Source organism: Clarias gariepinus, chromosome 9, assembly GCF_024256425.1.
Source record: "Clarias gariepinus isolate MV-2021 ecotype Netherlands chromosome 9, CGAR_prim_01v2, whole genome shotgun sequence".
NCBI classification, from domain to species: Eukaryota; Metazoa; Chordata; class Actinopteri; order Siluriformes; family Clariidae; genus Clarias; species Clarias gariepinus.
This window is the reverse complement of record NC_071108.1, coordinates 9,884,144-10,028,322: the sequence shown is the minus strand read 5'-3', so window position 1 is coordinate 10,028,322 and position 144,179 is coordinate 9,884,144. Positions and strand designations below refer to the sequence as shown.

General features: G+C 39.0%; 6 protein-coding genes across 11 annotated transcripts; 5 read left to right on the top strand and 1 right to left on the bottom strand.

The window, feature by feature from the left end:
• Positions 1-652: 652 nt before the first annotated feature.
• On the top strand, positions 653-14,665 carry dalrd3 (DALR anticodon binding domain containing 3). Of its 2 annotated transcripts, none has more exons than XM_053504608.1 (13): positions 653-1,034; positions 3,626-3,930; positions 4,089-4,384; positions 5,693-5,751; positions 6,574-6,675; positions 8,045-8,109; positions 11,042-11,100; positions 11,245-11,327; positions 11,513-11,639; positions 12,125-12,183; positions 12,278-12,394; positions 12,586-12,654; positions 12,886-14,662. In XM_053504608.1, exons 1-13 carry the CDS (start codon positions 798-800, stop codon positions 13,003-13,005), a joined length of 1,698 nt encoding a protein of 565 aa, XP_053360583.1. In that variant the 5' UTR covers positions 653-797; the 3' UTR covers positions 13,006-14,662. The 2 variants fall into 2 exon arrangements, with proteins under 2 accessions (XP_053360583.1, XP_053360584.1); XM_053504609.1 differs by having other exon boundaries at positions 896-1,034; positions 4,126-4,384; positions 12,886-14,665.
• A 20,865-nt stretch (positions 14,666-35,530) lies between these two features.
• celsr3 (cadherin, EGF LAG seven-pass G-type receptor 3) lies at positions 35,531-106,511 on the top strand. Of its 3 annotated transcripts, none has more exons than XM_053504889.1 (36): positions 35,531-40,538; positions 51,084-51,421; positions 54,061-54,349; positions 65,852-66,074; positions 66,895-67,010; positions 67,385-67,473; positions 67,593-67,750; positions 68,053-68,216; positions 68,345-68,470; positions 69,942-70,111; positions 71,745-71,930; positions 72,258-72,368; positions 74,084-74,252; positions 81,465-81,606; positions 82,030-82,150; positions 86,246-86,429; positions 88,292-88,393; positions 88,521-88,615; positions 88,771-88,980; positions 89,523-89,706; positions 90,705-90,854; positions 90,949-91,108; positions 91,755-91,922; positions 92,077-92,203; positions 93,163-93,369; positions 95,232-95,406; positions 97,581-97,693; positions 98,952-99,031; positions 99,306-99,432; positions 99,650-99,769; positions 100,580-100,677; positions 101,927-102,021; positions 102,203-102,376; positions 102,840-103,034; positions 103,833-104,688; positions 104,787-106,511. In XM_053504889.1, exons 1-36 carry the CDS (start codon positions 35,531-35,533, stop codon positions 104,812-104,814), a joined length of 11,058 nt encoding a protein of 3,685 aa, XP_053360864.1. In that variant the 3' UTR covers positions 104,815-106,511. The 3 variants fall into 3 exon arrangements, with proteins under 3 accessions (XP_053360864.1, XP_053360865.1, XP_053360866.1); XM_053504890.1 differs by having other exon boundaries at positions 37,137-40,538; positions 100,586-100,677; XM_053504891.1 differs by lacking the exon at positions 102,840-103,034 and having other exon boundaries at positions 37,137-40,538.
• LOC128530777 (fibrinogen silencer-binding protein) lies at positions 106,488-112,227 on the bottom strand. 2 transcript variants are annotated; one of them, XM_053504894.1, is made up of 5 exons: positions 112,110-112,227; positions 109,439-110,044; positions 108,358-108,463; positions 108,157-108,206; positions 106,488-107,916 (listed from the first exon to the last, which is right to left on the bottom strand). In XM_053504894.1, the coding sequence occupies exons 2-5, from the start codon at positions 109,829-109,831 to the stop codon at positions 107,365-107,367; spliced, it is 1,101 nt and encodes a 366-aa protein (XP_053360869.1). In that variant the 5' UTR covers positions 109,832-110,044; positions 112,110-112,227; the 3' UTR covers positions 106,488-107,364. The 2 variants fall into 2 exon arrangements, with proteins under 2 accessions (XP_053360869.1, XP_053360870.1); XM_053504895.1 differs by having other exon boundaries at positions 106,488-107,913.
• A 250-nt stretch (positions 112,228-112,477) lies between these two features.
• Positions 112,478-120,564, top strand: wdr6 (WD repeat domain 6). The gene is made up of 7 exons (XM_053504892.1): positions 112,478-112,710; positions 114,236-114,337; positions 114,856-117,589; positions 117,873-117,950; positions 118,097-118,213; positions 118,333-118,427; positions 119,958-120,564. Exons 2-7 carry the CDS (start codon positions 114,241-114,243, stop codon positions 120,488-120,490), a joined length of 3,654 nt encoding a protein of 1,217 aa, XP_053360867.1. The 5' UTR covers positions 112,478-112,710; positions 114,236-114,240; the 3' UTR covers positions 120,491-120,564.
• A 3,368-nt stretch (positions 120,565-123,932) lies between these two features.
• Positions 123,933-127,889, top strand: LOC128530778 (serine/arginine repetitive matrix protein 1). Of its 2 annotated transcripts, XR_008361153.1 has the most exons (5): positions 123,933-124,206; positions 124,321-124,475; positions 124,584-124,632; positions 125,148-125,914; positions 127,847-127,889. XR_008361153.1 is itself a non-coding variant. In XM_053504896.1 (4 exons), the coding sequence occupies exons 2-4, from the start codon at positions 124,368-124,370 to the stop codon at positions 125,630-125,632; spliced, it is 642 nt and encodes a 213-aa protein (XP_053360871.1). In that variant the 5' UTR covers positions 123,933-124,206; positions 124,321-124,367; the 3' UTR covers positions 125,633-126,585. The 2 variants fall into 2 exon arrangements, 1 of the variants encoding a protein (XP_053360871.1); XM_053504896.1 differs by lacking the exon at positions 127,847-127,889 and having other exon boundaries at positions 125,148-126,585.
• A 1,569-nt stretch (positions 127,890-129,458) lies between these two features.
• Positions 129,459-143,508, top strand: LOC128530776 (solute carrier family 26 member 6-like). Its single transcript, XM_053504893.1, has 19 exons — positions 129,459-129,894; positions 131,586-131,725; positions 132,578-132,688; positions 132,776-132,951; positions 133,273-133,437; positions 135,117-135,269; positions 136,027-136,109; positions 136,240-136,387; positions 136,509-136,622; positions 137,536-137,613; positions 137,778-137,873; positions 138,123-138,229; positions 138,319-138,388; positions 140,191-140,283; positions 140,984-141,088; positions 141,167-141,331; positions 141,450-141,504; positions 142,827-142,945; positions 143,083-143,508. The coding sequence occupies exons 1-19, from the start codon at positions 129,749-129,751 to the stop codon at positions 143,104-143,106; spliced, it is 2,148 nt and encodes a 715-aa protein (XP_053360868.1). The 5' UTR covers positions 129,459-129,748; the 3' UTR covers positions 143,107-143,508.
• Positions 143,509-144,179: the final 671 nt, after the last annotated feature.

The following is a 144,179-nucleotide window of genomic DNA, read 5'->3' as shown; positions in this document are numbered from 1 at the left end:
TGCGCACGCTCATTCACACGGGCAATTTGAGAACGCCACTCAGCCTAACCTTTGGACTGGGTCTTTGGACTGGAGAAAGAAAGTGGAGTAAGGAAACATATCAAGCATGAGGAGAACATGCAGACTCCACTCACACAGACCTGAATCCCCAACCCTGAAGGTGCAAGGCCATGGTGCAACCAACATGCCACTGTGCCGCGCATTACACCAATATTTATCTAGTTAAAATAATCTATATAATTTGTATATAATTCCAGCAAAATTAATGTTTCTAATATGCACATTTGTCATCAAAAATGTTCAGATTCTCTAAGATGCGGGATTATTATAATATTAAAGTCATTAAAGTAGAGTTTACATCAGGAGGACATTAGTATGAAAGTGATGGCGATCACGTGATTCTTGCGCACTTAGCATAAATGTGCATAATCTTCATCTAAACTCGCATTTTTCATCATTAATAATTTTTTATGAAATTCCAATAGTAATTATTTCATACTTTCACAGTTCTAAACAGCATTTATGTATTTCTTGTAGTCGCGAAAACTGTATCGCTTCAACAAAAACAAAAACTGCCACACTTAAGATGGCGTCTTTTTAGACCATGTATGTTTTAGTGAAATGTTCCGTCCTGAAACATTTCCCCTACTCAAAAGTTCCGGTGATAGTGATTAGCTAGTGATCGATGTGCAAAGAACGGAAAGCGTGTGGGTGTCCATTAGAGGCCTCATAGCTGTCATTAATCTCAGCAGGGTTTCAGCTCAATGGCTGTTATGTTTACGGTGTAAACGAGGTGAATGATGGAGAGTGCGGAAGCGGCGCCGTTCCGGATCGGCTCCACAGTCCGGGCGCTGCGGTGTGCTCTGCGGAGGAAAACCGGACACGGAGCCGAGTCAGAACACACCGACAGCGGGGAGAGCAGCACCGCCGAGCGGGACAAGCTCTGGTTTAAAGAGAGCAGCGCGAAAAACCTGCGAAACCGAGACTTCCTGGCGCCTAACACGGTTCTGGCTACGCTTTACTCTGACGGACAGGTAAGACTCGCTGTGTGAAGGCACGTGTCTCTGCTGCCATGCTGTTCACTAATGTAGTGACTGATACAAGCCGAGCCTGATGTTACTGACCCAAACATCTGAACCCTGAGTGTTTATCTCTTCACTCATCTCAAACCCTGGGACAGTCACGCTGAGCTCTAATAATCACATCATACATTCTCTCACTCACTCAAAGCATTAAAGACCAGGTAGAATTGTGTTCATTCATTCATTCATTCATTCATAATCCTGGAGCCTTTCCCAGGAGATTTAGGGCATGAGGCGTGGACAGGGTGCCAATCCATCGTAGGGTACACACACACACAAAACAAGCACATTTTTTGGGAATGTCGAATAACCTAGTCTGCATGTCTTTGGAGGAAACCGGAGTATCTGGAGGAAGCCCACCAAGCACTGGGGAGAACATGCAAACCCCACGCACACAGATCTGAGGCGAGTATTGAACCCTCAACCCTGGAGGTGCAGGGAGACAATGCCAACCCCTATTTATTAAATATATTTATATGCATTGTTTCATGTGCCTTAAATATGAATATATTGCATATTTATATGAATACGAATGCTGTCCTTTTACGAATTTTCGCCTTTTTGAAAGTAATTCGCTTTGGCATACAAAGTTTTTTCGACATACAAACAAACTGAACGCCGGCTAAGTTGCGTGTATATCTAGGACTCATGTAAAACTTGTTTGCATCAGTGGAAAGCCAAGCAAAGCAAGTTTCCTTTTTTTTTTTTTTTGCTTTTTGTGCAAGGCTAAATAAAGATATAGCATCATGGGTCCCAAGAATGTTAGGGAGCTACTCTCAATTCTGTTTTAAAGGAGTCGTTGCCAAGAGTAATCATATATTTAGGTTAAGTGAACTTTACATTTACATTTAGGCAGACGCTCTTAGCGACTTACAATTTATTTACTTTAAATCTCATTACACATCAGAGCAGTTGAAGGTTAAGGGCCTTGCTCAAGGGGCCAACAGCGGAGCTACCCCTGGCTTCACTTTAATGTCCTAAATTAAAGTTCAAATCAAATTAAATTCAAGCTCCTCCCACTTTAATGTCTATTTATGTAATATTTTGGTATATTTCCATGTCTTTAAAATTTTTTATTGTTTTTATATGCAAAATATTATTACAGTGTTGGAAACTGCTAATGTCTGTAATATTTTGGGCCGGTTAGTTGGAACAGGTTATTTAAATTTACATTATTTCCTTGGTATATGAAACTCACCTCTGGAAGAAACAAATTTGTCACCCGAGATTCAGTTGTATGTCGAGACTCAACCGAAAAAAACATTTATTTTACTGCTGTGATATCTGAAAGTTATCAATTCTGTAGAAGTCTTCAAGCTCCTCCCACTTTGTATGATTATATCATGACATACAGTATAATCTGTCGTTTATGTCATTATAATGTAAATCTCAATGATGAACTAAAGTGGGAACAAATGCGGTTTCTGCAAAATTCTTTGTTCATTTTAAGTCGGTCTTGGAAGCTCAAGGTACAAGGCGGGTAACACCCACAACTGATTATACACTATGGGCAATTTTAAGATACCAATCAGCCTACACGTCATGTGTTTGCTCTGTAGGGGAAAAAACAGAATACTTGGAGGAAACCTACAAAGCACAGGTAGACTGTGCAAACTAACCCCCTCATCCCCCACCGCTCACAAACACACACAACCACTTGCATGCACAGACTGAAGATGAGATTTGAACCCCTAAGCCTAGACAGGCAACAGAGCTCACTTCTGACCCATCACGTCTCTCGTGCACAATAAGCTTATTTTTTTTTTGCCTTATTTATCTAAGAAAAATGAAAGTAAAAACAACAAAAAATTGAGCAATACTAAGTACCTTCTTGAATCAGTAGGTTGTAGACCCACTATTAGCAGCAATAACTAGAAGTAAGCGTTTCCATTATGATTTATCAGTCTCTCACATGGTTATGGAGGAATTTGGGTAATTTTTTCTTGACAGCGTTGCTTCAGTTCATTGAGGTTTTTGGGCATTCATTTATGCACAGCTCTCTTAAGGTCCTGCCACAGCATTTTCTTCTATAATTTTTTTATTTTTTACCTACACAAACATTCACAGTAGTGAAATGATGATGCGTGGTGAAATGTTTATATGACTGTTTGTGATCTAAATTATAAAGATTACAATACAATAAATATATTTACGCGTGACTACATTTGACTTGATGTCAGTTTAAGTTTTTGAAGCTTGTGGCTAAAAGGGTGTGCAAAAAATACAGTCAGATGCTATGTGAGCCTGTACCTGCTAGTAGCATGGTGGTAGTATATACAGATAGTTGTATACAGATAGTTCTCGACTTTGATTCACGCTGTGAGATTAATTTCCTCAGGTGTGGTTATGTTTTGGGGAAATTGACAGATTTAGTCAAGTAAATTGGTATGCTTTATATTGTGTATTCGTGCCAAAGGTGTATAAGACTCGCTTTTTTAGACTTAAGAACAAATCTGACTTACGAACATGCTCCTGAAACGGAGCTCGTTCATAAGTAGGGGACAAACTGTAATTGGTGTGTGTTTTCTTGTGTCTGTCTCCAGGTTCCTCCGGCTGTTCTAAGGAGTGTTCTCTCTCTCCGCGGAAGTGGTGTGTTACCGCTTGCAGGATGCGACCTCACAGCAGAGGGGCTGCGTGTGACAGTGGACCGCTGCGCAGCGTTCCGAGGTGTTTTATGTGGGACGAACGCGTACCTGAGACCCGCCACTCAAAGACAGGGGTGTGTTCTGATCAACTGCCCTGCACTGCATGCCAAACAAGCTCCGCCTACTCCAGACACACTGACTCTGGGGCAGCTTCGTACTGTTCTCATTGCCGACCACCTCGGAGCAGTGCTCCTGAGACAAGGGTGAGTGAGCCTGTGTGTGTGTGTATGTATGTGTGTGTGTGTATGTATGTGTGTGTGTGTGTGTGTATGTGTGTGTGTGTGTGAGTGAAAGAAAGATCTAGACAAAGACATAGAACCAGGGAGAGAGATTTTTACATTTCATAACCTTTTTTAAATAGTTATTCGGTGTCCTTTTGTCCTGCCCTGCCTGAGGAGAGTGACATCATGAGCTTTCTTCGAATCCTTTGCATCGATTGGCCCGCAGCGTCTGTGAGCTGGACCTGTGAGCAGAGAGAGGAAAAGATGCGGAACTCCCTGGAGAGCTGTTCCTACAGAGAGACAGATGGAGAGAGGGGGAAGAGGGCGAGTAAAGGAGAGGATGGAGGGATGACAGATGAGGTCAGGATAAATCTGAAACGAGTGATGGAGGACGTAGAGGTGCAGGGTTATGACCCCACTCTTGGCACCTGCACAGGTGAAGACGTGTTTATGTATGTATGTATATATGTATGTACATGTATGTGTGTGAGAAATGGATTTAACACCACACTTTTAGTTTTAGTGCTTAATTTAGATATTCTACTCATCCACCCTTACGGCATTGACGGTTCACATTGATGAGTGTGACAAGATAAATGAAGTGTCTGCATAGGCATTCTTCGCAGTTCTTTATCAGGGGGAATAATCAGGTTTGCTTGAAGAAAGTGAAAGAAAGATGTATTTTTTTCTGAATTTGTTTGGTTTACGTGTAGAAGAGAAGCCCTGTGTATCTTCTTCACTTTGGGTACGACAGGTCTTTTTTAAATAAGGATAACACCCATCACAGGTCTAAACACATTCAGCATGAACATGAACAGCTACTGGAACTAAGGAGCTGTTGTACAGAAAAAAACATGCAGCTAGTCCCATCTCCGCTGCTTCCTTCATGCTGATTTAAATCCTGTGTTTGCTATTGATTAACTGTCCAACCCCCCCCCAAAAAAGTCACATGTTAAATTATTTGCCTGCATCCAGTACAGAGAACAATTTAGGAGATTGGAAATGACTGCAAATAAGTTAAAAATTGGCCAGAACATTAATGAAACCTGTAAGGATAGTGCTAACCCTTCAACTTTGTGGAATAAATGTGATCATAAAAAATCATAAGTGGAGATCACTGACTAATGACTTAAGATCACTCGGTAAAAATGTGTGGTTTAAAAAAAACCCTAATGGTAGAAACCATGGCTATGTTTAATAGTGAAAGTAAGGGCGTTTCCACACACATAAAGCGATGAGAGCTTATTGATAGGGACTAAACAGCTGTATGGCCATAAGAAAAACCACCTGTTAGTGAGACTAATTAGGAAAAAGTTCTGGTTGACTCTGTTTCAGAGCGAGTGGTGCATGAAGTTGATGAGGGAAGCAGATGAAGTGATGCACTTATCATGCATAGCGTCCACTAAACAGGCCTCTGGACGGCAGTGTTATGATCTGGGGTTGCTTCAATTGCTCAGGTCTAGAGACAGCAATGTTATGTGGCAATAAAAGTCAGCTGACGACCTGAAAGACCAGGGTATCACATCTATTTAGTTTCTCTTCCCTGATGGAACAGGCAATATCCAGAATTCAAGTTGTGAAAGTGCGGTTCTGGGAGCATGATGAATCATTTTCATACTTGAATTCGCAACCACACTAATTCAAGCCAAAGGCGGTCAATGAAGTTTTGGAGTGTCTGATTATATATTTTTTTGGCTCTTGTATAATAAACCCTTCCCCATAAATCTTTCACTCTCACCTACAGTGCAGCGAGAGGCATTGTGTCACCTGGCTCAACTGGACAGAGCTGTAGAAGACTTTCCTGTGAGTCCCATGGGGATGACATTATCACTTTACATACTGTATACAGTATTCAGAACATACATACATTTTATAAGATTCTATATATAAACATTTTATTATACATATATATAATATACACACACATTACCGTTAAAAAGTTTGGGGTCACTTGCAAATTTTTTTTTTTTTTTTTTTTTAGTTTTCTACATTCTACAACAATACTGGGGATTTCAAAACTATAAAATAATACATATGGAATGAGGTAGTTATGTAACAACAACAAAAACAACGGTTAGTTGTTATTTTAAGACACAGAGGTCAGCCTTTCTGTAATAGTTCCTGCAAGAACAGTATTGTCAAGTGCATTTCAAAATTCGTCAAGCACCATAATGAAACTGGCTCTCATGAAGGCCATCCCAGGAGGGCGAGACCAAAACCTACCTCTGCCGCAGACGAGAAGTTCATTTAGTGTTATCAGCCTGAAAAATGACCAATTAACAACACCTCAGATTAGAGGCGTTATGAAGTCTTTACAGAGGATAAGTAGCAGAAACATCTCAATATCAACTGTTCAGAGGAGAATAATGCATTTTTTGGACGCCTTTAGCATTCCTTTACAATGGAATGTGTTTGTTTTCTGCAAAACTTTTGGTAGAGTGTATAATTTATTTTATTTATTTATTTCTTTTTAGCCTAATTTTCACACTCCTGCACATGCCAACAAAAAAATTTGTTCATCAGGATTTACACTAAAACTGTTGGACCTTTGTCTTGGTTCTTTTGTATCCATTAGCAATTGTGACTCAGTGTTTGTGCAATATAGTTGATCTGTGATTTCTGCAGGCATCCACTGCTACAGTGCTGCATGTGACTTCCTGTCAGGACGAGTTCCGCCTACAGCAGACCGCTATGCTTTGGAGAGCTACCAGTGCCATGGCAACTCAGGTTTTTCTCACGTCTTCACGAAAGAGGAATAGGAAATATTAACACCAAAAAAAAGGATATCCGTTTCATTAAAGCATACACAGGAGACGCTCGTCTATCACTTTCTCTTTCTATGTCTCTCCCTCTCTCTCTCTCTCACACACACTCACAGACTTACAGACTTTTTAGCATGGATTGAAATCATCTCTTACACATACATTATGTGTCGCAGCCCGTGAACTCCATTTATGTGATGGAACCTTGACATTATTTTACTGTATGTACGAGGGTGAGTCAAAAATGATCTGCACTCCAGTTATAATAAAACCTCTGTTGGTCGCACTTTCTGTTCAAGGCTACTGTCTCTCCAGTCACTGCTATGCAAGTGTGAACATGTAACATCAGGTCATTTGTAACTGTAGTGCAAGCAAGAAATTAATGCCCCACTTGTGATTTGCAAAAAAAGGGGCATGCAATGATTAGTTCTGGTGCAGAAACAGCTCACGAAAGAGCATACCCGAAGCGTTTGGATATCTGCAAATAAACTTTGCATCCTCTAAGGATACTTGGCGCTCTAAAGAATGTGTACGTTTCTTAAAGAGAATCATTACTGGTGACGAGACATGGATTAATTACTGCGAGCCTGAGAGTAAACCCAGAGTATTAACAATCAGTGCCAGTTACAGTAAGATATTTATTAAAGAGCTTAAGCCTAATCTTCGGATTAAACGCAGAGGACCCTCATTGTCGAAACTCTGCAAAAACTTTGTTTTGAGATGGTAAAGCATCCTCCCTATAGTTCTAATCTTGATCCACTAGACTTTTACCTGTTTGGTCCTCTGAAAGCAGCCCTATGAGGATTAAGATTCACTTCTGATGAAGAAGTGAGGACAGTGGTGCATTCATGGTTCGCAGCTCAACCTAAAATATTTTTTTTAATGAAGGAATATAAAAGCTGACAAAGTGTATTAAAAAAAAAATCAAGGAGATTGTCAAAAAATTATGTATTTGTCTTTTCAAAATTCTACAGCCAGAGTGCAGTTAATTTTTGACTCACCTTTGTACTAACGAAAACTACAGGAAATTTCTGAATCTCCTTTGCATGCAACCTAATTGTATGAAGTAACAAAACATTTTATAATATTCGGAAATCTTGCTGACTGTTAAAAATTAAAAGGAAGTACATACAAAATACAATAAGATTCCAATAAATGCAGCACACGGGCATCATGAGCATTTCACTGCAGTGAGTGTGTTTCCTTATACGAACTCCTTACTTCACATGTCTTTATTGCAGGAACATCACCAAAGCAGCATTCAATTATAAATAATTATTTTTTTAGTAGTTTTGGCCAATTTTGCATTTGTCTCTTCTTTTTTCTTCTTTTAGAGGCTTGTAGTCTGTGGTCCAGTAAAGACTCCAGGAAGTCAAATGAGCGCAGCTCAGTACCTGCAGTAAGTTATGCACTCCTCTTTAATCACGCACATGCACGTATGTCCCATAGCATAGTGTTCACCCAGAACATCAACACATTAACATTGATTAACAGTTATGTACCAGTGATCTGGTGACAGGATCAAAGGCACCCAAAGCTCACCCATGCCCATGCAGACCAAAGGCCAGGCCGTCTGGTCTGATCGCACAGAAAAGCCAATGCAACACAACCACTGACAAAAGTCAATGCAAGAAAATGGGGGTCACTGATCAGGGAAGGAAGCATTTAATGTTTTTTAAGACTTAAGGAGCAGTCTGGGAAGATGAGGGAGAGTGAGACCTATAGATGGCGATAATGCAACATACTGGATTTCAATCACCATAAAACAAAAACCACGGAAGAAGAAGGAAAGTCAATTCTGGCCACGATTGAAAGGCACCAGAACACACAGTGCACCACCGCCTGCCACACACAGGGCCTGGCAGACAAATTTTCTAATGATCCTAATCTTATTAATTATTCATGGGATGCAGCATACAAAACAAGTCTGATCCACAGAGACGCCACCTCGCAACCCACAGCACTCAAAGCAGCCGCTGCCAACATCCTGGTGCCACACACCACAACGCACCCCAGAGGTCTTCTGGAGTCATGACTCCAGAGACCAGATCTGCCCAGGTGGCACAGAGGGAACCTGCACAATATTGGGCATTATTGTAATGTTATGGTTAATTTTTTTAATGGATGCTTCGGATACTTGTACCTCATTAACTTTACTCCCTTCGTTGGCTTCCTGTCGCTGCCTGCATAACAATGATGCTTGCGAAAACTGGGCCAGCCCCCACTTACCTCAAAGCACTTCATGCACCCTGCACTGCACCACGCTCAGTCTGATCCTCTAGCACTGCTTGACTGATCCCAGCATCTCCCAGGGTACAACTGAGCGCATGCATCAAGTCTCTTTTCTGTTCTGGCACTTAGGTTTTGGAACCAACTTTCTTCTGATGTCTGAAGGCAGACACCGGCAGTCTCTAAACCATGTCAAAAAAGCTACCATACCTGGGTTTTTCAAAAAAATCCTCCTCAACAGGGTTTTGCCTGCTAGTGCTCTTAGTCAGTAAGCCAGTGTAATAACCTGTATATGTATTTATTGATGGAGGCCTAAATGCGTTTTTGTTAAGTCTGCTTAGCTACACTTTTCCGGTATACTGAGTATATTGCTGAGTGTAGCCCTGCTCTATGCTGTGTTACACACCTTCCGCCCTGTCCATCTTTACAAAAACACTGCCACATGACCGGCATCTTATTATAGTAACATAGCAGTGTGTGTTGTTGAGATTTGCAAACTTTATATACATTAGGTAGCTCCATTATTGCACATTGGATCAGTACAGTCTTCTCATTAGTGTTGGTTTCTGACAACCAGATGTTTTGTGGGCAGCAAACTGTTCTCACTCCCAAGAGATTTAAAAACCGCAGCAGATTTACTGCACCTGATGCATTCGAGGCACCCACACACTAGTGTAACGGTCGTGCCGGTATTGTGCACAGCTCCTCGGCCATGGAAGGCTATTCCATAAAGCTACTGCCGGATACTGTAGTTCTTGTCCTGATGTTGCTTTCAGAGGAAACTATCCAGTGAGGTGAAACAAAACAGGTCAAGTGAACTTTACTTGCTGTGCACGGTAACACTCTGAGTTTACATGGTCTACTGCTTCAAGGCTCAGGTGTTGTTAGACTTTCAGTTCACAATAATAGTGCTTAAAGTTGACAGGGGCAAATCTGTCAGGGCAGAAACAAACTGACTTATGACAAAGGTGCCATTTAAAGTAAGTAAAGTTTTCTACTGTGCCAGATTTTGTTTATAGATATTACATGTGTGTGTGTGTGTGTGTGTGTGTGTGTGTGTGTTTGTTTGTTTGTTTGTTTATTTGTATATATGTGTGTATGTATATATATACTCAGCAAAAAAAGAAACGTCCCTTTTTCAGGACTGTGTATTTCAATAATAATGTTGTAAAAATCCAAATAACTTTACAGATCTTCATTGTAAAGGGTTTAAACAATGTTTTCCATGCATGTTCAATTAACCATAATTAATTAATTAACATGCACCTGTGGAATGGTCGTTAAGACATTAACAGCTTACAGAAAGTAGGCATTTAAGGTCACAGTTCTAAAAACGCAGGACACTAAAGAGACTTGTCTACCGACTGTGAAAAAAAACACCCAAAGAAAGATGCCCAGGGTCCCTGCTCATCTGCGTGAACATGCATTAGGCATGCTGCGGGGAGGCATGAGGACTGCTAATGTGGCTAGGGCAATAAATTGCCATGTCCGCACTGTGAGACGCCTAAGACAGCGATACAGGGAGACAGGAAGGACAGCTGATCATTCTCGCAGTGGAAGACCACGTGTAACAACACCTGCACAGGATCGGTATACCCGAATATCACACCTGCGTGACAGGTACAGGATGGCCACAGCAACTGCCCGAGTCACACCAGGAACACACAATCCCTCCATCAGTGCTCAGACTGTCCGCAATAGACAGTCCATGAGAAGGAGATGCACTGCAGTACTTCAAGCAGCTGGTGGCCACACCAGATACTGACTGGTACTTTTGAGCCTCCCTTCATTCAGGGACACATTGTGAAACAATGTCTTATGGACTCTTTTAGTGTTCATACAAATGTTTACACATTAAGTTTACTGAAAGTAAAAAAAATTGAAAGTCAGAGGACGTTTCTTTTTTTGCTGAGTGTGTGTGTATATATATATATATATATATATATATATACACACTACATTCCCAAAAGTATGAACACCTCTCCTTATTAATGAGTTCAGTTGTTTCAGCCACACTATTTCAAATACAAAAAATTAGGGGAAAAAATCTAATAATTCGATTCATTTCAGTGTGTTTGTGTGTTCATGCAAATCCTTTTCAGATTAAGAAAAGTGCAGATGAAGGAAGCTTCAGAGATGAAATATGGAGAACAAGTGGAAGGTGAGTTCAGATGAGTATATGTATGCATGTATATATGTATGTATGTGTGTGTGTGTGTGTGTGTGTGTGTGTGTGAGCAAGCATTGTGTATAAGAGATACGTAATATATGTGAAAGTGATCAATTTGTTTTGGTGACCTTGTAGGACAGACTTGGGATGACATCATCAGAGTGATGACCTGTGCCACAGTGCGGTTTGAGCTGCTCTCCACAGCACACACTAGCCCAGTGAGTGTGTGTGTGCACCTATGCATGTATGTCTGAACACATTAGAGTGTGCAGTAGTGCATTGTTACATGTTACTTAAGCGAATGTGTGTGAATGGTTAAAGTTGTTTTTGTGTATTATAATATGTTAATATTTAGGGTATCATAACAGAGACAGTGACGAAAATCTCTTTTTTGTGATATTAGGTGACTCTCGATGTACAGCGTGAGGTGGGCGTGTCCACAAAGGGTCCAAGGGGAGGAGTCTTTGTGATGTATAACTGTGCGAGACTACACACGCTGTTCAGCAGCTATGAAAAAGGCGTGGAGCAAGGTCAGGCACACGCGGCATGACTTATTATTATTATTATTGCATTATTATTACACTTATTGTTATTGTAATAATAACTATTATTACAGTGGTACCTTGGCGTAAGAACACCCTGCCTACAAACTGAAATTTTGTAATAAATTTGCCTCGGCATATGAAGCATTTTTGGCATACGAGCGAGCGAGCCGAACCAAGCGCCAGCTACATTCTGCGTACGTCCCTGAGCCGTTCAAAACTTGGCACGGACAGTAGCAAGAAAAAAACAAGGGAGCCTCCCTCAGTTTTGTTTTTAAAGTAGACGGTGCCAAGAGGAATCCTAAATTAAGAATGATTTAAATGTGTATGTTGAGGTACCACTGTATAAGGAGCAAACTCAATTTTAATAAAAAAAATTCTAATGTTTCAAATACGGAGTGATTGATTATGCAGCCTGTGGCTTTTTAAAATGATACACTCATTTTAATTTATGTGTAATGACTCTCCTGCAGGCATCTATCCCGAAATCCCTGCCGGCACAGAGTTGGATTTTTCCTCTCTAAAAGAGGAGGTAATTGAGCATGGCATTGATTATATACAAAGTTCTAAAGAAATCATTGCAAAAATCGTTCAAATCCTCTGCAGTAAAATCATGTCTCCACTAGGGGGAGTGGCTTCTTCTTTTCAATTACCTCATTCCATTCTCGGAGCTTCTGGACCAATCAGGACAGACACTGGAGTTGGAAGGAGCAGGAGCCAGAGTTAATTTAAGAACAGAGCAGGTTTGTCGTTTAGTCAGTTTTCTGAAACGCCACTAGATGTATGTTTTGTGACATGAACTCTTCTGCTAATCTACATGGAAATGCTTATTTTGTCCTCTTATATTTATATGTTAAATAGAATTACAATAATATTAAAGTCAGTATTAAATTCCCTTGTATGTTTTGTCAGCTTTGTCTATTGTATTGTGCAGGTCTGCAGATTCCTGGTGTCCCTCAGTAAAGACTTTAGTTCCTATTATAACAGGGTCCATGTTCTTGGGGTAAGATTCCTATAGCAGCGTGGAAACATTGATTAATGTAATTTAATCAGTTCTTATTGACATTAACCTCCAACCCTTTCTTGCATCGTCTCACTTTTTTCCTCTCATCTTCTTATCTTTTTTTTAAATTTAAACTATCAATCTGGCTACTCTCCATCTGCTTTTTTTTCTCTTTTTTTCTTCATCATCTCTTCTCCCTTTCGTCCTTTGTTCCTCTGTCTCACTATGTAGGAGCCGTTACCTCATCTTTTTAATCAGATGTTTTGCCGGCTGTTGTTGCTGAAGGCTTTGAGGGAACTTTACCACAGCGCCTTGGCTTCATTAAATCTGCCCCCGATTCCACAGCTATAGCCCCGGGCCATTTGACCCCCCAGTACGTCGAAACGAACACTCCGTATTACATAGAAATGTGCCTGGAATGTTTAAACAAAAATGACTAAGAATATACCTGGAAATTGCTCCAAATCTTCTATGATCATCCAGAAACACACCAAGAAGTATTAAACAAGTTGTCCTGAAGTAATGTAATACACTGCCTGGCCAAAAACAAAAAAAAAGCTACTATTTTAAACCGGTCAAATTATTGGTTTGCATTAAGCAAAGAGAATTACGGCCTATTAATTTATTAAAACATGGAAGAATAATGCTGAACCATAATTTGATTACGTTAATGCTTGCATAGTAAAAAAATAACCAGTAGAAATCACAGTTATGTTTAATAGTGAAAGTAAAAGCATTTTTCGCACATGGTGCACCTTGAACTCCACTTAATAATAAACAAGAAAACCACTTGTTAGTAAGACTCGGTGAAAAAAAAAAGGCTTAAATTTATTAGAAAGCAATGGGAAAAGGTCATGGGGTCAGATGTGTTCGGAATGACCCATTTCCAGAATGATGGGCACTTCAGGGTAAGAAAGGAAGTATATGAAGCGATGCATCCATCGTGCATACCGCTCAATGTACGAACATCTGAATGTAGTGTTATGACTTGGGGTTGCTTCAGTTGGTCAGGTCTGGAGTCAGTAATGTTATGTGGCAATAAAACAAAGTCAGCCGAATGATTTTTTTCTTCCATTATGGCACGTGTATACGCCAGGACTCAAGTTGTGAAAGAGTGGTTCTGGGAGCATGAGGAATCAATTTCCTGCACATGGCATGCCATAATCCAAGCTAAAGGAGATTGAATGAAATATTAGTGCTGTTTTTTTTCTTCTTTTTTTTTTTTTGGTCAGACTGTGTACTTGCTCTGGTTTCTTTATCCTTTATTTCCTTTATCCCAAACTATAATATTTAATACAACTAAAAAAGTCTGAATTTCTATCAGCAATTGTCTGCAGAAACCACATAACAACCACAACAAAATTTTACACAATAATAAATACTGCACCCTAACTGTCCTTTGTTATTGTTATGTGTTTCCCTTTACACCACAGTCTCTGTTGTGCTCGTTTTACTAGTTCCTTGTTTCTATAGTAACGCCTCATTAACAGGGAGTTGTGTAGTGTAAGTTCCACACGCAAAGTTTAACAATAAACAGGTTTCGAAATGTGTTGTATATATTAAAAAAAAATTGTCCATTCATTGATGTGATGCGGTTTGCTGTAAATGGAGGTTCATTTTGCAAAATATAATATTGAGAGTGTTAGAGCTTTTTGACCATCTGCATAATTTTGGTCTTAATTACTTTATGATAAAGTCGGGGAAAAAAACAGGCTGCTGATGGAATGCACTGGTACATCTTTTAAAATTTCCTCTTGCACAACTTTTTCAGTATTCTTGGTGCAGTTTTTGTACTTCTTGGTGCTTTTTATCTCACTTGTCCTTGTATTGTGAATGAGAACTTAACACATAAACACTGATCAACACTTACAGTTGTGCATTAAAGAATAGGGTTTCAATAATGTGTAATAAACTGTATTTACAGTGCAATCGGAAAGTACTTAAAGTGCATCGCTTTTTCCATATTTTAGGTCACAGCCTAATTCTAAAATGGATTCATTTAATTTTTTTCCCCTCAGAGTTCTACACACAACACCCCATAATGACATGAAAAAAAGTTTACTTGGGATTTTTGCTATTTTATTAAAAAGAAAAAATTGAGAAAGCACATGTACGTAAGTATTTACAGCCTTTGACATACAGAAACATCTCAAGGATGATCAGGGGTAACAGGAAGCACCTGAGCTCAATTTTGAGCTTCATGGCAAAGGTTATAAATATACTGTATAGTATATACCTGTGCTTTCTCAATTTTTTTTCTTTTTTTTTATAAATTTGCAAAAATCTCAAACTTTTTTCATGTTGTCATTATGGGGTGTTGTGTGTAGAATTCTGAGGGAAAAAAAAAACATTCAATCCATTTTAGAATAAGGCTGTGACATAACAAAATGTGGAAAAAGTGATGCGCTGTGAATACTTTCCGGATGCACTGTCATACATTTCATGTATTTAAATTAAATACACTTGTAAATAAATAAGTATAAAAGTGTTACCTTTTATATGTAAATTAAAATGTCAATTATATAAGTAATACATTTAATACATCACTTTTTTTCTAATAATATGTTGAAGTAAGTTATCATATGTATTCATTGATGTTTAAATGTTAAATGTATACTCCTGCATTGGCTGATGTTTATTTAAAACATAAAAAAAAATAATCCACATGCAGAAGTGTGATGGTATAGTGATTAACGCAGTTGCCCTGCACCAACGGGGTCGAGGATTCGATTCCTGCCTCAGGTCGGTGTGTGTGAAGTCTGTGTGTTCACCCCATGCTTGGTGACTTTCCTCCTTGCAGTCCCAAAGACATGCAGATTCGACTAATTGGTGTTCCATGGTGTGTGCATCTGTTTTCCGCCTTATGCCTGGTATAGACTCCAGGCCCCAGCGATAGCAGTATAAACTGAAATAGACAGGCTAAGCAGTATAAAAGATAAATGAATGAATGGATACAAAGATTGCAAAAGTCTTTAGCCACCCCGCATTTCTTCATATAAAAATAAGTGATGTGGATTCTAAAAATTTGAACAAATGTTTTACTGTGGCCGGCTGCAATGTGTCTCAACACAAAATAAAAAAAAAAAATTGTTTATGTAACAACCTCAGCAGCAACCTCATTTCCCCTATCATCAGTTCCGACTATTCAGCTTTCAGCATCACCAGTATACTAATCAATGGTCTCATCACCTTTTATCATCTGCACCTGTTTCTCACTGGTTTATGCCTTACGTTAGATGGGTTTTTATGCTTGAATGATTCATAGGACACACATACACACACTCTACAAAAACATTCCTCTGAAGCTGCACAGGTAAAGAGACTGGAGAACTATTCCTCAAGGCTACATTAAAAATACAAGAACGTCTGGCTCTTTGGAAGCAAAATGGGAGGAAATGAGGGACAGCTCATGACTATTGCACACTCTCTCTCACTCCACCATTGTCTATACAGTACCACGTTACCGTGTATACGGGGTCTTGGGGGGCCTTAAGCCTAGGCCAACAGAACTACTGTAGCACACAAGGTGTGGTACACCCTGGATGGGGTGCCCATCCATCACAGGGCACACACACATACGTACACACACACACACTATTGACTATGGGCAATTTGGGAATGCTGTCTTTGGACTGTGAAAGGAAACCGGAGTACAGGGAGGAGAACCACCAGGCACTCAGACCCGAGGTGGGAATCGAACCCGAACCCTGAAGGTGCTAAGCCACTGTTCCCCCTGACTATTGCCCAGTACTGTATATTTTAATTATCAGTACATAAATTTTAACATGCACCTAAACATTTGAATTTTTGTCACTTAATGTGTCCACAACTTTCTTACTTAAGTCATTATTGTTTGGGCTTAATTTTATTAATTGACAGTTGGAACATTCGATGATGTACTGTAGATGACCATGTCAGTACAGAATTTGTTCCAGTCCACCATAAGCCACCATGAGAGCCCTGATACAGACTGACTCCTGTAATAATAACTGGAATATTTATTACTTCCTGTGACCTTTATTAGTCTGGTGTTATCATTAATCCACACTTAGACACATGCCACAGCAGGCCAATGCAGTTCTTTCTATAGCCTGGATCTGTATATCCATCCACTACGTTTAACCTGTTTTTAACTCAGTGTGTATAAAAAGAGGTAAGGTCACACTTTGTCCATGATAAGTGTTTGCTCACGTTTCTCGGAGGTCGTGTGATTTACTGTGTGTTCAAGGTGAAGTTACAGCTTGTATTTCCCTGCCTACAACTGGTAAAAGCTTCCCAACCTGAGGAATCCTTCTCCACTACCAGTTCTTCCCTATTTACAGAGCGATGTTGAATTCAATTCAATTCAATTCAATTTTATTTGTATAGCGCTTTTAGCAATTTTCATTGCCGCAAAGCAGCTTTACACAGTCAAAAGAATTATTTAAGTTTGTATGAAATGTGAATTTGTATGAATCAAAATGGTCAGTTTGTCCCTGGTGAGCAAGCCGAGGGCGACAGTGGCAAGGAAAAACTCCCTGAGATGGTAATAGGAAGAAACCTTGAGAGGAACCAGACTCAACAGGGAACCCATCCTCATTTGGGTGAAACAGAAAGCAGTAAATGATCTGCATTTATACAGTGTGTAGGGTGGGAGGCAGTTCAGCTATAATAGCTGATGTTAATTGATGTTAATATGGAGTCCAGGTAGTTATTGAAGACTCAGGTAGACATGTAAGAAGTTCCAGTCATGAACTATCGAACTGTCAAGTCCCCAGAGAAACAGTTGCCAACACCAGTCAAGGCCAGAACCATTTTCTAGGTAGAAAGAATCATTCCCAGACACCAGACGCATCCCAGAGAGACACACGGGGCATCCATGTGACGAGATCTTCAGCCAGAAGCGGGGCACCAGGATGGGTCAGACAGGTCCGGAGGGCAGAGGGAGTCTGGATCACTGGCAGCTCAGGAACGACATGTGTAGCTCGACAGAGAGAGAGAGAAAGAGTGAAAGGGGGAGACAGGAGGAGAGAGGAAAAAGAAAGAGGGGGGGAAAGAGAAGAAGAGGAGAGATGGCAGTTAGGTATGGTCACAGTCACACAATGAATAATGTGAATGTATATTAACTGTAGAGTGCAAGCAGAGACTCCGGCAGGACTAACTATGACAGCATAACTAAAAGGGAGAGCCAGAAGGAAACACAAACATGAGGGCTTCCTGACATGTAAAGCAAACAATCACCTCACCGTCAGCAAACCTGAGTGATCAATGAGAGTGAGGAAGACAGCATCCAAACATACCAGTTCACCATAATACTCTACGTCCATGAGTCCCCCAGATCTGCTCCTTTACCTATGGCAAATCTATTTATAAAAATGCTTGGCTAAATAAATAGGTTTTTAGCCTGGACTTAAACACTGAGACTGTGTCTGAGTCCCGAACACTATTTGGAAGACTATTCCATAACTTTGGGGCTTTGTAAGAAAAAGCTCTGCCCCCAGCTGTATTTTTCATAATACGCGGTACTGACAAGCAGCCTGCATCCTTTGATCGAAGTAGGCGTGGCGGATCGTAAGACACTAGTAGTTCGCTCAGGTACTGCGGCGCGAGACCATTTAATGCTTTATATGTCAAGAGTAGTATTTTAAAATCAATGCGAAATTTCACAGGGAGCCAATGGAGTGAAGATAAGATAGGGGTAATGTGCTCATATCTTCTGGTTCTGGTGAGGACTCTCGCTGCTGCATTCTGGACTAGCTGAAGCTTATTTATGCATCTAGCTGAACAACCAGACAGTAAGGCATTACAATAGTCCAACCTAGAGGTGATAAAAGCATGAACTAGTTTTTCTGCGTCGTTTAGCGACAATAAATTTCTTATTCTGGCAATATTTCTGAGGTGAAAAAAAGCTATCCTGGTAGTATTATCTACATGTGCTTCAAATGAAAGGCTGGAATCAATAATCACACCAAGGTCTTTCACCGTTGCATTTAATGGAACAGAAATGCCATCTAAAGTTACGGTGTGATCTAAAATTTTACTCCTAGCTGTATGCGGTCCTATGACTAGAACTTCTGTCTTATCCGGATTTAGCAGAAGGAAGTTAATTAGCATCCAATTTCTTGAGTCCTGCACACATTGCTCAATTTTAGTAAGCTGTTTTTTCTCGTCAGGTTTTGCTGAGACATATAATTGTGTATCGTCAGCATAACAATGAAAACTAATACCATGCTTACGGATTATGTTGCCCAGAGGAAGCATGTAAAGGGAAAAAAAGCAGTGGACCTAAAACTGAACCCTGCGGAACGCCAAACTCCACTAGAGAACATGCAATAGAAAATTGAATCAACATGGCCGCTCACACTGTGACCTGTTTACTGATCTGCGTAGCTGCTTTTAATTTAGTTTGTGCCAGCATTGCACGTAGATGCCTTAAAATACAGACACAGTGAACGTTTAAGTCCATACCAACGTCCTAATCGCTGTTCTTACTAGCTAGCTTCAAGCTACTAATGCTACATGCTATTGCGTATCCTGTGTTTATTTTGTGTGTAGCTTGTGCAGGTCCTCAAAAATTATCGCAAAATGCAATACAGATATAAACGCTAGGGGAAGTGTAGCCAGCAGAGATGTCACAAAATGGCGGAAGGTTTTGAGAAGTTTTATGTTATATCTTTATCACTGCACAGTGACAAAAACAGTACAGTATCTACAGTACAGTAGCTCCTGGTGTGTGACCATGTTTGTCTTTGGTGTGCCCCCTACAGAATTCCTAAAGTAACACACATTGTATATATTGCATTCTATATATTTTCAGTTGCTGGTTGACCATGGGAATGCATAGTTTACCAGCAAGTATATCTCAGGCTTTAGGTTACCTGAACCCAATTTTGCTATCTAAAGTAACTTTCATATGAAGACTGGGTGGGTGGGTTCATGCTAAAATGGCAAAATAATTTTTAAAAAGTGGCATGATGTCTTTTTTTCTTTAAAGGGTAATAGGTGGAGTTGAAAAATAATTGATAGTTTGATATTTTAATAATTTAGAATATTTTTTTGTACCTTGAGACAGCCAAGCCCTCTAAGCCCTCCCCGCTGATGTACTGTATTCAATGCACAATGCTCCTGCTCCAGAATATACGGGTTTAAATAGAGTTGGCATTTTAAGTCCAGTTATCATTAACAAAAACTGTCATGACATCACATTGGATTGCGGCCATGGCCAAATCCCCCCCATACATAGTTGTAAATTTTCCAGAAGATTAAGGCAAAGTGAAGACTATCACTTCAATAAGTTCAACAAGCACATATGTTCGTTGACAGCAGCATACAATGATGATACAAATTATTTGTTACATATACCTTAAAGCACAGTGAATTTTTTTTTTCAGCAGATAGGGTTAAGAACCTCGCTCAAGGGCTTAACAGTGGCAACTGGCAGTACTGGGGTTTAAGCCTCTGACCCTCCGATCAATAACCCAGTAACCCACAGCCTTAACCGATTGAGCCACTCCTGCCCTGTGGACATACAGTACATTTACATGTAAAATGACCTATGCACCTTTAAAGTTAGAATAACTAATGAATCCTAGACACAAATACATTTTGCAGCGTAGGTACCAGTTTGGGTAAACGGAATAATCTAAGAAAAAAAATGTGTCTGCATGACCTCAGGAACTCTGGAGTGGCATGAGTTGGTTAGTAATTGGTTTTCTTTCTGCAGTCAATACACAACATTTTTAATCTGCACTATCTGTGCACACAGCTTATAGGTTATCGATAAAAATTTGTATTGTAAAATTCACTTCAGCTGAGCCAAACTGCAGACTTCTTCGTTTCTGATAATGGCTTTAATTGGATTTGAGACGTTGTCATCTTTTATTTACAGACACTTGAGCAACCTGCTAAATGCAGACACCAGATAATGATCGTGTTTTTAGTGTACCCTCATTATATGTTAGTGCTGTTGTATATTATTGATTAGGCGGGAACTAACAGTGATTAGACACTAATGATCTTCTGGATGATGACTTAAATATCTTCTATTGGGTATGTTTCTGGCTTCACCTGTAATAACGGTGCTCGCTTTTCATTTCGTTGCTCAGCAGTCCATCGACTTTTCAAAAAACAAGACAGAACAGAAGAAATCCTTGACTGCTCCGATTCATTTCTTGCTATATGAGGTTTCTGATATTGGAATATATATATATATATATATATATATATATATATATATTTTTTTTTTTTTTTTTTTTTTTTTTTTGAAACCTTGTTATAAAACTGCCAATTTCCCCAACTTGACTCTTTCAGTCTTCAATCAAGTAGGAAGCTGTTTGTGACTCTGCATGATAGCGAACCATAAATAAGGTGAGAGATTAGCAGACTGGAGCTGGAGGAAATGTCTCACAGTGATAAGTGCAGGAGGTCACAGAAACGAGAGTCAGAGGAGTGCCGACTTATTTCATGCCTCTCGTCTTCAGAGACACCGAGCAGCTCAGGTGACCGTGATAAAGAGAACAAAACCTGGCACGCAGAGCCGACAGGTCCCTCCCTGTGTACTGACTCTATGCCAGTTTGCATTGGCAAAGTTCCTCGGCTCTGTGGCTCATTCTGATCACATGGTGTGGCTGGTTTTTAAAATCGTCTTTCCTTAGGTGTTAATGGGAGATAAACAGCTATTGTGTAAAAGAAGAGTATTTGATTTGAATTTGAGTATCAGAGAGTGTGATCAAGCAGGTAGACATGCAGTATAAAAAAAAATCACCTTGTTTACTATTTAATTGATTTATTACATTTAGTGCCCTTTGACCCCTTATGGTTTTACATAGTGTCACTCTACAGTGTTATTATTAAATTATTACTGAGTAAATCTCAACAATAAATATAATTACAATTAAATTACCGTGGTACCCTGGCGTATGCTTGTGGCCGCACATATTTTCGACCGAAATTTAGCAAAAAATTGGTGAATCGAATGCCGGCTCGAAGTGTGTGTACGTCCCTAAATACATGCAAGTTTTGTTTTGTTTTAGAAATGTGAAAGGCATGAAAATTCTCAGTCGGTACAGTGGCTTAGTGGTTATTAATGTCGCCTTGCACCTCCAGGGTTTAGGTAAGTCAAAGTTAATCTGGAAAGTCCTGACCTGTCCTTTAATTTACCAAGCCCAATGCCCACCTTCCTGTTGATATCACTGTATCAGCAGCTAAACATGGTGGCAGTGACATAGTGCTTTGGGGTTGTTTTGCTGCCAGTGGAACTGGTGCATTGCAGTGGATGGAATAATGAAGAAGGATGAATACCTCCGAATGCTTCAGCATAACCTCAAATGATCAGTTGGTGTTCCAACAGGACAAGGATCAAAGCTTGCCGTGGAATGGATAAAGCAGGGTGAAGTTTTAAAGCCACGACCTCATTGAAATTTGTGGATCATTCTAAAAAAAATTGGGTCTGTGCCAAGTAAGAAAATAAATAAATAAATAAATAAATAAATAAATAATTTAATTCTACCAAATCCACCAAGAAAATGGTTAATTAAACCCTTCTGTTATCTTTGGGGGTCATTTTGACCACATTCAATGTTTAAAGTCTCAAAATTAATGATAGAATTTTTTTTTCTTCATATTCAGTGACCTTTATACATAAACTTGGGTAACGATTTTAATTATGATAATTTTCCAAAGGTTGAAATTGCTGGGGTCAAATTGACCCCAAGGATAAAAGATGTTAGTAAATTTGAAGGTAACAGGCGGGATATTCAACCAACATTTTACTGGAAAATTGTTGGTGACCACCAAAAGTGCTTGCTAAAGATAAAACAGCTTTAAAGAACATACACCCAAAATATTAAGTGCGCTGTATAAGTGTGACTTTGTGTTAATTTCAGAAATCCAAAATAAATTCAAACCCGATTGGGGTTTTCATCTGTTAAAATCATATGTTGTATAAATAATCTGCATTAGAAAAAGACCAGTTCAAAAGAATCACTGATACCCCTACGCAGCTCTAACATTTCTGTTTGTGAGGGATAAACATACAGAATACGGACAAAAGTACTGGATTCAGGTGTTTCAATCAGGCCCCCTATCCCCAGTGAAGGACAATCTTTCGAAACACTCCAAAATCTTGTGGACAGCCTTCAGAGAAGAGTGGAAGCTGTTATACAGTACAGTAGGTACAGAAGAGGGACCAGGTATATGTAGTGGAATAAAACGTCATTGCAGGTTTGGTGAAATACTTTTGTCCATATACTGTAATGTATGTGAATTTACAAACTGTTATCATCATTCAATGTGTTCCATGTTGGACTTTCCATTTAATCATTTACAATCCTCATGTTTTCAGAAAGTACATCCTGGAGACGCAAAATCACTTTGGCCTGTTGTATTTTATTTCTGTTCCAGCAGTTTTGCCTAATAGAAAAATTCCTAAGTTTTATTAGCTATAATAAAAAAACACAAAAATGATTCAAATAGTCCTCTGAGTACATCATTGCTGTGTTTAATATTGTGTAATATTTCACCTTAAACACCAGAGTGCAATCTCTCTCTCTCTCTCTCTCTCTCTCTCTCTGTTGTGCTTTGGGGACTGTTAACCTGTCAATCATTCCCGGAAGGCCTCCTTTGCGCCGAGACAAAAGAAAAGAGAGCGAGAGACAAATCAAATGTAACATGAAAGCGCAGAGCAGGAGACAGAGTATGCAGTGTAATCGCTACAAGCAAAACTGGCATCTTTTGAAAAGCGAAGAGGAATGGATGGAGGGAGATGAATGGGGTCACGCTATGCCCAGGAGAATGATCTGAGTGTTTTTGGTTGCCAGTGAAGGGTAGAGCTGCCGAAACAGGGTTGTAGGGGGAAGTGTAAGCTGTATTGATGTGGTTTTAAGTGCTGTGGACAGCACCGACAGCGAAGGCAGAAGGAGGACGGGGCAAAGCGGGAGGTGGAGAAAGGCGGGGCGACTACATGTAATGGCCACATAGTGATTGTGTGTGTGTGGGGCTCTCAAGGAAAGCTATTTTTCATCGCTATATTGTTCCACTGAGCTATTTACAGCACTGTGTGAGCTTGTAGAAAGATGCAATGATGTATGTGTGTGTGTGTGTGTGTGTGTGTGTGTGTGTGTGTGTGTGTGTGTGTGTGTGTGTGGTTGTTCACCGGAGAAGCCGATTATAAACTGGGATGCTTTCATGTGGAATGCTTTCAGCAGTCGAAGGTGAGCCGTGCGTGAGTTGCCTTGTAACCGAAAGAAAAGAATCACTTGAAGACTTTTGGCCTTTCATTTCCAAACTGTTGTTTTTGAGACAGCTGAGGTTTGTGACAACTTGAATCATTTATTTCAGATGATTCTCCTCCACACGAGTAGGTAACATTACCTGTCTATTTCCCAGAAGTTTTTTTTTTCCCTCCATTCTTTTCATTTCTTTTTACTCAGCCCTTTATTCAAGCCAGAGGTTCACGAGGTGTGAGATTGGAATCCATCCCGGATGGCATGCCAGTTAATAGTAGGGCTTCATAGGCCCAAACACACACTTATTTCTTTTATTTTTGTACAATAATAATGTCATTTGGAAAAAGAAAAGATTATATGTTCAAGATTGTTCATTTTTTAAAGAATGACAAATAAAGTTGTGAATATGCATTTACTTTTGTCATTCCTTTAAATATTTGACATCTATAAGAAAGGTCCCACTGGGACATTTAATTGTCCTTTTTTATTTTTCATTGATTTGTATTAATTAATTAATTAATTTATTTATTTTTTCTTGTTCAAATACCAATTGTTGGTAACTGTTCATCTTCGAAGTTTGGATTTAGTACCATATAAGGGTAGCACGGTGGTTTAGTGGTTATCAATGTCACCTTGCACCTCCAGGTCCTGGGTTTGATTCCTGTGTCGGGCCAGTGCTCATGGAGTTTGCATGTTCACCCTGTGCTTGGTGGGTTTCCTCTGAGTTCTCCGGTTCCCTCCCACAGTCCAAAAACATTCCGATTAGGCTAATTGGCGTTCCCAACTTGCCCATTGTATGTGTATGTGAATGTGCATGTGAATGTTGAGCGGAGGTCTTACCACAGTCGTACAAAATAAGAATAAAAACAATAGTCACTGCTGGCCTCCATGGTCCCTAAATGGACTACAGAGGTTTCCAGGTGAATGGATGGATCAGATCATGTTAAGATAAGATCATGTTCACTCACTCATTCTCTGTAGTGCTTATTCTGTTCAGAGTTACGGGAGGCCGGGGCAGTAGGTGGGGTATACCCTGCATGGGGTGCCAATCTATTCCAGAGCACACAAGCACACACTGACTATGGGAAAGTTTGGATATGTCGGTTAGCCTATTCTGCATGTCTTTGGAACCCAAAGAAAACCCACCAAACACACAGCCCAGAGGCAGGAATCGAACCTGGACCCTAGAGGTTTGAGATATTACATTAAAAAATGAATGTACAGTAATATTTGAATGTAACATTTTTATCAATTTTAAAGCCTGCTTCCTATATTTTTTTCACACTTTCTTGGGGAAGTAACATTCAAGCAGAAAATGTTTAAGGATTTCAACCATTTTTTATTATGAATATTATTATTTAACAGACTTGCGCAAGTAGATAGAGGACGCCTCTCAGGTTTCATCCTTGTTTAACAAATCTTAATTCTAAAAGGCATGGTCAATCCACTTGGGCTGCTTATGGAGGAAACCAAAGAAACCTGGTAAGGGATATGGATCGAGCGGTTTAATAATAGAGATTTGCATAATCAAATGAATGTTCTGTATGATGAATATTCCTTATATTTCACATCGTTTTCTTATTTTAATTTCCCCAAATAATTCTTATATTCGTTTGGCAGGGTGTTCTGATTTGACAACCCAGTAAAGATGACCTGGTGTTGTAAGGCTACATGAAATCTGAGCTCTTTGCCTAGTTCTAGCTCTCCACAGTTATTTCAAAAAGAAAATTTTCTAAAGGAAAATAGATCCTGTGTTGAGAAAACAAAATCATCAAAGTGCTAAATTGAAGCTTTTTTTATATGGAGTAGCAACAGATAAAAAAAAAAATCATGTTCCATGAAAGTGATTTGCATTTCATGAATTCAGTAAGCATTTGTCACACAATCAGTGTGAAAAATTTACTTCCTAAAAAGAACAAAAGGCTCACGTTGTCACGTACCCTTCAGGAACGCAACGTTATACTGAGCTCAGTGATCGACATATACAAGCCTGAGTAGTTTAATGCAGTCTCAGATATAAAGATGTGTATGTATGTGTCCAGAGAACATTTTACCAGTGAGCTCCCACACAAACAGATCCAAGACAAATATCCCTCAGCAGAAGGTGTGATTGAGGGAGTGAAAGGCGAGAACGAGGCTGTGGGGGTTGGTGGACAGTGTTGAACAGCAATGGACAGATTTAGTCAGATCAGTGCTTCATTCAACAGCTGTCGCTTCCTCCACTGATCATGACTATGCCCTACTTCCTCTGGAGGATACACCCTTCCCAGGGAGAAGTGTCCTCATCGGAAGGGGTTGAGAGAGTGACAGCCATTTGGAGAGAACTTGAATGTCATTTTTCGAAGCTGGAGCCAATGTCTCGGTGTTGCATATATACAGAAATGCATGTAAGTATCTCAATTCCATACACAGTCACTAGTTATATTAATCAATAGTTTGATCCGATTTTGTTCATTTGTAGAGGAAATTACACAACTTTTGGATGATACCTCTGAGGCAGAGGTGGACTTAATCTTGGGGCAGTAGTGGCTTAAGTGGTTAAGGCTCTGGGTTACTGACTGGAAAGTTAAAGGTTCAAGCCAAGCTGCCACTTTTGAGCCCTTGCGCAAGGCCCTTAACCCTATCCGCTCCAGTGTGGGGCTGTATCTGTATCTGGGCAGACCCTGTGCTCTGCCCCCACATTTCTAACTGGGAAATGTAAAAAAAAATCATTTCACCATGCTATAATGTTTATGTAACAAATAATTGAATCTTAATCTTATCTAAAAGCTTATTTGCCACATCACTGCATTAGGTAGATTTATCTACTTCATTTTAACCTTTTATCATTATGAATTTTATTTCTTAATAGAGCAGATAGAGGGCGCCACTCAGGGGCATCCATGTTTAACAAATCTTTCAAAAATGCACGATTGGCCTGCAAAGAAGCCTGGTAAGACACATGGACATACAGTTCGGAGAACATGCCAAACTCCATATAGACCAAAATCTGAGCACAGGATTGAAGCACTGACCCTGGATCTGTGCACTTCATTGTTGACCAGGTGTAACTCAAATTTGCATATTTGCCATACAAGACAGAGTTGGTCCATAGTAGAGACAGTTCCCTTAACCTCTACAGTTTACTTTGACTCTAATTCTTACCCTCAAGGAAATTTCAAAAATGTTTTCGAATCCCTCTTTAAAGTTAAGTTTTTTTTTTTAACTTGAGTTTGAACTGATTCTACAAAGCTCTGCTGCAGGTGCTCCTCCTTCGTGCCCCTGTTTAAAGTTCATCACTTCAGAATGGACCGCAGGGTTTTTGCTCTCCATGCTCTTCAGCTTCAGTTCACTCGTCCTCCCCTGATTTCTTTCATTTAACTTTGTAAAAAAGGCAAGTGAAATGAAAATTTCACAAGTTCATTTTAAGTGACATATCACAGGGTTAAAGGTCACAATGAAATTCACACTTCTAGAGAGACATCACTTGCTTTCGCCCACTCTCCCGCATGCCTAATCAGGCTTCATGCTTCTTTATCTATAATTGATCTTTTTTATCTTCAGTTTTCATGTTAACTAATGGATGTATTTGGATAAAAGTAGAACTTGGTTTAAGGTATAAAATAAACAATATAATAGTTATGTATTATTTAAACAGTAATTAGCCTCATTTTAAAACACCTGCTGGCAGGGTGAAAATACCAAATATTATTAACATCTAAAGTATAATATATGAAATCATCCAAAATATACAAGGATGAGTCACTGCACTCTGGCAGGAGAATTTATATAAGATTATATAAATTTTATTATTAATAAAGCTATTTATTCCTGATCTTTTAGAATAGACAAATACTGTACATAATTTTTCAACATAATCACCTTGCTTTTTAATAAACTTTGTCCATCTGTCAACAAGCTTTCCTATCCCGTCTTTAATTTTAGACTGAACATCGAATCACCAGACAAATGCACCGCGCTCTTCGCTTCTTCAGCAGAAGCGAATCTTCGTCCTCGTAGGGCTGCTTTCAGGCGACTATACAGGTGAATGTCTGAAGTCCTCCTTATAGTCCTATAGATCAGGATTATAAGAAGGACACTTTTAACTTTATTTATTTTAAAAATAAAAAGTTTTTGCAAAATGTTGATAGAATGGGAAGAAGTGACACAATGACCTTGGATATCAGTCCTCTGCGTTAATCCGTAATTTAAGCTTCAGCTCTTCAGTAAGCATCTCACTGTAATGAGCACTATTGATCTTTAAACCTTTTGTCTGATAATGTTCCCTTGAGAATCCCAGAAAACTGTAAGCAGAAATTTTTCAGCTGGTGGTTGACTTTTGCTGGAGAATGTTTCCAGTCCGTACTCTGCAGTTTACTCTCAGAGTCGTGGGGATGAATCTTTGTCTTGTCACCGGTAATGATTATCTTATAGAAACTTTTACCTTCCTTAGAATATTGGTGCAATTTTTGTTTTCAAATATCCAAACACTTTCTCCATGATGCACACAAAGTCAATCAATAAATAACAACACCAGGTACACACTCTTCTTTGTGCGAATCAGAAGTGGGGTGTCTATTTTTGCTCGCACCGCAGTTACAAATGAACTGATTTAACACGTTCACACCTGAACAGCAGTGACTGGGGAGACGGTAGCCTTGAACGAAAAGTGCTGATAATTTTTGACTTACCCTCCTACATAACTGGGTTGATTCTGATATATTAATTAGTATTGTTTACACATAATAACAGATTATAACTGAGACAAATAAATTTACTTGCTTTTTACAGATGAATTACCAAGGAGAAGTCATTTATTTTAATTGATTTTTTTTCTATTAAAATTTTTATGAACATCACTGAGGACATTAAAAAATTCCTGTATGTAAAATGATATTAAAAAATTCAGTTTTTATAGTAAAAACTATACATTTTAATAGAACTATTACAGTTAATGAGATTAATCCCATACCAATTCCCATACTGTATATTAGCTAATTGTACTGTATACAATTGTATACAATGTATAATAATTAGTCTGTTTGCTACCTTGTGCAAAACATGGTTACTAGTTTAGACAGTATAGGATAATAACTGGGATAAAAGTGGTTTACATTTTTGGATGGAGTTGGCGGACTGTCCTGTAAATCTTGTTTTCTTCACTAGTCAATAGCCTCAGCTTAGTACCGTAAAACTGTGTTACTGTACATATTACAATGCATACTGAGATATCTAAGCTTTAAACAGGGCTAAGAATAGGAACGCTGTTTTTTGTGTTGTCTTCCATTAAAATATATATATATACATATATATATTATTTTTGTGCTCTTTATTTTAGCAGCTGTTTTAGGTGAACCCAAAACCTTTTTGAGTTGCATTTTAAGAGCTTGTAAAAGCTTCTGTTTGGTAAAGTGCTGCAAATCTTCTTGTAGTGGGAATTTATTCAGCCATAGAAGGGGGTTACTGGTACGGCTTTGGGCTACAAATCAGAAAAACCAGGAGTTCAAATCCCAGCACTGCCAAGCTGCCAGGATGAAGTCCTTGAGCAGGAGGTTTAACCTTCAGCCGTAAATTGTAAGTCACCTTGTATTAAAGCATCAGAACACCATGTAAGCATATGTAAAGCATACAATTTGAAGTCATAAATACAATGTAATTTAAATTTTAAACTCATTATATGGTATAAATGGAAGCATACTGTTCAGTGATATATTGTTAAAAATACAGTAATTACTTGAAATTATATTGCAGTACATTACATACATTACAGTTCTCTCCGTGCTTGGTGGGTTTACTCCGGGTACTCTGGTTTCCTCTCATAAGTCAAAAACGTGCGGATTAATACTAATTGGCATTCTTAAATTGCCTGTTGTGTGCCCTGCGATGGATTGGCACCCTGTCCATGGTGTACCCCGCCTCATGCCCAAAGTCTCCTGGAATAGGCTCCAGGCCTCCAGCAACCCTGTACTCCATAAGTGATATATTATATAAATGAATGAATAAGGTATAATGTGAGCAATTTGCTACTGCAGCGATATTCCAGTAGGTTTCTGTCACTAGAAATGAGTATTTAATCAATTAGTGAATCAGTTTCATCTGATTGAACAGAAACGTTTATATTCAAGGTGCTTTTATGTTTATGTACATTTGTGAAAAAAAAAACATAGGTTTATGTCTTGGTATGGGAGTAGATTTAGAATCCGAAATTGACATATTGTTATTGGTAGATAACTTGGACAAAGAGAGTGTGTTTAAGACGAAAAAGGAAATAAGTTAAGCAGAGGAATAATAAGGCTGGATATTCACTCTAAATGTAGATCATTAATTCATTCCTTCCTCTCTTTAGTAAATGTCATCTTATACGTGCACACCTCTTTCCTGTCTCTCGTCGTTTATTCTCTCATTTTCTCTGTTTGTCGTTTTTCATATTTTCTGATTTGGGTCACTGGCTGACTAAGAGACAACACTGTTGTCCTATAAACAGCTTCCCCCTCCCATTCTGATAGACACAGGGAAATTAGACAACAACGCACAAATTCCCGAACGATGATGCACGCACACTCTTGCATGCATGCAAACACACACACACACACACACACACACACACACACACACACACACACACACGCACACACACCTACACACACTCACACAGGATATTCACTCTATAGATATTTTCTCTGTAACTTACCTATTTTCTTGAATTTTTTCTTATTCTGTCTCCTTTTTCAACTAACGAGGTAAGAGTATATACAGTATACTCACCCTGGATTGAAATAAATAAATAAATAAACACTTACACAGAAATAAGACCATGAAATCTGGACTACCAATTTCTGTGCTTGCTTTAGTTGTACAGTATATCTGCTCCAATAAAAGCTTTAAGAACTGTTTTGTGTATTTTCTCTGAATGCACCTCTATAGGTTTAGCTGAAGATGATGAGTGGTAAGAGTATTATAAGACAATTTATACATACAATCTATAAAAACATTATGACATAATTCACTGATGAGATATGCTTTTTTTTTGTACAAACACAAATGTAAATCTGTTGCTTTTCTAAGCATATGTGTCATTATTATCCTTCACCATTTTGCTAAGTGTACCAGCTGTGTGCTATTGCCTAATTATTATCGTACATACACTAATATGTGTGGGTGGGATTATAGATTCATTTGCATTGGCATGTGGATATATTCATGTCTGCGTGTGCAAAATGTTCAGTATTTCAGTGTTAATCACATCTGACATTTAACCCTAACTTACGTCTGTTGTTTATTTTTTTCTTGCAAATCTCCTAGCATTTTTGTGAAACTGAATGTTATGAACAGGCAAAATGTGAGTGTATGTGTGCGTGAGAGAGATCGGGATCGCGAAAGAGAGAGTTTCCTGCTAAGAGAAACTCAGCAGTCACACTGTGTGAGCTCCATGTCACAATGCAATAATTGCGTGCCAGATAACAACCACACAGACTTCATAATCTCATAATCCCCTAAAATAACTAATGACATCATCCTACTGTCAGCAACATGTGCACACACACACACAAAAAGAAAATGAGACCATAACCTACATAATCTCTTATCAAATATTATTTATTCCTAGAATTGATTTTGTATTGTAACTATTATAGTGTGTTGTGTCAGAAGTAATTAAAGGAACCAGAATTTATGCAAAATCCATCTTTATATGAGCGAGAGCAGCGCTGTTGCATAGCTTTTGCCCCGAATACTGTTGAGAATCATTAGCAATACAATCAGCCAATAATGTGGCAGCTGCACAGGGCATAAAATCAAGCAGACACAAGTGAAGAGCTTTAGTTAATGTTTATATGGAACCAAAAAATGGGGAAAATGTGGTCTCAGTGACTTGGCATGACTCTTGGTGCCATATGGGGTGGTTTGAGTATTTCAGATACTGCTGATCTCCTGCAAATTTTCACCCATAACGACAATTTTGAGTCTGGAATTTAAATACAATGGTGCAAAAAACACCCAGTGAGCAGCAGTTCTGGAAGTGGAAACAATTTGATGAGAGACGATCCGAGGCGAATGCATTGAGTCGACAGGAAGACTAGGCTAGCTCATATAGGCACTCTCTACAAGCATGGTGAGCAGAAAATTCTGTTCAATTTTATTTTATTTGTATAGTGCTTTTAACGATTAACATTGTGGCAAAGCCGCTTTACACAATCATAAGAATTATTTAAGTTTGTATAAAATGTAAATGAATCCAAAGGATAAGATTGTCCCTGATGAGCAAGCCGAGGACGACGACGACAGTGGCAAGGAAAAACTCCCTAAGATAGTAATAGGAAGAAACCTTGAGAGGAACCGGACTCAACAGGGAACCCATCCTTCAGTTATTCTTCATTTTCTAAAAACAATAAATAAATGTCTGAGGTAAGGTGACACCAAAAATATACTGCATTTTATCATGAGGTCAGTTTCTCTAATTATAAATAAAATAATTATTTGTCTGCTTTCTTTCACATAACTAAGAAAGACAGGTCCTGAAATATTGTACTATTTTACGAAAAATGGGAACAGGTACAAAGGTATCCTTTTGTAATTTTTTTTTTTTTTTTACTTCACTTTTCTGCAAAAATTACAACCCTAAAGGAAGGGTCATGTTGAGAGTACTGAAGGACTGAAGTCTCTGCGGAATTGCTTTTTTCTGATGCGCATGCCGCTTGCTCTAATTACTTCCCAATGCACTGTTCACCGTGATAACAGTCGCTCACAGGTCCTGTGTGTGTCGGCCAGCTGCTTCCATATGCCATGTGTAAAAGAGGGATGTCCTGAGGACAGAGGGGTGGGTCTAAGTGAGTGCAATCAGGTTGTGTGTGCAGTGAGTGTACTGTGTATAGTAATGGGCACTTTATTGGCAATGGACAAGATCATTCATCAGTCTTGTCCCGCCTGGACACACAGCCCGGGTGAATATTCATTGCAGCCCAGTCACACCACACACACGTGCCAGCATACAGCCACCTGCTACCAATCAGTGGGGCGGGGTCCAAGGGGTGGGGTTTGATGAGTGGTGATGTGTGAAGTGCTGATCTGGCTGAGCTTCACCACGGGGAGTGTGCTGCAAGAGCACAAACTGATGATAATGAGCAACAGAGGCAAGCGTGCAACAAAAAAAGACCTGTGAGCCATGCTTCCCTCTGTCTCAACCCCCAAGCCAATTGCTTCCCCCTCCTCTCTCTCTTTCTCTCTTTCTCTCTCTCTCTCATACACACACACATACACACAGACTACATCATAAGAATAAGCTACTTTTGACTTTACCGTTCCCATGGTAACTTTAGCAGTGGAATGGAACTGAGGCCTTGTGGCCAGGTGTGTGTGTGTGTGTTTGCACTTTGTGCTCCATGAGGCGTGATGTATAGGTTGGATTTTCCGGGGTTACTACTCAGCCCATTAGGTCAGCCCACACCCCAACAATTTTTGCCAAAGCAGTGAACAAAGTAACAGATGTGTAAATACCATCTAAACAACAATCATATATTGTTAATAAACATTAATAATATTTGCTCCAGTATAAGAATGTGATAACACAAAGCAAAAATAGCATGCAAGACATGAGGTGTGATTTGAGCCAAACATTTAAGTGTAATTATGATGTAGAAGATTTGAATGCAATGAAGGTTGTATTTTTAAATATTTGAAATAGTTTGTGTTTAATAAAAAATGCATTTAATGTGTATGTTTTTTTTTCAGACAAACCACTCAAATAGCTTATAAATATCACTTAAAAAATAAATATTTACATAAAAAATGCCATGATCTATGAATATGCATGAATTTAAAAATACCCTCCAAATAAGACATCCAAATCTTACTTTAATGTGGAAGAAGCTGCAAGTGAACCTTGCAGACCTGCATGACATACAGGCGCTGTCCCCGGTCCTGAAACCAGTCAGACATGTATTAAGAGGATCTTTAATCCAAATCTGAGCTAGATCATTTTTGCTTGAGATGCTGAACCTCCACTGTAATGTGAGTGCGAGCATGTTAGGCTATAACAAACAAAAAAATTGAGTCAATAGAGCTGACTCAGTTCGGAGGATGAAGAATTTCCTGCCGCTAGAAGTGATTGTCCAGTTCACACTAGATCTCGGAAGCAATTTCATCGGCTTTATTGCAGATGCGCTTTTATAGGATTCCCTACTCTTCTACGCTAATGTGATTTAGACAGCCAAGACTGTATGATATAATACCATTAAGGCGACAAGAAAGCAGTATACAGTACATACATACACACTCTGCCAGTAAGCTGATCGCTAGACATGAGGCCTACTTAATGGGAATTTTGTTTTTTTCATTTTTGCATAGACACCTAGAGTACACTGAGACTTGGAGCCCACACCAGCCGTCAGTTCATCTCAGCTCAGACGAGACAGCATGAGATTCGTGGGCGAGAGAGTGGCTTATCTTACTCTTGTGTTTGTGTGTGTGTGTGTGTGTGTGTTTGTCTGTGTGCATGCGTGTGCTCGGTATAATTGAGCTATATGCATTTTTTCACCATCCATGGATTTGTTCCAGCTGTTGCACAGGCAGCCAAACTGCTCAACACACAGATGCAGTATTTCAGATGCATCTGATACACTATTTCAGATGCAGCTTCTCATTCTTAGCTAAAAAGATTATTTACAGTCATAAATGTTATTTTATAACAGGTTCCAAATGCAAATTGAAAAATAAAAGATAGCAATCATTTAGTAAAGCATTGTAAAATAGATTATTTTAGTAAAAGCCTTTTGCTTTTTACAGTTATTAAGCAAATGATATTTATTATGTTTAGCAGCTTCTAAAGCGTACAATGTGATATACTTATTATAGGGCGTGGCCATCTAGCAAATTGTACAATATGTGACTTAATGGGTTACAATAGGATAATCACCCTGAAGATGATCTGTTGCCGAGGGATGACGTCACAGGTCACCGACTGACAACAGAGCCACAAAGGAAGGGAACAACCTGCTGTAGGGTTCATTTCTAAAACGAGGCACAAGTCTACTGAATATTAGATATATTTCTAACTCAGATTACAATGATGCAGCCTAGATACAGCATGTATAACAACTGTACATTTTTGTTAATGATTAGTCCACCAATTAATCTATTACTTTCATGACGTCAATCGTACTGCTACAATGTGAATGTTTGTTACATTTTTTATTTTATTTTATTCAATCTGATGTATTTCCATTAATAAAATTCAATCCAGTGTAGGTTATGGCGGCTGGAGAAATGGTCCTGCGTACACTCCAATAGGCTATTCCCATCTGAGAGAGAGAGAGAGAGAGAGCATGATAGAGAAAGATATAGAGGAAAGGAGAAAGGAAGAGGAGGAGGAGAAGGAGGAGGAGGGGAGAACGAAGGGAGCGAGAGAGGGGGGAGGACTGATAGTAGCACCGGTTCCTCTGTGAGCCATGTTGGATGTGTGTAAGTAGGAAAGATGCAGCGCCCGTGCTGCTGTTAGCGCGACACCGAGAGTAGATGCGAGCTTCCCGGGGGCACCGAGAGCGCAGACCGGCAGGCGGCACGGCGGAAGGAGTCGGGCGGAGGCAGAGGACCTGGCGTCGGAACACAGAGAGAGAGAGAGCGAGCGAGAGAGGGCGAGGGAGCGAGGCTGAGAAGGGAGAGAGGGAGAAAAGGGGGAGAAAAGGGATCTCGCCACACTAATGGCTGCACTGCTGCTGGGCTTCAGCTCGCCGCCGTCGCTCCTGCTGCACCTTCTGATCTGCTCTTTGTTCGCCGCTGTCCCGGGGAGGAGGGCAGCCTCGCCGCGCCGCCACCACCCGGCCCCCGGAGACGCGCGGACTCGGGCTGAGAGCGACTCGGAGATCCGCCCCGCGTGGACAGGAGCGTGGCTCACATCCAGACACGAATGTCCGATCTCGCGGCCCGGAGCAGCGGGAGTCACCGTGGCCTCATCGCTCCTGGGTTACGATGGTTCAGCGGCATCAGAACCAGCGCTTCGGACCGGACGCTGTCATCCGCGGCTACCCGGTGATGTACAGAAGGGCGTTGTTTCCCCTTTTATCGCTCCCTTGCTTCAGTCTGGAAAAAAGCGGTCTGTGCGAAGGACTAGAGCACGCGCGTGTGCGTGGCGGCTCGAGCGCGGGCGCGTCTCTGTGCAACGTGAGCGTCCGGATCATGGTGGTATCGATGCCCGCTCCGGTCTGGATAAGAGCGCAGGTGGTTGGAGAACCGGGCCCAAGCGCGGCTCGTGGCCGGAGTCTCGCGCTGTCAGGAGGTGGACTCGGCCGCCATCAAAGGACAATTCGAATTCTGTTGGGGCTGGTTGTGATCTGGACGCCAATAAACTGGACAAAAGGAAACCACGGATAACGCACAGTCCCTCCCCAGGCCTCCCCAATGCTATCGATCCCTGCACAGAGGGCTGGAATAGGTGTTTTCATGCAACCTCTGGGAATAGCTCACAACACATTTCGGTTCCATCAAACACCTGTCTGAATTCATGCCGGTTTACAGCAACCACTGTCGCGCCCACAGCTTGCTCTGAAAGATTCTTAAGTGGATACGGGCACCAAGCCAGTCACAATTGGACGCGCACAGATTGGAGTAGCAGAGCGCGCAACATCATCTCATTTACTGGTATTACTTTACCATTGTATTCATCATGCAAAAATATCACGCTAATGGACACCCCTGACCTGAATGCAAAGCTTCGAGATGAGAGAGGAAAATCTAAGCCCAAGTATCCACAACATCAAGGTAAGGCGCATAAAGCCGGTTTCATGCCTGATCGAAGATGCGTGTCACAAAGTGTCACCGACTTTACTGTAAACCCCTTTCATCCAGCTGAGAGAGAAACGAATTATAAATCGATGTCTAACCTCATCTCTTCTTACTCGGACTCAGAAAGCAAGAAAATCTCTGAGTCACCAGTTAAACATAGAGATAGTGTTACTCACATAGTGCCACACTGCCAGCTCTCTGCTCAGCTGAACTTATCTGAAACATCCTGTGACTTAAAGCCTTACTCTGGTACTTGGAATAACGATAAGAATGGCACTCAGGGTGAGTCAGCTCCAGTTCCGAAGTTAAACTTTGTGCAAAGTTTGTTCCTGTGGAATTATAACAGTAACAACAACAACAACAACCACAAACAGCAGAATGACGATCACAACACCGGTGGCTACAATGACAAAAGTTTTAATGCAACAAAAATTGTTCAAACTAATAGCAAAAAGGACAGCAACGTTTCATCACGAGAGTTAACAGCGCATGTGCCATGTCCTCGAGCTCACCTGGATTCTGTCCCAATGGAGAGTCCACACCCGGCATGCACTGACAGCACCACCGACAACAGCTTAGCCACCAACAGGGGACCCACGCAAACGCAATTAAAATCTGTTAAAGGGCTGCCATTACAAGCTGAGGCTGTCAGTCAGCGTGTGGAGCAGGTTGGGGTCTCCGGGGGGAGGAGGAAAAGAGAGATGGCAGGAGAGGTAGAGGTAACAGAGGAGGAGGATAACAGGGGGAAGGGTAACAGGCAGCATGGAAAGGGAGGAATCGAGGAAAGAGGAGGGTGGGGGAATTCAGATAGCACAAAGCATGAGGTGCCTGAAAGAGATACGAATTTACTGGAAAAAGGAGAAAGAGGTCAGAGTAGCGATGTCTCACAGACAGCAAGAGAGACAGATAGAGGAGATGAGAACAAAGACTGGCAGCAGATCAAGGAAACCCAGGGAGAAAGAGATGAGTCAAAAACTAATATAGACTTGGTAGAAAGCACTCCAATAGAGGTTAGCGCTGCTACAAAACAAACAGAGAAAAAAATGGGCAAGAAAAACGTCATGGACGATTATGAGTACTTCAAAGAAAAACCAGGCGAGCAAATGGGTGTCCCTGCTGTTGGGCGCTCACGTAGAGCTGCTAACCGACACCCCCATTTTCCACAGTATAACTATCAGATTCAGGTGGCAGAAAACCAACCTCCTAGTACATCTGTTATATCTATGTCAGCAGAAGATCCAGATCCTGGAGATGCAGGACGGCTAAGCTACAGCATAGCACCTTTAATGAACAGCAGATCCATGGACTACTTTCAAATCGATCCTATGACTGGACTTATAACCACCACACATGTACTAGATAGAGAGCACATGGACTTGCATTACTTCAGAGTGACTGCTACAGATCATGGCTCGCCACGCTTGTCTGCAACAACAATGGTAGCTATAACCGTTTCTGATCGGAATGATCACTCTCCAATTTTTGAGCAAACAGAGTACCGTGAAACAATTCGAGAGAATGTGGAGGAAGGGTATCCGATCTTGCAGCTACGTGCCACTGATCTTGACTCCCAAGCAAATGCCAACATTCGTTACCGGTTCATTGGCGAAAGTGCAGCCACAGCTCGTTCCGCGTTCGAAATTGATCCACGATCAGGTTTGATCACCACTCGAGGTATTGTTGACCGAGAGGCAAACGAACGCTATACTTTACAGGTGGAGGCGAACGATCAAGGTCGAGAGCCAGGTCCACGTTCTGCCACTGTTAATGTTCACATAACAGTATTGGATGAGAATGACAACGTTCCGCAGTTCAGTCAGAAGCGCTACATAGTGTCAGTACGAGAAGATGTGCGGTCCCATTCTGAGATCCTGCGAGTCAGCGCTTCTGATGATGATAAAGACGGAAATGCTGCTGTGCACTACAACATTATTAGTGGGAACAGTAGAGGGCAGTTTGCAATTGATAGTGTTACTGGAGAAATCCAGGTAGTGGCACCGCTCGACTTTGAGACCGAACGTGAGTACACCTTGCGACTACGAGCTCAAGATAACGGTCGCCCACCTCTATCCAATAGCACCGGAATAGTTAGCGTGCAAGTGACTGATGTTAATGACAATCCACCAATTTTTGTATCTACGCCATTCCAGGCTACAGTGCTTGAAAGCGCCCCAATTGGACACTCCGTACTGCACATACAAGCCATTGACACTGATAGTGGTGATAATGCACGGCTAGAATACAGGCTAACAGGCACTGGCTCGGACACTCCTTTTGTCATCAATGCTGCTACTGGCTGGGTCCTAGTGAGTTCAGAGCTTGACCGGGAATCGGTGGAGCACTACTTCTTTGGTGTTGAGGCTCGAGATTATGGTGCACCACCTCTTTCTGCGACAGCAAGTGTTACTATCACTGTGATGGACGTCAACGATAATCGTCCTGAGTTCCTCCAGAAAGAGTACTATGTCCGTTTAAATGAGGATGCTGCAGTTGGAACGAGTGTTGTTAGTGTAACAGCAGTCGACCGTGATGTCAACAGTGCAGTCACCTACCAGATCACTGGTGGAAACACACGCAACCGTTTTGCTATCAGCACAGCTGGAGGAGCTGGCCTTGTTTCCCTGGCACTGCCGCTTGATTACAAACAAGAGAGGCGTTATGTGTTAACAGTCACTGCCTCTGACAGAACTCTTCATGATACCTGTCAGGTCCATGTGAACATCACAGATGCAAACACACACCGCCCAGTGTTCCAGAGTGCTCACTATTCTGTGAGTGTGAATGAGGATAGACCTCCTGGTAGCACTGTGGTGGTAATTAGTGCTACAGATGACGATGTTGGCGAGAATGCTCGAATTACATACTTCCTAGAAGACAACATTCCACAGTTTCGGATTGATCCTGCAACAGGAGCAATCACACTACAAGCTGAGTTGGACTATGAAGACCAGATGACATACACTCTTGCTATTACAGCTCGTGACAATGGAATACCACAGAAATCCGACACAACCTATGTAGAAGTCAACGTGAATGACGTAAATGACAACGCGCCACAATTCCTCAGCCCACACTACCAGGGCGGAGTCAGTGAAGACGCCCCACCTTTTACAAGTGTTCTACAGATCTCTGCTACTGACCGAGATGCTCATGCTAATGGCCGTGTGCAGTATACTTTCCAAAATGGAGAAGACGGTGATGGCGATTTCACCATTGAGCCCACTTCTGGAATAGTCCGCACTGTGCGTAGACTCGACCGTGAAAGCGTGCCATTCTATGAACTCACAGCTTTTGCAGTGGATCGTGGAGTTCCACCTCAACGTACACCTGTTCGTATCCAGGTCAGTGTCATGGATGTTAATGACAATGCTCCTGTGTTTCCAGCTGATGACTTTGAGGTGCGGGTGAAAGAAAACAGTGCAGTCGGGTCAGTCGTGGCTCAGATTACAGCCACAGATCCAGACGAAGGCCCTAATGCCCAGATCATGTATCAGATCGTTGAAGGTAACATTCCAGAAATTTTTCAAATGGACATCTTTTCAGGAGAGCTCACATCCTTGATTGACTTGGATTATGAGACACGGAATGAGTATGTCATTGTCGTCCAAGCCACATCTGCACCTCTGGTAAGCCGGGCCACGGTGCGGATCCGACTAATCGACCAAAATGACAACAGCCCAGAGCTGAAGAACTTTCAGATTATATTCAACAACTTTGTGTCAAACCGTTCAAACACTTTCCCAAATGGAGTTATAGGGCGTGTTCCGGCCCACGACCCAGATGTAACGGATCGCCTCTACTACACTATTGAACATGGCAACGAGCTTCACCTGCTGCTGCTCAACCATACAAGTGGAGAAATCCGTCTCAGCGGTGAACTGGACAACAATCGCCCACTGGTCGCCCACATGCTCATCACCGTCACTGGTAAGTCAGGGGCAGAGGGAAAGGGGGGATGGGAATAAGAGATATCTTGAGCACAGGAGGTAGCGAAAATAGAAAGTAAAAAGGGAAAGGGACACATTAAAATGTTTGCATAACCCTTCATGTCTGTGGAATTCTTGTAAGACTTTTATGAGATTAATGAAGGCAGCACTTGGCCAGTGTCAGACAAAATTGGTCAAATTATTGAGCAAGACATGGATGGAAAGGAAAGAAAAGAATCCTTTAGAGAAACCTGACTCTTGATTGACATCATACAAGCATTTCAGATCATTGTGAATTGCATTATGGGCTAATTGTGGATTCCTGGTATTAGAAGGTAACAATAGACAATAATGGTGGTTAAGTGCTGTGAGCAGAGGCTGGAAGGACAACGTTGGTCTCGTTGTAGCATGGCCACATTGATTCTATAGGTTTCTTTGGTTTTATTATGATGATGTTTGTACTTGTATCGTGGGGAAAAACGAGACGTGAACGGAATCGCAACATATTTCCCTGCAATGTTGTAAGCCGTTTTAAAACTTCAAACATTTTAATGGCCTGCAGGGTTAGCTACTTCTCCTTGAGGTTCTCCATATGAGGGAGATGACATAAAAACGCGTTGGTTTGTGTGTTTGGGTGTGCAAGAGGTGAGGTTCTAGCTCTTATTCCTGCTACAGTTAGTGACATTCCGGCAAGCATTCTGTCTTTACCTGTCATGCTGTCTTCTCCTACATGTGAAACCCACTTTCACTCTGTCCTCCTTTCACTTCTGTTTTCCCCTGCTCTTATACACCCATCTCACTCTGACAGTGTTGCTCACCTCTCTTCTTCCGGACTGAAGAGATGGATTAGCGTGTAATATTATGGCTGACCCAGTATCACCCGTCTTTACTCTGGGCTGATAGTGAGTGACAGGAAAACGACCGGAAAGATAGATTCTGGTGTTTTTGAATAAATGGGTTAACATGTTAGCTCCATAGTAGGTTTATGTGTGTGTGGGAAGAAGAAGTTGTGTTGTAAGCTTTTACACACTTATATTTAAATCTATAGCAGGGATAGTTATTAATAGAATCAGTTTATAAGTATAGAATAGAATAAGTTTTTGATTTCTGAATAGGTTACCTTATATTATTATTATATATATTATTAAAACCTTTTCACTGCCTTTACTGTTCCTTTTTTTATTTACCTAATTATACTGAGAACACAAACTGGAAAGAACTACAGACTTATTACAGTACTTGATATGTATTACTTACTACTTTTTGCCGTCTTTTGTATGAGGAAGCACAGAATAGTGCATGACTCATTATATGATATGGTTATGCATATGCTGTTTTGACACGTCCTGCTGTTCTATTGGATTTTCCAAATTAAAATCTGTACATATGTTAAATTTGTACGAGTAATACATTTCCTATAGCAGCTGCTTAGACAGTTTTAGTTGCAAGGTTTATTTTTTATATGCTCAATCAAAGATTTTTTTTTTACTAGTAACAACTTACACAGTGACTTCATTGGTGGACACCCCACATGTACAGATCAATGACATTGTACACGAGGTAATGTTTAGTTATTTGTCTCCAGTATCAGTATTGTATAATAGTCAAAGCTGTAACTTTACGTTTTATGGGGGCATTATAATTTATTGGCCACAGCTTTATTTTTGTATGCTAAATTCCAAGATTGCTAAATGAGCATTACAGCTGCTACAGTATAAAACAAGTTTTGATAGATAGATAGATAGATAGATAGATAGATAGATAGATAGATAGATAGATAGATAAATAAATAGATAGATAGATAGATAGAAAAGTTAAAAATAGAAAAAAAATTCTGTGATGTATCAAAAAAATTTTGGGGCAATTAATGTATTGCCATTTTGACCATTCTCCAAAATCGTATAAAAAAATGAATTTGTAATGTATATATGTTTGGATTAGAGATGGTTGCAGTTACTTTATAATCAAGCGCACATTTAAAGGCTGAACAACATCCTGTGTGGTAGAAGTGAATTATTTACATTTTGTATTGGATTGTAACAAAATCTATAACAAATAAATAAATAAATAAATAATCAATTCAGCACCTGCGTATTGTGATAATATTGTATTGGGTGATCCCTGGTGAATGCCGTCCCTAATAGATAGATAGATTGATCCTTCATTGATCCCAAAGAAAATTTTAAACACTTAAACCTACATGAAATTATATGTAACTACAAATGGTTAGAAAATAAGACATGTTGCTAGTTACTAATAAACATTTTCTGACTATAATGCATTTCTATAATGCATCTCCAAGGGCTCTCCATCAATGACTATTTACCTACAACCTACATTCTAACCTATAGCAGAAGTGGTAAAGGCATGACTGAATAAATGGTGATGATACGTTGCACTTTAATATATTTAAAAATACATATATTATAAGTCTTTCTAGCAAAATAATATCTGAGTTGTTGTGTGTTTGTCATTTGTAAAGCCGTATAGGCAGGCAAAATATACTGCAGGTTCTCTCTCTCTCTCTCTCTCTCTCTCTCTCTCTCTCACTTTTTGTCTCTCCCTCTTCTGTCTTTGTTCTAGTTTACTGAGATTATAATGAGTTTTTAGATCTGAGTACACCTGAAATTGCAAACAAACAGAACACCTTAATTGTCTATCATTTTAGCAATCAAAGTCTGTGCATCTATAGTACTGTGGAAAAAGTCTTGAGTTGATTTAATATGAAGTGTCTCATTTCTTCATATAAAATCAACTTACATCACATTAAATTAAATACGAGTATGTAGATTAAATGAAACAAATGTTTTACTGCTAGAGGCTGCATAGTCCCCGAATATACAGTTTATGTACCAACCTCAGCAGCAACCTCATTTCCCCTCTCATCTGTTCCAAGCATTCAGCATCAGCAGTATACTAATCACTGGCCTGATCATCTCTCATCATCTGCACCTGTTTCTCACTGGTTCATGCCTCACATTAGATGTTTCATTTTATGTATGAATGAATCATAGATTACTGTGTGGCTTAACAAGCATAAAACATGACCCTGAAACAGGTCAGGTACAATTACTGGGCTGGAAATGAGAGCCAAAAAAAGTCTTTCAGGGAGTCTGGAGAACTATTCCACAAGAGTACATTACAAATACCAGAAAAACTAAATCTGAACAAATGAGAGGTGTCTCAAGACATTTGCACATTACTATATATGAGTGTCTATCCATGCAGGAATTTACATTCATCCATGTTGTATCTGGAACTCTCAGCACATTAATAGGATTTGTGTGTATATGTGTGTTTAATTTAATGTTGCTGTGTATTTGTTGTGACAAGAAAGCGGGTTAAATTCATGTAGAGAAAAAAAGTAACACATATTCTCAGTCTGTCTCTCTGTCTCTCTCTCTCAATCAGAATAGACAACAGAATAAACGGGACATTTATCAGAGCTAGAAAGAGAACTGCAGGATCCTACTCAAGTAAAACTACATTAAAAAGAAGCTTATTGTAAAGAAATGTCTCGTCATTCATCATCATATTATTCAAGTAATATCATCTCATTCTTGTTGTCTTTTTATTGAGATATGCAAGTTCTTGATCATTGTAGTCAAATAGGTATAATTTAATGGTTTGGCTCAGCATTCTAAAACAATCCTATTGCTGTTACATGCCAGTGTAATGTGAATGTAGTATTGAATGCTGAGTTTATAGCTGGAATGGAATACGCTGTAGATGGGACTTTTGTACAGATATATTCAATTCATTTCAATTGAGTTCAGAAATTCAGTTCATTCTAAGTATGTTTCTTGAATTGAATTCAACTCATTTAAGTGCATTTGTGTAGTAATTTGCACTACGGATATTTTAATAAAGCAGCCTTAGAGAAATTACAGGTTTGCAGCCCTGATGATGAAGACAGAGGCAACAGTAGCAAGGAAATACATTTCCTTAAGACAACATGAGTCACAATTATTGAACAGACCCGGACTCGAAAGAGAGACTCGTCCGCCTCTGGGCAGTACTGGAGAGAAAAGTTTTGATGTTAGGTTTGTGGTGAATTACAGTACAGTAAAACAGCATGCAGGTCAAAGCAAACACATGATGTGAAAATCCCGATAGGAGCAAAGCATAGAACAGGTTTATGCACATCAATTTATAATCTAAGGAGAACTTCTTGGGCAGTACGAGTCTATGGTGAGTTTGTTTCCTTGAACAGGAAGGTAGACTTTATGTACGTATCTGTTCTTTATGTAAGTATCTGAACTTTATTTGAGTTTTTTTTTTCAACAGATATGTTGGACATTTACTTCTATACACTGAAGAGGTGGCTTTAAATGTAGAACCCTAAGTAAGATATGAACAAGCTAAACTAAAAAAATATTAATAGGTTTGTGTTTATCTTATCAGAATTGCTGATAGTCTTTACATACATTTCACTGATTACATAACGTAATGACGAGACATTTTATTGATACTATATGTGAAAGCCACTTAAGGCCTTATGTACTGTTTTGAACATGCTTTGTATAATCTACCACAATTCTCTATAAAGTCGAATGTGGTCCAAAAAAAACTCTGAGAATGGAGATGACCTAAAAGCTTTGCCGAGATTTCCCAAGGAAAAAATCGACAGTAGAAATCACAGCTATGTTTAATAGTAAAAGCAAGAGTAGAGGTAATTCTGCAGTCTTTGGGGACCCTAGGCAAACATTAGCAGGGTGTCTTTCCAACCAGCATTCATCACCATTATGATAAATAATAAATAAGTTCGTCAGCCCTCAGGGCCCCCTACTGGCCTGGGGCCCCAGTCAGTTCTCTGCTTTGCCTGTTGACAAGCAGCATCTCATTTCCACACACACATAGGACTGGTCTTACTGTATGTTAGAAAACTCAGATGAAAAAGCTTAAATTTGGAAGCATGTCTGATCCCTATTACAGAGCAATGGGATTGTCAGGATAAGAAGGGAAGCACATGAAGCGATGCACCCGTCATGCATAGTGTCCACTGTATAAGCCTCTGGAGGCAGTGTTATGATCTGGGGTTGGTTCAGTTGTTCAGGTCTAGGCTCAGCAATGTTATGTGGCTATAAAATGGAGTCAGCTGACGAATGTACAGAATTACCAGATTATCACATCCATGGATTTTGTCTTCCCTGATTTTTGCCATTAGGAAGCTTCACAAAGTCAGTCTAAATTCCAAAAAAAAAAAAAAAATTAAACATTCCTGTTGTGCCACCAAGAATGAGATACACTGTACTGATATCATTTTAATCTATCTGTCGTTATGCACGTGTGTTTTACAATAGTTTGTTTTGTGATAGCTAGCTATTAGCATTCAGTTTCTGTGGTCGTTTGAATGATTGTAAAGTAAAGTTATTGTTTTTTAGCCTATAATAATATTTCCTTGTTGAAAGGGACACAAATTTACAGAAACTAAAATGAGGACAGTGGTACATCGGCATAAAAATGTAAAATTCTTAAGGCGAAAATTCCTACTGAGAAACGTCTTTTCCCATAGCCAGTAAAGTAAATGCAGATAATCCGTTCCAGCCACCCACAAATATTACCAATTTCCAACACTTTCATTATATGTTTTACTATAAAAACAAGCAAAACATTTACATAAGACACATGAATTAAGTAAAATATGAAACAAATAGACATTAAACCTCACTTAACCTTAATATATGATTGCTCTTTGTACCGGCTGCTTTAAAAAAAAGAAACTAACAGTGGATCCAATTTCTTCTTGCTAACATTCTTGGGACCCATGGTGCTGATGTCTTCACTTCAAGTCTTGCACAAACTGCAAAAAAACCACAAAAAAATTGTAAACTCGCATCGCATGTCTTTCTTCTTTCTTTGCTTCTCTCACTTTGTACAGCTTATTTATTTAAATAAATTTAATTTAAATATTTCAATTTTTGAGGTAAAAAATTTGTGATGCAAGGTACCACTTGACTGTGCGGCTTAAGGCAGATTACTTTATCTTTAGTAAATCCTATGTTGTGTGTTCATACTTGTAGTAAATATGAGTTCATTCTTTTATACTTTAACCAGATGACAGAATTTGAAGTTATATTCAGTATATTAAGTCTTTAGTCGATTATCTTATTAGATTATTTAATAGATTGCCAGATTTATGCAAAGCACCCGAGTTAAAACATAACTGTTCAAATGTCTAGTTGGATGCTACACAGTGTGGCCAAAAGTATGTGGACACTCGACCAGCACAGCCACATGGAGCCTGTCCCAACCTGTTGTCATAAAGGTGTAATCAGAGAATTGTCTACAGTGTCCTTGTATGCTGTAGCAATAAGGTCATCCTTCACTGGTAGTAAGGAGCCCTAACATGTCCCAGCTTAACAGTACCACTGAGTATTTTCCGGCTGACCTGAAATAGCATTTCTGTGTGTGTGTATGTGTGTGTGTGTGTGTGTCTAAATGATTATACCGAGTCTTGGCTGGCTTAGTTGTGCTATTCTTTTCCTGAGTTACAATTTTTGGGGCTTTTTGCTCCATTAGCCCCAGTGAGTAAATATAGCGACAGTCCCACCACTTCTCCATCTCGATGAGTGTGTGTGTGTGTGTGCATGCACATTTGTGTGTATTCACACACTGTAACCCATCACTTCAAATATTTTCCCTCTCTGGGAAAGTAAAGCCTACAGAAATAGAGCATACGTATCCAAACACAAAGACACACATTTATTACCTCCCAGCTGTATAAAGGCGTCTAAAATAAACTTTACATTAGCGGAAAAGAGTTAGACGGGTTTTTAAATATTTAACACGGCTAAAATAGCACAACATTGGGGAAAAGTGCAAGACAAAGGCACACACATATATATATATATATATATATATATATATATAGAGAGAGAGAGAGAGAGAGAGAGAGAGGCAGTAAGAGGGAGAAATGAAGACAAAAGGAAGAAGGGAGATGGACTGAAAGAGGGCGCATACTGAATGGAAGCACTGACGTGAGAAAGCAGTAGGGGGGTTTTAATCAATATACGTACATAATAGACAGAGTTATACAGTGTATAAGAAGCAGCAGCCTCACACACTGAGCACATACACTCAGCTTCAGCAAGGTGATGCTGGAGTAATGATGGGAGTAAACTATGGGTGTGAAAAAGTCCAGCCTCCCACTCAAATGTGGATAAGGCTAAATGGTGTATTAATTCACTGTGATAACCTCAAACAGAAACTATCTGCTTTCTGTCCACTGATGACACAAAGGAGGAGCTTTTGCCAGGAAACCGAAACACGCATTATTATTATTATATTGTAGTATGATGTGTCACGAATTACGCCTATTAGTATGTAATCAGGAGCGATGTGCTGATTTAATCTCCATGTCTAATATTTTTAAGGCGTTATATAATTAGTTTTATTACCAAAAATTAGCCGAGGGTTATGTAGAATAAAGCAAGAGAAATGGAGAAATTGTGTTCTCACTGTTTTACTATCATTGTGTGTGTGCACGTGTGTGAGCAAAAGGTCAACAGGGAGTCAGTCCCCATAATCCTGTAATAAAACCAGCTGCCACATCTCCCTTCCCCCACATCACACTCCCTCTCTCCTTTTCTGTTTTCTGATCCCTTATACCGTCTTACAATCATGTCTTATTTCCTTCAACTTCTATCATTTCATTTTCCTCTACGTCGCTCTGTCTCTATGTAATTTCATTAAGAATAAGATTTAGTTATCACAAAAGGGGAAATCTACTCGCATTAAAATGCACATCACATTCATTTCCCACATTTTTCTCTCCCTCAGTCATTGTTGCGGTGGGATTCAAAGTGTTCTTTATCGCACAGAAAGCTAAATAAATAGGCTTTGAATCGCTAATTGCTCTCCGCAGGAATGCTGGGTTGTTTTTATGTGGTGTGGTTCTGTATCCGTGGGTAATTTGGCTTGAAAGGAATACTTGAGTTTTGTTTTTTTTCCCTCAACCTAATCTCTCTATATTGCACTGCATCTGTAGAGTTTGTGTCATTACTACTGAGATGCATTTCAACACATTACCTTTTACCGAGAAAACAACAGAAGACCTGGAGCCTCGCAACGCACTTAAAATAGAATCAGATGGGCAATTATTGGTATATCTGCTTAAACCCTTCACATATATTTATCTATAATGGGAATTCTTACCGAAATAAGATTGCATTTTGCTTCTTCAATGGTTCTTCTTGTGTGTCTCTCTGGGACAGCTCTTGACCATTAAGAAGTAAGATTCATCTGAAGAACCCTTTAGCAAGTTTATCGTTATTCAGCTGAAATCATCTTTCATAGTGCTTACATGTTCACGTGTCAACATCGGGCTAACCCACTGATTTTAGAGTTTTAGATTAAAGAACATAATAATAAACCCAATCTCACAGGGTTCACTAGACTTCTGAGGCATTCTCCATAAAATCTTTACTAAAGGAAGCCTTTTGTTGTAGAGTTCTATAAGTTCCCATAGGAATAATCAGTTCTCTCTTACATGTAGATCAATTTATTTATGACCAAATTAATGAATCAATAAATGAATCAATCAACGAATCAATAACTGAATCTATCTATCTATCTATCTATCTATCTATCTATCTATCTATCTATCTATCTATCTATCTATCTATCTATCGTCACCTTCACAAAGAGAAAATTCACTCAACAAGTCGCCTGCACACACTTTGGTTCTATATTTCACACTGATCCCACCAATTTATGGGAAAAGCGTTTCAGTGTGCGATTTTAAGAAGCATGCTTGCATTCCAAACTTTGTCTCATTAGACTACACAATGTGTGACGTGGCACAACAGTTTTCTGTTCACAGTCTCTAGTGAGACAAATATCATATGGGACAGAAATACCAATTATACCATTGATTTTTTAAATAATAATGGCACATGAAGAGTGTTCAGGTGCTTAATTTTGTTCTCTGCTCCGAAAAGCTGTCAAATCTGTTCTATTTTTTTTCTTGTGCATTGCGATTTTTAGATTTATTCAATAGCATTAAAGCTTTAAGCTGTCTGATTTGTCTTAAGCAGCTGCCTTACTTAAAGGTTTTGACATTTAAAAAAAAGATAAAAGTACAGTCATGCTTTCTGTCAAGTTCCCCCGGCTTTCAATTCTATGTGTTTTTGTGTAAAAACATAATAAATTCATTTGATTAGATGGACAACATATTACTTTTTTCACCCGTGACAAAATAAAATGTAACAAAATTAAGCTAAAAAAGAAAAAAAATAGGGTAAAAGTAAGTACCTCCCATTATCCTATAGCGTTTAGTTTGGATCCATCTTTAACTTGAAGTTATCAGAATACTCTGGTATAAAGAGGAGTTCATGGTCGGATCAATGACTTTAAGGTGCCCAAGTCCTTTGGCTCGAAAACAGTCCCAAAACATCACCTCTCCACCCGCTTGACAATAAGATGCTTCTGTTGAAAACCTTTTGGGTTTCCACCAAACATGGTAAAGGCCAAACAACTCCCCTTTGGCTTCATCTGTCTATGGAACATTGTTTCCCACAAAAGGCCTGTGCTTCCATGTTCTTTTTAGACAGAAGATGCTTTCCTCTGATAACCCTACCAGACAAACCATACTACATACAGCATTTAGGGTGTAAGATGTACATAACTCTTGTTTATTTTTTATTTTATTTACTTCTTTGAGCATTGCACAGTCTGATCTCGGGGTGAATGTACTAGGACGTCTATTCCTGGGAAGACTGTCAACTGTCTTTAATGCTTTCCACTTTTGAATAATCTTTTTTTTGAACTCCAAATTGTTTGAATTGTTTCAGCATTGAGATGCTGTGTAATTTGTCTTGCTGATTATGTAAAGGCCTCATGCACAGCAATACATTTACTGTATTTACTTCCAATCTATTGCTCCACACTCTAAGACAAGTTCTAATCTCAAATATTCTAATCTCAAAAGAAGAAAAAAAGAATCAATAATCTGGCAGCGACAGTATTTTGCAAATACTTTGCAGAAGATGCAAATGGTTTGCATTTTCTGCAAAAGCTGTGGTATATCTTTTATGAATTTAACTTTTTGGGTAATTTACCTGTTATAAGTTTAAATAAATAATTACATTTTTTCCAGGAAAAGGTCAATTAAAACACATAATTCGATACGGGTAGCTTGCTAACTGTGTTTTAATTTCTCAGTGTCACATTGCACATACCTCTAAAAAGCAAACCCCTGTTCTGCAATACCATCTTTCTGTTTCACACAGATTTCATTTCACATCTGTGCCTACTTTTACTGCTGGTTGAAAGGAGCAACAACAGCATATGAAATAGTCTGACCTATATAAGTCCTTACATTATTCTTGGCTAAACATTTAATTGTATAATAATAGAATATAGAAGACTTTGATTCGGCTAAAAGAGTATGGCTCAATACAGAAACCATTAAATGGGTTAAAAATAAGTGTTATTTAAAACCTCAGTGTGCTCAGGTGTGTATTTTGTTGGGGATTACTTATCAGAGGATTGACATTGATTTTGCTGTGCTCTCTTTTGCTCTGTTCTCCTTGTTTCATCTCAGACGGTGTTCACAGCATCAGTGCTCAGTGTGAGCTGAGGGTCCTGATCATCACTGAGGACATGCTGAGCAGCAGTGTTACTGTAAGACTCCAAAATATGTCCCAGGAGCAGTTCCTGTCTCCGCTGCTCGCCGACTTCCTGGAAGGCGTATCATCTGTGCTTTCAGTCGCTCCTGCGGATGTGTTTGTTTTCAATGTACAGCCGGATGCAGAAGCGGAGCGTGTGTTGAATGTTAGCTTTTCAGCAGCGTTGCCTGGAGGACAGTTTTTCCCTTCAGATGCGCTGGAGGAGCAGCTGTACCTCAATAGACCAAGACTGAATATGCTCACTCAGATGCAGGTAACTGACACAGTAAAAAACATGTAAAATGTACACACACACACACACATATATATATATATATATATATATATATATATATATATATATAAAATATAGAAGACTTTGATTCGGCTAAAAGAGTATGGCTATTATATATAGTGGTGGGCAAAAGTATAGTTTGTTGTGGCAGCACAGTGCTGTAGTGGTTAGACCCTAACCCTAACCCTTGCACCTCCAGGGTTGAGGGTACGATTCCTGCCCTGTGTGCATGAAGTTTACACTGTATACAATGTGGTGTATGTTACAATTACATATGGTGTAATTGTGGGGGTTTACACTGACTCTGTAACAAAACAACCCAAACCATAACAACTTTAACTTTGCACAGTTACACACACACTATAAGTTCTTTATTTCACTTATACACCACAGACATGTGATAATGATAATTTTTTTTTTCAAATTCAGTTCAGTTTAATTTATATAATGCTTTACATAACGGACATTGCCACAAAGCAGCTTTGCAGAAAAAAACAATCTGGGTATAAATTTAAAAAAAAATGTCTGATGTTATAAATCAATAACTTCATCAGTTATCCCTGATATGAAACCCTGAATCAGGAAAAAAGTCCCTGAGACGACATGAGAATCCCTGAGAGTAGCCAGACTGAACACATGATTATCTGAGTGGTACTGGATAGCTCGACTAAAAATATATTTCTTGTGCTATATGATTAATGTTTTTATTGTAGAAAAATCCATCGCCCTTATTTTAATTGATAACATATTAGCTGGGTAATATAAACCTGAGAATTGTATCAGAGTTGGCTTTGCCATCAGAGCTGCTTTTATGGAGAAATGATTTAACACTTCTGACCAATTAGAAACAATAATTTATCAGGTCTGTAATCTAATAAAAACCTAATGAGCACAATAATGTATTGTGAAATTTACTGAAAGGTTTCGAACAGTTTAATGATGCATAAATTCAAAGTAGATTAAAAACTAATGAAAGGCAAAAGCTGACCAAACAATAATAATAATTGCTAATAATGAGTCTAACACCATATTTTAGATAATAGTTAATGTATCTTATACAGTATGTATTCTCTGTTTGGCTTATTAAAGATTTAAATATTTAAGTTTTTCTGGCCAGAGCTGTACACAATCAGAAACCAATTAAAAGTCTCAAAAACCAAGTTAGTTAGCTATTGTTCTCTGTGCTAGCTGGACTCAGAACATAAACAAGTGTCATTCACATTAGCATGTGCTAACTCTGGTCACTTGTTCCTTAGCAGTGCACTGACTTAAATAGCATTAATCCTGGTATGACCTAGCTAGCTATCAAGCATACAAACATTGTTAGATTCTTTATTAAATTTCAAATTCAAAATTTCATCAAATACACACATGCACAGTATGATATGTGCTGCAAACCCTGATACCTGAGCTCTCGTAGTTAGCAATAATGCTTTTATTATCTGCTTTTATTATCTTGTTAGCAAACCTACATTCTGTAAAGTATACTTTTCTTTTTTATCTAGAAATTAAACATATCTCTGTTAAAGCGTTTAATGGCAGATGTGTTTTCAATAATTTTTATAGTACAGTGGTACCTCGGAATACAATGTAATCTGTTCCGGAGGTAAGCTCTTTAGGCGAAAAATCACACTGCGAGACACATTTCCACATAGGAAATAATGTGTATGCCTATAATCCGTTCCAACCACCCCAAAATTATTATCAATATTGCAAATTCCCAACACTATAATTATAGTTTTGCATATAAATACCGTAAAAACATTTAGAAAACACATGTAAATGAAGTAGAATAAAATAAACATACATAAACCCTCATTTAATCTTGATTTAGGATTCCTTCTGGCACTGGCTGCTTTAAATACCAAACTGAATGTGGATCCCTTTTCTTCTTGCTATCGTCTTTGCTAACATTCTTGGGACCCATGATGTTATGTCGTAATCAAACTTGCACAAAATGCAAAAAAAATAGAAATAATTACATTGTTGAAGTTGCGTGCTTTTCTTGGCCTTACAGCTTCTGGATGTAAGCGCAACTTTTCTCGGTTGCTCATATGCCAAAAATGCTTTGTATGCCTATTTCTTGCTAAATTTCAGTTCTTATGGTGAAAATTCTTTATGTGGGGCATTCATATGCCGAGGTACCACTGTATGTTATTGTGAAGTTTCGCTAGACAAGATGTCAGTAATTGACCAAAGTAAACAAACTGTTTCACAGTGATTGTTGGAAACTCGTGCTTTCTCTTGTCCCCCTTCTCAGTGAGTAGTAAAGCTACTTTAATTATTTAGTGAGCTTTAAATACCAAATAAAAACTGTTTCATGCCCTGCAATGGATTGGCTTCGGTCCAGGGTGTATCCCTGCCATAGTCTCCAGGGATAGGCTCCAGGCCCCCTCTCAACCCTGTACGGATAAGTGGTATAAAAGAGGAATAAATGAATAAATGAAAAGATTTTCCTATGAAATACAAATTGCACAATATCACAATGATTACATACATATCTAGACACATAATTCAAGAGAGAGAAATTTAGGGCTTAATCATACAAAACATATTTTTATCTTACACAAAACACACACACACAGACTATCGTCTTACTCCTGTGCTCCTATCTGCAGGTGCTGCCGTTTGATGATAACGTATGTTTGCGTGAGCCGTGTCAGAACTACATGAAGTGCATCAGCGTCCTGCGCTTCAATAGCTCCGCCCCCTTTATCTCCTCACCCTCCATGCTGTTCCGACCCATCCACCCAATCGCAGGCCTGCGCTGCCGCTGTCCCTCCGGCTTCACCGGGGATTACTGTGAGATCGAGGTTAATATGTGCTACTCGAATCCTTGCCTGAACGGAGGAGTGTGTGCGCGCAGGGAGGGAGGATATACCTGCATCTGCAGAGAGAATTATACAGGTGAGTGTGTGTTTGGATGGGGATTTTCACATTTTGGGTTTGTGTGAAGGCTTTAGGGCAAGACACCAGTGTTCATTAGTTAGAGCAGACAGAGGGAGCATAACAGTTCTAAATGAGATGCAGTAGAGCACCGGCAGAGATACAGGATGAAGAGAGGGGATGATAATGAGGGAAGGGGGAAGCTTGAGGCATGATGTAGAGAAGAGAAAGTTGTCCATGACAGCAGCAGAACACAATCAGGATCTTTTCTTGGAATGTTTTGATGAATTATGCTCCAATTTGCAATAATTCGATCTGAACAACTTTAGCTCAGTTTTAAGAATTGTACTATTTATTTTCGTGAAGGTGCTTTAAGCACCGCCTCTTTGATGTTTTTATTAATCCTTATGTTTTTTTTTATTAGCTTATACTTTTCAACTATTTAGTCATTTCTGGTTAAAAGCTAGAGATTGACGGCTTACTCTAATATTTAATATTAAATCTAATAATTTTACACTGCACACTTTGTGTCTCAATATGTAGTGCTTGGGATGCATACAGTTACTTTAGGAAGGCGTTGTGGCTTATTTGTTGGAATTGCTTTCTCACACTTCCAGGATTGGTGGTTCGAATCTCGCCTCTGGTGTATGAGTGTGTGTGTGTGTGTGGAGTTCGCCTGTTCTCTCTGTGCATTCTTTGGTTTCCTCCCACAGTCTAAAGACATGTGGTGTGAGTGGGTGTGTGAAAGCCTGTAATGGGTTGTCACTGCATCCAATAGCATACCTTGCCTTGTTTGATGAATTCCCTGGGATAGACTGGGTAGGCCCTACTTTAAACCATACAGGATAAGATGTATAAAAAGATAAAAGAATAAATAATTGAATGAATGATACTGCTAAACTAATATTGTATGCTATATGGAAATCACTAAACTACAGTATGTCACCGAACTGTGTCAGACAGCCTCCCCAAGAACGCTTCTCTCTCCAGAGTGCCACATGTTGCCCAATACTTATAGATTTATATTTATTATTATTTATATTTATTTACAGTAGAATAAATGCTAGGGATCGTATGAAGGTATTAAATGGAACTGGGAGAATTGTATATACACAAGTTCAAAAATAGCAAAAGGGTTCGAAATTCAAATGGGAAATCTAAACTCCAGCATGTGGTGTAAAGCTTAACAGTCTCTTTGGTCTGAGAGAGAAGCTGTGAGGCATGCTGTCTCACTTCTCTCTTCTAGGATTACAAGAATAAACAATCTGGCAATTTTGGCCTTCCTGCTCTGTGCTTGAAAATCAGTCACACAGTACTGAGCAAAAGTCTTGAGCCACGCCTTATTTCTTCATATTAAATAAAATTACATTCAATTTAATAGTTTAGATTAAAGGAAAGGAAACGTTTGATTTGCTCTCGCAGAATGCAAATTGTTTCTTTCTTTAACAAGCCTCAGCAGCAACCTTATTTCCCCTCTCGTCTGTTCCAACCACTCAGCATCAGCAGTATCACTAATCACCGGCCCGATCATCTGTCATCATCTGCACCTGTTTCTCACTGCTTCATGCCTTAAGTTAGATGGGTTTTTATGTTTGAATGATTCATAGGTCACTGTGTGGTTTAACAAATGAAATAAAACATTCACCTGAAACGGGTCAGGTACAGGGTTTGGACTAAAAAGGGGAGCCAAAAACTTAAATTCCTCATAAAGACCTTCAGGAAGCGTTGAGAAGTATTCCTGAAGAATATAAAAAAATACATGAATGTGTGGCTCTTTGGAAGCAAAATATGAAAAAATGAAGGACAACTCAAGACCTTTGCACAGAATTGTATTTTTGGAGATTGACAATATTATTTACCATCTATTAAAAAATTGATAGGCAATTTACAGGCAGATCTATCGTCTCGGGGCTTGACATTAATCATGCCTGTGGCAGCTGACAAAAAGACTCTAAATTAAATCGTTGCTTCATAAAGTCTCAGTAATTTCATGCGGATTCTCTTCATTCAGGCCAAGAATAGAAGTTTCTCTCAAATGCAAATTTAACATTACAGATAAAACAGGCATTAATTTTTCAGAAATGACAATAACGTGTACCACTGGTCTCTGAAAATTCCAGTATGATTGGTGAGAATGTGGTTTAGCGAGGTGTTAATAAGTTGTATTGTTTCTATAGTAATGACGAATTTAGGGGTAGTTGTACGGCACACACTACACAGAATACAAGATGGGGAAATAAAAAGATGCGGGTCGAGGAAAGACCTTTTATAACTGGTATTGCTGTGGAACAGTAAGAGGAATAAAACAAATAGGAGTGAATGTGTGTTTGTGTGTGTGTGTGTGTGTATTCCTAACCCAGGGAAATTGTTTCCTGGATTAAGGATTAATTGTTTTTTGCAAGCTATTAAAATGTTTAAAAAGCAGTTTTAGCAATCTTAATTCCTTAAAAAAAATCTTGAGGAAATAAGAAAGCCACACCTTAAAAAAAACGAAAGGCAAGATGAAATGGAGCTAGATATTGAGTAATGCACAAGGAGGGAATGGAAAGAAGAAATTAATGGACAAGTAATGAAATAAAGAGGCAACTGTAGGAGGAGGGAATTAAAGCATGAGAGCAAAATTTGTGATTTGTGATTGAGTAAGAGGCAGAGAGAAACACACGAAGAAGAAAAGTAATAAAGTAGGACGACTGTGAAGAAGTGAAGCAGATATTTGAGATGGAAATGATATGCAGAGGACAGGAGAAAGTGTAGGAGAGACTGCGTGTGTGGAGACAGAGACAAGGAAAGATCAGAGAGAGGGGGACAGAGAGGATGGAGGGAGGATAGGGGCAGATGGGGTTCCCCTGAGGGTCATACATGTGTGAAAGGACGGGGTGGGGGGAGCTACTTTGCCTGTTGGGTAAGCTGGGGCTTTGATGAATAAAACATCACGTGAATAAAGGAGAGAGAATAAATAGCAAAGTACACACATACACAGCACAGGGGAGAAGCAAGGAGAGGAACAATGTGAGGAGAGAGTGATGTATCGGAAGGATGAGCAGAAAGATAGACAGAGAGAGAGTGAAATAAGTTTTAGAGCAGTGGTGGCCTGTGCTTTTGGTGCGTAAGTGTATTCACTCACCGGCCACTTCGTTAGGTACAGTAGATATTGGTAGAACTGGGATGCAATCTCCCATTTAGAACTGCCTTAATTCTTTATAGCGTGGATTCAACAAGACGCTGGAAACATCCCTGAGAAATTTTGGTCCATGTTGAAATGATAGCATGACGCTGTTGCTGCACATTTCTTGGCTGCATGTCCATCTCCTGTTTCACCGCATCCCAAAGGTGCTCAATTAGACTGGGATCTGGTGACTGTGGAGGCTGTTTGAGTTCAGTGAACTCATGGTCATGCTCAAGAAACCAGTTTGAGATGATTTTTCCCAAAGGGATGGACATGTCAGCAACAATACTCAGGTAGGCTGTGGTATATAAATGATGTTCATTTGGTACTAAGCGACCCAAAGCGTGATAAGACAAAATCCTGAATTATTGAAACAAGGCAAGATGTGCCCCTGTTTCATGTTGTCTTACCCTACCATCTGAATGTTGCAGCAGGAACTTAGACGAGGAGTCATATTGAGTTACTGTAGACCAGGCCACCTTGTTCCAATCTTTTATTGTCCAATTTCGGTGAGCTCATGCAAATTGTAGCATCAGTTTCCTGTTCTTAGGTGACATTAGTGGCACCCGGTGTTAAGAATGCTCTTCGGCATCTGAAAACCCTAGAAATGGTTTCGCGTGAACATCTCAGTGGGTCAGCAGTTTCAGAAATAGTGTTTAATTTAGTCTTGAAATGTATGAGAATTATTAGAATGTGTATATTTTTTTACCTATTAATAATAATAATAATAATATATATACATATATATATATATATATATATATATATATATAAATTTCTTTTTTTCCCTAACATTCAGGTTTTAGCAAGCATATAGTACACACAGTATCATGAATTGAAGAAATGACTACAAATATTTTTTCTTCTTTTTTTTTGTCATATGCCCTTCTTCAAATTTAGGACCGTAATGAGCTAGGAAAATAAAAATCTGCATGCTATGATATACAAAGGTAAAGTATAAGTGCAGACAATGTGTCTATGATGTACAGAATAATTTCGGTTGTAAGATTAATGTTATATACTGGATAATGGCTGTACCAGATGATGATAAACTGTATCTTGCTAATCTTGCAAATCAGAAATGTGTGCGCACGGTCCCGAGTGGTGTAATGGAAGCACGTTTGGCCGAACTCCAAGAACTCGTCGTGAGTTCGATTTCTGGATGATGCTACAGCCATCTGTAGCCAGGAGTCTAGAAAACACTTTGGCTATGCTGTCCTGGTGTAGGGGGCATCCCCCCCTCACTCTAACATCAATCGTACTGACACTAGCCCATCATGGATAGCTGTGAGTCTACACAAGCGGAGAGGCGGATAACGCTTTCCTCCGAGAGTGCTATCCTGCTTTCTATCATTGTGTGAGCAGCGGATTGAAAAGATGCAGTCAGCTGGAATCACAGATCTTGGAAGAAGAAGGTGGTAGTCCTCGTCCTCCGAAGTTGGTAGTTGTGCGCCTAACAGAGAGACAAGTGGGAATTGGGTATGACTAAATTATGGAGAAAATCACAAAATAATAACAGTTTAAATAAAGATTATGTGTACACCACAGCGAGGCATTCCTATGCCAAGACTGAAAAAGTGAAGAATTTTTCAATTAATTTTCCAATTTTAGACCTTAGAAGCTAAACTAAATAATAATATTAATAATACTCACTCACTTATCCTCTATTCATGGTCGCGGGGGGGGCTGGGCCTGGATTCTATCCCAGGAGACTTAAGGCACGAGGTGGGGTACACCCTGGACAGGGTGCCAATCCGTTGCAGGGCACACACATACACTCACTGACACGCTCATTCACACACTACGGGCAATTTGGGAACACCAATTAGCCTAACCTACATGTCTTTGGACTGTGGGAGGAAACCGGAGTACCAGGAGGAAACCTATTAAACACGGGGAAACCATGCAAACTTCATGCACAGAGACAGGAATCGAGCCCGGTCTGGAAGGACAGTGCTAACCACTACACCACCGTGCTGCCTATAATAATAGACTTGGCTTGTCTTTTATACCTGTGTGAGAGAAAACATATAGTCAATTAGGTTTCATGGAATTTTACTGAAATAGTAAATGACAAAGTGCTCAGGCATATTTATGGCTTTATGTATGATACGTGTCCCACCGCAGTCATAAAATGGTAAATGGTAATTACCATTGGCTTCCACAGTCCCTATTTGGACTACAGAGGTTCCTACTGAAGATGGATGAATATGTGATATGCAGTCTATACCAACACAGTCCTTTTTGGACATAGACATCTGTAGAGTTGCTGTTACTATAGTTACCAACTCAGAGACACAAGTGTTTTGTTTAACTGCTCCATCAAAAAGTGGAATTTTTTAACTTTCATCTGTGAAGCAGAGGGAAGTAGAACAGAGATGGACTGACCACCTGCAGCATTGAAACGTTTTTTTTTTATAGTCTGTGATTAATCCTGATTAATAAAAAAAAAATTAAATACTCAGAACCCGAATCTTTACATTCGGAAATTAACGGCCTAGAGCCTTAGCCAACTGAGCCACCACTCCCATATCTTATGATTAAACTATTCCATTCTGTATAAGGAAGCTTAAGCAAACAACTTTAGTTTTATCCAACCTTCCATTTAGAAGCTTTTTATAATGAAACCTACCATTCACGCACACCTGGTGATGTTTCCTCAAAGCTCTTATTATCCGCAATAAACGTGCCATTATCACACACAGCCGGATAATAGCGCCGCGAGCATGGGACGGCGTTAGGATTGAACTTGGTCATGTAATAAATTTGCGTTTACAAATAGTCATTGGTTAACATTTCTAGATTGATAACGTGTTAACGTGGTAATATTGACAGCGCCCCCCCCCAAAAAAAAAACATACTTACATTTTATTTAAATAAACCGTGTTTGCAAATTTAAGGGTAAAAAATTTGCTTTCCAATACAGTGCTGTCTTTAACTTTAGAGGAAAACTAGCGTTTAAAATCGACATAACTGCCACATAATGTTAGGTGTCCAGCTTTAGGGTGGAAGCTTGCTCATGTTTATAGATTAAAATCACAGTGTGTAATCAGACACAGTACATCAGGACGTCTGTATGAGTGCAACAGATATCGATTGAAAAGATTTCTGGTGACTTGTGGAAGATTTCTCTTTAACGTTATCGCTGTAAGCGAGCAGTTGGACGTGGTTCAGCTGAATTCTTAGGCAAAAAAGGAGTGCAAGTTTACATGTGTGTGTGGGTGTATGTATGTGAGTTTGATTCAAAGACTTTTGATTCTAAAAATACAGTTTTTTTTTTTTTTACAGGATGGGTAGCCTCTTTTTTGATGGATGGATTATTTCCTTAAGAGACATGTTCTGGCACGAAAGTGTAGTCACATATTCTGTGCATTTTTCCCCATGCCTGCTTGCGTGTAAGTGCTTTGTGAATAGGGAGGTGTGTGTGTCTCTAAGTGCTTTGTGCTGGGTAGTCGTCAGAGTGAAATGTTTTATCGTAATTGCTTTGTGTCGCCGTCAGCGAGGCTTCACGCTTGGTCTTTGTTTGTCTTTTTCTTTCCGTCCTCCTATCTTTGTCCCACGTTCTGCTTCAGCACCTTTTTTTTTTTTCGGCAAGACTATCTAACCTTAGTGGTATATATTCATGTCTTTATATTCATTCATGTTTTTTATGCTTTGTTTGCTTGCTACGCTACGTTGTCAGTAATGTAAGGATTTTCTGTGGTTTGGGCGTCCGCTTAAAGCGATCGCAAGAGAGAGCTATCTGAGACCCGTGCGGTTTGTACAACGTACTGTATGGTACAGTTCTGCCAAGAAATACAGAGATTATGTTGTTTGTGTTATTGCACGTAGCAAAAATAATACTTGTTGCCATCGCCATGGAAACTAAAGACACTAAGCATCAGCTCTAGAACTACAGCGGAATGGAGTGACAGTCTTTGTTGGCTAAAATTGAATTAAAAATGGCAAGAGAAGAATTGATTTATAAAAGTGAGAAGATAAGCTTATCGTAAAAGGAAAGTTTGTACCGTTAATGATGCTAACAGCTTTGCTCTTTTTGATTTACCATATGAACAGTTCCCATGTTTTAAACTTGATGGACAATAAGCGTCTAGCCGAGTTTCAAATTTGACACAATGTGTTTCAACTTTAGGCGTGTCTGTGAAATATAAATCAAATATGATATCATAATTGCTTTATAGTGATTGGTTTTATATACAGTATATTCAGAAAAAATGTTTAAAATTTTGTAGAGCTGTGTGATTTAATTGATTATGCAATTAATCGATCTTTTGCTGGTTGAATTAAATAACTTTGATTTAAAAAAATTATTAACGCTTTTATTTTTTAAATCATTTTTGGGTAAACTTACAAGCCTTAAATGTCATAAAATTAAATTAAATTAATTCAAAATGTGCCACAGATTTTATATAAAATTGCTTCCACAAGTACTTTTGCAAGAGTATCTCTTCTTCTTTTGGGATTATGGGCGGTTGGCTGCAATACCACCACCTACTGGCTGGCTGGAAAAAAGATTAGAGTTTTGTACGACACAAATTACATAGAATTTCCCTGTTTATTAGATACATTTATGAGTTTTTAACCCCTTTATAAACATACAGTATATTAGGGTCAGAATTAGGCAGTATAGAGTCGTTACCTTTTTTTTTTTACCGCAACCTAATGATGTAATGCAGTAATGATGAAATGAAATATGTTTCATTTTGACAAACTATATAAACATGATTGAGCCAAACACACTGGGTCACAGCATACAATCTTGTGTTTTTATATGAATTTTTGAGTGCTATATTTTTAAACATCCTGTGGAGTTATAATAATATGAGTTATAATATGAGTTATTATAAAATAATAATAACTTCGGTTCTACATGGGCTGTTTGAATACCCTAATGACTCTTAGAGTCAGCTCACACTGGCAGGACTTCCATATAAGAAGTTTTTTTTATCAAATCGTTTATGCGATCGTTCACAGATCCAAGTTTTAAGGGCTAATTCTTCAAAACTTATAATAAATGTAGCGACTTAAAACAGACAGATCAGACAGTGAACTATTGTACTGGTGAATTAAATCAAATAGAAAAATGACCCAAAAATTGATGGAATTGACTTGGATGAAGGCGGCGCAGTGGTCTAGTGGTTAGCGCTGTCGCCTTGCATCTCCAAGGTTGGTTTTAGTTTTTATGTTTGTATGTTGTATGTGACTTATGTGTTCTCCCAAAGTCCAAAGACATGCAGAAAGACATGCTAGTTGGAGTTTCGCAATTTGCCTGTAGAATGTGTGTTAGTGTGTGTGTGTGCCTTGCGATGGATTGGCACTCCATCCAGGGTTTACACCACCTTGTGCACAAAATCTTCTATCATAGGCTTCTGGCCCCAATGAATATCGCACGTATCTAGTGTCAAATATTCCTAATTCATTTCACATTAAAAATATTAAAGTTCAACATTTTAACATCACATTGTAGTGAGTTTACTAAACCAGTCTTTTTAGCAGTAGAAGAATCACAAAGCTAAAGTGGCAGTGAGTCTCAGTTCCACCTTTGTTGCTTATTTGTCTTTGCCAAATTAAAAAAGACAGTGTTTCTTTAATGCGATTTCTTTTTTTTAACCACCATTCTCTTCCTCCCTTAGAGGGAACCAATGCAAATTAATACAGCTATGTATTATATGATGAAACTTTTCTTTCCTGATGGCCTTCTTTCTCTTCCCATCATTTGCAAGAAGAGTTTTCATCTCTAAATTACAGCTCCAGAGAGGTGTTAAATGTGTTTCGAGGCTTATCGAGGCTGTCCTGGTGGCTCGTGGTGCCCTAACTCCTGGATCCGCACTGCGTTTTAGTGCCTTTCCTGCTGATTGGCCTCACAGCAAGCTTGGTAGCTGTTTAGACGAATAAGCACTTTGACTAGATGGTGGCTGGATGATAGTACAGTCAGCTTGACTTATGGCTTCAGTAGATGGCGAATTGGATTATAGATGTAATGCTTTGCACAACGGGGCTGTTGGGAAACTGGAGCACTGCCCGTACTGCCTGGGGTTTCATCCAGCTCTGCGTCATGTGCAGCACTGCCAGGGAAAAGCTAACACACACACGTTGACCAGACACCCCTGCTTTGGCTTCTGCTTCTGGTTCTGCCTGCCTGATTCGAATCTGTGCCTGTACACCAGCTTTCAATTTGGGTAATAAGGGTGGTTTTATTGGATTATTTTTGGGAGGCTCCAGTAGCCATGGTTTCCTGTGACCATGCACACACCCACACACATCCATTACTGTAACAACTGAATACTTTAATACTAGAGATGTAAAATTATTGCGAATTTGTTGTTGTGCAGGTGATTGTAGGGATCGCAAAGGTTTGAATGCATTCACACACAGAGCAGTAAACCCTCTTTTAAATGACGATTTTTATTCATTTCCTTCCGCATTTATTTGTATTAGGAGCATTAAATCTGTCACAGTAGCTGAGCCGGTTTGAGTAGCTGAGCCGGTGATGAGTGATGGAAAGAGATGGAAAATGATTTATTCCTTTGTCCCCTGTGGATGTGTGTTTATGTGGGTGTGTGTTTGCTAAAACGTTGTGCATTTGCCATGGGCTGAGTTTAAGTGGTGTTATGTTGTCTGTGTGTGCTAGGTGTTCGTCTTTGTTTTTCTGTCTGTATCCTGAAGCTGTACGTGTGTATGGGGTGGGTGGGGGGATGTCTGTGTGTGGTGGGCGTATGTAGGACCAGGGCTCGGCTGGTGGGAGGAGCACAGAGCCACAGGGAGGATTTTGTGTCTGTGCTGGGGAATCAATCTAAATGTGCAGGGAGTTAGAGAGAGGTTGAAGCTCCGGATCATTACTGGGCATCACCATCGTTGTGTATGTGTGCGCCTTTGTACGTGCATATAATTTAACGTGCATACTGTAGCTGTGTAATGCTGTACTGTATGTACCAGTAATGTCAGTCAACTTTTGGCTCAAGATCATAACGCCTCCAGAAGCAAATGTGCATGTCTGTGAGAGTGAAATTCCCTTTTTCTATAAACGCTAATCAGAAAGAGGGAGAACCAGACACTAGGCGAATCAACAGGCTGGAGGAGAGGCAGGAAGCTCAAGATAAAGTGAAAAGACAAAGAGGATACTTCGATAAAAACCCAGACAGACTGAGAGAGAGGGGATAAACTGGAGGAGGAAAAAAAGAGTGGCGATACAGAGACAGTCAGACAAAGACAGATGGAAGACAGAAGGATGGATTATCAGGGGGACAGAAAAGCAGGATAAATATTTGGAAGATAAATAGACATGCAGATATGTAGATTAACACGCTGTCTCACCCCTTTTTCTCTCTGTATAAAGGCCAGACAGACAGCTAGACAGGCAGGCAGGGTGACAGGTAGACAGACTGATAGACAGGCAAGTACAAAGACAGGCAAACATACTGACAGGGAGACAGACAGTTAAATAGCCAGACAGACAGACAGACAGGAAGGCAGACAGACAGGCAGACAGACAGACAGGAAGGCAGACAGACAGGAAGACAGACAGACAGGCAGACAGACAGGAAGGCAGACAGACAGGCAGATAGGAAGGCAGGTAGAGATGCGGACAGACAAGCAGGTAGAGAGGCAGACAGACAGACATAAAGGCAGACAGGTGGTTAGACAGACAGACAAAGATGACAAGTGTTTTATTTTGTTTTATTCTACCATTGGGTATTATCTATACATATAATAAACCTGTAAAGATATTTGCGAAAAATTTATTTGAGGGAAGGTAAGATGAGTAATAGAACACATCAAGATGGTTTTTGGAATTTTTGTCTGTCTGCTTGTCTGTTTTTTTGTGCACGCATCACATAAACATTACTGAACGTATTTGAATGTCGTTTTCACTGCTGTATTTGGTCGAGCTTAAGGTAACATACAGGCTTTGTTTAATCGCGATCGGCCCACGGGAAGAGAAGATATGCTAATTTAAAGATGTCATTATATCATAAAAAATTGACCTTGACAAAATAGTTATTATCAAAATTCAACAGATGGCGCTGTACATGATCTCACGCATTCATTCCGCGCACTTCACGGTAACACGTAAAAATTTGAGTTCATTCCAAAATTCAACAGATGGCGTAGTACATTTTTTAAAACCTGCTTATGTGTGTGCAATCGAATTCCACACAAACATCGCGAGTTCGTCTAGTTAATGAATATAAACTTGCGGTTTGAATTACAGCAGGGACTCCAGTCCAGTCCAGTGTGTGTGTTGCTTTTTTTTTTGCTTCTCTTCCTCCTACATCCTCACTGCTGTGTGTGTGTGTGTGTGTGTGTATATAGTACGTGTGTTAATGCAGCTGGTTAATGGTGTCCTCTCTTGGCAGGTGAACGCTGTGAATTTGACCGGCGCACGGGCCGCTGTGTAGCAGGTGTGTGTCGGAACGGTGGGACGTGCCATGAGCTTTCAGGCGGGGGTTTCCGCTGCGAGTGTCCAGCGGGCGGTTATGAGAAACCCTACTGCGCCATCACCACGCGGTCCTTCCCTCCCAAATCTTTCATCATGTTCAGTGGACTGCGACAGAGGTTCCACCTGTCCATCTCCCTCTCGTGAGTACAGATACATATTAAAAAAAAAATAAATAAATAAAAAATCATACAAACACACACACACTTTAGTGCATCTCTATTCATGTGACAATAACGTTTAAGAGGTTTTTTTAATTAAGTGAAAAAAAAATATATGAAAAGAGAGATTTGGAAGAGAATTCCTTAGAGATAAGGCGAGATGAAGGCTGCCTTGTAGATAAAGGTGTAGAGATGTGATACCACCAAGCTAGGCTTTCTTTCCATCTCTTGTTTTTTTTTTTCTTTCATCCCATCACACCGTGCTCATCTCTCTCCTTCAGTAAGTGCTCAATCCCAGCTGTTCTCTGATTTAGTCGCTGTAGTGGCATGAACTTATAACATATAGAATATGTTTTTTTTTTTTTTTTGTAAATCCCCATGACACTTCAAGCATCGATATATTATTTAGTAAAAGCCAACAGTAGCAGGAAAAGAGCAGCACTCCATCTCCCGTCCCTGGGTAGCCTAGAACATTCAGGTTTTGTCGTCTACCCTTCTTTATTAACCTTTTTTTCTATATTACCTGCTGTATTACACACACATGCTCATTCTCACACACACACACACACACACAAGGGCAAGTGGCTTTTCGGTCAATAAACTCCCCGTTCCATGACCCTCCAGAGGCATATCCACAATAACACATAATCCGTTTCTTCAACACACACACACACACACACACACACACACAGAATTTTCATTATAATTGGTGTGTTTATTATCTGTGTGTGTGTGTGTGTGTGTGTGTGTGTGTGTGTGTGTGTGTGCCTGGTTTATATGTTAATAATTTTTTTTTCTACAGGTTTGCCACTCTTAAGAATAGCGGGCTGTTGTTTTATAATGGACGCTTTAACGAAAAGCACGACTTCCTGGCTCTAGAGATACTGGATGGACAAGTGGTGCTGAAGTACTCTACAGGTGTGTAGATTTGTGTGTGTGTGTGTGTGTGTCAGGGTTTAAAGGGAAATGTTTACTGTTGGTTTAGCACTGAGTGGTTGTGATTGTCCTGTGTTAGAGATATCTCTTTGGTTTCCATTCACGGCGGAAGCTGGAGGTGTGAATAAACGTGTGTTAATGTGTGTGCGTGATGCTCTGTGATGGACCAGGATCCCATCAAGGGTCTATTCCTTCTATAAGAGGATATTCCCAGCATTCCCCAGTCTCGACCCCTGTCCTAAATAAATAAGATGAATTAATGATTATTATTAATAATAATCATAATAATCATAATAATAATAATAATTATTATTATTATTATTATTAATGCGAGCTGTGTGTGATCTTCGGTTCAGGTGAATCGTCCACGCAGGTGAGCCCGTACCTGCCAGGAGGAGTGAGTGATGGGAACTGGCACACGGTCCATGTCCACTACTATAACAAGGTGTGTGTGTGTGTGTGTTTGTATAGAATAGCTTAGTATTTATGACACTTTTATTATCAGTATAGCAATTAATGTTTTAGTAAGTATTGTCAGTATTTGTCTGTGTGTGTGTGTTGCAGCCCAAAAGGAGTATGAGCGGAGAGGTACAGGGTCCTTCGGATGAGAAAGTGGCTGTAGTGAGCGTGGATGACTGCGACACTGCTGTCTCACTCAGGTTCGGATTTCAGTTGGGAAACTACAGCTGTGCAGCGCAGGGCAAGCAGAGCAGCAGTAAGAAGTAAGTACACGTGGACCTAGGATACATTTTTTTTGTGTAATAGCAAGATTTTATTTTATAATAAATAAATAAATAAATAAATAAACAACCTGTTTGAAAAAATTGTAAGGGAACACTTAGTCCCGGTTTGACTCGAACGCTCCTTGTATTGTTAAAAAAATGCCTCGGTGTTTTAATTAGTGACCCCTGACTTTTGGATTCTCACCCAGTACACGCCGTAACTCTTGCTTTCATACACACAAGCACAGTAAAACTAATACACACTTTGTCTGTCTGTCTGTCTGTCTGTCTGTCTCTTTTAGATCTTTGGATCTGACCGGGCCGTTGTTTCTGGGCGGAGTCCCGAATGTTCCAGATAATTTCCCTTTCGGAACGAGAGAGTTTACTGGCTGTATGAAGGATCTTCACATTGACAACAGACCCGTGGACATGGCAGGATATGTTGCTAATAACGGCACCCTGCCTGGTATGTGTGTGTGTGTGTGTGTGTGTGTGTGTGTGTGTGTGTGTGCACATATGTATAGCTACCAGTAGCTTCCAATAGCTACCCAAGCCTATATCCAGGTCTGATTTTTGGCTGTCTGGTCCCGACAGGCTGCAGTGCGAAGATGCCGTTCTGTAAGTCAAACCCGTGTCAGAATGGAGGCACGTGTAGAGTGAGCTGGGAGACTTTCTCCTGTGACTGCCCCCTAGGGTTCGGAGGGAAGGATTGCAGCCATGGTAAGGAGTTCATACGCACGCTTTTATATAACGGCCACACACATTTCATGATATGTTTTTCTCTTTTCAACTCTAAGAAAATGATAGCTTATGTGAGCATTAATGTGCAGCTATTATGCAACGATGCAATGTATTTCTTCACCTTGCTACTGTCTTAATTTAATAATTAATTGTTAATTGATAATTACATTAAATGTTAATTAATAATAAAAAAAAACAATCATTTACGCTCACTTTAATAATAACAGCTACAGTCAGTATACCATGCTGTATAATATTGATATACAATATTATTTTTTATGAATATATCCAATGATTTAATAATGTGGTTTGTGGAAGAAGTGCTCATTTATAAAGGAGTTAAAGGATTTATTTATTTATTTATTTATTTATTTATTTTTATGGACAAAGGTATTTGGCCAAACCTGTTAATTATTGAATTCAAGTGTTTCAGTCAGGCCCCTTATCCCAATAAAACACAATAATGATAATAATGATAATAATATAGTACAACTGTAGGATGCTGAGGTTCTAACTGCCAGCAGGAGGTGGAAAGGAAGACCAAAGAGAAGATTTATGGATGTAGTGAGAGAGGACATGAAGTTAGTGAGAGAAGAGGATGCAGTGAATAGGGTTAGATGGAAGCAGATGATTTGCTGTGGCGACCCCTGAAAGGGAACAGCCAAAAGACAAAGAAGAAGAAGCATACCAAGACATCTTGGACAATGCTCTGCTTCCAACTTTGTGGTAACGCTCTAGGAAAGGCCCTTTTCTATTCCAACATGACCCAGTGCACAAAGCAAGGACTATAAAGACATTTGGTGTGGAAGAACTTGACTGGCCCGAACACCGAGCCCTGACCTCAACACCACTGAGCACCTTTGGGATGAACTGGAACGGAAATTGCGAACCAGATCTTCTCGTCCAACATCAGCACCTGACCTCATAAATGCTGTACAGAATGAATGGGCACAGAAACATTTCAAAATCTTGAGGACGGTCTTTCAAGAAGAGTGCGAGCTCTTATGGGACCAAGTTCATATTGAAGTATATGCATTTGGACACAATGTTATTGCAGGTTTGGCCGAATACTTTTGTCCATATACTGTAGTGTAACATCACTCCTTGAAAGTAATACATCTCCTGTCTATCTCTCGTCTCTTGGTTGTTTTTTTTGTTGTTGTTTTTTAAACTTGTTTGCTTTCAGTTTGTTAACTTGTTACTCTTCGGTTTCATTGGCATTGTGTCCATATGGTATTAAATATTCACGAGATTTCATGGTGTTATGCAGCATGGGGCGAGACATCGCGCCGTCTGTTACCCAAACAAACACAGCGTGTTGAATGACAGAAACAATTATCCCCTTCCGATGATCGGCGATTAAAGATGAGGCTTGATAGCTTTGATTTAAAATGACCATGTACGAGCTCTGGTGACTGATCACACGACCCCACCTCCTCCTCCTCCTCAGTGATGCCCCACCCCCACCGTTTCCTTGGTAGCAGTGCGCTGTTGTGGGATTTGAAGAATGATGTCACCATCAGCACACCGTGGTACATGGGACTGGCGTTCCGTACACGAGCCAAAGAGGGTATACTGCTACAGGCTCAGGCTGAACAGTACACACACTTAATCTTTCAGGTGTGTATATACAGTACACGCGCTCTCTCACTCACTTCATCCTACATGTTCCATGTTCACTGCTGATCACTTGCTCCTGCTTGCCAGGAGGTTAGAGTTGTTAGCAGTAGAGCTTTAAAATTAATTTTAAAATGTTTTAATCTAGTAATCTGGCATAATAAACTATGTTTAGGGAAATAGACAGAAAAATAAATCGCTTTCCAATGCTTATGGATTCTTCTGATGGCAGGTGAGAGTGTAAATAAGAAACTGGAATCATTTTTTGGGTACATAATTTTAACCATCTGTCATTTTCAACACCTTTATTTCGTCCTTCTTTTGTTTATAATCTCATAATAAAATTACCTGAATATAATTTGTGATGTTTTCTTTTCATAATTTAATTCATTCTTCTATTATTTTTCTACATTATAATTTTTTTTAAATACATATTGACTTTGTTATAGCTCAGTTTTATCTGCTTTCATATAATGATAAAAACAAATTTGACTTAATTAAACATAATTGAAACAAATTTTAACAAATTTTATTAAACATAATTGCAATATTATTGAACTTAGATAAAATTGCATTCATTCAGTAACTGTGCTTTATTCTTATTACTGTAACAGTGTTTTATTTTTATCATGGTCACAGTAGACTGGAGGCATCTTGAGCAAACTTTTTAATTTAATTTTAATTATTTTCTTATTTAATTTTACTGTGTTCATTCTTATATGTAGTGTTTTAAAAACGAACTCTCAGATTTTATATTTATTATTATTCTTATTATATGTACAAGAATATGAATTCATATGAGCTAAGATTAATAATGTTAATTTGATTAATATTTATTATTACAAGGAGCCTGTCATTAGTAGATTTATATCATTTTTAAGGTTATAGTTTATAATGTAAAAGAAAAGATATACAGCTATATATTTTATATAGCTATATAGCTATGCAGTATATTATTTTATTAATTAAATTAATAGCACAAAAATGATTAATTATTGATAAACTTAAATTAGAATAAACTTAAAAATGCCTATAAATCTTTGTCAACAGAACGTATTATGAACACTGTGTTAGACGTTATTATCAGACAGAATAATCCAGGTAAACACGACACTGCAAAACATCTAAGCAAGTAAAAATATTTTGCATTCTTTAAAAATGGATCCAGTATTATACAGTAAGATTAAAATAAACATATTAAAGGATAACTTAGCCTTTTTTTTTTTCAAATTTCTGCAAATTGTAAGCTAGAAAAAATCTTGTTTTAGTTATTCATTTGTTCTCAAAGAAGCTTAATTATCTGCAAAAAGAATAAAAACATATAAAGCTTGAAATCATTAAAAGAAAAACTCTATTATTAATATTATATTCTTGCAGGAGGATAATAGAAAATATTATATAAATTCGATGTTTACTGGCTAAGATGTAATTTTTGCATCACATATACCGTACATTAGATCCACTCCTAAAACCAGACTGGCAGTGGCTGCTTGCTTTAAAGCACACGTTCGTGCATTTCCCTCTTTCATTTCACCGCCGTCCCTCCCTGCCGTGTTATTCATTGATGTGATCTATTGATTCATTGATCTTCAGAGCGCCATGGTGAGCTGAATATTGTGCTGTTTGTAATTCATAGCTCACAGCGGGTCATCTGGTGTTCTCGGTGACCAGGGGGTCGGCTCAGCCCGTGCGCTTGCGGCTTGACCAGGTGCAGGTGTGCGATGGCCGCTGGCATGACCTGCAGCTGGAGCTTCGAGACATCCGCAGCGGACAACAGACACGTTACGTGGCAACCGTCAGACTGGACTTTGGACTTTACCCGGTACACAGACTTTCAGTAGCTTCAAGTGGTCTGAGGGTGTGTGTCTTTGGTAATCAGTGTGCGAGAAGTCATTCGATTTAAAGAAAATGGCATGGAATTCTATTTGAAATAAATGATCTGGGTTTCCAGATACCTAATGCAAACAACCCACCATTTTACCACTTCCTCTCATTGATTTTTCATGTTATGCCTTGATAAGATTTTAAGTCATGCCTTAATACATTTTAAAAGATAATGGACTCCATTAGACTTGAAAGGCACTCTTCCTCTTCCTACTTCTGTTTCTGCCTCTATCTCTATCTCTATTCCTTTCTCTCTGTTTTATAGGAGACTGTAATAGTGGGCAGTGAGATTCACGGGCTGAAGGTGAAGCACCTGCATGTGGGTGGAGTTTTAGGATCGGGAGAGGTGAAGAATGGGATACGTGGCTGTATACAGGTACGTCATGACGTCATGATGGCATCTACAGTTGTTTCACAAACGCTAAATCGATGTCATGTCTCATTGATCCTAAAATAGCTCAATTTCTACTTTTTATAGTTTACTAATTAGGCAGTATGACACTCAAGATCATGCAGTTGTGCTGAATATCAAGGGCACAAGCGAGTGCTGAAGATTTCACAGTCATGCCGATATTCAGTACAACATCATGACCTTGAGTATGATATTGCTTTTATACAACATCCCTACAAACAGTATTGCTTGTTAACAGATTCTGATCCGTTTGTTTATTTACCCAGGTATTTTGCTCCACCAACACATACAGTATCCGTCTGCAATTGTCGTAACTATTGACAGTTAGTTTAATTAGCAGAAGTGAAAGTAGTTTTAAATTCTTACTGGCACTATGTAGCCAAAAGGTGAGCAGAATAAACCATGAAGGTGGTGGACAGTCCTGGGTACTGTAGTGCCCTTGATCAGAGTTTCGAATGGGATTTGGCATTCAGCCTTGTGTTTCAAGCTAGTTAGCCTTGAAGCCATAAAAAAACAAGAACACAGATGGTTCAGCGGTGATTCGGAGTGACTTAGAAGCGATTACTAAGATGACATAATGTTTCCGATAGCGAATGACAGTGTAATTAGCGATTGTTAGAACACTCTAACACCATCTATTATCACCACTCGTGGATCAGTCTCTCATCGGCTCAGATTACCCGTCGTAACTAACTGTTGTATAATTGACATTAACAGATAATTTTAGGACATATATGTCTCAGTGGTTCCCATATGAAAGGCCCCGGTTCAGTTATCAGGCAACTCCCCCACCAAGACATTGGAGTTGCAGGGCACCCTTAGTGCTGGTCCAAAGATCAAAATGGGAGGTTTGCATCTGGAAGTGCATCAGGCGTTCCTCTGTGGTGAGCCTTAATGGGAATCAGCCAAAAGAATAATATTAATGGACGATCTTACACACCCAAAGTTGTTTTCTGTACTTAGCTTGAAATGGAAAGAGCGCATTCCATTAGCATTTCCTTTTGAATTAATGGATTCATTCCAAGGCAATGGTTCTTGTAATGCAAGTCAGAAACGCTCATTCCACATCCCTCTCAAATTCCGCATGCTTGTTTTTCGTCACTCATTAGGATTATGGTTGTATTTTTTTCACCTTTTAATTAGCTTTTGCGTTAAATCAAAGTAACACGGTGGCACTGTCACCTTGCACCTCCAGGGTTTTGGTTTGATTCCCACATCTGTGTATACAGAGTTTGCATGTTTTCCCCGTGCTTGGTGGGTTTCCTCTGAGCACTCTGGTTTCCTCCTACAGTCTAAAAACATGCAGATTAGGCTAATAAGTGTTCCCCAAATTAGCTGTAGTGTGTGAGTGTGTGTATGTGTGTGTGCCCTGCAAGGTATTGGCACTCTGTTCAGGGTGTACCCCGTCTCACGCCCCAAGTTTCCTGGCTAGGCTCCAGGCCTTCCGTGACCCTGTATTCAGGATTAAGTGGTATAGATGATGATGAGTGAGGGTTAGGATTAGGGTTAGGGTTAGGGTTCGAGTGAGTGAGTGAGTATATAAAATGTATTTAATTTGATGTATATTTGTTAAAAAGTAGATTAAAATTGGGATTTTTTTGTCAACAGTTATAATAAAACAGGTTATGTGATGTACAGTATAATATATCCTTGTGTGTGTGTGTTTTGTGTCTTTGCAGGGTGTACGTTTAGGGGTGCGTCCGGATTCCCCCGCTTTGCCCCGCCCCACCAAAGCTGTAAAAGTCGAGCCTGGTTGTAACGTTGGCAACCCGTGCGGCACCTCTTCCTGCCCCTCCCACAGCCAGTGTTCTGATGAATGGGATCGTCATAGCTGTATATGTGAGCCAGGTAATGCGTGTGTTTTTGAGTGCTTGTGCTTGAAATAGCAACGGTATTTCTAATTGGTGTGACCTAGAAAACCAGTTTAGCCCAGTGTTTTATTTACATGAAAGCATTAGGGGAGCTACTGCGCTCTTGTCACAGTCATGGACAGATTTTTCGCATGCTGTGCAGACGGTCCCAAATATTAGCGGTGTATCAGCATGATGACTTCCTCAGGGGAAAATCTGTAGGTTTGGAAGAGGGAAAGGAGAGCTTTTTGGCTGAGTGTTGCATTCGTCTGTTTCCCTGCTGTGCAGGTTTTTTTTTGTTTTTTTTTTTTTTTAATACAGGGCTGGCTGAGCTGCCAGCCGGAGCTGATTTGCATAATTATTGCCCTTCAGTAGTGGGAGATTGGATCGAGCCCTACCCTGAATGCACGTGTGCTTGTTGATAACCGTAAAGCAGTGCAGTTTCATTGTGTTGGTTATTTGCTGCTGAGGTTCTGGACGTGGTGATTCTGCTTCATCTTACAAGATGACAATAACTGCCTTAGCCGACGTGTGTTTACGGATTTAAACGTGTAAAACATTCAAGCTGTGTTTTCACACAAACATTTGCATTAAGTCAAATAAAAGAATTCACATTTTTGGTGTAACCGAGTGGATATAAATGTAAGCGATAGAACAGAATAGGGTAGATGTGTTTATTTTACAGTAAAGCATGTCCGGAAGGGATTTCTTCCTCTTATACCACTACGGTTGAGCTGCTGCTTTAGAAAATTAATCAACACCTGCTGATGAATCAGAATTGTGAATTAAACATTGCAGTAATATCAAAGTAACTAAATAGTTGAACATGTTAGCTGAATTAATGAATTGTCTCTTCATTTTAATTAGTTTTTATTAATTAGTAGTGTGCCTATTTCATTTTCGAAATCTATTTTAAATAAACATCCTTTTTTTCTTTCATCCTTTCGTTTCTACACTCATTCTGTTCAAGTCAAACTGGGACTTTTGATTGCACAAAATAACAGAACACAGTTATGAGAGTTTCTCTATAAAATCAGGTTGAAAGATTGATCAGTATGCCGAAGCCATGATCAGACCTCCCGCTTCATGTCTGAAAGACTGGCCTCCCAGGAACTCCCAGCCGAGTTCCTGTAACATGTAGGTAGTGTTGGTGAATGATCGCGCGTACAGTTCCCACAGACTGATGTATGTCTTTCTCATCTTGGCTACCAGTTATCCGTCATTTTTTAAGGATCAAGCGTTTATTCGCTGAATGTTCACAGGAATGGCTGCAGTTGGCGAGGTGATCTCCGAAGTGATCGTCTTTAGAACATTTGCATCATTCAAGCTACTAAGAAGCAAAGCGTCTCATGACTGCACTGTGCTTAATGTTTTCTGTATCAATTTTCCCCCACATTCACTAGAAGTGTGATCATGAGTCTTGGTTTGACTTGAACGTCCCTTGTATTACATACAGGAGGAATATGAACAGTATGCAGATTTTATACAGTAGTTGCAAAACTAATCAGACGGAATAATGTACATTGCAATTAGTCTTTCATTTAAAGGATTAATACATTCCGAATGAATTCCTAAACAATGTGGATAATCTCCATTGTTGGAATGAATAGGAATAGTATTACTGGTTTACTCCATGTTGATTAAGATTTTTTCTGATTTTAAATAAGCTGTTAACAACAACAACAACAACATTTGGCAGATGCTCTTATCCAGAGTAACTTGCATTTTTTTTAAAGGGGTTAAGGGCCTTGCTTTAGTGCCCAATAGGGGACCTCGTGCTGGGCTTCAAAATACCAGTTAGGCTGTGTTTGAGCATATGGACAAAAACCCTGTTAAAGTCGATTTCTGTCCTGTTTGTACAGCTGACTAGACCCCCTGCAGGAGTTAAGGAGATTCCAGAGTGCTGAGTCTGTGGTTTCAGAAGACACCCTTACAGTTAAAACCAGCTTCTTGCTGTAAGACATAATTGAGGCTTAATATCCTTCAGGAACCTTTTATACAGTATTGTCAGACCGAGCAACCTACCGAATGTCTTTCTCGTCTCGTAAGTGGTAGTGATATAGAGATTACATTACAAGGCATATTAGCGGTCAATCTAATCGTATAGGATTTCCCAGGTCGTTACATTGCAAACGGTAAGCGGTTTAAACAGGAAGTGATCAAAGGCTTCGCTGCCAGGAAGGTGTTCTGATTTAAATTGAGCCGCTTGTACTATGACAATACATATGAAAAGGGAAAATTTCAACACCTTAGGTGACTCCCTCAAGTAGTTTTTATTCTGTCGGTTCGAATAAAATAAAAAATCCCTATACGTTTGGGACTGTTAGAAAGGCAGTAGACAGAGGGAAAAAAGAAAGGTGTGTAAGTGCTTTGAGGCACAGAAGGAGGATGAGGAGATTCTGACAGCACCGCACTCTGCAGCTCGACGCTCTCGCCAACACTTTATTAGCAGATGAAAAAGTATGTGCGTAAAAAAACAGACTCACGCAGCTTCACTCACGCAGCTACTTCATTACCTTAGTTATAAAGTTGCATCAGCAGTCAGAGTGGTATTAATAGTTCTCAGCTCGAAGAGGCATCGAGCTCTGTAATCAAGAACTCTAAATAATTCTGTCTCATCTCCCCATGACAGTAATGAATTTTCACATTTGTCGCATCATCTCAACAAACACTGAAACGTGCATTCGGCTGCAAAGCTCATAAGCTCTCACACTTACACTCCGAGAAAAAAAAAAAAGCATGCGTTTGTTATGAAATCTAAAATAAGTACTATATTAATCTGTCTTTTGATCAAATTTGAATTGCATATACACGTTTGTCTGTTTATTGTGTAGTATAGTATAGTGTGTGTGTATTGTGTATTGTATTGTCATCTACATAAATCATATATATTAATAATTTATTATATGATTTATGTAGGTCACTATTAAATAAATGCTATACTGAAATAGAAAATATGCATTTACAGTGCCTTGCAAAAGTATTAGCACCCCATAGAACTTTTTCACGTTTTGTCACGTTACAGTACAACCACAAACGTAAATGTGTTTTATTGGGCTTTTATCTGATAGACCAACACAAACTGGCAGATAATTGTATAGTGGAAGGAAAATTATAAATGTTTTTCAAAATGTTTTACAAATAAATATCTGAAAAGTGTGTCATGTGTTTTGTATTCAGCCCCCTTTACTTTAATCCCCCTCAACTAAAATCGAGTGAAAGCAAATGACAAAATGCGGAAAAGTTCAAGGGGTATGAATATTTTGGCACTAAATACTGTATAAAGCACTTAAGATGACAATTTTAGCCAATGTCATGATGCTGTTGTTGACTTTTTTACATATTAGTTTGCAGTAATGGTTTTTAAAGCTAGTATTTAAATTAACCCGAACTATTGAAAGCTACGGAAGAACGTGCTAATCTGTTCTGATAAACTGATAAACCCTGCAACACAATTACACCGAATCCTACATATCCTCTTATGCACTAAGCATCCTCACTGGATAAAATAATAGCACTGTAAGCCGTACTCCGTCCATTATATTCCCCTATATACAGTAGTCTGGTATACCATCATTAATATATAATCATCATTGTTATGATCATAATCACATCATCATTGTTAACATTAAAACCACCCAGGATTTGGGTTCCCCATGTGCCACCAGGGCCGCTCTGGCCCCTATGGGCGTGGCTCTGCAGGCGCTGGTTTCTAGCACCAGGGTGTTGGCAGTGGATCCTTTGGGTGCTGTGGGTTGGAAGGTTCTGGGTTGTTTGTCCAGTGGGTGCTCCATCTGTTTGCTGGTGTATAGTAGGTGATCAAAAAAGATTTTCAGTTCACCTTGCTGGTGGTCTTAGTGTTATGGCCGATTGGTGTATATTTAACTTAATTAGAAAATTGTACTTGAATGAAACACATTTTAAACCATATGTGGCACAAAAGCTCCAATGTGGAATCCTGACAATCAAACCAAAAAGTGCTTGATCTGCATCCCATTCCAGATTCAGCCCCCCCCTCTCCTGCTGCTGTAACTCTTCTATGAAGGCTTTCCACTAGATTTTGGAATTTGTCTGTAGGAAGATCTTAAAGCTAGTATAACACGCAAACACATTCTGTACAATTCTGTTTCCAAATCTGTGGTTACAGTTTGCAGAAGGCCGACATACGTGGGATGTGATGATCTGGTGTTGCCATATAGTGTATGTGATATGTAACTACAACGTTCTAAAAGTTATATAATAGATTTGATTGTGCAGAATAACAGAACACATTTATGAGAGTACCTTTATTTCCCTATATATATATATAATCCCCTGCTGTAATAATGCACTTGTTTCACTAGCTTGCTCAGATTACACAAATCACACCTCCAATGTTATTATATTTTCCTTCACTTTAATAAAAACCCACAGTATTCTTAAAGGCAGGCCAAATCAAGTGATATTTAATATTGCCCAAAACTGTCATTTTTTATAGTGTTTTAACTGTCATTGCGTGCAAGAGACATCACTTTCAAGGTGACATCTTGTTATGAAAACTCCTCCTCACACGACCCAATAGAGAGAAAGAAATTGATTTAACTTCAAGGTCAGAGTTATGGTGAGACACGTTGCTGTTTCCTGCAGTCTCCATGAAGCCCATACGTCTAGTTAGAGCTGAGCTTTGAAACACCAGTGTGTGAATAAATTCTCTGTTAACTCCTTATAATGTACATGTAACTCAACTGTAATTATGGCTTTTTATTATTACGCTGTGGCTGTGGTGACAGTGCAGCGTGTTCTGGTCTGATTACATGCTCAGTGTGAGGAGGAACAGCAGGCGAGCAAGGCTTTTTTCATCTCACTGTGACTAAGGAGTCGGAGTCAGTTGCTCTGGTTCCTCGGGAGAGAGAAAATCTTCCCGGCTCTGTGTCGGGTTCGAATGGAAGGAAGGGGAGGAGGAGGAGGGGGAGAGAGGAAGATCAAACAGACAGAGCAGTACTGCTTGATTAGAGACGAGAGGGTTATTGTGGTGGAGCCTATAGAGAGCAAGTCTTTCTTTTAATAGGATTATGGTGTGACTGCGAAGCCAAGGTTAGGGTCGTGCTTTGTGTAAAAGTCTGCATTCTCATGTCTCTCTCTCTCTCTCTCTCTCTTTCTCTCTCTCGTGTATTTCTTCTGCACTTTATTGTGTATGTGTCCTGTTTCTGTCACTTTTGTATTTGCTTGTGTGTGTGTGTGTGTGTGTGTGTGTGTGTGTGTGTGTGTGCCCCATTTAGTGAATGCAGGCCTTTTTGTCTTTCTCTGAAACTTAATTAAACTGACTTTTATGTAATCTGAACACCACATGGCTTCAAGGCCTTCAGTATTAATTAATAAAGTACTTAAGTGTCTGTGGAAATTTTCAGTAAGCTGATCTAATAAAACAGCCTCCGCCGCTGCTACTGTATCAGTTAACCTACAGTAGAAGCCTCTTTAAAGATCGCAGGTGGTCCTAAACTATGGCATAAATGACATCATTATTAGATTATTATGGCTGATGATAAATAGACGTAAGAATCTGCTTGAACTATCTGATGTATTTATAAGGTTATTATGGTTAGGTAATGGTAAAGTGAACTTCTTGTGATTAAAATTTGGATTATTTTTTATTGTTTTTTTTTTTTTAAAGCTGTTCAGCGAACTGAACAAACTGAAAGTTGCTGCACATATATGGCCAATTGCAAGTGGCAGTAATATATATATATATAAAATCCCTTGCTACACTAATGCACTTATCCCAGCATTTCACTAGTGCTTGGATACCATCAAGGTAAGAAGATTTCTCATTATGCCAGTGCCATGATCAGGCTGGAAACGTGGCCTCCCAGGAACTCCATCAGTGACATTCCAAACATGTGGAAATAGCATGGAGTGAGATTAGGACTGTCACTCCCAGCCTGTAATGTGCAAGTGGTGTCTCTTTTTACAACAAAGATTAAAGGCAGTGAGATGTTTTGAATAAATATGATATAAATATGAAAGAGGTTTGTGTAATTAGAATCTCTTTAGTGATTTCAATTTAAACTTGCTTGGCATCAAAGATGGTACATTTTAGTGAAGATCTGATGTATGTCATTTTTTGTTGGTGTTTTTCAAGCGGACATCTTTGTACACATGCCAAGCGTAAATCAATCAGAGCTGTAGTGAATGGAAGAAGCTGCACTTGCTACTTCTCTAACAGTCTAAAACAAGGTTTGTTTTCTAACACTACCATTAAATTCTCGTCATTCCGACAGCCAACCTTCAACTCTCAGATCGAGTAAAAAATCAAAGCCTTGTGAAGTCCTGTTTGATCTCCACTCAGCCTCAAAGCTTTGGACTTCCATCACACTGTTTGACCTTTCAGTCGAACCGTTTTTTTTTTAAAGTTACAATTACACCTAATAATCTATTTTTAATAACACATCAATCAATACAGGATTTTTAATAATACATCAACCAGGATGAAAACCTTCATATATCCACTCACACCGAATACACCGTCTGGTTCAAACAAAACCTGTCTGAAAAATGTTTCTACTGTATTTCCCTTTAAAAACAGTTTTCTGACTATAATACATTTCTAAACTTCTAATATAAAGCTCCGATCAGACTTGCATTTAAAACTCCATACTGTATGTGCTGTGGTCATTATTATTGCACTGGCTATAATTTCATTTAGTGAAATCCGTTCCAGGTGGCATGGTGGTGTAGTGATTAGCACTGTGACCTCTCACCTCCAGGGTTCAGGGTTCGATTCCTGCACTGGGTCTGTGTGCCTGGAGTTGCCATGTTTTCCTTCACAGTCCAACGACGTTCAGGTTAATTGGCGTCCCCAAATTGCCCCTAGTGTGCGTGTGTGTGTGCCCTGCGAGGGATTGGTACCCTGTCCAGGGTAAGCATTACAGAAGAGGAATGAATGAAAAATTCATTCCATTCAATTCTTGTACATGGATTGTGAAACATCTTCATCGGAGAGGAAAGCTGTTCTCGGTGAAAGGCAGAAACATTTAGCTCCAGGCTCTGTGTGTAGAGGATTTATCTATTAGAATTCAACAGCAAGATCGGCTTGGCTAGTGAACGCTTACATTTTTTCAAAGTGTGTGTGTGTGTGTGTGTGTGTGTGTGTGTGTGTACGTGCACAAGTGCAGGGTTGATAAGAAGAATGTGACATTTTTTTTCTTGTGTGTGTGTGTGTGTGTGTGTGTAGGTTTTTACGGCAAGAGCTGTACAGACGCATGTCGGCTGAACCCGTGTGAGAACGAGGCTCGGTGCCACAGGAAGCCAAGCTCCTCCCACGGCTATGTATGTGACTGTGGAGACACCCACTATGGCCAGTACTGCCAACACAGGTACAGACACACACACACACACACACACACACACACACAGAATATTGAAAACGCATATGGCTCAGGGTTTTTTGCAAAGCAATTTGATCAAGGCTTATTTTGAGGAGAAAGGAAAAGGGTGTGGTCGATGCTTATTATAACAGTTACTTGTTCTGTGATGTGTGTGTGTGTGTGTGTGTGTGTGTTTCACTGAGATATGTGGGCTTTGAGAGGATAAACATAAGACTTATGTTTGCCATCAGATAAGTGACTTTGCTTTTCTGTCACACACACACACACACACACACACACACACACACACACACACACACACTCGCACACATTTTTTATGAATGACTGTGTAGTAGTGGGTGTAGGTGTTAAATTGTTTTACCATTTGTGTGTGTGTGTGTGTGTGTGTGTGTGTGTGTGTGTGTGTTGCAGAACTGAGCAACAGTGCCCCCGTGGTTGGTGGGGAAATCCTACCTGTGGACCATGCCACTGTAATGTCAGCAAAGGCTTCGACCCCGACTGCAACAAGACCACCGGCCAGTGCCTCTGCAAGGTGCCTGCACACACACACACAAACACACACACACACACACACACACATACAATTCTCCCACTTACACTTATATAGAAAATACAATATATAACAATATATTATAAAAATGGACGATAGGGGGCGCTTTTCTTTTTTTTTTTTTACAAAAGTGCCAGGTTAAAAAAAAATGCTAAATATTAACTCCGGTTTGTATTTTTTCAATATTATTGAAAAATTAATATAAGTATATTTTGCAATGTGAAAACCAAAACATTGTGTATGGAGAACAACAATAACAGCAAATGGACTACAATAGCACACGCCCCCCAAAAAACTAGAATCTGTCACAACACGAGACACAGGATGACCCAGACTGAACGATTACAGATCAGGAGGAGGATTTTTCCCGATATTTACCCAGATCCCCTGACCGGTACGTTGCTCTGCTGTCAGATGGTTGGCTGATCGGTTAAATCACACCAACATGTCCAGGTATACAGCACACACGGCTTTCATATCGGTTTCAGCTCAGCACGTAATCCCCCCATCCAGCTGTGTCTGGCCGTCTAGCCGCATAAAAAAAAAATAATAATGAGTTAAATACTCGTGTAGACATGTGCATGCACAAATAGTCCTCTAAGTAATTAATCTCTCATTATACCCCAACCTCTAATCCCAGTGTTTGATCCTAATCAGTACATTAATGCTTGCAATTCTAATTTATTATCATAAAGACACAAGGGTTTTGTTCTACAAGAATTTTAGGCGGCTTTAACATCGAAAAAGCTCCCGGAGCTTATTCAACACAAGATTAGTCTCGGGAAGAAATATCTCTCTTTTCAGGCACATACACACACACACACACACACACACACACACGGAACCTTTGATCTCTTATCTCTAATCCGAACCCCTGTGATGGTGCCTGATGTCTGACCTTTTGAAATCTCTCTGTTCTGCTGGGGAGATGCGTCTTCTTTTTACTTGTAAACCTATTCTCCGCTCGTCTGAAAATTTGCAGTAAAATATTGTGAATGTCATCCAACGTATTAGCGCCCTGTATATACAGTATATATATGTATATGTAAATATACACGCATACAAGGAGGAGTAAAAAATATTTCAAAATAATAACAACAAAATAATTTTTTTTACATAATCTCCCCGCTCTTTAATACTCTTTGGTCCATCTGTCTACAAGCTTTTGTATTCCTTCATTGACAAAAATGTTTTTCGGCTGAGCTGCGTGCCATGAACACGCCGCTGTCTTCACTTCTTCATCAGAAAGTGAATCTTCGTCCTCGTAGGGCTGCTTTCAGGAAACCAAACAGGTGAAAGTCAGATAACACCGGCCCTTGAGAATCGCAGAAAACTGTAAGCATTCGTTTTCCAGTGGATGGTAGATTTTTGAACTTTTTCCAGCGATAGAGGATATTAATATTCCATACTCTGTAATTTACTCCCAGGCTCGTAGAGATGCCATGAGCCATAACCCATGACTCGACTTCCACCTTCCTTAAAGTTTCAGTCCAAATTTAGTTTGCAGATATCCAAACCCTTCTGTTCATGCTCTTTTATGAGTTCCATGAGTTACTGCACACTGCTCTTTTCCCAAACAGGTGAAAGCCTGATGGGGCGAGATCAGGACTATAGGGAAGATGCTTTAACATCTCAAAGTGAAGGTTTTGCAGGATGTCGACAGTGTGGGCAGAAATCATCTGCGTTTAATCGGAAGTTTAGGCTTCAGCTCTTCAATAAGTATCTCACTGTTGATCTGATCATGTTCCAATCATTGCATTTTCATAAATTTTCCAGCTGATGGTTGGCGAGTGAGGATGTTTGCGTTCCAAACTCTGCCGTTTATCCTCAGGCTTGTAGTGATGAACCCACGTCTCATCACCAGTAATGATTCTCTTTATAAAACATTCACCTTTTTTAGAGTTCCAAGTATCATTAGAGTATGTAAAGCTTGTTTTCAGATATCTAAACGCTTCCGTGAGTTGTTAGAGCAACAGGTACCCCCTAAGACCGCAAAAAAATAAAAAAATAAAAATGTAATCACTGCACGCTGCTATTCTTTTGTGCAATTAACAAGTGGGGCATCCATTTACAGTTACAAATAAACTGATGTAACACGTTCATACCCGCACAGCAGTGACCAGTTTACAAAAGTCATATTTATTAGATGTTTACTTAGTACATCCTTATTTTACGGCTGACTCGTCATGTTTCCCATGATAATGTCGCAGTCGTCTGGGTTTGCTTGCAGCACACAACTCCCTTCACCTCCTTGCTGACCTAATCAGTGTCAATAGAGTCCGCGCTGGCAGTCACCGGACCACTTTAGTGTGTGAGTGTGTGTCGTGGTAGCCATTGGAGTCCAATAGACACACACTATTGCACATGTGCAGAGTAATTGGTTGCAGTGTCGGGCTGTAAGGCATATGGTAATTGATTCACATGCGTGAAGCCTTAATTAAGAGAGATTAGTTACGCTCCGAGACGTTACTCTGCCTAAAGTCATGTTAAGTGTCAGCGATACAGAGGCAGACTAGGCTAAGCTTGCTGATTTATAAATGAGCTCAGGTTATTTTACTCATATTCTCATTCAGGATAACTTAGTACTGCTATGGAATCGATTTAAGAAATCATTTTATCTTGTAAAAAAGGTTTCTCAAAGTCCAGGGTGCATGATTTGTTTAATTTGTTGCAGTGTAGAAAAGCACCACTATTAGTACATAAGGTATTAAAGCTATACTGTACATAATGTTGACTGGAAACTACTGACAGTCGGGAATGTTCGGAAATGAAGAGAAAGTCTTGTAAGAAACGGGTTAATGTAACTGTGCATACAGTTATGATAATAAGGTACAGTTCATATAAAAAGGTTTTCTCAGTTTATACACAGTTCAGAATAACACACAGTATGTACTGTAGCAGGACAGGTTTGTTAGTGTTACTCATCACTGAACTCATCACTAGTAACTCAGTCAGGAGAATTATCCTGATTCTGCATAAACAGAAATAATTTGTTCCCACATTTTGTTTTTTAGGTTAATTTGTGCACACAATTTACAATTTGCTTCCACATTTTGTTTAATTATGGTGCACGAGATACAGTTTGTTCCTTATGTTTTCGTTTTTGGGATTTTTTGCACACACAATTTGTTTCCACATTTTGGTTTTTAGGTAAATTTTTGTACACACAAGGTACGGGTGTTTCCACGATTTGATTTATTTATACATATACTGTATATGCATAAATATAATCATACATATTTCACTTATACGTATACTGTAATTTGTTGTTGCCTATGTTTTGGTGTTTGGTTCATGCATACAAAATACTATTTGTTCCCTAGGTTTTGGTTAATTTATACAAAAAGGATACAATTTGTTTCTACATTTTGGTTAGTCCATGTGCACAAAATACAATTTGTGTTGGTTAATTTTTTTTATTAATACAATTAGTTCATGTCTTTTGCTTTTTCCTTAACTTGTGTGAACAAGATACAGTTACATTTTCAGTAAGAGTTATGCATTACATATTTTTTTGGATACAGTTTGAATTTATCATGGCAAACAAACTAGAATAAAATATGATGTCACCACTCCGGGGCACTGTACAGTACATCACAGCTCATTTCTCTAATGGCAGTATGGACAATCAACACCAGGAAAATTGCTATCAGTTAATCCTAATGGTTTTACGACATTAATTTAGTGTGGAAACAACAAATTGCTGATTTAAAAGCAAAAGTGTGATTGCATTGGAATATTTAGATCCTTTTCCTCCACACTGTGGAGAAATTTTTCCGCTCAAGCGAGTAAATTAATGCATATAAATGCCCACCCCAGGTGGAGGTCTGCTTGATAAATACTAATTACTACTGGGTGGCCTTAGGCCGCTAACACTGAGTTATTATAGAATAAGTATGACAGGGATTAATATGTATATGGATAAATGTAATCAACAAGCAAAGTTGAGCAAAGGAGCTCAATACATTTACATAATGTTAAATAAATATATCCTCCCATATCAATGATCAGTTATTTTCTTAGTTAAAAACAAGTGCATCCATACCTAACTAGACCTGTCTGCCGTTCATGTGTCAGGAATTCCATTACCGACGGCGGGGCAGCGACGTGTGCCTGCCATGTGACTGCTACCCGGTGGGCTCCTTCACACGCTCCTGTGACCCAGAGAGCGGCCAGTGCCAGTGCAGGCCGGGGGTGATTGGACGGCAGTGCAACATGTGTGACAACCCTTTCGCTGAGGTCACACAGACTGGCTGCGAAGGTGGGACAAAGTGACACATACGTGCGCGCACACACACCCACACACCCACACACACACACATACACACACATTTAATCCAACTTCTTTTGGGTGCTCCAGCTATTCATTCATCCATGCAATAAAAAGCACCAGTGTTAAATTACTTTAGAAGAAGACTAAAATAAATCCAGATGTACGTTAAAAAGTTAATTTAACACTTAGGATTTTGTGCCCTCGTCTCCATCTGTGCAGACATTCACTCATCTTATTGTATAGTTTTTCTTATTTTCTCTCTAAATGGATAATGTAATAGTGTTTTTTTTTTTTAGTTAATATTAATCCATCATACTGGGGAATACATTTATTTTAAATGTTACATTTTCTATCATGTAACATAAAACATACGACTCTATTTTCATGTTCGAAATAGAAGCACAAAAACTCAGCCAGAAGTTGAAGGTTTTGGTGCATATTGGTGTAGCAGAAAATAGGTCACCTGACAAAGAGCAGTGGAAACGTGTTAGAATATCAATGAATGTGTTATCATGTACTGTATAGAAGCTGTGAATAATATCAGCTCCTTTTATTTGCTTTAGAAATATGTATACATTAGAACATATAGTATGATTAGATAAGACATATATTAACATTAACATTATTACAGGTTGCTAATGGCATGTTTAAGTATAGTAAATGGGATTTCTAAGTTGATTTACTTTTATGGGTATTTGCTATGTGCTTCCCAATTAATTGCATTCAAATTAAAACCGTGATTAGGACCTGTGCAATTATCTAATTACAAAAGGCTGCAAATTATTCCATGTAGTATATGCATAGTCAGGAGTTTGTCAATAATAATAAAGTATTAGGAGATCTCAGGATTCGGGTTCGAACCCCATCGTCGGTGGGTTGCCACATCCCATACTACTCAGCCACTGCATGTAGTGCCGCTCCCAAGCCCTGGTAGGAAAAAATGGGAGGGTTGTGTCAGGAAGGGCATCCGGGATCTAGCATGTGCTGAGTTTTCGTGTGGATCAGATGGTGTGCAGTGGCAGCCACTTACTGCGAGCAGCCAAAAGAAGTTTCATTTACCTTTTAAACAAATTTTAAGATGCTAAATACATTTTAGCAATCATCAATTTTATGAGGCTATTTGTGCCATTATTTGCTTTTAGCATAGTTATACTATACATTTTAATAATAAATGGTACATTTCATAATTAATGTACATCGCAGTGTGATTTCTTTTTCTTAATCAAATCATGCAGCCCTAATATTAATTTAAATTTGCAAATCTAAAATACATAGCCAATGTAGCACAAATGATAAAAAAGGTCGATGCTGATCTCAATTGAAAGACACCAGAAGACTCAGTGCACTACAGCCTGCTGCACAAGGCACTCGGCACATGGCAGTGGGCAGAAAGACTATGGCCACCAACCTGGATTTTAAATTCACTTTATCCCAATTAGATCAAGCAGTAGGTAGGCCCTGGACAAGCACATTCGATCTACTGTATGGAGGCTCCATTCTACAACCCACAGCATCAAAAGGATCCACTTCCAACATCCTGGTGCCAGACACCGTAGCACACCCACAGAGAGAGAGAGAGCCCAAAACCTAGGTGGTTTTAATGTTATGGCTGATACATAGATTACATTTTCGAAATCTATTATTTACTAAAAGACACTGTCACACATTTTATAGTGTCAGCGCCTTGAGATAGAGAGGCTGCGAATGCAGACTTGCAGTAATGTAATATACTAGTTAAATGCACTGCTGATGAACGACCATGGAACAAGATATGATTGTCACTTATTTTATTACACAAGCCCATTTTATCACTTACAGCAACACTCAATTTATCCCTCTGCGCTCCACAGTGATCTACGATGGCTGTCCGAAGGTTATCACCATGGGCATCTGGTGGCCACGGACCAAGTTCAGCATGCCAGCTGTGGTGCCCTGTCCCAAGGGATCAGTAGGTGAGCGTTTGTGTCCCGGTTTCTGCGCTGCCTGGTTCAAGCAGATTGTTTATAACTGTGGAATATGTAGGTGTGTGATGTCATGACATATTGTTATTAATTAATTGCGATAATTACTCTGTTGTAGGAGCTGCTATTCGTCACTGTGATGTCGACCGAGGCTGGCTGGAGCCTGATCTCTATAACTGCACTTCCCCTGCTTTTGTTGAGCTCAACACAGCGGTAAGAGATCGACTCTGATACAAACACATATATATAGTATGTGCTCCTCTCCCAATACACATCCATTTCCCGTAGGATTACTTATACATGTGTATGTGTGTGCGTGTGTGTGTGTGTGTGTGTGTGTGTGTGTGTGTGTGTGTGTGCATAAACAGCTGGAGGCCGTCGAAAGGAATGAGACCATATTGAACACCATTACTGAAAAGAAGCTGGCCCATCAGCTGCGTGACGTCACCGAGGCAACAACCCGTCTCTATGGCAACGACCTCCAAATTGCAGAGAGATTGTTGTCCCGCCTTCTGACCTTTGAGAACTCCCAGACAGGTTTCGGTTTAACGGCCACGCAGGATGCTCACTTCACCGAGGTGAGAATCTACACCTCACACACACACACACGCACACACACACACACACACACACACTCTCTCTCTCTCACTCTACAGGTCCCTGTTCTTATATTTCTGTCTCTCTGACTGTCTCACTGTCTCTGGTTCTGTCTCTCTGCGTTGCTCTCTCTGTCTTTGTCTGTTTTTTAAATTTCCTTTTTTCTATCCCATTCTCTTTGTATTTCTGCTGGTTTGTACTTCTTCTTTGCCTTTTTTTTCTCCTTGCTTCCTTTTCTTGCTCATTCTACTTTGTTTGTCTCATGTCTTTTCTTTGTCATCCTTCTCCCCTGATTCCTTTGCACATTTTTCACTAACAACCACATCCTGATTTCACATTTTTTTCTTAAACTCTCTGCCTCTCTGCCTCTGTTTCCTCCATCTGTCCTGCTGTTTTTCTCAATTTTCTTCCCATTCTAGTTTTAACTCATCATTCTCCTTTTTCTCTCCTCTTTATTGTACCGATTTCTCTTCCTTCACCCCCCCCCCGTTCCTTCACTTATCCCTCTCCTCTCTTTGTACAGAACGTGTTGCGAGCATGCAGTGTGTTACTGAGCCCCAGCACCGCAGGACTGTGGAGGTCTCAGAGTTCAGCTCAGAGTGGAGCAGCGGGCGTGGCCGATCTGTTAGAGCAATACTCACACACCCTCGCCCGGAACACCAAACACACCTACCTCAATCCTGTAGCCCTGGTGGCACCCAATATAGGTCAGTCCTGAACACACACACTTTATACACTTGCTTCAGTAGTGTGCAAAAGTCTTGGGTCACCAAAAAGTGTCTAAAGATTATAAAATTGGTTGTTTATGTACCGTAACAACTTCACAGCAACCTCGTTTTCCTTCTCGTCTGTTCCAACCACTTAGCATTCAGCATCTCCAGTATACTAATCACCGGTGTGATCATCTGTCATCATCTGTTTCTCACTGTCTGTAAAGAAATATGGGCTGACTCAAGACTTATGCACAGTGCATTACTGTATATCATGCAATCGAATATGCATCCAGATCAGGGTTAGAAATGAACCTTGTAGGGTTCAATGAAGCTGGTGTATTTCAAACTCTACCAGTAACTTTCTTGTTTTAACCTGAAGGTTCTAACACCGCGTAAAATAATACAGTAAGAGATTATTTAAGTAAAAAGGCTCTATTACTCCATAAGGTCATGGTATTCTGACTATGCAGACTTGACATCCAGAGCGCTGCTAGGCAGAAGTTATTTTCATCACTTAATTTTCAGACTGTGCCTGATTCTTTTTTAACTGGCTATTATTAACTGCTAACTTAATTACAAAAATTAATGTAAAATCAAAAGTGTGGATATTGAGATATTAGTCCTATACTCAAAGGTCCACATTTCATTTTCATTTAAGGCCCCCTGCTGTTGGTTTAAAGGGATAATTCGGGTTTCGTTAAGTCTGACTGGTGCATGTAGTCGTTATAACTTTTCTTGCTCTGCACAATGACCATGAAGTGTGTCACCTGGAACGCAAGAACAATGTAAGTTCCTGCAGAAGGTTCCTGCTGAACTTTAGAACGCAGGACTGCTCCCATCGCGTTTCCTGCATTACTGAATCGAACCGTGTGCATCGAAATAAGCTGGTAGGCTTGTAGATTAAGCAAGTTCACCAACCACTACACAAACTCACCTGCCATTTCCAACCTTGGCCCTGATACTAACTCTAGCTGTGTTTGTGTTAATTGCAGTAATGACTGTGGACCGCGTGGAGAACCACACACACGCACAGAAACGGTTTCCTCGCTATCACAGTTCCATGTTTCGCGGGCAGGCTCTTTGGGATGCGCACACGCATGTGGTGCTGCCAAATAGTTCCCTGGTGCCACAGCGCAACTTCTGTAAGTATACACTGTGTACTCAAAGCTCACCCTTTTTACCTTCTAGTTACACATTGTTTTGTATTGCTTTAAATATTGCCTGCTTTCTTTTCAGCCCCGTCGAGTCTACAGGCCAATCAGACCCCAGAGGTGCCAGCGGCACGGCGATCGGGCTGGCCGAATAATTCACCCTTTACCATCGTCATCGTCCTGATATACCGCAGCATGGGAGCTGCCCTTCCTCTCAAATACCACACAGACCGTCGGGGAGTTAGGTGTGTGTCTGTGTCTGCATGTGTCTCAGGGTATATCCGGCTTGGATTTTAACATTAGTGGTGCTGGGGTTGGAACCAGGGACCTTCCAATCACCCTAACGAATGAGCAACCTCTGCCCCAGAAGGGCACTACTTTTAGTACACTACTGCCCTACGTGATTATGGAGAAGTCCATAAGTTATTTCTGAAAATGAATAACTATTTTTTGCCCGTCGTCAGGAGGCTGGATATTGAGTGTGATGCCTATTAATCTGCTAGCTCTGATTGTTTTATCCTTTGTGGCCATGACTTTAATTCTTTGCCACAGCATAATCCTTTGTTTACGCCTTTGAAATATTAGATCAGCTCCTCTGTATGTCAACTGAAACAAATTCCCATGTCACCACAGCAGCTCTATTGCGTAAGAGGGTGGAAAGCGCTTTCCTCCGAATGTGTTACGCCTCAATTTAAAATGATGCTGATGAAAATGAGAACGTGAGAATGAAAAGCTTGGCTGGCTTTTAGCATGTTATGGCCTCCACCTTTCCCATGTGGCAGGTCATGTAACAGGAGAGTGGGTGGGTGGGCAACGATCAAAACCGAATAAAGCAAGAAACTGCGGGAAAACAGTCCCCTGACCCCTGAGTGTGTCTATCTTTACCTGCAGGTTGCCGCGTCACCCGGTGCTGAACTCTCCTGTAGTGAGTGTATCAGTCTATAATAACCACTCGTTCGTGGAGGGTTTCCTGGAGACGCCCGTCATGCTGGAGTTCCGTCTGCTCGAAACAAGCAACCGCAGCAAGCCTCTGTGTGTGCAGTGGAACCACACCAGCCCGTGAGTTTCTCCCATCATCTGAATGATTGGAAGATTTGTGTGTTTTAATGTTTCGAAAGCTATACTGTAATATATAATTGCAGTCTTCCTATATGAAGATGCTCATATTATTTCCTATTCGTGCGTGTGTGTGTGTGTGTGTGTGTGTGTGTAGAGTGTCAGCAGGAGGTTGTTGGACAGTGAGGGACTGCAGTGTTGTCTACAGAAACATGTCACATGTGCGCTGCCAGTGCCATAGACTCGGCACCTTTGGAGTGTTAATGGACAGCTCACAAAGAGAGGTAACACACACACACACACACACACACACACACACACAGCCCACATAAGAAAATATAATACATAATATAATGTATGTATGATTGCTGAATAAGTGGCAGTACTGTGCAAAAGTCTTAGGCACCATATTATATGCTGTGCCAATTTTGTTATATATGTTTAGCATTCAGTATTTCCATATATAACTTAAAAAGTAATACATAAATAACATTACAGGAGAATATATGCATGGCTGTAAAGAAAGAAATATAGTACAAGACAGAGCAGTTTCCAGATGTACGCTCCTGGGATTTGCATAAAAATAGAACGGAGTGTGTGTGAGACAAGGATACCAGAGACTCATATTCTCCAGCATGCTCAGTAAAACCTAACAGCTGTTTTACTTATAGTACTGTGCAAAAGTCTTGGGCACATACAAAAATATGGCATAAGCAAAAGATGCTTTTGAAAACATTACTATATTACATAATATTACATTACGTAAACTTCTATAAAGAATAATAAAATAAACAGTCAATATTTGGAGTAAAAACTCATTGCTTAAAATCAATTTTAGACATAGATTTGTGCAGTTTTATAAGAAAACAGCTGTTAGGTTTTACTGAGCATGCTGGAGAATATGAGTTCTGCTGGTAACTTTGTCACACACTCACTCCTTTCTATTTTTATGCAAATTCCAGAACTTTTTTACTTTTTTACAGAACTTTTTTTCTTTACAGCCATGTATATATTCTCCTGTAATGGTATTTATATATATTACTTTTTAAGTTATATAGGGAAATACTGAGTGATTTTGTACGTAATTATGCAGACATGATAAACATATATAATAGAATTGGTACAGCATATAATATGGTGCCTAAGACTTTTGCACAGTACTGTGGTGTTCATTCATTTAATCATTAATCATATCATCATTCTCTCTCCTTTTCTCTCTTTCTCCTCCTTTATCGGTGATCAGCAATTAGAGGGTGACCTGGAGACTCTGGCCATAGTAACGTACACATCTCTATCGGTTTCCATGGTGGCACTGTTGCTAACGGTTACGGTGCTCTCCTGTCTGAGGGAACTGAAGTCGAACACGCGCAGCATCCACTCCAATATGGCTGCTGCTACATTCCTGTCTCAGCTCACCTACCTGCTGGGTATCAACCAAACCGAACAACAGGTGAGCGAGTGATGGAGCGAGGGAGGGACGAAGGGATGGATACGGTAGGTAGTAGAGGGAGAAATGGACTGAACGGGTGAGTAAGGGACAGGAAGTGTTGGTAAGGAAGGAAGTGGAAGAAGGTTGAAGGTTTGATTAAGTCAGGGGGGAAGTGTGTAAAGTAGGTTTGAAGGACTGGACACTGGACCATCCATTAATCCTAACCCGAGTAGGAGGCTGTCTGTCTGTCTGTCTGTCTGTCTGTCTGTCTGTCTGAGGGACTGACTACATGATTGTGTGATATATGCTCTTATGAACGTATAAATGATTAAACCTCCATCTAATGTTCTAGACATACACTAGTAAACATTCTTCCCAGCTCATTATACAAACGTACCAACAGTTAGATATGCTGCATGATATTGGAATTCATTTAAACGCTACTATCGCAGCCATCGGCGCAGAGAGCGGCATCAATCACATATCACGCTCTGACTCAGACTTCAGGAAAATGCTTTTGTCTGAAGTACACACACACTCACACACACATGCGCGCTTTTCCTCCGCGGTTTGTGAGGATGGTTGAGCGTGATATCATTGTCTGTCGTTTCATTCATGATTAATAGTTTTTCAGAGCTTGAATTGCAGTTTTCGTGACATTTCAACATCAATAAACGATTGCACCAGTTCTGTGCACAGCTTGAATTTTCTCAAATGGAGTACAAGTACCATGGCAGCATATTAAAAGTAATTCAGACGTACAGTAGTATGTAATGTCTGACAGACTCAGTAGTCCTGCTGCCAGCTTGATGGATGACGGGCTTTCGTACGTTCTGCCCTCTCCACCCATTTGGGTTAAAAATGGAAGGTGTGTCTCTATTTACGTGGGGTAACATGCAATGGCCACCTCTGGTAATCGAGTAATAGAGTTAATTATGCTTTAATCTAATATGAAAACAAAAGTCACATCACTGATTTAAAGCATTGCATCTGATGACATCCACATGCAGGGATACTGAAAGGTAACCATGGCAACCAGCATGGATACCAGTTTAAGCTATGTACTGGGTTACTGTCTCTGATATCACACTGTTAAAAGAGCGTGTATTTTTAACGTTCGTTTCGCTAGAAAGCCTCTCTGACAGGCACTTTATCTTCCAGGGCTTTCAGGTCATCAATTTTCAATAAATTTGTGCATAAAGTGCACATTAGTGGACATGAGTGCTTATACATAAATTTACAAAAACTCGGAAGCTCTCATATGATATACCTTTTTTTCCCTCTGAAGTAGATTTTCAAGAATGCAACATTTCTCGTGTCAATGTTCCTTGTGAAGGATGCACAAATAAATCTTTTAATATTCGGATCATAATCCGGCTAATGCACTAAACACTTTACATTATAAATATAGTCATCATAATTTGTGCAGCACTTTCTGCTTAATGATTATTCTTCACATACTGTATATTCCATTCTATATGCTCTTATATTTATATTTTAGTCTAATTATCCTTTTTGTCTTAATCTTAGATTCTCTTTATTGCTGCTGGTCTCTGAGAGCTACCAAAATAATTTAGTTGCATCGCAATTTGTATATGTATTGTAATACTGCAACAATAGAGTCTCTTTAACTTCATCTTTATTTCATTATGATCCCTAGTACTTCTCACCTAATTAATTTCCAGTACTCCTACAAACTGTGTATTTAAAAAACACATTTTATTGGCTTTTTTTTTTTATTCTCACGTCATCCTTGACATAATGGTATATCCTTATTTTCCACTTTCTCACCGTCTGCACAGGTTCCATTTTACGTTATTAAGTCACGCTCCTGCATTCTGACTGACATCCTATTTTCTCTACACTTGTGCTTTCTTTCTCAGTTTCTCTGCACGGTGGTAGCCATCCTGCTGCATTATTTCTTCATGTCAGCATTTGCCTGGATGTTTGTGGAGGCTCTGCACATTTACCGCATGCAGACTGAAGCCCGGAACATCAACTATGGAGCCATGAGGTTTTACTACGCCATTGGCTGGGGAGTGCCTGCTATCATTACTGGTAGATATACATTCACATGTACAGTATGGTACTGTAGTAGATAACTTGGGATGACTTGAGGATTTAAGAGGTCAAAAACGTAAAAGAGTAAACTAATGCCAAATACTGTGTAGAGATTAAGGTTTCATTAGTATTTGTCAAAGGTGCGTGTGGTCTCTCCAGTGAACTTGCATAATATTAACCTTTTTAAGTTTATATGCATGAGAGATAGTCAGCAGGCAGGGGGTTACTGAGGTCAAATCACTACTGCTTTACCCTTGAGCGAGACTCCTGATCCTCATAATCTCCGTGGGTACTGCACAAAGACTTCCTGACCCCAGTTCTGAATTAGCATTTACCCAAAGTCTTCTTCAGACCTTACTTACTTTTATACCTAATATTATAATATTTATCATTTTTACGGATTATGCTTCCTATTATGTTTATTATTCTAAATACTTATGGAATAGGTATATTATTCTATATAAATATATATTCCATATATTATGGAATAAAACAATATGGGTAGAAAAATATTTTACAGTATCTATCTATCTATCTATCTATCTATCTATCTATCTATCTATCTATCTATCTATCGCAATTAGACTATATAGAAATAATAGTATTATTATACTTGCATGTATTATATGTAGTGGTTAGCACTGTGGTTCGAGTCACTCCTCGAGTTTGTGTGTGTGGAGTTTGCATGTTCTCCCCGTGCTCCGTGGGTTTCTTTAGGGTGCTCTGGTTTCTGCCCACAGTCCCAAGTTGGGCAAATTAGGCTAATTGGAATTTCCAAATTACCCATTAATGTATAACGTGAGTGTGTGTGTGCTTGTACCCAGAGATCCCGTCCAGGTCCTAAGCTCCGTTAGATAGGCTCCAGGCTTTCCTCAACCCTGCTCAGAGAATCTAATATAGAGAAAGAATAAGAGAGAATGAGTGTTATACTGTATATACCGTACCACACTGCTGCTCTTAAATCTGATTGATATGATTAATTTTTCTCTCAATACCGAGCCCCTAAAATGCCAAAAGGTGTGATTTAAAATAATAATAATAATAAGATATTATCTCATGGGGAAAAGTTATAATTTTGTTCACACACGTTAATTATCTTGTGTACTGTATGCACACAACTCACCTTCTAGCCAAAAAGCAAATAAGCTGTTTAAGTTAAGCAATGAAATAAAACATTAATCAACAAACTTTCAATGTGAATGCAAATAATCCAACTGCTTTATGAAAAATCAGACACACCGTTAAACATATGCAGACAGTATCCAGACATACCCTGACAGTAGTGCTGAATGTAATTAATATCACAGGTTTGTTGCAATGTGTTTGGTCTAATCTGTTATATTTCCATAATAACAGCTCAGTTACAGGGACGGTTATGGCAGATGCTCAAAAAGAAAAAGAAAAAAATCTAAGCCTAATAATAAACTATTTTAAGAAAAATAGATATCTTTAAGGAGATGCTTATTTAGCATTTGTAGATGCTTTAACATCATAGAAAAGTCTGTAGGATGGAGAGCCTTGCTAAGAAAAAAGAAAGAAAAAGAAGAAGCTGGTGCAGGAACTATTGTTATTCTGTGATTATAACCTGCTTGATAACAGGAACAAGTTAAACATTAACGTAACAATAAATGGATAAGACTTAAATGATCTATATAATAAACATACAGTAGTAAGCATAAAATACCATAGTAAATGTACAGGGAAAAAAATCATAAGCTGTGGTGAATATGGCTTTATAAGCACAAACAAAAATGTAGTTTTCTCTTAATTAAATTTGTCTGTATTTTTTTTTTTTTACGTGATATAAAGATATTCCACAAATTTGTCTGCCACATTATTATTTAGTTACAGCACCGGCCATTTCATATGTCGTGACTTGTGCATGTTTTAACAAGAATAATAATCACTGACTCATTTAGTCTCCAGATCATCAGCGCACCCAGCCTTAAAATTATCAGTTTCAGAAAAAAGCTGATATAGTTAAGCTAAAATCCTATAGTGTTTATCCAATTTTATCCAGAAATTTTATTTATATAATTTCTTAAACGATCAAGACATTAGAACATGTGTTTAAAAAGGGGGAGTTTTTATATTTTGTACAAACTATTTATTAATTTATCTATAAAGTATATGGTATTTCTTGACATTTACAGTATGTATCTCTGTTCTAGGACTGGCTGTGGGTTTGGACCCAGAGGGTTATGGGAACCCTGATTTCTGCTGGATCTCCCTTTATGATAAACTTATCTGGAGTTTTGCTGGACCCATCGTCATTGTTATACTGGTACGGCAAAATCTACGGCAAACTAATCAGTATGGCATTTTATTTATGTCAGGGTCATCAAGCTCTTCAATGTACAGTAGTCATGAATAAACCCATGCAGTTAATAAGAAACACACCGATATTTCTGTAGTGTGTATGGGTGTATGCGTAGACGTTGTAGAGTACTGTATGACCTGTGAATTGATTTTTTTCCTGCTGTCGATTAACACATGGTTTTCTCCACACATAAAGGGATAGCTTTACTGAAAGGAATTAGAAAGCTTTTTTTTAAACACAGATTTTTATTTATTAGTATTATTCAATCAAATTGTCCCAGAGATAAGTAAACCAGAGGTAATTAAAATCTTTGTCTTGCCTTTGCCGTCATTGTCTTGCTCAGTAGTGGTGTTGACCCAGATTTCTGTAATGACTATGTGACTGCTGAGAGCACTATACAAATGTATTGCAAATGAATTTAATTTAACTGAGATACATTTAAACTAGAAATAATGAGGTGGAAATAATGATGCTTGACTTTACTGTAATTGGACAGTGGTCATATGTTACACTGTGTGGCGCCAGTCTAGTGCTGTCTAGTATAAAGGATATTTATATAATTGTTCTATACAGTATATCATGTCAGTGTCGTATATAAAACATATCTATCTACTGTATCTGTAAAAACATCCCTTCATCCAATCATTCATTAATCCATACAAATCATACATCCAACCTTTTTTCCATCCATTCATCCATCCATCCATCCTCCCATTCAATCAGTCATCCATCCACACATCCATTATCCACTCTTCCGTCCATCCATCCATCCATCCTCCCATTTAATCAGCCATCCCTCTATAAATCATTCTTCTACCCTTTCATCTAATCACCTGTCCATCCATCTATTCATCACCTATCCTCCCATACAATCACCCATCCATCCATCCACCCTCCCATCCAGATATCCAATTATCCATTCATCCACCTATTCATCTATTTACTCTCATTTGATTATTCATCCTTCCATCTAATCTATTTATCGATCCAATCATGCATCCACTCTCCCAACCAATTGTCCATCCATCCAATCATCCATCCATCCATCCATCCATCCATCCATTCATCCATCCACCCATCCATCCATCCATCCATCCATCCAGTAAACTGTCCCCTATTATACAACATACAACTGGCAGAACATGTTACTCTTCCTGAATTAATACATTATTAAATCACTAATTTCTTTCTTCCTCCTTTTTATTGTTTCTTTCATTTACAGATGAATGCTGGGATGTTTATGATGGTTCTACGCATGACATGCAATCCGTCTCAAAAGGAGACAAAAAAGCTGCCTGTAATGTGAGTTTTCAAATATCCAAAGTCACACAAACACACTCATACACACACAAGCAGAGAAATAAAGAGAGAGACTCAGGAGAAGCTTTATTCTGCATGACTGGATGTCTTGTTTTTGCTCCAGTTTTTCAGGTTACATAAGGGTCAGAGCTACCATTATTCAGCCAGACAGCTCGTCCCCTTTAGCTAAGATTCTCCTCCGCTGCCAAATGAGCGCCATCAGAAACTTTTAGTAATGAATTAATGTGGATCATTTCCATTTTTCTTCACGCCCCAGTGCCACAATCCGCAGTGCCTTCCTCCTGCTGCTCTTGAGTGCATGCGTGTGGTTCTTTGGACTAATGGCAGTCAATAACAGCATCTTGGCCTTCCACTACCTCTTCATCATCCTCTGCTGTATACAGGTATGTGTGTGTGTGTGTGTGTGTGTGTGTGTGTGTGTATGTGTGTGTGTGTGCATTAATGCTTATTGGAAGGGTGGTGTTATAATTTCTTTATATTATTAATCTTTTATTGTGTGGGTGTGGGTGGGTGAATCTGTGGATTAAACAATTTATGAAATATATCTGAGAGAGAGAGAGAGAGAGAGAATATTGACCAGGTTATGGTATTGTGGATCAGGGTTTGGCTGTGCTGCTGGTCTTCACTTTGCTGAACTCAGAAGTGCAGGAAGCCTGGAAAGCCGCTTGCTCCGGCAAGAAGAGTCCCACTGAAGACCCTCCTAGACCTCCTCAGATTACTGTAAGCATACACACATACACAAGCACATCCCATACACTTACATATATACTTACGCATATAATGCTTTACAGTATGTCAAAAATATATATGCAATATCAGTCAAAATCCTGGGAAGCTGATGCGCTGTAATAGGAAAATAATCAACAACACTCTGTGTAATGCCAATATCAAGTTCATTCTTTTTTTAAAACATCACATCACAAGGTTTTTTTCCTTCATATAAGTATACGTATACAGTATGTCAGTATGCATTTATAATGAATTAAAGAAGAAACTGTATTAATTAAAAATTAGAAACTGGTTAGTTTTTATTAGCAATTATTTTCTAACAGCGACACTCTCAGCAGTCACTCTCTCACCAGCCTTTCTTTTTTTCTCTCTTTTAAAGTTAATAAAGCAAAAAAGTACTGTATATTTTTTAACCAAGTAAACAGTACAAGAAACCAGAATGTACAACCCATACACTGTACTAAAGACTCTCCTGTTGGGGGAAACTCCCAGTCAGTGACTAACACTAACACTGGAGACTCCTTCCATAAATCTTATCTTCTCATAAAGAACTTTCACATATGATTAGAATGTTTCTGTTAACTAACATTTAAATCTGTTTACTGTAGATTACCCAGTAAGGCTATAAATTAACAGTATCACTCGTTCGACAAATGTACTTGCTTTGTGCAAATTTTTGGTTGAATGGTTTCCAGTAAAGTAAAAAGTCATCCTGATAGTATATGTTCATAAAGCGATTTTTTTTCCTTTTTGTGGTGTGTGTGTGTGTGTGTGTGTGCGCGCACATATGTGTGCATGTAGGGCCAGAACCCATACAACAGTGCCTCCTTGCTGGAACAGAGTGGATTGCATCGCATCACGCTGGGAACCTCCACCATATCATCAGTCAGCAGCGCTCGGTAAAAATACAAACTAACATAAACTTCAGTCCCAATGAACAGAGACAGCATGGTCTGAAAGAGACAGCTTTTTAAAAGGTTTAGTTTCTCAGTGATTGAAGAAACCATTTTGTTCATATATTTCATGCATTATTAAATTTTTAAATAAATGCATGATCAAATCCTGCAACTCCAAACCAAAAGGAGTGTTTGGTTCTTGCTTTATTGTTGTTTTCCCGTTATGATTCTGAACAGACTTCAGAAATGAGGACAGAGTTCCCAAATGAGCAGGATGTGCTTAGGGAAGTGAAACTGCACAACTCTGGTGGACAAATCACTAACCCATGTGCCTATGAGTGAGACGAAGATTTGTTGTATCACGTATTAGTGTTAATACTTAATGCACTTAAGTATTAACTTAAGTGCATTAAGTTGTTTGATGAACATAACATGGGCCAAGGTCTACTTTGGCTATTTGCAGAATATGTATTAGTTTTTACTGGGAGGTTAATTAAGATGGAGGTGAGTCATTAACATACAGTATGGGTGTGTGAAATTCCAAATCATGCCAATGAAATATAAAGTCCAGGGTAAAGCTGCAACATAACTCTAGTAACTGCTAATATAATATGTTACTTAACTCATGAAAAAAACCTAAAGGTTCACCAGTTACAAAAACTCTGATTGTACGGTTGCTCTGCCACAGGAATTTCTGAAAGATACTTGTTTCTTTCACTTTGTCTGTATTAATGAATTTAACTAGCTAACTAGTTCGCACTTGGTTGCATGCTGGAGCTTTAACTTGCCTGATGGGTTGAGATGTACAGTATGATTTGTAAATATGGAAACACAACTCCTAATAATTTAATAACTCAGTTTTTCTCAGCGCACAGGATTTCAGGATCATCGCATCACGCTGGGATTAATGAAAACCATGATTAATAAAAAATCATGATTTTTTTTTTAGATTTTTCAGATTTACTGAAATCCAGTACATTTGCTAAGATTATTAAATAATAATAATAATAATAATAATAATAATAATTAATAAAAAGGCCTAATTTTTTCATGCTGTAAAAATAAGTATTAAATAAATAGTTAATAAATTAATATCTAAAATCTTTTCTGAAATACATAAATAACTTCTAATTTGAAACAGCTGAGATTCGTTATCTAAGGATAAGACAATTTATGCTTGGTTTACTAACTTTGTTATTTTTTTGTCCTTTTTTTTTTTGCTGTTTTGTTCATCTGTTGTTTCATTATTGAGTAGGGAAAATCTTCTAGCACGCCAGACTGCTGAGCACATGCTGGCTCATAAAGGAGCCACTGACCTTGATGTGGCCATGTTCCATCGTGACGGAGGTAAACTCACATAATAACCTCCACCGCACTCCAAACTACTTCAAACCTCACATATTAGTTTTTGTTCTTTGATCTTTCTTTCGGATTCTTTTGTTCTTTTGTGAATGTTTACAAAATATTCTTCATCTTCTATCTTTTACTTCCATCCACGACTAGTCTCATTCTTTTTTCCTTGCTTCAGGTGAGGACTCAGACTCAGACTCTGATCTCTCTCTGGAGGAGGAAAGGAGTTTGTCGATCCCATCTTCCGAAAGTGAGGACAACGTGCGTCTACGTGGACGGATCCAACGGCGCTTTAAACGCACCAATCACAGTGAGAGATTGCTCACTGACCCCACCCACAATGGCACCAAAGGTAATATTAGTATGTATCACCATTAGTTCTGTATAAGTCAATTCCACCATCCCTGCTGAGTCAAGCAGAACATATTGGCCTTAGAAAACATCTTGTTCTATCACTTTGCTTTGACAAACAGAAGATCAAGAGAAGTTAAACATCTTGTCTAAACAATGTTGCCCTTTAGTTAACATTGACTTGTTAATGAAAAGAAAATGCTAAAGTAAACAGAGCAGACCAGGGCTGTTCAATCCAGCATCCAGCACAGTTAATAATTCACCAACACTTAAACACATCCACTCAATCTCACAGTTAACAGATTAATTGAATCGGCTGTGTTTGAGCAAGTGTGAATCACCTGTAACTGTACTAGACACTGGCCCTGAACACCCCTGGGGAAGACCTTAGTGCAGCCGTGGCAAATATTTCATCCTACGCATTGTCTGCCGGCCAATAGCATGGTGTGTTGTTTCCGTGTCAGATCTGGATGGAAATGACCTGCTCTCCTATTGGCCTGCGTTGGAGGGCTGTGAGGTTCACTCCTTGCAAAAATGGGGTTCGGAGCGCCGTCTCGGGGCCGATTACAGCAAAGATGCAGCCAATAACAATCAGGCAGACGCTGCACTCACCAGCGGGGACGAGAACGGACCAACACACATGCACAGACACCGCAAAGGTGAAACTCACATGCACAGTTATAAACAAGGCTTTCCCTGAACAGTGTTCCAAAAGCCAAGAGGTAGCCAAGAGCCACTGTAACCCAGTTTATGTGTTTGAGCAAATAAACATGACCGTTTAACCGTTTAAGTTGAACCAAGGTTGAACATCCTTTAATCATAACTTAGGCTTTAAATTAAAATGGAAAATGCATTATTAGCAACACTGGCTAAGTAGCGATAGTACAGGGCAGGTACAGGGCATATTTGGTAATGTATGACTTTGGAAGATGCAAAAGTCTTCTTTTTTTCTTTCCCATAGTTTCTTGTTTAGAAATATTAGACAAAAACATACTATAATGATTAAGCATTGGAGAAATGCTGTGGCTCTTGAAGAACCCGATGATCTGTTTGAACTGGAAAAAGTTGACCAACACCATCATGTCACAGTTGTGAGATTAGGATGGAGAACATAGGAAACAATCTAGGTGACTGTTAGAAGGTTCGTGTGGAGCACACATATACCTAAAAAATATAGTCAAATGTTTTTGGACACATAACCATCAGATAGGGGACAACAGGACTATACATGGTTTTATATTTGGATGTTCAACAGGTGCATATCGGTGTGATGGTCAATCAGCATATAGTGTACATTCGGATAACGTTTGCAGGAGAGAGGACAAAACGTTGGCAAAAACATCTTCCCAATTAGCAGATAATCTGGAGGCTACATTGTTACATCTTTTCATTGGTTTGTTCAACTGGATAATCAAATACCCCTTCTGACATTCTTTATCTGTCTCCTGTTTCTCCAGGTATCTTAAAGAACCGTCTTGGTTGTCCTCCAGCGCTGCAGGGTTTGTCTTCCGTGGGTCGCGTGCCCAGCGAGCTCTCATGGTACCGCACATCCACGCTGGGCCACCGGGGTGTTCCAGCCGCCTCTTACGGCCGCATGTGCTCGGGCACGGGTTCTCTGTCCCAGCCGGCCTCACGCTACTCTTCCCGTGAGCACTTAGACTCGCTTGCACGGCGCCAGCGGTCTCGTGACAACCTTGACCTCCTGCCACGGCGTCGTGAGCTTGGTTCCAGAGAGCATCTAGGGCCCGTCCACAGCATCCATGCCTCGAGAGAGGATCTTGGGGCAGGAATAGTTGGTCTAGGGGGAGCAGCAGGATTGGACGGAGGGTCTTTAGGAGGAATGAGAGTGCCACTGAGCACATTAATGAGGCAGCAGGCATCCAGGGAGCATCTCAGCTGTTCCCGTGAGCAGCTAGATTCGAACGGTGGTGTAGGAGCGGTGCCACAACCATGCCGCGAGTGGCTTCGAACTCTGCCCCCACGTCAGCTCTCGCACCCAGAGTCTCACTCTACATCCTCTCCCCCTCCACCAATTACAGAGGAAACTCAAGACGCCCTGAACTTACGGCATGGCAGATTAGACACCGCCCCTCTATGTAGGTACCCTGCATCTGCAACGGCCCCTGGCGCTCCACCCAGTCGGCAACCTTCTAGCGAACACCTGGACATTCTTTCTTCTATTCTAGCCTCATTCAGTTCCACGGGACTGACCCCGCCTCCTAACCCCCCCTCTGCCGCTGCTGGCCCTTCCCCATCTCCGCCACCTCACTCCGCAACCTCGCAAAGTATCTCTGAAGTGTCACCAGACTCAGAGTAAGTCCTCTTTCCCCTTTGGTAAATCGGTCTTAATTTGTCTCATTGTTCTTGTCTTTTTGTTTGACATTGAACTATATTTTGTCTCCCTCATGTAGAGCCCACAGAAGTGATGGACAGTCTTGATGACATCCTATCATTCCCATGATGGATTTCTAGTCATGGGTAAGGAGGAACAGCAGAAGGAAAAGTTCAGGTGCATTCTGGGATACTGGAAGGCATGACTGATTGAAAGACAGTGAGGTTGAATCTTCAATCTGATGGTTTACAGTCCTATTTTATAACAGCCTCCCCAGGCCAAAGGGAGTTACAGGGTGAGCGAGAAGAAGACAAGGAGGTGATACCCACCATCAGTGAAGGACAAAAACTGAGATGGCCGGTCAGAGAAGGAAACTAGAACATGTATATAACTTTTTTATACAGTTTTGTAATTTTTTTTTCATTCAAGATGAAAGACCTGATGTTTTTACAGATTGTGTCTGGCGTATGGGGTCACTGAGTGAATGAATATGGGATACAGTAAAGAGGGATCTTAAACCATTCCCATACCCATCACGAACCATTCCCATAGACCATTTTCTCATACATATGTCTTTGTTACCTAAATATACTGGGATCAGAGACTTGGATCAGTTCTTGGACGGAGTCAATGCTAACAATCCTGATTCGTGATTTAGTGTGAAACTCCAGCAGTAGAGATTGTAATAGTATTTTAAACCAAGAGGTGTGATTCGACCGATATGATTGTGAATTAAGAAGACGTTTTAAGGCACCTGCTTTGACTGGGAGATGAAGGTAAAAATTCGAAACAATAACGAAACAATAACCAGTTCACAAATGATGCATGGCCTTTTGAGCATCCAGGACGACTGGATGAATTTCAGTTCAGAACAGTAATACAGTACTAAATAAATTTCGGTACATCAGTTCAGACCAAACATATACTGTATTAGTTAGAATGTATTTAAAGATTTTACTTCACCCTTTAAAACTTACTTGTAAGCAGGCATACCACATTGTACTCAGCTCGCCATGTCGCATTTTCCCAAGCGGGTTGCTTTCTGGAAACTGAATTAACGACATTTTTGTTTTTTCATGAGAATTACTGATATTTATGTGTGCTTGTACAGATGCTGTCAGAATGTGTACCTTTCAGTTTTGCTGAAACTGGTGAATCAGGTCTAAATCGGATGAAGCTGCCTCCACAAAGCGGAGCATAGGGAATCTTTACACAGCCATTTGTCAATGTCAGTCAAACAGAAGAGAATCCCACAGAACTAAACGCACCCTGTGGCAAGAGAGGAGTGAGTCTTAAATTATATGTCACTAAAAAGAAAACATGCTTCAGTATCATCTCCTCAGTTATCCTATAGTATATTTGTCAAATAGTTCTGCCAAATAAGGGAACCAAGATCATTCCTTTTATACCTCAAACCTATCAAAAAGTGCTCCAATTATTATTATTATTATTTCTTTTTTTACTTATGGCATTTTTTATATTTTATTTATTATGGTGTACCTTTTTTATCTTGTACAGACATGTTTATTTATTATTATTTATTTATTTATTTATTATGATTAATTTAAAAGTCATATTAGTCCCTGATTTTTTTTATTATTATTACTGTGTGAGTGAGTGAGATAGAGAGATTTTTTGGAAAGCTGATCAAGCGAGAGAGGAATTTACTTGTTAAGACGTACAATGTGTGACATTTTGATACATGTATTGTTTGATATGAACTCTTGCCGATGCATCATTGCATTCTGAGTAAGAGAAAGTGGAAAAAAACAGGACAGAATTGGAAGGGTTATCACCTGATAATGTGTTTATTATGGGAGATCTGCTATCCCGTTTAAATGGTGGAAGGTTCCAGTGGGGAAACAGCTGCCGCGGCTTGTTGGTTACCACAGAAACCGTACAAGAGATATGTTGGTCATTAAAAAAAAATTATTGCTAGCAGTGTTCTGGTCTTGTTTTTTTTTTTTTTTACCTTTTTTACCTGAAAGTTTTTCAAAAATGGTATTGGTTGATGAGCTTGGTAGTGGTTGACAACTTCCTGTTGCCAGGAGCCCACTGGCCAGACAAACACACCCTGAGAATGAACAATTATACTGATATACACCCAGAGTTACGACATTAAAACACTAAAACACATTCCTCTCCGTATCTTGCCTTCTCAGTTAAAACTGTAAAGGCAAAATCGTCCGTTACATCTAACAGTTCACACTTTGTGCAACACTTTTTTTTTAGGTAATACCACAATACAAAATCAAACACAACTTCAGCCTCTCATCAGGTATCAGCCCTTAAAGGTCTTACATCAACTAACCACAACATATTAAAACACTGAAACAACAAAGAAAACCTGAGAGATAATACCATTACATTTAAGTTCCACCATGGATTGGTTGCACCCACAGCTACTTTTAGTGGAAGATCTACTGATCGAAATGAAGACGCTTTCAATTTGGAACAGGTTGAGTAGCACGGATTCACAAAACTGACACACATACTAAAAAAAAAAGAGACAATCAGACATATTCTGGGACTATAATACAAGATTGCTAAAAATAAAATCTGTTTTCATATTAAGATTAAAAAAAAAACTAAATACATTGATAAAAAACACAAATACACATAAATGACTACAAAAGACACTTTAGAAAAGTCAGTGCTCATGTTCGGGGGTGCTCTTCCCCTTCATCATCGCTATCGCTGCTGGAAAGCCGAACCTCAACCCCCAGTTTGTGCAGTTTGGCCTGGTAGTAGCGCTTCTTGGCCCGTGCTGCCTTCTCCTTCTGCCGTGCGGCTCTCCTTTTCTCTTCCCACACACACTGCTGAAGCAGAAGCAGGCTCATGGTCTGCTGGTGCTCGAGCTCCAGTGCTTCCTGTCTGCGAGTCTCCCACCCAGAATCTAGCTCCTGAGAGTCCCGAATCAAAAAGGCTTTCTCCGCTGGTGCTATGGGAGCGACCTGAGGTACTGCTAATACTCTGCGTGGGGGGTCTGTACTCGCAGATCTAGACCCTGAACCTGAGCCAGCTCTTGATTGGCTGGGGTAGAAGACTGAAGAGCGCTGATGGGTTCCCCTTGAAGTGCTGGAATGAGAGAAGAAGATATGCGAAGGGGGAGAGGATGCAGAGCCAGGAGGCGTCCCAGAATTCTGTGGGGGTTCAGCAGGTGAGACTAAGCCGAGGTCGATGGCTACAAGCTCTTTACTGTCAACCTCCTGTAAATAAAAAAGAACCTTCTGAGTTTAAGTGTAATACTAACCAACTTCTATTTAATTCCCACAACTCTTACTTTATAAATCAATTTTGAGCAGCCAGGATTTCTGCTTTTCCTTTTTGTACTGAGAAACTAAATTGTTCACTAAACAGATCACTAACTGCGATTTTTTTTTTTTTTTTTTTGAGAAAAATTGAAAATGTTTTATATAAATGAATAAGAGAAGTTTACAACACATTACATTGTTTTGGTCAGGATCCTCTTGCTCATTTCCATTGGAACCCCCAGTCACTGAGAGGTGGGGAGAAAGAGACAAAAAAAACAACAACAACAAAAAACACAAAATAAATTCAAATTTCCTTTCAACAGGGAGAACATAATACCAGTAAGACATACTGCTGTTACTAGCAGTACAAAAGCATACGTGAGTGTGTATTTATACCTGCTGTAGGTGAGCTGTTTGTAACCAAGGCACAGCTGGCATCTCCATCTATGTCCTCAATGTTGGAGATCAGGTTTGGCACCAGAGCCATTACCTCTCTCTGTACCTGAAGAAATTGAACATCAATGCTAAAAACAAATCTCAGTACTGCAGCTCGCATGAATCCACACTAACTACTTGAAGTGTTTTACATAGCTTTCATTTGTGTTAAGTCCTAACCTATATAAGTGTGCCATGTGAATTACAAGTAACACACAACATTTTTCTTTGAAGAAGAAAATGTGTTTTTTTAGTCATAAATGGTAAGCAATTCTTTTTTTTTTCCTTATTGTTTTTAACAGAAGTTGTATTTATAGGGCTGTAATAAAAATATTTAAGCAAAAGAGCAACATTCAAGTGGGAATATGAACAAAAGTTTTTTTCTCACAAACAGGTGATACAAACTCCACGTCTGTGCATTTTGTCCCATTATAAATACTTTACCCCAATGTTCTGGAAATAAAATGCCTTGTTTATAATTTGTCTGTGATATTAAAGTAGACCTATTATACACAATATTTTTTGTTTGTTATTAGATCTCCAGTGTGCGTACAAAAAAAATAATGCTTTCTGTATATATTCCATTTTTTTGCATCATAAACAAGCCAATTAGATTGCCACCCTAATGTGACCTCATAAGTTTATATAACTTTTCGCTTAGCTCTGTGTTTTGCAATTTCTGTGAAAAATTGTATTATAGTGGGGTATAGTGCGGAGTATTTTAGCTAGAGCATGGGTGAACTCTGAGACCTATGAAACCTACATTAACTTTTATTAACTTCGACATTTATTAAATCTTGAGGTCAGGGAGGGAGTGAGCAACATAAAAAAAACTACTCAAGGTGAAGAACTGGAGATGATTTTAAAAAAAAATATTTAAGTCTGTACTGTTGCAGAACACATTCTGTGCAAGTTTACAATTACAGTTCTGTGCAGAGATATCAATAATGTTATTAATGCTACATAACACTAACTGTCTATAATACAGTATGATACTAGCTGTCACTTGCTTGGGAGAGCTGTGCAGGATTGGCTCAGTAACCTGAGTGAGGGCAGTGAGAGGCATGCCAGCTGCCTGCTGTTCCTGACGTCTCTGCAACGCCACGCGACACTCCACCTTCAGTCGCTTCCACAGAGTCTTGAGGGAGCCAACGCTGCTGGGCGGTCGATTGGGAAAGGCCTCGTTGAAGGCCTGCGCTAGCTCGGCCCACACAGCGTTGCGGTACACAGTGGTGTTGGTGTCCTTGCGGAAGTCCTGCACAGCGTCCACCACGCTGTGGATCTTCTGGAGCAGGTAGAGTTTCTGCTCCAGGGTGAAGTTGGGCATTCGATATGTCATGGTGGTGAGCATTTTCATTTGTTTACATGTGGGTTTGTGTGCAGAGTTAAAAGTCAGGAACGTGGACAAGTAAGGCTGCTGGTCAGTCTCCCTCATTCACGGAGTGTTAAACATACAGTGTGTGCTTGAACCACTTTGTGTTATTTATTGCCCATGTGTAACAGTGCTTCTGCCATGTTGTTACATAATGTCACAGTTTTTACAGTATACATTACAGCATTGTGGTCAGTCCTGAAGTTCTTGCTTGAGGCTTTTTGATCTGCAATAATCCAGTGATGAACTTGCAGCAGGCGCAGACATCTGTGAACTCTAAACATAAAGAAAATGTATAGAAATATGGCTCAGCACATGGTTTATATAGTCAGGGTGAAACATCTACCCAACTCAAGTGTAGGATGAATTTTCACAAATGTAAACAATTTTGACTACTTTTAATTAGCTTTAATATCGCTTTGTTCACAAAAAAACACAACGCGAACAGTTATAATAACTCATTCCAAACATCAATACCAAAAAATGTTTAACAAAATTTTATACTATTTATTATGTATTTATAGAGTGTAGAGAGTAAAATATAACCTGCATGATGCACTGTCTTTATTTAAAGGCATCTAAATGTAGTATAACTTTTACATTATTATAATACTTGAACAACCATGTCAGAAGACATCCCTTGGTCATGGAAAACATGTTACTCTGTTTCAGAAGGCTTAAATTTATGACCTGCATAAAGCAAAGAAAACAACTAAGGATATTGTTTAAACGACTGGAATTTGGTTGAGTAAGTGAGAGAAAGATTGAATGAAGCAAGCCTTTTATAATCTCAGGATAATAAAAAAAAGCATGCATGCATGACCGTAGGGAGCATTTTTCTTTATATAAGGAAATATCCCTTTATATCTTTCATATTTTTTTTGCATCCTGTAATGTTTTAAAAAGTAATGTTTTTATTTTTGCTAAATAAATAACTAAACACTTTTATGTTTAAACCTAAATGTTAGTCAACAAAGAACAACATACATGAATAGGTGTTTTCATTAAAAATTCTTTTAACTTTGTTTTGGTACTGTACACATACTCATATTTCTAAGATCGCTGAGAAGTTCATTTAGAGTTACCAGCCTCAAAATCACCAATTGAGAGCACTACGGATTAAAGCCATTATGAAGGCTTTACAGAACATGAGTAGCAGATACAGCCCAACATTAACTGTTCAAAGGAGATTATTGCATATTTTAAACGGCTTCAGCATTGCTTTATAATGTAGAAAGAAAGAAACATCAGGAACGACCATGGAGTCATCAAAGTGATCCCAATCTTTTGAGCGGTAATATATTATATAAATAATATTTGTTTACTTTTTCGTATGTCTTGACCACAGCAGCCTGGGAAAATCCTACAAGACCTTTTGTACATTTTTATAATGTAAGTACCTGCTTAGTTTTAATGTACATCCTGCTGAACCAGAGGACTTTGTCGCACCTGCTTTCTTTTATTGACAGATGCAAAACCCAGCTTTTTTTCCCCCCTTGTTTGTCTGAAAAGTGATCTTTTGCATAATGTGCTGCTTTATTTTCTGGCCTACAGATATTATCCTGTTAGATTATGATATTTACTTATTTAGCTGGAATACTAATATTGGGAAAGCGTAAGATTTTTTTTGTGTACTGACTTCATAATGAAATGATAAAATCTGTAACGCGAGAAAAGTAAAAAGAAAAATGCCTAAGAGTTTGGCATTATTATAAGAACAATGATATGTGAATAATAAAGACACATGAATATAGCTACATATTTTGCATGCAGTAAAAAGATTGCGATTCCTGGAATATGTTGTTAATAATCTGCGGAAGGAATTATGACACAGGATTAAATGTTCAGGCCCTCGGGGTTTAGTTCCAGCACAAAACAGACGCAGTGTTTTTATGAAACCCATCGCGCATAAAGAAGTTGTAATCAAAGCGCCATGTTCTGACCTGCGGACTCAATTCACTGTGATTTTATTACGGATTATGTTTAAAATCCTCCAGTCTGAATCTAGACTTAATCCTCCTGTGTCTGGAGCAGAAGCACACTTGCTTTTACTATCTCTCCCATATTTATGCGCGCGCACAAATGCAAATTATATTATATATCATAGTTAAAAATCCTTTAGGTTTATTATGCCTGCGCCTTCCGCAGCGTTTGCTCGGACAGTTAGCGGGTTAGCCTTTTAGCCATTAGCCACCTAGCTAAACCATTGCAGCGTATTAAATCAGCGGTTCGAGACTAGTATTAAGGCTAACTACGGTCTATTTTTTTTAAACGCGTACAAATATACCCGCACGCCTCGTCATTATCCTAAATGCTCTGTGAGTTAATGTGTTAAACTCACCTGTTTGGCTGGTTTATTTTATTTCCATAACAAATAAATACTTTGTCTGCCGCCCCTTATATTTGAGCAGAAAATTAAACAAAACAGCGTCACGCTGTACGCTACTTACGTAAACAACCAACGGAAGATGCGCGCGCGTCGGCGTAAGTCCTCGGATCGACAAATCATAAGTGCGCGAATTTTCCCGGAAGTGAGTATGTAAGGGTCGCGTGTTCTGTGCGGCGCTTTTATTCAGACTCCCAAGCAAGAAACAGAGGAAAGTGTTTACATATGTGATAAGTGTATACATGCATTATCTACGCAAAATACGTAAGGTTTGCGGATATGCTGATGTTTTTGTTTTAGCGGATTACTGCACATTAAGTTTGAGTTATTGCTTATTGTACTGTACAGTACAGGGGCGGGTTAGGGGGGGAGCAGTGCTCTAGCCTGGGGTTGGTTAGTGTGAAAGGAGAGAAAGCGGAAGAAGAACACACACATGCTTACACTGAAACACGCAGGAGATCACCACCGGGTGTATCTGTCTGTCTATCTGTGGGCTTTTGTTTTAGAAATTATCCCAAAACCTGAGCATCAACGTCTCTGAAGAAACGAGTATCATGTAAGAGCATTTCTGTAACCTTCCTGTTAGTAAATGTGCCGTGTTTGTTTGTTTGTTTCAGATGTAAACAATGTGCCTTATGAATCCTCCTAACCAAAAGCATGAGTGTTTACAGAGGATGTGGTGTTTTTACTCCACTGATTGATTATCTGATTATTTTACCATCACACAAGAGTTGTACCAGGGTGTTATTTCCCACATCAAATATTATATTGCAACATAGTTACATCTTTGGTTTGAGCTCACAGATGAAAGAACAAATGACAATAAAGATACCTACTGTACCAGAATCTCCCAATTCTTAACTCGCAAGACACTCTTACTGTACATGCCCTCTCCATGTCAGTCTCTCATCAGTACTCCTAAAAATCAAAGTCCTTTATTTTCTTTCTTATAAAGTACATGATTTTAGTTTTTTTTTTTTTTTAAATAAAAAGTTAAATCTGTTAAAGCGTTTTTCTGAAATATTCTGCTGAAATATTCCCAAAAATATAATTATCATAATAGAAAACAGAGTTGGACTTGACATGCTTCCCTGGGAGTCCCATTTTGTAACTTACACTTGCTTGATACCTCTGATCTATAGTTAGTTTGTGACGGAATTACCTGTTCAATGACAAGCCAAACAGAATTAATATAAAATTATGATCAAATAGTCAATTCCTACTATAACAAACTGTAGTCACATGACAGCCTTAGTAAGCATCAATAAAAAAATCTCCTTATAAAAGGAATTGTTATCACATTTACTTTGATCTGATCTCTCTGAACTAAAATATTGACTAAATATGTACATATATTTTTAAAAAGAAGTTATATAATATATATAGTGTTTATATAATCATTTTCATATACATGTATATTTGTATATTGTTTATTTTAGAGTAAAAATATGTATTATGTAATTTTTTTGAAATCTTTTTATAGTTCACATATAAAGATATTAAAACGATAATTAACAGAATATATAAAACACCTTTTCCAATGTTTTAAACTTGTTTTAAATGAAAACAACAGGCAAAATACATTTTAATTAAAAAAATAATAATAATAAGATACTTTTTTACCACCCTGTACATAGAATGTGTCTAAATAATCAAGTGCTAAATTTACTATTTGGCCTATTTTTAACAAAAACATTTTTTTATCAGAGTGGACAGGGTTTAGTGCTGCCTAGGCAGGATTATTGTATGTCTGCGTGATCTGGCAACCCTAGCATGCACAGAGCATGTGGGTAAGAGAGTGAAAATAAAGAATGTGTACCTACAAGAAATAGTTTTTTTTTTTTTTTTTTTAGAATTAAAGCTCTAAGGAAATTAATCCATAGTTCACATCCATGCAGGAGGGATCTTTACAGATTACAGATCTACTAAGGTCAATTACGTTGCTAGCTTTTATTGATGGGTGAAAGCACACCACTGTAAAGCAAAAGATTGTGCTGTACTTCTAACCCAATATAAGAACATTTTTATAACTGCATAACCTGTCATATTTTATTCCATTCTTTTCTTTTTGTTGGTTACAGACAGTATGTCAGCATCAGAAGATTTTCTGGTGCTCCAGAGCTCTACGCTTGTGGCCCCTGTTACTGCTTTGGAGTTTCTTGGAGATGACTGCTTGTTGTCAGGTGAGTTACAGACTGGTGGTAATATGCGGGCTGTTCAAGTCAGACCCGGGGGTTTTGATTGCGCAGAACATTAGAACACAGTTATGAGAGTTGAAAACTACTGTTATTTTGTGACAAGTTATCCATCAATTTTATGGATAAGACATTCCACTCCGTGAATAGAATTATTGCAGTGGGCCCCGAGCCACCTTAGCCAAGATCATCATTCACAAACGTTTGCACCATTTAAATGTTTTTGTGGAGCTAAGAGTCTCATCACTGCACTGTGCTTGAAGTATTCTGTAAATGCCAGTCATTTTTACGTTTTCATTCACATGAAATTTCAAAGTCCCGAAAGTAGCTGTTTTACAAGACTTTTACAAGCTGTTTTACAAGTCAGCATTACCATATAAGACATCAGGATTAAAAATAGAAAATCTGAACAAACCAAACAAACTCTCCATTAATATCAACTTACAATACAGTTCTTTCTGAAACACTTTCTTTTTATTAACACAGTATATCTGCCTTATTGCCAGGTGAAGGACCCATCCTGTCCATCTTCTGTCTCCAAGCTTCACCTACACAATGTGCTTCACTTAGTGTTCTGCATAACTACCGTATCCATGGAATACGGCCCAAGCTACAAAATAATGACAGTCATGTCACTGTTCCTGAGTTGGTAGAATTAGTCATTTATGGCGGAAAAGCAGTGCGTCTCATAAACGTAAAGCCTTGTGGCCTTAGTTTGGAGGTGGCTGGCCCTCTGTTGGAGCTTCAGGATTGGGTGCTGGATGTTTCTTGGTTAAGAGGAGAGACTAAATCACTACTCGGCATATGTCTGGCTCACAACTCTGTGCTGCTTTTAGAGCCACAATCTGGAAACATCATGTCTCTCTGCTCCTGTGCAGAGGTGTGCCTTCTCTACTCTGCACTTCTGATTGGTCCAAGCTGGGAAACATCAGTGTTGGTTGGGGGGACTGTCTTCAACCAGCTGGTCTTGTGGCGACCTGAAGGGACCAAAAGAGACAGCAAGTCCCAAGTAGAGAGACGCCTGCTGGGACATAGTGGTGTGATTTTCAGCCTGTGCTACCTCCAGAGCTCCAGATGGTTGGCTTCTGCCTCAGACGATCGTAGTGTTCGTGTGTGGGATGTTGGTGTACTCGGTGCAGATGGAGGTTGTGGAGTAGAATCACCCACGTGTCTGCGAGTTCTCTACGGGCATCAGGCCCGTGTGTTCTGCGTCAGACTTTCACCAGGCTGTGTGTTCAGTGCTGGGGAGGACGGTGCCTGCCTACTGTGGGAATGGGAAGGGAATGGTAGAGTGGGTCGGACTTTAAAAGGTCATAAATCTGGTGGCATCAGAGCACTAGCCGTGAGTAAAAAGGGTGGATGGGTGGCTACAGGAGGGGCTGATGGGGGGATACGGGCATGGAGAGGTTTAGAGGGAACCAGACAGATGAAGCAATGCAAACAGGGAGATGGGCAGATAGATTTGGGCTTCAGTGGACGAGGTTGTCCTAAAGTTGTGCATTCAATTGGAGGCCATGGTGCCGTGCTTGTTTGCACCGATCGAGGAGAAGTGCTTCTGTATCAAGATGAATCATGGCGGGCAGTCTGGAATGGAAGTCAAGAATTTCAGTCTTACTGTGTGATGGAAGTATCACATGTGCAATTCCAGGATGCCTCTTTGTGGATGTGTGCAGTAGGTAATCTTTATGGAGGGGTTCAGGTGTTTGCTTTACACCATCCCAATTCAGGTGTATTACTGCAAGCAGGCCAAGGAAAGGTTCACGCTTTGCAGTGGGTGGAAGGGGATCGTTTGTGTTTGCTGGCTTCTGGTGCTGAAGGACTAGTACATAGATGGGCAGTAGAGTTGGAGGAGCATGAAACAGGCCTAAGTTTAAGACCGGAGAAGCTAACATCTTTCCTGTTGCCACCTTGTGCCAAGAGATGGCTCACTGCCGCAGTCAGACTGCAACATGGAAAGGAATCACTCTGGGTGTGTGGAGACCGCCGTGGTTCGCTTCTGCTCTACAGAGAGAGCGAGTTAAGTGGAGAGTGTGAAGTGGATAGAGAGAACAGAGATGGAGGGAGTGAGGAAGGGCAGGGAGTTTGGAGGGATGAGAACAGATGGCCTGAGAGTGCTGTGAATGACACTGCTGCTCCCATTTCCCCTGTCAACACACTGTTTGGTGTCCATGGAAAGCAAGGCGTCACAAGTGTATGTGAGCATCAGGGTTTGTTTTATAGCACCGGTCGGGACGGCTGTGTGCGAGTTCTGACAATTTGCAGGAACACTCTGCAGGTGCGGCGTGTCCATCGTGCCAGCAAAGGAATGGAGTGGCTAGAAAAGGTCCTCTTTGTAGGTTCTGATTTATTTGATGTGTATGAGGGTAGCAAACAGGAAGACAGTGAGGAGGAACAAAAGAGTATGACAGAAAGCTTGCCAGAGAATGGAGGAGTAGGCAGAAAAGAGAGAGATGGCTTGAATGACAAAGCAGGATTGAAGAATTCCATGAGAAACCAATCCGAGGATGGTGGGAGCAGAAGTGTTGCCGAGGCCCATTTTGTAATGGTTGGCTTCCATTCCATTCAGTTTGTTTTGTGGGATCCACTAAGACGTGAGAAAGTTTTCTCTTCCGCATGTGGAGGAGGACACAGGTCCTGGGCTTACATTTACCCTTCTCACACTCAAACACTCCCATCCTCACACAGTCTTGGACAAGGTACACTGATCTTTATCAAGCATGGAGCTGTAATGGCTTCTCATTCCTTGGCATCCACAGAAACCCATGTGAGAGGGCACACTCTGAAGGAAGGTCTTCATGGCCGAGGCCTGAGTTGCATTTGCCGTCTCGGTAGTGTTTGCAGAGGTGGAGCATCATCTAAAGAATGGGAGGTGCTAGTTACCGGTGGTGAGGACACCACAGTCACCGTGCTTGCAGTTGAACCTGAGCGTGGTGCTGTAAAAGCGCTGACTGTTTTATCTGACCACATCTCAAACGTTCGAACACTGACTGCTGTCCAAAGAAAACCAAAACAAGAAGCAAATACCGACAGTGGGACGAGTGCACCTTCCTCGTTCTCAGCACTGCTCTTCTCTGCTGGGGGGAGGGCTCAACTGCAGTGCTACCGGCTCCTGATTTGCTGGGATGAGCAGGTGAGCTGGCCGGTCTGTCAGGTGACTCAGGTTGCTGGGCACAGATTGGATGAGCATTGGGAGAGAAGACGAAATCGCCACAAGACTGTAAAAATGGACCCTGAAACAAGGTGTGTATGCATATATAATATAAGATAATTATATTAAGTCCCAGAATAAGATAGATCTCGGGACTTAATTAGAAACTTTGAATGTTTGGGAGTTCTGCATTGATTTGCTAGTCAAAATTAGCAAGTTAGATGTGTTGCCTTAGAGTAACCAATAGGGGGCATATTAGCATCACGAGAAGATAGCAAGACTCACACACACACACACACACACACACTTTGGCTTTTTATTCATGGTGTTCACATGCAGCGATTTTGTTAACAGCATTTTTGTATTGACTTTTAGGTACATGTCAATGGCTGTGATGCATGAAAGCACAGAGGAAATTCTCCTGACACTCGCCTGCAGTGATGGAGCAGTAAGGTGTGTGTGTGTGCGCTTGTCTACATTTGTTTAAAATCTATCAAATGGATAGATAATGGAGGCGACGTATAGCCAGTCTCTGCCAGATTTCATTGTAGCAGTCGAGAGTGTCACTAAAAATACCAGACATTATCATTCTCTCTCAGACTTTTCACTGTTGTGGAGGACAACGGGAAGGTTGAGCTGCTCTGGGAGACTTTTTATCATCAGCGGTGTGTCCTCAGTGTTGCCTCTCATAGCTTTGAGGACCCACAGGGCAAGCAGTGAGTAAACACTAAGTACTGTACCTTAATAAAAAAAAGTACCTTAATAATGTTTTTTTTATTTATTTATTTATTTCTTCACGACATTCTCTTGTCTCTCCCACTCCCACCCACCCCAGGCATGTGTTGTTGTTTAGTGGGGCTACAGATGGTGCTGTAGTTCTGTGGGATCTGACTACAGTGTTGGACAGTAAATCCAAGGACAGCTGGCACGGTGAGTCAGCAGGCTGTGACAACTTGGTCCTCATGTATAAGCTAGACAAAGTAGGAGAGCTGGTCCAGGGTCAGATATTTACACACATGTTTGCATAAATGTACACTTAAAAAAGAAATGTCGAAAACTGACCTTAGATCATCTGCATACAGTATATACAGTGTCACATAGAGCCAGGGAAGGAGGTTAAAAGCTATTATCCTGTATATAGTTAACCTATATAAAAAAAAAATTATAAGAGGTATATAGTAAAAAAAAATGTATAGGTTTCCTCTGGGTACTCCAGTTTCCTCCCAGGAAACAGAACGGAACGGTTCTCAATGAGTCGTCAAGTCCCGAGTTGTTCGTTCCTTTGTCACGTGACTCCCGTAGACGCTATGCAGTGCTGTACACAGGAAACAGGATTGGCATTCCCAAATTGCCCATAGTGTATGTGTGAGTGAGTGTGTGTATGTGTCTGCCCTGTGATGGATTGGCACCCTGACCAGGGTGTACCCCGCCTCGTGCCCTAAGCCTCTTGGGAGGGGCTCCAGGCCCCTGCGAACCTGAATTCAGGATAAATGGCGATGAGTGAGTGAGTGAGTGAGTGAGATAAAAGGTGTAAACTTTATTCCAAGTATTAAAATTGCGTTTGGTAGCTGTTCATGCGAACTCTCAATATGCATTCTCTCAGTGTAGCAAGCTCAGCAACAAAACGTCTGGAAGATAAATGAAGTCAATGAATTATTTTCTTTGTAAAGGAAAAACCCTTTCACAATATCTAGCCAAGTCATAAACACTCTGGAGGATTGATGAGAAGAATGATGGGAAGAGAAGTATATATTGAAGAAAAAGAAGGACTTCATACTGCGGCATCATCATCAAACATTGTGGAGGAGCTGTTTATGACATGGGCATGCATGGCTGACAGGAACTGGGACACTGGTGTTTATTGACGATGTGGCTGCTGATAGAACCATAGGGCTATATTTTCTATACTTAATTGGAACTTAAATGGAATGAACTTCACACCATTTACATTCTTCACAAATTAAATTTGGCCATCAAACTGCTTTTCAGTCAGTAGTTCAATTACTTTTGAATCTGTAGAAATAAAGGGATTGTGTAAAATGGCTGTAATTCATAAGGGTAATAAAAAATAGTTAAACCTCTTAAATGACGTTTTACACTTTAATCACATCTTGATTTAAAAAAAAACTGCGTCCAAATACTTACAAAACTGACTGTTGCATTGTTGCGACAGTTCTGGTAACCTTCAAAGCCAAACTTAATGAAGGAAGAATATACAGTATAAACATTGGAATACAGATATATAAAGGTTGCATGGCAGTACATGGTGATATTGGTGTGTATATATGTGTGTGTGTGTGTGTGTGTGTGTGTACTGTACATAGACATTGTGTGTAAATTTTTTGACTTGACATGTTTTCAGCCAGTAATTTTATCAGTGAACAGAAATATTTAATCCGCCTCTTGACGTACTCATTGTGTTACCTGCACCTTTATGGAAGTGTTTTTTATGTGTTTTAGGTCCATCTGCTCCCTGCATCTCGCTCCCTGTTCATCAGAGTGGAGTAAACACCCTTGTAATATCTACTGAAATGGGGCAAATGGACAAAGACGTTATAACTGTGGCCAGTGGCGGTGATGACGGACAGCTGTCAGTATTTAGGATTCGAGTGCAATTCAATCATAAGGTCATGTTTCCAGAGCTGCTCTCTCACTGGACAGTAGCGTTAGCTCACTCGGCCCCACTAACAGCCCTGAGTGCTCTTAATTGTGCAACGCTGGTGTCCACATCTCCAGACCAGCGTGTGTGTGTGTGGCGCGTGTGTTGCGATGGACTTCGGCACCAAGCGACAGTGTTCTCACACACTGCAGACGCTGCCGGACTGTGGGCGTGGCACAGGAAAGGAACGGAATTACAGACTGAAGACTGCGTGGTGGTTTGTGGGCAGGGCTTGCAACTCTTTAAGTTAACGATGGGGAAAAAGCCAGAGAAAACGAGAAAAGAAGAGGAACGTCAGAAAGTGATGTTTGCAGACTATTTCGCCAAAGTATAAGCCATTAAAATATTTATTACTTGATTCAGAGGACTGACCAAAGCAAGCTCCGATTGATTTTAATGTACATTTTTACCATTAAAAATTAAATCTATTTTAATTTATCGTAACCTGTTTTGTACATTTTATTTGCCCTGGGATTTTATTAGTTTGTTTTTTTTTTTTTTGACAGGAAGCTTTAATGGTGCCTATACAGTCGATGTGCCAATGGAAATGCATACATGTGCACTGTTTGTGTGGATTATTTAAGTGATCATGTAAAATTTATAGAAGGACAGTATTGTGAGCAATTCAAAACAAATAAATAGGAGGTGTGTTTAAGTGCAGAATAACGGAACGCAATAATGAGAGTAAACCTTACCTTTATTTCTCTATAATAATTCCTTGCTACACGAATGCACTTACAGTACATCAGCATTTTAATAGCGCTTGGATACCGTCTTGACTGAAAGTTTTACCAGTATGCCAGAGACATGAGCGGACCGCCTGCTTCACTTAGAAACGCTGGCCTCCCAGGAACTCCTTTATAAGAAATTTATAAGAAATGTCCCGGTATAACTTAAACACCCGTTGTAAATTAAAATAAATGATAATCAGCCAGTAATACAAACCATAATAAAGTATAAACACTATTATGAAAGTGTAAAATATGCAGCTGTTTTGCTACTGGGTTGTAAATTATGGGTTAAAACACTAGAAGGTGTGGCATTATATGAAAATGACCTTGTCAAATCATGTGACCAAACGTGAAGCGGAGGTACTGGATTCTTTGTTGAAAATGCCAAATATGTACGTGGACAAAATTGTTGGTAACCTTCTGTTAAAGAAAGAAAAACTCACAATGGTTATTGAAATAACTTAAAATTGACAAAAGTCATAATTAATAGAAATTTACTGTGAATTAACTAATGAAAATCAGACATTGCTTTGGAATTTTAGTTCAATAGAAGCATTTTAAAAAACAAACTAATAAAATTGACCTGGACAAAAATGATGCTAACCGTAAATTAATATTTTGTTGCACAACGTTTCCAGACAATCCCTTCAATCACGTGATTTCTGGAACTCTTAATGAGATGTCTGGACCTGACGACAGGTATTTTGACCCATTTCTCATGAGCAAACTGCTCCAGCTGTCTCAGTGTTCAAAGGGTGCCTTCTCAATGTTGCACGTTTCTGCTCTTTCCACAGATGTAGGATTTAGATTAGGGCTCACAGAAGGCCCTTTCAGAATAGTCCAATGTTTTGTTCTTGGCCATTCTTCTGTGTTTTCAGCTGTGTGTTTGGGGTCTGTAATCTGTTAGAGGACCAATGGCCTGTGCCGGAGACCAAGCTTTCCAACACCAGGCAGCACATTTTGCTCCATAATGACTTGATAGTCTTGTGATTTATTTGTACCCTGCACAGACTAAAGACACCCTGTGCCAGATACAGCAAAGGAGTCCTAGGACATAACCGAGCCGCCTTCATGCACAGTATAGTCTTCTTTTCTTTGTGTACATAGAGCTGACACGACTTGCCAAAAAGTTATCTCGTCTGTCCAAAAGACATTCATACAAAAGTTTTTTGGCTTGTCAATTTTGGCAAATCCCAGTTTTTTTTCTTATTATTTTCCTTCTTCTTCTTTTTTTATGATTTGCTTTGAACAGTGGAGTCTGTCCCCTCGGTAGTCTTCCATTAAGACCACTTTGCCACAAAGTACAACAGATGGTGCAATCCGACACTGAAGTACCTTGACCTTGGAGTTCACCTCTGATCTCTTTGTAAGTTGTTTTGGGCTCTTTGGTTACCGTTAGTATTATCTGTCTCTTCAACTTGTCATCATTTTTCCTTTTGCAGCCATGTCCAGAGAGGTTGGCTACAGTTCTGTGGTCTATATATATTTTGTTCCAATTTCCTGAGACAACTCTTTCCTTATCTTTCTGTGGTCCATGTTCAGTGTGGTCCACACCATGACACCAAACAGCACACTGGTTACTTTTAACCATTTAAATAGACATACTGACTGAATACAAGTCTGAAGGCACACACCCGTGATGCTAATTACAGGACACACAAGTCCCTATGGTCAAATTATTTCTAGTCTTTTCTAGGGGTACCATAATTTTTGCCCAAGCCAAGACACACTTTTACTTTGTCGGTGTGCTCTGATTAATGCTTATAATTAAGTCGATTTTGTTGGAACATTAACATATAAGCATATTGTAAAAAAATATAAGAAATAGATATATTAAATCAAATTCAATATATTATCAAGTAGATTGTTGAATATAAAATTACATACATTCATCAAATTCAAATTTTATTTGTCACATACACAGTCATACACAGTACGATATGCAGTGAAATGCTTACACGACCGCCAGTGACCTCAAAAAAATAAATAAATAAATTAAAAAAAAAAAAAAAAAATATATATATATATATATATATATATTTAACAAGAAATAATAACGAGAAATATAAAAATAGAAAAGGGGCACAAGAAATAAATAAATATCTTAACTTTAAGAAAGTTGAACAACATATACAAGTTTTTAAAATATAAGAAATATAAACCTATCTGTACAGACAAAAATGTATTTAAATGCAATTAAGATATACATTTGAATATATTTTAATATATTCTCAGTATATGAAAAGTGGCAGTTCTTTATGTATTTTTTATATATTGTAATATATAAATACAATATATTATTCTGTATATTGTAAATATAATTTTTGAATATGAAAATCTATTTTTCTGTTAATTATTAGTTAGTATTAGTTAGTGGAGCAACAAGAAATATTTTTAAATCTTTTCAATTTACCAGTAGATCAGAACACTAAATCATTTAATATATTGACAGTTTATATATAGAGAGACATATTTTCTTTGCGTAAGGGCAATTAACCTAATCCGTGTGTCTTTGGATTGTGGGAGAAAACCAGAGTCCCCGGAGGAAACCCACCAAGCACGGGGAGAACATGCAAACTCCATGCACACAGAGACGGGAATCAAACCTTGCCCGGAATCGAAATTGGACCCTGTACAAGGCAACAGTGCTAACCACTAAGCCACTGTGCTGCCTAAATGAACATACATAAATAAGTTATAAATTGTGGTTAAATGAACAGAGTCAGTACTTGTATCAGATTACAGGCTAGGCAGACTCAGAGCTCGTCTGTTATTGAGGTAATATGATTAAATCAAATTCACAATGTCATGTTGAGTAAATTATTCCCCAGAGGTGTTTTTTGTCCGTTTTTATTTTTTGCAAGTATGGCATGACTTTGCATGCTCTGTGATTGCGTACAGGCCTATGGGACAGTGTGTGTGTTTGTGCACGTCTGTGTGCGGGTCATGAAACAAGGGTCAGTATCAGGGGGCTTGGTTGCATTGGTGAGCATAAATATTTTACTCTCTTCTCAGATATCTCTTTGTTCATGAAGTAACCAGCTGCCAAGCACCCTAACCACTCTAACATGTGAAATAAAATATGAGGACAAAGCATTCAGTGCTTTAGAGGGGTTTGGTACAAAGACTCATTGCGCTCATTGCGCAAGTTAATAAGCATGCACAGAAAGAAAGTGCATGTTACCACTGCTAAGTAGGAGTGGACGACTAAAGAAAACTTATTTATGGCAAAAAGATGAGCATGGGAAAGTATAAAGACAGCACTAAGTGGAAAATATCAACCATCTGAAACAAAAGCATGAAGGAAGGCTGACAAAAGGTACTAGAACATTTTAAATATGTACTTTACAATGTTATTTTACTACAGATTTTACCGACTAATTACAGGATATTTTATTTATGGTCTTAATAATAGTCTTATTATGTCTCTTAGACTTACAATGTCCTGTGTGCCAGTGTGAGCTCTTTTTGGAAGGTAGGATGTCTCATTTCAAGAGGACATCCAAGGACAAACCTGATGGAAAAGAAAGAAATGAAAGATCAGCGCAGAGACCAAAGAGAAAAGGGGCTAAAAGTTCTACAAACAATGTAATTATTCACAATAAAAAAACCTACAATTTTACATAATGACGTGCACTCACACGAACACAGTCATTTGTACAGATTAACAGCATGGTGCATGTTCTCAACCCACAGACTGGGGAAAGGCTTCCAAGTATTGGTTCTTTGCAGACTAGGGCAACGGGTATGTTTTATCATTATGCTTTGTGCATTAATTATAAAAGTAATGAAGTTTATTTTATTGCTAATAATTTATCTATCTATCTATCTATCTATCTATCTATCTATCTATCTATCAACATTATAACACATGTGATGGCTTTTAAAATAACCGCCATGATGCTTGTCTGCATAAGTGCCTCATTCTTTTAATTGTCCACTTGATAGCCTGTTATCAGGCTTATTGATGGTCATGTACTTCACTTTCATCTTTGTCCAAGCTTTTAACACAGAGACATTCAAGCTCAGTAACTGATAACACATGCACGTGCTCGGGTAGTTTATGTTACTGCTAAGATGTACATGAGATAAGAGTCCAGAGCGAAAATACTCTGGAACATACTGCTAAGGGAGGTGCACTGATAAGCATTTATATGACTGTTCTTGAAACCGTTACATAATATTATAATGTTACATAAAGAATAAATGCCAGTGCATCCATTTTAATATTTCTTAATACTATTTTTGTCTCTTTGTCAGAGAAATCAGTCACTCCCGCCCAGGCCGGGAAAAGAAAGCATGTTCAGCCTCCCATCACTACTGCCCTCCAGAACAGCTTCATGGCACCCTGGGAAGGCTCCTCCAATTCGGAGTCCTCGTTTACCAGCATTCCTTCTGTTTCTTCTCATCCTTCTGATCTTTCTCCTCTTCCTTCTCCTCCCCCTCCTCCTCGACCCCCTGCACTGAACAAATCATCCGAGAATTCAAAATCTCCAAATCCACCGCCGGCAATCAGAGCCTCCAAGCCCAGTAGTCAGCAAAGCGTTAGTGTGAAGCGACGACTCCTACCTTTGAGAGGATCCTCCAGACCCCCGCACTTACCTCCACTGCGCAAAGTTACAAATCTCAGTTTTTCACGAAGCTTTACGTTCTCGTTTTTTGAGCTGCCGTGGCATCAGTCACTGCAAAACCGAGCAGATCGACTCAAAGAGATTGTTGTGATTCTGAGGAAGATACAGTACTGATTGAACTGCATTCATTTTCCCTGTATTTTTTCGGCCAGACTCGATTCCCGTGCTTGGGGGGTTTCCTCCGGGTACTCCGGTTTCCTCCCACAGTCCAAAGACATGCAGATTATGCTGATTGGTGTTCCCAAATTGCCCGTAGTGTGTGAGTGAGTGTATGTGTGTGTGCCCTGCGATGGATTGGCACCCTGTCCAGGGTGTACCCTGCCTTGTGCTCTAAGCCTCCTGGGATAGGCTCCAGGCCCTCCACGACCCTGAATACAGGATAAAGCGGTATAGATGGTGAGTGAGTTATTATTTATGTAATTTGTCTAGCTGATCAGTTACTTGATTCGGTTTTATTGTATGAGATACCAAACGAAACAATTTAAAAATAAGTTTCAAATTGAAACCAATAGCAATTTCAATCTGACTAAAAAAGTCATGGTAATAAATGCATGATACATCACTTTGTAATGTACTGCAGGTTAATTGTATTTTTTTTATTAGTATTATAATCATGGACAAAAGAAACACTGCACATATAATTTTTTTTCCAAAGTTGATTTCTATCAAATCACTAAGATTTTATACAAAAGTCTGTGTCCATCAGCAGCAGAAATTCAATATTCAGACAGCACTGACAATGACATAGACTCAACATTGTCCCACGATGCGGCCTCCTTGTAGCTGCGTAACCCTAGAATGCCAACAGCAGTAGTGGTAGCGTTTTCTCCACCATTTCTCGTCAAGTTAGTCTGATTTGTCTGGACATTGTCTAGACGTAGGGCAATCAGCAGTGGAACCAGTGTTCAGGATCTCTTCCATAGCCTGGGAATGGTATTCATACGGTGTCTGGCGACATCTGTTTGAGTGGCACCAAGTTGAAGCATTATTATTGTGGTTTTCGTAAAAGTATATAAAAGTATATACATATCTTTGGGTAATTTTTATAGGGCAGCATTTCTTTTGTCCATGTATATACATGAGTGCACCAATATTAAATGTATTTTTACCTGACATCATTATTATTATGTGCCTTCATAAAATAATTAATTATAAGTTAATAAGTTATTGACACTGGTACGTCTCATGTTTTCATATGCCTTGATGGACCACTCCAAAATCCAAAAGGTCAACCTACTGTTAATAATACCTGGATGACTAGGATATTTTTTGTTATATTGCCTTCAGTAATGATACACATAGTGTGTAATAATTAACCTTTTTGCAGTGGTTCACTAAAGCTTTCATCATTGGTGTTCTTGGTTAAAACTGACCAGGCCTGTTGAAACAGTTGATAAAACATTTTTTAAACCATTACCCCTTTTAGACAACCCAATTTCTGGACATTCACACAAGATTTTCTTTTTCTTGTGTATTTGCTTTTTCCTTTGTGTAACTACATAATAAAAAACATCTAAGCAGGTTTCCGTATTTTTTTCAGTAATTTAGCCAAATAAGATCTCAGATGAAAAAAAAAACAGAGATGGAAAAAATATAGTTTTCATTGTGCCATTATTTATTTAACAAAAATAAAGCCAAAAAGAATAAAACTAGTACTAAGTCCACCCTCTCCTACACAGCATTTAGGTAAGTTGCAGTCTGCCACTGATTATCATTAGCCCTTGATTAATTGATCATCAGCAGGTTTGCAGACCTCTATAAGGTCTGACACAATGCCAAGAAGGATAGACATAAGCCATGCTTTTAGAGAAGTGATTGTCATTGCACATCACTCTGGAAAGGGTTATAAAACCATTTCCAAGCAATTTGGAGTTCAGCATTCTACAGTGAAAAAGATTATCCACAAGTGCAAAGCAATCAAGACAGTTACCAATCATCCCAGGAGTGGATGTTCTACCACTTTTATACCGAGGTCAGACTGTGTAATGCGTAAAGAAAACCCATGAGCTACATCTCAGACTCAGATTGAGCATGTTTCCCTGAAAGCACAATTAGAAGAAGACTGAACAAGTGCGGTTTATTTGAAAGGGTTGCCAGAAGAAAGGCTCTCCTGTCTACAAAGAACATGGACGCATGACCGAGGTTCGCAAAACTGCATCTGAACAAACCAAAACTATACTGGAACAGTGGATTATGGACAGAAATGGCCAAAATGAATTAGTTTGGCATTAATGCCCAGTGTCATGTTTGGTGGAAATCAAATAGTATTTCAGCAGAAACACATCATATGCACTGGTGAAGGGGTAATGATTTGGGCTTGTTTTGCAGGCACAGGACCTGGGTACCTTGCAGTCAATGAGTCAACCATGAACTCCTCTCTATGCCAGAGTATTCTAGAGGCAAATGTGAGGCCATCTGTCTGGCAGATAAACCTTGATCAAAATTAGGCCATGCAACAGGACAATGATCAGAAGCACACCAGAATATCTACATCAGAATGGCTGGAGAAATAAAAGAATCAAGGTTTTGGATAGCCTAGTTAAAGTCATATGAGTTATATGTTGTTTGTACTGATGTACACAAAAAACATATAATTTAGTAGCTATATGTTGTTTGTACTGATGTTTTGCACAAAAAAAAAAATAAAAAAAGGTTGGACTAACTTTGTTGAGGAAAATTAATACATTATGTGCTATGTTTTATTTTAGATATAAATCAGAGACCAGAGGAAAACCTTACTGAGTTCTAATCTTGTTAAAGATTAAACAAGATTCTTGCATTTTAAGCATTACAATTTAATCATTTTAAAGCGTAATCAAAAGTGCCGACCTGTGACGTAAAGAATAACGAATGTTTACAGGTTTTGCAAACTGTTTGGATTCAGTCAAAGGGATGTAAACGATCAGTGTTGCAACAACAACAACAAAAAAAACAAACAGAAAAGAACAGAAAACTGACAAATAGTATTAAGTACACTAAAATACAGATGCATGCATGTAAAAAATACAATAAAAAGACATGCACATACTTCCGGACATGATTACTGGGTGTGTTTAATGATTATGAAATGACCCCATGTCACCATATCTGCCTGATTACAAACACAAGCAAACAGTGATTGATTATTAGATGAACACATCCACTCATGAGTAAAGGAATTTATTTCACTTTTATTTGTAGATTTTAATATTTTTATTTTTTAGACATCCACTTTCATAGACATTTTCATTATTTGAAAGGCAATATTTTTTCAGGATAAGATAATTGAGCAAAATATATTTCATGTTGCAATTTTTACAGCTAGCAGAGAAGAAAATCTAGAGTGCAAAAAGGGTAGCAAAGATCAAAGTGCATTTAGGCTCATTAATCATGGCATTTAAAGAGTTACTCAAAACGAGGACTCAATCACCATATCTTTAATTTCTAAGAGTTATTTAGTATCATCAACGTATTATTATTATTTTTTTTAAAAACAACGTCACTAAAACAAACCTGGCAAAAAAAAAAAAAAAAAGGGGTTTTAAACAACATAAGGTTTTACATCCTGCCTATTTCAAAATTAAAAATGATAAATGTATATGACCAAAAGATTACAGAAATGTTTTTATTTAGGGCGAATTTAGGTTTCCTGGAAGATCAGTTATACTCGGCCAGTTTAGCTTAGCAGCAGCAATATGAGAAAAAAAATAAGAAAAAAAACATTTTTACAAAGTGCAGGGTTTCCCAGGTTTGTTTGTTTAAGCTCTCCTTTCCTTGGAGGTCAGACCTTTCTCTTAAGCAAGAAAACTTGGTTGTGTGTGTGTGGGTGTGTGTGTGTGTGTGTGAGAGAGAGAGATAGAGAGGGCCCTTTTAATATTAGATAGGACAAGATACATATTAACAAGGGGATTATAAAAAACGTCAGGACGACCATGGCTGTTCTGTACTTCAGGTCCTCACACTGAACATGCACGTTCAGCACACGCTAGCTAGTAAACTCGGACCTTGGAGCACAGCACTTTTCTTATCTATTTTAAAGATTTCTGAGTTCATACTAATGATCTGTAGGTTCTAATGACATAACGCCCCTGTTGAGGATATTTTTGCACAACTGAAAGATTGCAGATGTTATGTGTGGTGTTTAGTGATTGAGGTAACATAAGGAAAAGATTTTATATACATTTTAAAAAGGGAGATTGTAGCACTGGTAAAGCTTTAGAGTCAAAACTAAATTTCTAACAGCAGACAGACATGGAAATAGAAATGTATGAAAATGTAAAACGGAGGACGGGATACCACATCCAGCGGGAAGTCATGGATGAACTCAAAGTTGATGAACTTGGAGAAAAATCAGACGTCCACACATCATTTTTGGACAAAATGAAAGAGTCCATAAGGTAAGAGATGATGAAAATGCTTTTGTTAATACTTGAGGTTCAGAGTCTTTTGGACAAGAAGATTATTATGTTGGAGGACCCTCGTTACTACTCCTACTACTACTACTACCACTAATAATAATAATAATAATAATAATAATAATTATTATTATTATTATTATTATTATTATTATTATAAAGACCAAAACATATTAAAATGGTGTGCCATATCTAAATACAACAACCTGGGAATCAGCATTAGCAGATACCGGAAAGCCAAAAACAATACAGCGTAGTCATGATACTGTACTGTAGGTGCAGTGGAATTGATTAAAGAAGGATTTCATCAACATCTAAACTAGATTCCAAGAATGCCAAGTGTGTTCGTAGCTCAGAATATACTTTATGGTGCTCTGTGGGAATACACACACCTTATGCAAAATGTAAAGAGAACTCTTGGCCATGGCCAGAAACGCTTGATAATAATAATAATAATAGTAAAAAATAACATCTGATCGATTTACTCATGTTCCAAGTGCTTTAATATCCTTCACATGAACCTATACTGGATACGCTGTATAGAGAATGAATAAATGAATGAATGAACATACATAATATACATAATAATTTATTCATTTGGACTTTATATTTTACTGATTGCTCCAACCAAATGCTCTTAGACGTTCATATACTGTAGGTGATAAGATATGTGGTTTTTATGGTTACACTTATGTATAATATAGGCATGTAGTACATGGCACATAAAGATTAGGTTAAAAAGCATGCACTGTATTGCTTTACAGTTTCCTGGAATGCATAAACTGCTTTTCTAATATATTATTCTTATTACGGGTTTATATTTTGAAATGTTGCCTGAAAATGATATTTTTCACATATTCCACTTAGGAAGCTTTGCTCAAGGGCTCAACAGTGGCAGCCTGGTTGTGCTGGAGCTTGAACCCTGCCGTTCCGTTCAGTAACCTGATACTGTATATACTGTAGTCTGTATATCAGTTGTTCACTTGCTAGCCTTTTTTAGGTCATAAGACATAAACCTAATTAAATAAAAAAACAAATTTACCTATGACTTTTACAAAGTGCTGACACTTGAGTTTACTTGCGAAATGCTAACTAAGTCATCATATCAACAATTTCATATTCATATTCGTTACTGCTCACAATTACTATAATTGAATAAAAATAAAAATTGCAGTATGGACCTGTAAAATTATTTAATCACAAAAGGCTACAATTTATTACTGGTAATAGTCTGAAATATATGTTATTTTTTAATGATAAATAAACATTGGCAAACATCCTCTTAATTAGATCATTTGTTACATTGTTTGCTCTTAGCTTAGATAAATATGTTCAAATAAAAATTGGTACCTTTAATAGTTACATATCGCAATTTAGATCGCAATCACAATATTTGTCAAAATAATCGCAGCTGATTCTGAGAAATTATAATGCTTTACCGGTTTACTTTAAACCTGTGTTTTAGGCTGTAACCTACTGTATTGTATATCATTTTGATTTGACAGTTCAATAATGCTGTGCTGTAAAAAACAAACAATTTTAACATAGTGTCGTTTTTTTTGATTACCACTTTGAGAATAAAAGTTTTGCTTACATTTATCATAATGTTCGATTACACAGTAACTGAGAATGAAAACCCTCCCATTTGAGTCTCACCTCAGTCTCTGTGCCAGGTGTTCTGGTCCTCGTGTAAAGAGCTGCTTTCTGTCATCTGTTCCCGTGCTGTCATGGCTGCCACGGTACCCAATCAAAGAAAACGGTTTCGGAGACCTTGTCTCAGGGATCAGTGTGGGCATCATGCACCTACCTCAAGGTTACACACACACACACACACACACACACACACACACACACACACACACACACATCTACACTACCTATCTTTCTATATCTTTCTATATATATGTGTGTGTGTGTGTGTGTGTGTGTGTGTGTGTGTGTCTTAAATGTTGCGGAAAACATCCCTGCATGCTTTAGGACATATACATAATTATTTTCTGTAATCCATGAGAGAGAGACCAAATGCGTACTAATATTGATGTAACAGCCATAACAGACATGTGGCTGTAAGAGACTCTGCAACCACATGTACAGTAAACAGTAAAAAGAAAACCAAAGCATAAACATGCCTGAGTACATTTATAATGTAATTATTTTAACTGATATTAAGTGCATACAGTACTTGTCTAACATTAGTAAATGCTATAAATGTTGTGCATACCGATCAGCCATAACATTAACACCTGGGAATCAGCATTAGCAGATACTGGAGATCCAAAAACTTTGTTAGTGGCAGTCATGATACTGTAGGTGTACTGGAATTAATTAAGGAGGGATTCCATCAACATCTGGACTAGAACCCAGTTAAAGCCTCGTGGGTGAAAATACAGACATCTTCTGCAAAATGCAAAGAGAATTCTGATTGAGTCCTTGGCACATGGCCAGAAAAGCTTGATGATAATAATAACAATAATAATAATAATAATAATAATAATAACATCCAAATGCTCTTCGAATTTAATATAAGTGGTAAGTCAATGTTGCTTAAACTAAGCAGTGTTAGGTACAGGTTTATAGTTCTGCATCTATTATAAATTATTCAGTTACAGACATCTAAAAAACATTTAACGATATTTAGAGGTGATGTATGTCTGTGTGTGAAAAGGTATGGCGTATGCACTGCTAGCTGCTGTCCCACCTGTGTTCGGCCTCTACTCGTCTTTCTACCCCATCCTTCTGTACTTCATCTTTGGGACTTCTAAGCACATCTCAGTGGGTAAGTGCATAAACACACACACACACACACACACACACACACATAAGCAGGGGATGACTGGTATAAATCACACACTCGCTGTTGTAGGTACTTACGCCGTGATGAGTGTGATGATCGGTGGTGTAACAGAGCGCATGGCTCCAGATTCAGATTTTTTGATCATGAGCAACAGCTCGAATGTCACTAACATAGACATTGTGGCACGTGATAACGAGAGGATCAAGATTGCTGCAGCCGTCACCTTTCTATCCGGCATCTTTCAGGTATGTTCTGTGTGTGTGTGTGTGTGTGTGTGTGAGAGAGAGAGAGATATGGGAAGAGGATTCTTTAAAGTAGGCTGCTACCACATGATGTTGTGTTGATTAGACAGCTGCATGAATGCGCATGGTAAAAATAGATAAATGTAAGGTCTTTTTTTTTTTTTTTTACAATACCTATAAATAGATTTTGTAGATAGAATGTTGACTTGACCTGCTAAATATTATTACCTGATAGCTTGGAGTATTGAGCCAAGCTTTTCGTTATGTTGTGTTCTGTCACACTAATGTGTGTGTGTGTGTGTGTGTGTGTGTGTGTGTGTGTAGCTGCTCCTAGGCCTGGTGCGATTTGGATTTGTGGTGACGTATCTTTCTGAGCCCTTGGTCAGAGCCTACACTACAGCAGCAGCCATTCACGTTATAGTGTCCCAGTTTAAATACACATTTGGAATCAGCCCGAAACGCTACAGTGGACCTCTCGCTCTTATATTTGTGCGTATTAACACATTGCACACACATATACACACACAGACACAAACACACAGACACACACATACATGCAAAATCAGACATGCTCAGCCTGTAAATTATTAAAGAAGCTGCTCTTTTTTTTCCTTGAAGATGCCTTTTGTAATGTTTTTATTCCTATAATTATCAACAATTTAAATACATTTTTATGATCTCTATGTAAGGAGTTCAAGAGATTCAAGTTGGATCCAGTTTGATTTGTGCATTCGAATCAAACTGGGACTTTCTTGTGACTGAACAAGTCAAAACGGTTTAATGTTTACTGATGACTTTGAGCACACTACGGTGATGAGACACTACAGTAAAACATTTAAACAGTGCAAATGTTTAAAAAAAAAACTTTTATAAATGTGCAATATATTGTAATACTGTATATAAATCCATATACTGTATATTAATCCATTTATGGGAAACTAGTGCTTATATTTATTAATATATTGCAATATATGAATGGACCATGTATGAACACATACTGTACAGTATATATTGCAGTAAAGACGAAAAACAATATATTTATACTTTATTGAATCATTATTGAAACTTTACGCATGTAAAGTTGCACAAAGTCACTTTTTCTATGCATATTTGCACACCATTATATTTCTATTTGTAGAGTATATTTCTATTTTCAGTTTCTATTTTTAGTTCTATTTTTCCTAGTTAAATTATTATTATTATTATTTTTTTTTCTATCGTATTTCTTTTATTCATATTAATTACTTATTTTAAGCTTTAATTCTCTTTTTAAGGTCACTGGCGGTCGTGTAAGCATTTCACTACATTTCGTACTGTGTAAGACTGTGTATGTGACAAATAGAATTTGAATTTGAATTTGTTGTTAAAGAATTATACACACACTTTTACTTTTCCTCTGATCAATGCTTATAAAGTCTATTTTGTTCACATACATTAAGCTATACATATATATATATAATATTATATATTATAAATATAATATATTTCCCAATAATTTTTTATATATCGGATACAATATATTATTCTGTATGTTGTGAATATGTTTTTGAATATGAATATCTTTTTTTATTAGTTAGAATCAGTTAGTGTAGCAACAAGGAATACTAACATTATCAAATCTTTTCAATTTACCAGTAGATCGGAACACTAAATTGTTCAGTTAATATATAGAGAACTATATTTTCTTTGTGTAAGGGCGAGCCCAATGCATTCGTTTCCATGAATATTTAGTAAGTGGAACAACTTATTCTTGGAAATGCACAGATAACTTTTTACCAACTTGTGGAAGAGATGAATCAGTCTAGGGAACGAACACTGCTTGCACATTATGTGAACTTGGCTGGGAGTTACTGCCACATCCCTGTACAGTCCTGACCTCGCTCCAAGCCACTTCCACATATTCGGGCCATTAAAAGAATTCCTGGAAGGCCATCATTTACGGCAGCATTTCATGTTTCCGATGAAGCACTAGTAAAATGCTAGAAACCGAAACCCATGAACACAACTGCATCTCAAGTCACAGACAGCAAAAAACATTAAAATAACAAACAGATCATTTAACATGAGTAACCCTGGCTAGCGTTTGTATAATGATACAAAACCTCAAGGCATTTGAAATCAAATATATTTCTCTCTCCCTCTCTCTTTTGCTGTCTTTCACTCCACAGACGGTGTTGGACGCATGTTCTTTGCTCGGTGAGACAAACATTGGGACTTTGGTTGTGAGCATTGTAACCATCTTGGGTTTGGTAATTGCTAAGGAATTGAACACCTTTCTGGCACGCAAACTTCCTGTTCCAATTCCTGTTGAGCTTTTTGCTGTGAGTGGATTTACACACATGTACTGTACATTCCTCACACTCATACACCCACACACATGATGTTTGCATGCATGACATTTAACATGAATTAATACCAGTGACATGGTGGTATAGCAGATAGCCTTACAGCTCTAGGTTCTTGATTATGTTCTTCTTTTAACCTCATGGTCCTGGAATAGGCTGTATGATCCTGATTGGAAAAAAAGAGTGAATAAATTTATAACGTAATATAATTTACTTTTGTGATGCTATACTGATATCAGAGATCAAAGCATTCACCAGAATTCACCTGATTCTGTTGTCCCCAGTTATGGTAATATGTCTTAGACAAGTTGTCCTCTGTTCTTGTGCGTGATCACATCACTGAATATCACATGCCATAAACTGTGTACAATTTCATTTGAAATTTAATGTTGTGGTGTATGAGGCCAAATAGCAAAAAAACATTGTTTGAAAATTTTTAGACCTGACAGTAGTTTCTGTGTTGTTAGTTTTTTTTTTTCACATCTAAATCACATCTACTCAAGCAAACACTCCTGCAGGCTATATGAGTTCATTTTATTAATGCTTGATGGCATAATTACTGTTGTGATTTTATTTTCACCCACTTATGAATAATGAAAATACATTTATGATTAGATATAAAATATGATGATAAATGCATTTTAATTACATTTGGAACACTGTGTGTGTGTGTGTGTGTGTGTGTGTGTGTGTGTGTGTGTGTGTGTGTGTGTGTGTGTGTGTGTGTGTGTAGATTATTATAGCTACCGTAGTTTCATGGCAATTTGATTTCAAGACTGCGTACAATGTTGAAGTCGTAGGTTCCATCCCATCAGGGTGAGTCCTTATTTTCTTTTTCACTGCATTGCATAATTCCCCAGGTGTGTAAATCATGTGGCGAAAATGCTTAGAGTGCTGTGAATAAACAATTATAAAACAACTTCCTAAAATAATTCTGTGTGTTTAGTCTAAAGGCTCCGGTGTTGCCTGCGTTCTCCAAAATGGGATCTATGATCGGTGATGCCTTTGCTCTGGCAGTTGTGGGTTACGGGATTGCCATCTCCCTTGGCCGAATCTTTGCTCTCAAGTATGGCTACAAAGTCGATAGCAATCAGGCAAGACAGGCTTGTAAATAAATCATCAGTATACTGTAAGTTTGATGACTGCTGTGATATGCCATGAAGCTTGGTAAAATCTCTGTATTTAATTCTTTACTGTTTTTTTTTCTTTCCACAGGAGCTGATAGCATTAGGGCTGAGCAACTCAATCGGTGGTGTGTTCCAGTGTTTTGCCATCAGTTGTTCCATGTCTCGCACTATGGTGCAAATAAGTACAGGGGGAAAGACTCAGGTCAGAATGCCGCATGAAATCTTTAATGGAATAAATCAGTCAGATTCATTCAAACAACGTTTGCGACAAAAATACTGTACTTTGTGATGTGGAGTTAGGATTGTTAGTAAAAAGAAGCGTTAGAGCTGGGAACACCGCTAAAATGTGCAGTGGTTCTTCAGGACCAAGCATGGCAACCTCAGTCAAGTCACATTTTAATTAGTACTGTTAATCAATTCTAAATTTTAATCTAGTTAATCTATTTAATCCCGATTATTCACAATTTTAAAATACTTAGATTTACAGTACTTAAATACTGCAATAAATGTGCAATGTTGGAATAAAGAAATGCACGACAAATGCGTTAGGGGAAACAGATTATACAGCTGTATAATATCTCATTGTTAGCATTTAACAAAAGTTAAATTAAAATCTCTCAGGTATGAATAGCACAGCATGCAGTAGCTGGGTATTGTGATACACCTTCAGCAGGGCTCAAACCCGGATCCTTAGATAAAAAAAAAAAAAAAAACCTAGAGCCTTAGCCACCTGAGCCAACAGGCTAACATGCTTATGTTTTTATGCATTCTTATGTTTTTATGCATGCACCGGAGAGCTGCAATTATGGAGAGCCATTAGGGTCAAACTGGGTCATGTGATTATTTTGCATATAAAATTCGTAAAAAAAAAAAATTTGATTTCCAGTTAATCACATGCATTAACGTGTTTATATTGTCAGCCCTAATTTTAATACATTTTAAAACTGGTTCTTAACTGGATGGTGCCATTAATTGTTTAGTCATATTTAACTAAAAACATCTTATCTCATGCAGTAGGGAGAAGATTGAGAAGAATCAGTTAGTTTTATAACTCACTAACCAATAGTCTGTATGCAAGACATACTTAATCTCTTTCTCTCTCTACCAACATTTAGGTTGCAGGTGCTCTCTCAGCTTTAGTGATGCTTGTGATCTTGCTAAAGATAGGAGAACTCTTTGAAGAGCTGCCAAAGGTATCCAAAAGGATAAAGATGTGTGTGTGTGTGTGTGTGTGTGTGTGTGTAAACAGTCACAAAAAACCTGTCAAATTTATTCCTAAAATACACCAAAGTAAGTAACTTTTTTTAAGTTTTGTGTGTGTATGTGTGTGTGCATATGTGTGCATGTGTGTATCTAGGCAGTATTGGCTGCTGTTATCTATGTGAACCTGCATGGCATGATGAAGCAGTTTGCGGACATTAAAACACTCTGGAGGACAAACAGAGTGGACATGGTGAGACAAAGAAATGAAGAGATGTTCATTATGAATATTGTATAAATAAAGTCTTTAAGGCTGCTTCTTATCCAGAAGAGGAACAAAAGTCAGAGCAGCAGGAGAAGCGTAATTTGTATAATGTTCTATTACTACAGTGGAATGTTTGTTTTTTGTTTTATTCATTTATAAATAGAGAGCTTTGTGCTTTCAGTCTGTGCGCGGAAGCTGTACTGATACCACTTTGTTTACTGTGCTGTCCATCTGCAGCTTATATGGGTGATGACATTCATTCTCACGATCCTGTTCAATCCTGATCTGGGTTTGGCAGCATCCATCGCCTTCTCCATGCTCACTGTCATATTCAGGACACAGCTGTGAGTTCAATGTTCAGAACGATTTCCACATGAGTTACACCTTAATCCAGACCCTAACATTAATGTCCTGCATTCTCCTTTTATTTCAGCCCTAGGTATTCTCTTCTTGGCCAGATACCTGGCACTGACATCTACAAACCCATAGAGGACTATAACCAGGTACAGAAAAGTCAGAATTTAAAAGACACTTAGTAAAGGAAATATTTCTTGACAGTATTAGTGATTTTTTTTCTTCCGAAACAGCACTAGTTAGTGAGAATAGGGAAACAGGTATCATCACAGCTGGAAGCCCCACAGACCTGGTGGTGTCTATAGCAGCTTTAGGTGCCGTAATACAACATACCACACCACGACGAATCTAAAATGCAATTGGTTATGTGACGCACACATTAAATCAAGTATTAGTTTATAGGTTTAAAAAGAAAGGATACACCGATGTTTGTGCAAAATACAATTCAATCTTTTATCAATTTGCTTGAGAAAAACAAGAACCTTCAGTCGATGATTTCTGCACATATTCAAAGATGCGCCATTACCTTAATGGCATACAATTCTTAAAGAATGTGTCCCAAATCTGAGGCTAATGGATCAGCTCTTGAAGAACAGCTTGCCCTGATGATCAATCTACTCTTCATACTCTTAGTGGCATGTCTACTCATCTGCTCAGAGAACAACATCATTTAGGATCTAGCATGACTAGTCTGGAGAAAAAACCTGAACCAATAGAACACAAAGCACAAAAGAGAGTTCTTTTGTAATGAGATTTGGCCTACACCAATCAGACACACAATCTGTTATTTCAACACAGCCTCGGTCAATTTCATGGATGAAGGACTAGCTAGGGAACTTCAAATGAAGGTTCACTTAAACATCCACTTGAACATCAATTTGAACATCCATTTGAAGGAGGTGCCGTTATTAGTGGATCCTTCCCAAGCAGCAGGAGATGAGCTCTTTGCATACTGGCTACAACCTTTTTGAGTTGCTGAAAGCAGAGCCATAAATATGAGTATACACCCAGCTTTAAAAACTGGTTGGTCTCTGATTAGCATTTAGCCCTTGCCACTAGGTCAAGCATTGCTGGAACAGCTATGAGAACCATATTTCTAAAGTGGCTAGAAGATATCCGCATTTATAAAATGAGATTAGGAGTTTGTGGTGCCTTCGACTTCCAGGCATTTCTCTGTCATCACATACTGTACATTGAAAGTATCCTAATTTAATCTCAATAGTTTGAGAGTCATGTGAAACACGTCTAGTAGGTTATAGCAAGGATCGTTGAACACCAGCTGTATTTTAAACAAAAGAAACTTGAGTTGAATTACCCCATGGATAAAAAAAAAAATCACTACTATAACTATACTATACTATACTAGAACCTTTAGAGACTCTTGGAGTGTGCACTTCTTGAACTTCTAGAAGTGTTTTTATTTACAGCAGTACCCTTGAAGCACCACTCACTTTCTTATTGAGACTTGGTTCCCAAGCAAGTCTAACTGAGACTCAAGGACGTATTCACCATGACACTGATTCTGACACAGATTCTTCTACACTTTCTGAAAAAAAAAATTATTGGAGCTATGATTATGATTATGGCAACAATGTGCTTTCAAGGAACAGCATAATTGACTGGAAAGAGCAGAATATCTCTGTGTAATTGAAAGGGATCATAACAACCTAGAGTATTGCAAAACAGCAAAGCCAGTTGGAAACTTAGAGGGACCCACACACAGAGAGTTGGATGGATGGATGAATGGATGGATGAATGGATGAATGGATGGATGGATGAATGGATGGATGGATGGATGGATGGAACCAAAGTTATGAAGACTGTTGAAGGGAAAAACAGACCTCTTGACCTTGTTAGTTTTTCTGGTGAAAAAAAATCATGTTCATTTGGTGTGTGTGTGCATGCGTGTATGTGCGTGTGTGTGTGTGTTTGTTTGTTTTTGTTTTTGCAGGTTCTGCAGATTCCAGGTATTGTGATTTTCCGGTGCTCTGCTACGCTGTACTTTGCAAATGCGGAGATGTATACAGAACACCTCTATGAGAAGGTTATCACACACACACACTGCAAACTGTCCAGCTGTGGAATATTAATACTTTGTCAATGCCTTTATACTAAAATCCATAACAATACCCGAAGGTGATATACAGTAGATACACACATTCTAAACTCAATGTAATAATGTAATTTATAAAAAAAGCTAGAGTGTATCCCATGGCCAAGTAGCGAGTAAAAGCATGGGAACATCAAACGTGTGTTCAGATCAAAGGCTTAGAATTTAATGTTTATACTACTATGACCTTGCAAAGATTTCGTGATTTTATGCGTGAGCTCTTTAACAGTTCATGCAACAAAGAATTATAATGGAATGAGGAATGAGGTCAACTCTCTTTCTCTGTTTTTACTTCTCTGTTTCTCTTCATCATCTCTAAACAATCAGCAGGACAGATTCCTCTACTATAAAAAACCTGCGTGATAAGGCTAAATTTGCTTTAATTTAATCTGTATAATCATAGATAATTTGATATCATTATGAAAACCATTGCCCAGGACATTTTCAGTATAATTTCTATACAAATTCGATGATAAAAGTAGTACGGCAAGTTTTAATTAAGTACAGCCTGAAATCTTATATATTTTTACACAACATTGGAATGCATCCTTTATGTTTCATATGACGTAGAAATAAATATTGTAATTTATACTTACATTTAAATATAACACCCGCAATGTGCGTATGTGTGTAGAGTGGGGTAGACGTGCCTAAACTCCTTTCACACAAGAAAAAGCTAGAGGCAAAGAGACTCAGGAAAGAGAAGAAGGAGGCTAAACGAGCAAAGAAACAAGCAAAGGTAAGCCTGGAATTTAAGCTTTAGTGTGTTATGGGTGCAGGAATATGTCTATGAGCCTGAGTTCTCTGTGTTGTCCAGGAGGAGGCTGCAGAAATGTCAGACAATAAGGAACAATATGAGGTTGCAGTTGTAGCAAGTCCAGAGTATGACCTGAGCCATGACCCCTCTACACCCAAAGCCATCATCCTCGATCTCAGTCCATTGAACTTCCTGGATACAGTAGGAGTGAAAACGTTACGCAATGTGAGAACCCTAGTTTCCAAGATCACAGCTACATTAATGCTTAAAAACAAGAATGTGGCATAAACATAAACAGCAGTTATTATGTAATGCATTATAACCTCTCTGCTTTCTTCTTCAGCTCCATAAGGATTTTGGGGATGTTGGAATTAAAGTGTTCTTATCAGGGTGTCAACGTGAGTAATGACCACTAACACTGTGTATGAATTTGAGATGCTGCACACAAGCACTTAACACAACACAACAAGCAACATTTAAATAGAGTTTATACACCAATCAGCAATAACATTATGACTAACTGCCTAATCACAGTGATGCACAGTTTTTTAGGAAGCACAATGACTTGAATGACTTTGGGAAAATTGTCCAAATTGTTATGCTATATACAGTATATATACAGAATATATAGTGGAACCTTGGATTGCGAGTAACGCAGTTTGCAAGTGTTCCGGCAAGATGAGCAAAGATTATTAATAAATTTTGACTTAAAAAACAAGCAAGTGTTTACAAGTTTACAAGTACAGAGTATCATGTATCACGCATGCGCTTCTTGTTTTGACGCCGACCGTCACGTGATCACAACTGAGCCACAACTGAGGTTTTTCTCCCACTGCGGAATTGTGGGTTATTGTCTCCCCTGCTGAGTTTTAGTGCAGCCACTCACTGGTATAATTAACATCCGTGCACTCGTGTACTCTTTACTATAACACTGTGACCACATGTGTGTGTGTGTAAAGCAAAAGAAAGTCTCATTAGAGAGGTTAAAGATGCATTTTCTCCCGCTCTGTGTGGGCATGCGCAATTTGACTCTGTGCCCCTTCACACACATGCCTTTTTAACCTCCACCCCCTCTTGGCTTCAGACATACACACAAACACACACACACACACACACACACACAGCACCTGCGGGTGTACACGGAAACACTTATCTCGCTGGATTTATTTTTACTTTTAAGTGCATGTTAATTTGTTAATTTTTACTTTATATTTCCTATTTATAATTTTATGTATTTATTTTTGGGAGCTGTGGAACGAATAATTTGAGTTTCCGTTCCATTCCTATTGGGAGATTTGCTTTGATTTGCTTTGATTATTTATTTAGGGTCATCACACCATTTTTTTTTACATGGTTTTATTAATTTATGCTTACTGTTTGTTTTATAGTCTTCTTTAAATATAGAGACATTTTTAAAGACTTTTGCACAGTACAGTATAGATATGGATCACATACATGTAAAGCTAATTTGTTATCATACAGTTAAGTAAATAAATCCTAACTTACAAAAGTAGGATATCTCATATCTTATATTTTATGTTGACAATTTTTTAAACATGAACTTGATTTTACAATGGGTGGCTTGATTTTGCAGTTGACTGTAGATCTAACAGGCTGGTCTTGTTGAGATGAAGTGTGTGAAAGCATAATAATGCTGACTCTGGCGAAAAAAAACCAATCATTCTCTCTCTCTCTCTCTCTCTCTCTCTCTCTCTCTCAGGATGTGTTACAGACAGTTTGGAGAAGGGAGATTTCTTCAATGACAAAATCACTAAAGCGATTCTCTTCTCCAGTGTCCATGATGCTGTTCTTAACTGCCAAGGAGAAAACACAAAGGAGGTCAGACTGACAACACTCACTGTTATTAAATAGAGCCATGTTAATGAGGAAACGACATATTTTAATGGTTTTGCAAAGTGAAATTCTGTAAAGACTGTTCTTACAAGTAACATCTCTTATCTTCTCCTTTTTCACAGTCAAAGACGGCCACGTATTTCTGAACCCGAATCACCACATATACAGAACATCCTGAACGTTAAAAGGAAATACATGATAAAAACTAACACTCCTCTGTAAAAACAAAAACACTGTTACATTTTTAACTTGAATTTGTTTAAATCCATTACATTAATAAATGATAAAATGTTATAGCTGATAGCTGTGATGACATCATGATATAAAAACTATCAGCATGTTTTTATATATAGACACAGGTTGCTATTGTATAGTGTAATTTATAGCACAGCAGATTTCAAATGTTCATTAAATCATTAAGAAGATGATATTAAATCTAACTTTGTGATCAGTTCAATTTAATAAATCTACTTAATACAAACGTGAACATAATTTTCTTGTAAATTACAAATAATTGATCAATAAATCAACTCTGACAAAATGAACTTCCTGCGATATTTAAGACTGAATAAAGTTTTTTGTTTGTTTTTGATAACTACATGCTTTATGCTTTTTTTTGTAACCGCAGACTGGATTTGTATCTCCTTTGACAATAATATTAATAATATATTGGGCTATATATATTTATTTATTTATTTATTTATTTATATATATATATATATATTTATTTATTTATTTATTTATTTTTATATATATATATATATATATATATATATATATATACTAATACACAAACTAAAATAATTGGAGTAACAAGTAAACTATTATATGCATTGAGTCAATTAGTGTATGTGGGGGGGGGAGTTGTTGCAGCAAACTTTATTATTATTATTATTATTATTATTATTATTATTATACACTGCCCGGCCCAAAAAACTTATATCTAAAAATGCTGCCATTAGAGAAGATGTGATACTTAGGTCATTCGGTTCATTCAGGTCATCAGCTGATTTTTATTGCCACATACTGTTGCTAAGTATAGACCTCACCAGATGAAGCAATCCCAGATCATAACAATGCCTTCAGTGCTTTGTACAGTGGGAACTATGCATTATGTGCTTTCATCTTACATTGATCAGCCCATTACATTGGTATATGGTCAATCTGAACTCATTAGACCACCTGTCTTTTTCCATTACCCCATAGTGCAAGCTTTCAG

Coding starts and splice junctions, on each gene's coding strand:
- celsr3 (XM_053504889.1), top strand. CDS start 35,531: ATGGCTGCACTGCTGCTGGGCTTCAGCTCGCCGCCGTCGCTCCTGCTG. Junction 40,539..51,083: donor CATGCTCATCACCGTCACTG/GTAAGTCAGGGG, acceptor GTTTCATCTCAG/ACGGTGTTCACAGCATCAGT. Junction 67,474..67,592: donor ATGTCCACTACTATAACAAG/GTGTGTGTGTGT, acceptor TGTGTGTTGCAG/CCCAAAAGGAGTATGAGCGG.
- LOC128530777 (XM_053504894.1), bottom strand. CDS start 109,831: ATGAGGGAGACTGACCAGCAGCCTTACTTGTCCACGTTCCTGACTTTT. Junction 108,464..109,438: donor CTCTCACTGCCCTCACTCAG/GTTACTGAGCCA, acceptor CAATTTCTTCAG/GTACAGAGAGAGGTAATGGC. Junction 107,917..108,156: donor AGGATCCTGACCAAAACAAT/GTAATGTGTTGT, acceptor TTTTATTTACAG/GAGGTTGACAGTAAAGAGCT.
- wdr6 (XM_053504892.1), top strand. CDS start 114,241: ATGTCAGCATCAGAAGATTTTCTGGTGCTCCAGAGCTCTACGCTTGTG. Junction 117,590..117,872: donor AAAATGGACCCTGAAACAAG/GTGTGTATGCAT, acceptor ATTGACTTTTAG/GTACATGTCAATGGCTGTGA. Junction 117,951..118,096: donor TGCAGTGATGGAGCAGTAAG/GTGTGTGTGTGT, acceptor ATTCTCTCTCAG/ACTTTTCACTGTTGTGGAGG.
- dalrd3 (XM_053504608.1), top strand. CDS start 798: ATGATGGAGAGTGCGGAAGCGGCGCCGTTCCGGATCGGCTCCACAGTC. Junction 11,101..11,244: donor ATATGGAGAACAAGTGGAAG/GTGAGTTCAGAT, acceptor GTGACCTTGTAG/GACAGACTTGGGATGACATC. Junction 12,395..12,585: donor TTAATTTAAGAACAGAGCAG/GTTTGTCGTTTA, acceptor TGTATTGTGCAG/GTCTGCAGATTCCTGGTGTC.
- LOC128530778 (XM_053504896.1), top strand. CDS start 124,368: ATGTCTCATTTCAAGAGGACATCCAAGGACAAACCTGATGGAAAAGAA. Junction 124,476..124,583: donor CTAAAAGTTCTACAAACAAT/GTAATTATTCAC, acceptor CTCAACCCACAG/ACTGGGGAAAGGCTTCCAAG. Junction 124,633..125,147: donor TTTGCAGACTAGGGCAACGG/GTATGTTTTATC, acceptor TCTCTTTGTCAG/AGAAATCAGTCACTCCCGCC.
- LOC128530776 (XM_053504893.1), top strand. CDS start 129,749: ATGGAAATAGAAATGTATGAAAATGTAAAACGGAGGACGGGATACCAC. Junction 132,689..132,775: donor TTCTAAGCACATCTCAGTGG/GTAAGTGCATAA, acceptor TCGCTGTTGTAG/GTACTTACGCCGTGATGAGT. Junction 136,623..137,535: donor GTACAGGGGGAAAGACTCAG/GTCAGAATGCCG, acceptor ACCAACATTTAG/GTTGCAGGTGCTCTCTCAGC.